Consider the following 135,310-nt stretch of genomic DNA (forward strand, 5'->3'; position numbering starts at 1 on the left):
AGTGGGGGCGCTGCTGCAGTTCCCATAGCACCGATAGGAAACTGAGGTACAGCAGGCAGCCTGAGACCACAGGGGTAAATGAAGGGAGTCCAAGCTATTTTCTGGCCCCTGGGGTCCCACCTATCAATGCCAAGCTTGCTGTAAGTGTGGTCAAAGAGTCTCATGGCCTTGATGAGGTGAGGGAGTGCAAGCCCAGAGCTCCCCACTGTTTCCAGATTAATAAAACCTCAGGAGTCCCCCATAGGGGTGGGAAGGGGGGTGTCAGGAACCATGTCCTTCTAACTCTCATTCAGCTGCAAAAGCAAAGTGTTGGGTCAGATGGCCATTGGCTCTTTGCCAACTTCTACCTAGATTTACTGAATGAAGGAGACAGGAACCTGTGTGGGAATCAAGAGGAAACAGGGTCAGTGAGGAGCCCCAGCCATGGGGAAAGGCAATAAGGACCCCAAGGAGGGGAGGACCCCCATGGAAACAGAGGTAGTGTGAGTTAAATGTGGACCAGAGAGAGATCACAAGTAAAGCCCACCAAAGCCAGCAGAGGGAGAGAGACCACTGGCTTCAGTTGTCTCCATGCATTAGGCCAGGGGCCATTAAGTAAGAAATTGAATATGAACAGCTAGGGCTTCCAAAGCAATAGTACCTGCCACCCTCGGGTGGTCCCACCCTAACCCCTTCCTCTGAGCAGCGAAGATGGGCCCACCCAGGGCAAAAGGAGGCAAGAGGGACACTGTCTCAGGGCTTCACAGCCAGGACTGCTGATGTGTCAATTAGGGCAATGTCACCATCTGCCCCTTGGGCAGGAGTCAGAGGGCAAAGTCTGAAGACAAAGGGCTCCTGCATCCCAGCACTTTGATGGAGCGAGGAGCCAGGGGTGGCCTCATAGTGGACAACTTAATGAGGAAAGTGTTGCTTGGGACAAAGAGTGTAAGTGAGTGAGAAAGAGAGAGAGATCAAGAAGGAGACTGCCAGAGGATGCCTTTCTGAATGTTTCTCTCCCTGTGGGTGCCTTTAGCATCTGCGGCATCCTTTGTTCAGGGGTTGCTCAGCTTGCCCACCTCAAGTGGTTCCTCTGCAGAAGACAACATGCTTGCTCATGGGTGCTTTGTGCTTGAGGCCTACTTGGGGCTCTTCGAACACTGCCAGTGATTGGGGAAAACGGAGTGAGTGTTGGTGTGGAGGTGCTGTGGGTGCTGTGGGTGCTCCCCAGCAGAGCAGGAAGGAGAGGACCAAGGTGCAGAGCTGGTATTTCTATAACTGGGTCAATTATTTTGTGATCAGCACATGTCTGAGGGGAAGGGCACATCTGCTATACCATCCTGGCCCAGATCACCTGCTCCATAAGGAAAAAACCCACTTTCCTCTGGGTGTAGAGGTGGGGCTGGGGTGAGCGGGAGGCGGCATATTCTCAGCGAGATCGAGGTTCCTCCTGGGTCCTTCTCCACCCCACCTTGCTGGCATGCTTTGTCTTCCCACCTGATCACCTGCAAACAGCTCTACAGCCAGGCAACCCTAGGAGGGTCCTGCACATCTTCCAAGAGGCAGGGAGGATGGAAGCAAGGCAAGCTTCTGCTCCCCAGGCTGAGGGTCAGCAGAAACAGTCCTCAGATGAAAGAGGGACAGACAGATGATGGGAATTCATTTGCTGATCTGAGAACGAGGAGATATCAGGGCTGGAGAATACATGGGCTGCATGGCTAAGATTGCTTGATGTAACCCTATTTGTGTGTGTGTGTGTGTGTGTGTGTGTGTGTGTGTGTGTGTGTGTGTGTGTGTTCTATCACCTCTCTAGATTGACCTTTGTCTGGCACATAATAGATGCTTAGTCACCCTTTGTATGATATGTGGACAGCATGGATAGTCTCCCTAAGCTGTGATTCTGTCATCTCTGGGGCCCAGCAGGATGCCACACATAGTAAGTGCTCAGCTAGGATCCCAGATTTGCCTACAGAGAGAAGCCTTTTGAGGTGCAACCTAGTGAGGCCAGGCAGTCACCTGCTCTCTGGTACAAGGGCTCTGTGCATCCTGTCCCAAGACCCCAAAGAATCCTCAACTCCTGGCTCGTGGGTGTGAATATCACTTGGTCCCCACAATGAGGCTTCACAAGCAAGATCTGCAGTGGCTGAGGAGCCCTGGTTCTCTGCTAGTCTCTGGGATGGAGGTGGGCAGGGCATGCCTGGGCTTCATCTTTCTGGAAGGAGTCCAGCAATTTGTCTGCAGGGGCCTCGGGATCTTCCTCCTAGACTGGGCTCCACCAATCTCTTCTCCCTGCAGTGTTGCCTGGAGTTAGGGAAGGTGACATTCTGACCACCACCACCCCATTACAGGGATCCTGATCAGACTTCTCGGGCAGGCAGCTGGGCATATTCCCATCCATCTACAGCCTGTTCTGAGCTGCCCAAGGGCTCCTTTGGTCCATGCTCTTCAGGAGGCACCACACTTCTCCAGGTTCCTTATATGCTCTGCTGGCAACTAGAGACCGCCATGCAAGCTTCCTCCCCAAGTTACCAAGAAGAAAGTACTAGAATAATAAACGCAGACCAAAACCAAGTGTCAGTGAACCCAGGGTTCCAATGGGGCCCTGCCCTCACTAAGGAACCAAGGACTGAGTCATCAACCTCAGTGCTCTCATCTAGACAAGGGGGAGAATGCTGGTCTACCTTACCTAGTGGCAGGATAGAGATGGAGACCATCAGTAAACTATCATGTGTCTGCCTGGGTGAAAAATGGCAGTGTCACTCCATGCTAATCGCTTCTGGAAGCCAAAAGACTTCAAGTATTTGCTTATTAAATCCTTACATCAAGCTTAGGTCTTTGGATGCCTGAGACTAGACTAGATGTGTCCTTGACTCAAGGTCACAAAACTAGAAAACGGCAAGCAAGATTGTGAGCCCAGGGTGCCTAAGTCTAAGTCCTCAAAATCCCAACTGCTTCTGTTGTCAGGGTTCCTTTCGGATCTCAGAGGAACTCCTGAAGTGGACCTACCATCTCATTTTATGATTTTATTCTCAAGTGTGTGAATGTGTGGTGCATATGTGCATGCATGTGTGGGTGTGGGGTGGGTGTGTGGGTGTAGGTGTGTTTATATGAGTATAGGTACCTGCAGAGGGCAGAAGAGGACATTGGCTTCCCCTGGAGCTGGAGCTATAAGTGCTTGTGAGCTGCCTAAAGTAGGTGCTGGGAACCAAACTCAAGTCCTTTGTAAGAGCAATATGCTCTCTTAACTGCTGATCCATCTCTCTGGCTCCATCATCTCATTTTAAAGGCGAGAAAATTGAGGGAGGCCCAGAAAAAGAATGAGAAGTCTGGTTATATATAATGCCACAAGCTTAAGGTTCCTATACAGCAGGTTCTAGGTGTTTAATTGGTTTTAGCTGTCCAGAGAGACAGAGAATATGATTAATGCCACAGTAATTTAGGCAAATCGAGGCAGGAAGGAAGCAGCTTGCTCAGGGTCACACAGCTCATTAGCAGAAAGCTTAGCTCCAGAGCCCTGATCCAGAGCCACTTTTGTAGCATGCCTTCTGTAGAGGAAGGCTGGTCTGGTCCAGCATCTGGGGCCTCAGATGGACTTGCCTGCCAAAGACTACAGTCTACCGGACTCCCAGAACATAGGCAACACCAGGCAAGGCAGGGTACCAGTACTCAGGGAAATGGGCAAGGAGTAGGGCTGGCTGGCAAGCCCAGTCCGCCCAAAGACTATTGGCCCCCAGCCTTTGCAAAGAGAAGTTTATTCAACAAAATGCAGACGAGCTAAGAACACGTCCTGCTCTATGTGAGCCTTGTTGTAGGCTGTGCACATCTTGGGAGATGTGTGGATGAAAGGCGCCATATAAAATGCAATCAATTATGAATCACCATTACTGAATTAATCACATGTATGATTAATACGGTAATAATAATTAATGGGAGTATGATCTAGAGATTATAGCTGAGAAGGGGCAGGGAGGAGCTGAATGCTTCTTGCAGTTGCTGCTGCTGTCTGGAGGCATCACCTTGGGGAATGCCCTGGGAGTGAGTCCTGTTCTCCCTTCTCTTGCATCAACCTGAGCTGTAGAAGCAGGAGACCCTGGGATGTCTCAAAACCCCTAAATGGCCCTGGATGGGGACCAGGCAGCTGCCACCAGTTCACATCTCTATCTCAACTGCTCAAGGTCAAAGGGACAAAGGGTTTCTTGAAGAATCCAGATTTTGGTCTGGCATAAAGAATGCAGTGACTGTGGGTGTGGCCAGAACAGGGAAGGGGCAGCTTCTGAGCTGGGGCTTGACTTCCTTCTGTGGCATGAGTTCCTTTGATCTGTCCCTCCTTCTGTCTGTCTGTGCTGGGACTTGTCTTCTCTCTGAGATCCCCAGAGGGCGGGACCTCATCTATCACCTCTCACTGCAGAGCTGGGAGCTTATTTTCCCATGTGACTTTATAATTTCCGGTTACTCCTTGATTCTCTGTTTACTTCCTGATTGCAAAGGATTTGGAAGACATTGGCAAATATCTGTAACAAAGCATGTCATTTTCCCCATCTCCCCTGTTTATGGACTGATAGATGTCTTCAGAGTCTTTGTATAGCTTCTCTCTTTGTGTGTGACATAAACAGATGCACACACATAAACACTTAGACACAAATCCTTTTTTAAAAATAAAGGCAGGTGCCGTAATATCAGTGCATTATTCTGTGATGCCTCTCGATAACAGATTTTCACATACACAATTCAAATTACAACAGTCCACTGAAGGCAAAGTCCCACCAATGAAGATGATTAGGCCTCTGGAGAGAGGGGAGTCATCGATGATTCTGGTGGGGGTGTTCATTAACACTTTTCTGCCCCTGGTGCTCAGCTGCTTTTCTCTGCCAGTGAAAGGTCATTTGTCAGAAAGCACCTTAATGCAGTTTAGAAATGAACGGGGGCCGGGCCACCTGGTCCCTACATGGCTGGAATCCTATTCATTCCTGGGCACTCTATTATCCTTTGAAAGGAATGCCTTCCCCTGGAGGCTGCTGTGGAAGGTGGCCAGTTCAGGATGGCAGAGCAGGGACTGCATGCCCAGACCAATCCTTTTTTCACACAGATGGGGAAACTGAGGCTAAGAGCAAGGAAGAGTTCTCCCCAAAGGCATGCAGCTGGGAGTTAGGCGGGGAGCCCAGAAAATCCAATATCCCGACAGAGCTCATGTGGATTTCCACTGTGCTGTAATTTTAGTGGCAAGATCTTTGCATGCATGGGTCACAAGGGCCATCCTGGAACCCACTGGCAGGACCAGCCCAGGATCCCTTCACGGTGTTCAGAGGGACTGGGAATTAGAAGCAGCCTCCTGCATGCCTTACTGGCTGATCCTGACAGTGTCCAGTCACTGTCTTCTGTAGCAGCAGGGCCCTGCTGGGGATGGATGGCCCTGCCTGGGGTGACAGCAGGCCAAAGACCTGCTGGGTCATCACTCACCCTGGGCAGAAGCCCCACGGTGTGCCCTTCGCTGCTGCCTGAGGCACAAACGCTTATAACCCAAGAGGCTGTGATCTGCCTCCTCCCTCCAAGGAGTTTCCTCCAGTTGGAGACATTGAGGCCAGGCAGGGAGTAGGTGTGTGCTGGGGAGGGGGGCGCTGTCCGGCATCAGCTTGGTGGGGTGGCTCTTCTCGGAAACCTGAGGACATGTTCAAGTAGGCACTCGGGAAAGGAAAGTCTTGCCATTCACACTTTACAGATGGGGAAACTGAGGCTGTGAAGCTACTTGTGCCATACCACACATTTACCAGCAAGTCAGCCAGTGGCGGAACACCAACTAAGAACCTGAGATCTACCTCTCAAGACAAAATCATGCTTAGTTGTGTGACCTTGGCCAGGTTATTTAAGGTCTCTGAGCTCCAGGTTGACATTTTGCTAACAGGGGTTGGTCACAGGGCTTCAAGAAGAATTAGGGACCAACACACACAGGCTGCTGAGCATGGAGTCTGACACAGAAGGTGTCCAATAAATGTTTGTCATTATCATCGTTATTATTACTAATGATAATCTCCAATTCTGCATCTTCTGCCTGCTTTGTCCCAAGATGTTACAAATGTTAACCAACACAACAACCCTCTGGAGATTTAGGGGGGATGCTGAGAACAGGGAAGGGCTAAAGTAGATGTGAGTGTTGGCATCGGGGTGGGGCACTGAGGTGCAAGCTTATCTTGCTCCTATCTATTCTGACACCCTCTGTGACCTTGGACCAGTCTCTCTCTCTCTCTCTCTCTCTCTCTCTCTCTCTCTCTCTCTCTCTCTCTCTCTCTCCCTCTCCCTCTCCCTCTCCCTCTCCCTCTCCCTCTCCCTCCCCCTCCCCCTCTCCCTCTCCCTCTCCCTCTCCCTCTCCCTCTCTCCTCTCCTCTCCTCTCCTCTCCCTCCCTCCTTCTCTTTCTCTCTTTCTCTGTCTCCCCCACCCACGCCCCATCTCCCCCCCAAGCCCTCCCTTTGTTCTTGATGCATCCAAATGACATCTCTGTGTGAATACTGCAGCAAGAACCCACCCCAAGGAAGCCAGGAGCACCCAAGAAGACCCACAAGCGCCCCTGGGAAGAGCAGGATGCACTCCTACAGGCCTGGAGGCAGCCTGGCAGGAAGCCTCCAGGGGGCTGAAGAGAGCACAGGGCTGCCCCAGCGCTGCCAAACTCAGTGGCCTCTGCCTGGCCTCTGCAGGAGTCCTCCCACGTGGTCCTCCCAGGCCTGCCCCAGGGAAGCTGAGAGCTCCTGAGCAAGGGCCCTCCTGCCCCCCTACTCTGCGCTCCCTGCAGAGCTGGCTTGGCTTCTCCGTCAAAAGCAGGGCCCATCAGGCTGGAGGCGGCGATGTGTCAGCTGGTATTCAGGCTTTGGTTGTGCGCTCAGAGCGCTCCCCCTCCCCAGCTCCCCAAATCCACCCACCCACCCCTTTACCCACTGCTCAGGGCCTTCTGGGTGGCAGCGCTTCACAGAGAGAGAAAGAGACAGAGACCAAGGAGCCAGCAACCTAGAGCCCTGGCTGTGGGGGGTGGGGGCTGACTCACTTGGCCCCCTCCCTGGTGCCGATGGGGCAGCCCCCACACCCCTGGGCGCTGGCACCGAGTCAGGCCCCACAGTTGGGAAGAAGGGAGATGCCGCTCTACTGTGCCTGACCCGAGTCCGCTGAGGATGCACCCCGAGCTCAGGGACCGCTTGGTCCCCCGGCCGCCAGGCGATGTGTAGGCAGCGACCCCCCACAGCAGGCTCACTCCGGCGGCCCCCTGCTAGGGCCATTCTGGCCAAGGGCCCGCCGGGACGCCCCTGCTCGCCGCGCCCCTCCCCGGGCCGAGGCTCTTCCCCGGAGCCTCGCAGTATTTCCTTCCTGCACCTTTAAGAAGACCGTTGCTCCGTGGTGGGATGGTGTGTTAAAGCCACACAGAGGAAGTTACGCAGCCCGGATCAGACCGGGAGATAAAAGCCCCGATGGTGACCGTGAGTGATGGCAAGAGGATTTAGCCTCGGCATTAACTTGGAGCGGAGTGCAGGGGGGCGGTGAGGCGCCCCGCCATCTGGCCGGCGCCGCGCCAGGGGGATGCTCGGGCGCCTGGACCAGCAGCGGCGAAGCCCACCCGGGCCGGGGGCTGAGTGGGGCGCGCGTGCAGGTCCTCCCCTGGCTGCCCAGGGGCCCCCAAAAGTTTGCACTTGTTAGCAGCGACCTCCCGCTCGGCCCGGGCGGGCTATGCGGGCGGCGCAGTTGGCCCCCTCCCCTGGCCGGCGTCTCCCGGACGGCTGCGGGCGGGCCCCCTGGCGGCCCGAGGGCTTCCTAGCCCCGATCTGACGGCGGCCACCGCAGCGGCGGCGCGGGGCAGGAGTGAGCCCACCCAGCACCCACCAGAGGGTGGCGGTCTCCGGCCTCTCGGGGCTCGCTTCGGGAAGCTGCTCCGAGCCGGGGTAAGGCGAACCGGGAGCGCCGGGGCGGCGGGCAGGGACCGAGGCGCCGCAGCTTCGCCCAGGGTGCTTTCATTTTAAAAAGGCTTAGGTGACGATGCTAGTTCTCCCCGGGCCGGGGAGTCACTCCAGGCCAACCAGCCGAGGCTAGGATGCAAAGTTATTCGGTGGTGGCTGCTACTAGCGGAGGACTGGAGCCGCGGAAGAGGGGTGTGTGCGCGCGCCCGGTGCAGCATCTTTAAGAAGTAGAGTAGCTCGTCTTCCCTCTGGGCTCCCCGCCACCCAGCCCATCATTTTCCATCCTGTGCGCCTGTGTGGGGAGGGGATGGACCGTTGCAAGAACGCCTGCTTACTTGTGTTCATGAAAAGTAAATTAACCTTTCTCCGCCGCCTTTCCCCTTCCCTAATTTAAGTCGGCTCCGGGCTCTAAAGGCGCACGGAGAACTCTTGGCCAGGCAGGCTAGAAACTTCCTTTGGTGCTGTGGAAGAGGGTCGGCAGGTGGAGAGGGGAGCTCCACCACGGTGTGAAGTCACACTCTTGGGGGAGCAGAGGCGCGGGAAGGCGGGAGCCGGATCTCGGGTCTGTCAGCTTCGGAGTAAGTTGTGGGTACGGGCTGGGGGGCTAGCGGCGTCAGGGTCCCTACGGAGCAGCTGCGCGCCGGGCAAAAGAATGCAAATAATTCCAAGGCGCTTTGCTCGGTGTCTTTTAATTAAGGGAGGTGATATCAAATGAGGGGGCAGCCTGGATGCTGGCCTGGCCTTTATTAAAGGCGCGATTATTAATTGTGCCGGCGGTTTGCACCGAACTTCGGAAAAGCAAAATGCAGCGGCGGTTTATGCTCCGAGTGCAGTGCACGCCACTGTCTACGCGCCCCAAGCTCAGCGCGGACTCAGCCAGACTCCTCGGTGTCTGCGGGTCGCAGGCTAGCCCCGCCCGTCCTCGGGGACTTACCCGCGGCGGCCTCAGCCACGCGTCCTAGAGCTGGGTGCTCTGCCCTGCCCCCAACAGCCCAACTTTTCGGGGCTCCCCAGCCGCTGAGAGGGCGTCAGGGAGAAACCAGAGGTCTGGAGAACGCTCTCTTCCCAGAGCTGGGGACACCGGGACACCTGAACCCGGACGTCCACTAAGGCAGCGGTGAGCGCGGGGCAGTCCAGGGCGGTGAGGGGGGAGGAGGGAGACACGGCGAAGGGGGAAGGTAATCTCGGGCGGTGGGGCTCCTCTCTCCTTCCCGATTCCTCCTCAAAAGCAAGTTTCACGCACCCCTCCTACCCTTTGTCCAGCCTGGGTGGAAGAATAAACCTCCTGTGGACTGCCCCCCTCCAGGTCCCACCCCACCCCGATCCCCAGGGACCCTGCGCCCGGCAGAGGCAAGTTTCTGACTGGGAGAGCGCGCAGCCCGAGACTCCAGCAGGAGCCTGTTGGCAGCCCGGCCAGCTCCGAAAGGCGCTAATTCAATAAGACAGAGAAATCTGAGTTCAGAAATCCTGATAAAATCTAATTTTCGGGTTTTAATACCCAGGCTATCAGCCCCCCTCGGTTCCTGAGGACTCTTAAAAGAAAATAAAGCGCATTGATTCCATTTGTTTCAGAGAGCTGCAGTTTCTTAATAATATCAGGTGAAGATTTATTTTCCAAGGAGAAAACGATCCGCAAGGATGCAACCTCTTACTCTGAATTTCTCCCCTGCTGACTCCTCGCTCCCTGCCATCTACCTCGTTTTTCCGCGGACTCTTGCCTAGGTCCCCCGCCCCTTGTTTTCTTTTTGGCAAAAATCGACTGTAATTTTCGAGTGCTGAGCTCACAGTGCCCCCTCGATGCCAGCAACGCCCAAATGATTGACGGGTTGTAAACACATTTTCCCCTGGCAGATTTTGTTGTTGTTTTCCCCACCCCCATTTTCTAGGGAATGTGTGATCCTTAAGCCAACAAAACGGCAAAGCAATTAATAGATTTGCGAGTTGCGCCGCTTGCAGCTCGCTGGGGCTCTGGCCTCAGGGCCTCGTTGCCTTCCCACACGGGCCGGAATTCAGCGCTGTCCCAGCCAGGAGCAGCCTCTGGCCCTGCAGATGAAGCCGGCAGCTGGGCCCGCCTTGTGCGCCGCCGCAGCTCGGCTCTCTGGTCGTCCCCAGCCATCAGGAGCGCCCTACCTGTTAGTGAACAGTCGGGAGCCGGCTGCTGGAAGAATTAATTAGGGGCATGCTGTTTTCTGGGCAGCTCAGAGCTTGGCTGGAAACGTCCAAACCATTGCCGGGGCCCGCGCTATTTTATTTTTACTACATTTCTCAGGCTGAAAAAAAAAAATTGACGCTTGGTCACGTTCTTCCAGAGAGTTTTCTAGCAAGAAGCGAGCCCTGGGCGGGGTCTAGAGCAGGAGGAGAGGTGTGAAGTGTGGTCTGGCTGGGTTCTCATTCATCTATATTAGGAGTCCTTCATCCCAAGAGGGGGCAGGGGCGGTCTTAACTTAGATGGATGAGGCCCACTGCAGCCTGAGCAGAGTACTAGCTGAGGGTTTCCCCCTGAGCAAGAAGCTCTCAGCAGTCAAGCTGGACCAAAATGCACCTGCCTTGTCATTTGGGGGCAGGGATGTACTTGTGTCTGGGTGACAGTATTTCGTGCAAAGACAGTTAACTCCTCTGGGACTTTCAGTATGCAGTGGTTGACAAGGGCTTCCGGTGAGAGTCAGGCTACCATATGTGAGGATTAGGAATTTAAACTCAGCGACTGTGAGAACTATAACCAGAATAATTAATAACATAGACTTTGTTTATTTATTTATTTGCTACATCCATTGCAATAACCTTTACCCTATTGGCAAAGCTTATTTTTGGCGGGGAGCTCATGCTGGCGGGCTCAGATTCGTCCATGATGTAGCAAACGCCTGGGAATACACTAGAGTCATATGTTTCTAGACGCAGTACTCCTATTAGCTATATTTATTTTAGCTTTTAAATGATTACTGCAGGCTTAAAATAGACGCTACACTCCTAAAATGATTACAAACTGTTGGCCTTGGTCAGAAAATCTAACACAACAAAGCACTCTGATTCCCGGGGAAGCCTTAGGCCTCCTAGTTTCTCGCCGTTAATTCATTTAATTCATGGTTTCCCATTGTGTGGTGACTGGGGAGCAGACTGCTGGTGGCCCGCACAGAGACCTCCCTACGGGGCTGCAGCAGTAATGGCGGGCCCTCTGTTGGGTGCTCCTGCCTCCTTAACAACTTGGGCTTTGGGACTGGTTCGACTTAGTGTGTGTTAAAGTAGCTATTAAACACTAGCTCTTGGGAATGCTGTAGAAAGTTCCCGGCCCTCCAGAAGGAACACCCTTACCAAACAAACGCCCTTACAAACGATGAGGAGGTTCACCGCCTTCTTAATAGCATGCCCATCTCTAAACCTGCAACTCCGATATTAATTAAAAACAAAATAGCCCGGCTTTTCCTGGAGATCTCGCTAATACAACCTTTCTTTTTTTTTTTTTTTTTTTTTTTTTTTTTTTTGGTGTGTGCATTTTGCTAGAGAGCTTTTGTTCTTCTGTGTCTCTAACCCACCCACCCCCTTCTAATTTGTTGCAGGTGTTGCTGCTAATGAACACAGTCTCTCTTCTCCCTTCACAATGAAAGCCAAGCCAGAGCCCAGGTACCTGGATGGAGTGAGAGCTGAAGTCTCAGGAATTTCCCAATGAGTGGCTAATGGCTACTAGCCAAGGTCAGCCAGCCCCCATTCGAGCCTGTCCCCACCAGAGCAAAGGCAAATGGCCTCTCCGGTTAACACCTCGGTGGCTTTTTTATTGTCTAGTCTAGCCACACAATTGTTGTCAGTTGCAGCCCATACGAAAAGAAATCTCTTTTATTGGTCTGAGATGCCAAGTCCAGTCCCAAAGAGGGGACTCATTTCCAGCTAACATGTACACCTCCTGATTTTATTTTATCTTCGCCATGCAGGCTGGAGGGCTGTTATGCAGTCGTGTTGAGCACATCACACATTAAGGGCTCTTTAAAGGCCTGAATTGATTGGAAGGACAAAAATTAAAAGCAATCTGATCCAGCCCCATGCCGGATCCCTTCGGATTTCCTCCTTATCCCATTTCCATCCACTGTCACAATTTGAGAGCCTGCCCGATTTGATCAGCTTCACCTCCAGGGGAGGTTGTAATGCCAAGGTTAGGAGGACGCCAAGTTACAGGCAACTTTTTGATCTGCTCATCAGCAGCCTGAGAAACGCTGGCTCTGGATTTTCCATATCGGCCATTTGGAGAAGACAAGCTCCCACCATTGGCAAGCCTGCGGTACTCAAGTCCATGGTACATCCCAGCCACCGTTGCCTGGTAGATGTGGCATTTCCATGCTGAAGCCCCGAGTCCCCCCTGACCCCACCACCACCTCTCCGGTGCCCCTTGGGGCCCCACCCACTCTGACTGCGCAGCCATGCTGCACCTGCTGGCCCTCTTCCTGCACTGCCTTCCGACGGCCTCTGGGGACTATGACATCTGCAAATCCTGGGTGACCACAGATGAAGGCCCCACCTGGGAGTTCTATGCTTGCCAGCCCAAAGTGATGCGCCTGAAGGATTATGTCAAGGTGAAAGTGGAGCCCTCAGGCATCACGTGCGGAGACCCCCCTGAAAGGTTCTGCTCCCACGTAAGTCAGCCTACTGCTTCTATATTACTGAATTGAGGGGTTGGGGGGACGGTGCGCTGAGAAAGACCTCGGGGTGGCTGACTGGAACCAGAGGGCACGAATACAAGACCAGCTCCAAATCCCACCATGGAAAGGTGCCAAAACCGAGCTGCCCTGAGGACCCTGGGGGCTGAGTGACATTTTGTGGGTGGAAGCAGTCTTGGCCAGCTGACCCTGGGATGTTTTCTTGCCAGGAATTTCACAGTAGTCATAGTTCCTGTCTCAAAGCCAGCCCCTCCTCCTTTACAGGAAGTCAGCATTCAGGCCAGTGAGCTGGGTACTGTTTGCAAGGTTACACTTCCACCTGCTTGGGTTCACCCCTCTAGTGGTGCACCCCACCCTCCCGGCCTGCCCAGTCCAGTGGGGTGCATAGCATCATGACCCAGCTCGCACCAAGCACCAACCAGGCATTTTGCAGAGGGCGGTTTCTGGGGGGGCTTGGAAGGAATTCATGAGACAGGGGCAGAAGATCAGGCTGGATGAATGCAGCCAGCACCTCAGCCAGCGCTGTCCCCTAGTCAAGGGGCAGGTGCTCAGGCCTTGTCACCCGAGCCTAGTTAGAGAAGAAGGTGCCTTGAAGCTAGCGGGAGCTCCAGTGTTCGGGCAATGTTAAGGGTTCTGGTAATAGCAGAGTTTGACAAGAGCTCCAGGAATTTGGGGTTGAGAGCCCAAGGCCTGCTATTCTGTGGGGTTTTCCCTGGGCTCCACCAGGCTGATTCTACCTTGGACAAAGTCAGAAGGTTTGAATGGCAGTCTCACCAGGGTCAGACCAGGGTCTCTCCGGGTTTCTGCTCTGTCAGCTGAAGAATGGGTGTGTTAATAAAGTACGCCGAGGGTGATTGTAAGAGGTCAAGGCTCAATGGATACATGTTGTTCAAAATCAGACTGGACACGGAGAAGGGGTCCCGAATGTTTGCTCATTCTGGTCCTCGAGATAGAGAAACTGAGAGAGCGGAGTTGAAGGCCCTTGGCCAAGGTCACAGCACAAAGTGGGGAAGCTGCTGAGTTAAGCTGAACCTGCAGCACACAGCAGGCCAGTCCCTGGTGGAGGCTGGGCAGAGCAGTCAGGGGAGCCGGCAAGAGGGGGTTCAGTGTCCCCCTGCAGGTGGCCGGTGCCTCTGAGTGTCCTTGGGGAAAGCTGGGTTTATTGCACAGTCAACCTGGTGTCCCCAGCCCAGGCTCCTGAAAATGTCTATGTCCCTTGGGGCAGCATCAGTCACAGTGCAGAGCAGCAAGCCCAAGAAGGTAGATTCCCACTTGTCAATGGTGATAAGGCTGTCACTGTGGGTGGTGGCTGGGTCTGGGCCAGCTTGGAGAAGGGAAGGGAGGGAGGGAGGAGACAGCTCAGGGCTGAGAGCCAAGACTGGCTTGTGTGTGGACATTGTTGAACACCAAAAGACCATGCTGGTCCAAGACAGGCAAGGGCCTGGGCCCTGAAAGTCAGGGCCGAGGCCATAGTGAATCCCACTCAGAGTCACATCTCAGCTCCTGTGGGAACTGCTCCAACCACACATTTCCCAGGCAGAGTCTCAACATGATTTTGTCTTTTAAAATATTAATCATTGCCAGGATTGGGGGCAATTCGTGGAACAAGCTTCTACTCAAGGGTGTAGGAGCTACAGAGGACCACCAGAGGCAAGTCTGGGGCCCTGTCCTATCTGGTGAACCAGGTCTTGATGTTGGTTGAGGTCTGGGGTCTGGATGGGTGAGAAGGTCCAGGAGGAACCCCAATGTGGCTGAGGCTCCAGCCTCTTAGCACTTGTCTCATGGACATAAATGTCCCATGATAGGAATGTGCAGCTTTGCCTTTGATTACAGATGTGAGCTCAAAGAGAATGGAATGCCACTGGGGCAGGTGGAGGGCAGCCCTCAGAAGGTGCTGACTTCTGCAGGGAGGTGGGCATCACACCCAGTCTGAATGAGAACCCCAATACCGCTTTTTACTGAGGCCTTTCCTGGGCATGTCCAGGGCAGGCCGCAGGCATGTGTCGTTGAACCATGTTGAGGGCACCCCGAGGTAAACCCCAGTCTAATCCCCTTTTAAGGATTAGAAAGATTGCCTAAGTCCTGCCAAGGTCAAGAAGCTCGGCCGGCGAGGCAGAAACTCATCTGCGGCCAGAGCACATGCTCACCCATCAGGGTGCCTGGCTTCCCTCTCTGAGCATGCTGACCTCGCTGAGCCTCGGTTTCTTCCCGTTTCAATAAAAAACGATAATGTAGGTGTGTCGCTGGCAGTGAGACAGCCTGGCCAGGCGCGTGCGAGCATGTGGGAGTGCTTCGGTGTGCAATGGCCATAATTATCTGACGTCAACCATTGTTATTACTCCCTCGGTGGCTTCCTGGGTTTCTCTGCTTCCCTGGAGTATATTGCTTCATTCCAGCCTTGACCACATCACAGTCTGCATTTCTTGTCTACAGGCAGCAGGTGGTAGATGAATGCCCAGGGACTTTAAACGTCCTCAGTCAAAGCAGATGTGGCGAACTAGCCACCAGAGGGCAGCCAGACCACCCAGTGCCCTCTTAGTCTTCTAAGCCAGCTCATCCCGGCTCTCTGGCAACCCTGCTGCTAACAGGTGTGGGCCTACCTGAACCAGCACCCAAACAACCAGGACGTGAACCTGGAGCACCCCGGGAGTACTAGAGGGGACAAAGGACAGTTGCCCTTCTCAGTCCCAGGGTGCAGCCCCTGCTTTCCCAGGTTCCTGTCCTTCAGCAAGGCCACCGGAGAACTGAATTGTAAATTCCAGCCTGGTGAGGAAGGGCAGGGGGATAAAAGACAAGATAAATGAATAAATAAAAACCTACTGGCTCTAAACGCATGAGGAAAATGAATAGGGATGAGCTTTCCGCAGAGGGCAAAATTTCAATGAGAGCTGCAGGTCAGAGGCAGGCCTGGGAGGGGAGAGCGGAGGGAGAGGGAGCCAGCAGAAAAGGGCTTTTCAGCTTTTCACAGGGTGGGCAGCTACGGCTCCTTGGACCCTTCTGCGTGAGGCAAGCACCCTGGAGCCCGGCTGGGCCAGTGTCTAGTGCCTCCTGCCTGCAGCCTTCCCTCCTTTCTCTGTGCTGAGGGGACAGAATCTTAGGACATCACGGGGCGAAGGAGGAGAGACTGAGTCTGCCCAGCCTTCTCGCAGCCTCATTACCAGAGTGTAGTCCCTGGCCCCCAGCCTCAGCCTGCCTGAAATGCAGACTTCCGGGCCCTGCCCCAGACCTGCTCAGCTAGACTGTAGGACATGAAGACACAGGCAGGGTCTATAGTGAGGAAGCTTATTGTGAGTGCTCAGGAGGCCTGCGGTTTCCTTGAGATCTCTACAGCTCTGAGTGTTGATCACCGCCCAGGAAAGAGAAGAGAGCAAGAGGGACCTGCGGGTCCTGAGGGAAAAGTATAGGATCAGGCACTGAGGTTGCTCAGGTTGAACCCTTGAAAAGCAGGGTGGACCTTGCAAGGCTGGAGTCTAGGCTTCGCTCTGTGTGAGTGAGACTCAGTGGCTGCTTCCAGACAGTGGCAGAGACCTGTTTTGGTGAGAATCACATCTTGGCATTACTCCTCTGGGCTTGATGATCTGGAATAAGCCATTCAAATTCTCTACGCTGGGCTGTGGATGTGGCTCACTGCTGGAGTGCATAGCACACACAAAGCCCAAGGCTCAGTCACTAGTGCTGTACAAACCAGGTGTGGTGGTACTCGGTAGATGGAGGCAGGAGGATCAGAAGTTCAAGGTCATTATTAACCGGGTAGAAAGTTCAAGGCCAGCCTGAGCTACATGAGACCCTGTCTCGATAAACGGGGTTGGGGTAGGAATTGAGTGGGGCTGGAGGTATGGCTAAGCATTTAAGAGCACTGGCTGTGTCTGCAAAGCACCTACGTCGTGGCTGACAAGCATCTGTAACCCTAGTTCCGGGAGCTCTGGCACTCTTTTCCGGCCTCCATGGACATTGCACACGTGTGGTACCCAGACACACATGCTGACAAAATACCCATACACATAAAATACAATGATTTTTTGACTTAAAAAAAAAAAAAAAAGCTGGGTTTGGTGGCTCATGCTTTTAATCCCATCACTAAGAAGGCAGAGTAAGTGGACATCTGTGAGTTCAAGGCCAGGCTGGTCTCTACGGTGAATTCCAGATTAGCCAGTATTATAAAGTGAGACCCTGTCTCAAAAAAAAAAAAAAAAAAAAGAAAGAAAGAAAAGAAAAGAAAGAAAAGGAACATTCTCTAAGCCTCAGTTTCTCCATCTAAGAGCTTGGCTTACCCACTTCATCACCTTCCTGAAGAAAGAAGCAAGCTGGAATGAGATTTGACCATTAGCCTGTAGCTAGTCTCCATCATGTATGCCAACATGTATGAACATCGAATGTATCTGATGGGTCTCCAGGGAGATGACAGTTTGTAGTCCTATGCTGTGTGACCTTCAGCAGGGGATGCAACCTTCTGTCCTCAGGTTGGGGCTAGCAGGAGACCACACTCAGGACGCTGTCACCAGTGCAGTGCCCGACAGTGTTCGGTTCACGGGGCTCTGTGGAGAGTACCTCCCTCTTGATGGACAAATGGACGCATGGCTAGAGGGATGCTGTGGTCCAGGAAGGCTTCTCGGAGGAAAAGGGATGAAGGCTGAGTCTTGAGGAAGATCTGGGGCTCTGACCAGGACCCGGGGCAGCTGGAAGCTCCCACTTTTCCATCTCCCCGTGGCTGTGGGATCAGCCTCGAGTGGAAGGCAAGGGTTTGCCCACCTCTCTGCTTACGTCTGTCACGGTGTCTTCGAGTTGCCAGCACTAGCCTTCAGCTGCAGCCACAGGCTCTCTGGGATGAGAATAGACCCCGGGAGGTCATCTTGTTGCACAGAGGTCTCCTGCTGGTGCCGGACAGGAGATGTTGGAGCTATGCTGCCACCAAATGCCAGGCCCATGGGGGTCACTGGTGCTTCTGACGTTTCTGGGAGGAAGCAGTTGGGTTTAGACACCCTGAGGAGACCAACAGCAGCTGAAAAGTAGTGAGTATACAAAAGGACCCAGTAGAGATATCTCCCCAGAGTGCCAAAGACTTGGAAAGCCTGGGCCTACTGCCTCGCTAGGCTCAGCTTCCTTTTTGTCCATGTCCCAATTTTATTTCTATCTCCTTATTTTTTGAGACAGCATCCCATGGAGCCATAGCTGGCCTTGAACTTACTATGTAGCTGAGGATGAACTTGAACTTCTGATCCTCCTGCCTCCACCTCACAAGTGCTGGGATTACAGGCGTGAGCCACCCACATCTAGTTTATGGCATGCTGGGGATCGAACCCCGAGCTTTGTGCCTGCTAAGTGAGCACTCTACTAACTCAACCAAGTCCCCAGCCCCTACCCTAGTTTTTAAGGATTTCCTTTTGGGTATTATGGCTTTCGGTGAGGCAGACAATTGGTGGACAGACAGACAGACAGACAGACAGACAAACAGACCTGCAGATTCTCCTATGCTGGCTTTGACAATGATCCTCTTTTGGGCTGTGGAACTTGGGATAAGTCCTTGTGACCCCAAGCTCTTGCTTTCTCATCTGGAAATGGGGGTGATGCTTTCAAGCCTCCAAGGACATTTCTAGTGATGAGGTGAGGCCTGAGAAGCTGACATCAAAGGAATGCCCAGCGAAAGGGAATGTTTCCCTTCTAGAATCAGCTGGAAGAGCAAACGGAACACACATAAAGAGACAGTGGGCAAAAGATGCCCCCACAGTCAACGTGCATGACAAGGTTATAGGGCAGGAGTCAGAGATAGAAAGTCTAGAAGGTTGCAGAGACCCACAGAGGACGGTGGAGAGGCGCACACTCCCTGCTACTGTGCCTTGGTGCGGCCTGTGAGCAGGGAGCCACACCACGTGCTCACCTCTGCACTCTGGCTAGTCTCTCCTATGTGCCTTTTAGGTGGGATGTTGGTTGACTCTGCGGGAGGCTCAGTGGGAATGCCGTGTTTCTCTCCAGACCCTCACATGCTCACATGTTCCCCTCTGTTCCTCTCCTCCAATCAGCCAGGACTGTTCCCACCCAGGTGCTGGTGTATAGTCCATACTAAGTAAACATATTTGACAAAAATCCCTCCAAACTTAAGAGCAATCAGAAATTGCCCAAGGCCAGGGGGACCCCACTGTCTAGAAGCACACTGCAACGGTGCCAGCCACTCAGGGCAAAGTGACTGGCGGTGGCGGCTGCCATCCCTCGGGCCCTGTTCACAAGACTCACTTCATCCCTAGCTAGGTTCCTGGTGGAGTCCCAGCCCTGGGGGTCCAGGACACTCCCCTCTAGTCCTCCATCTATCCGTCCACACGCTGGATTTTACTCATTTGGTGACACACGATAAGAGACATGGGACACGCCTGGAGGTCACCTGTGACAGCTGCGGGCTGGAGCTGCTCCTGTATGGTCGGCAGGGTTAATGAGCTCACTTCCTGGCTCTCACAAACTGCCACCTCCGTCACCAGAGGTGCCTCTCAGAGCTGGATCTTGAAGACCCCAGGAGACAGAGATCTCACACTAAGCCCTGTAGTATGGTTCTCCTGTAGCAGTACCATGAGGGTATAAGGTCGGGCTGAGGCAGGAGAGGGTGGTGTGGGGTCATAAATGATCACTGAAGTCTGCACCTTTGATGTCCTTGAAGTAGGATTCTGGGAATGCACCCTTCTTTTGCAGTATACTGGCCCATCTCCCAGGCACCATACATACTGTGGCTACTGCCACAAGGCTGTCACACAGATGAGGACAGGGATGGTTAGAGGGGCGAAGACACTTAAGTTACACAGCCCAAACCAGGATCCTCCTCAGAGTCTTGCCACTGTGTCCCCAAGCCTTCTTCTATAGCACAGGTCTGAATGGCTGCTGTGGCGGGGGCAGCTGCAGAGAAACCTGGCTGGGAGGAAGGGTCTGAAGTTGAACTCCCAGGTGGATAACCAGATCTAAACCCTGGCAGGGCTGTGTGTGTGTGTGTGTGTGTGTGTGTGTGTGTGTGTGTGTGTGTCGGCCCCTCCTGTAAAGATGATCCAGTGTAGTTTGTCTTAAGTCTCGGGGGACCCTTCAGACCTCCTCAGTCCCCATTCCATCTCCCTCCTGCTGCCAAGCCATTTGTCCACTTGACTGGAAGCACCGCCCAGGGAAATAAGTGGAAATGAACCAAGACCCTGGACATCCCCTCCACCACGGCTGGCCGGTGTCTGCACAAAGGTGAAGAGGAGGCTGGGAGAGGCAGCTCCTGGGGAAGCTGACGTTTCTTAGAGAGTGCCCGGCCTCTGGGGGATCAAGAGGTGGTTGGTGGCGGGAGGGGGAGTCAGTGGTGCTGGGGGGACAAAGAGCACCCCAGTCCAGAACCTTTACCAACAATCGTGTGGCAGATACTACACTTAGCCGGCTCCTTGGGACAGGTCTGCCCTCTGCAATAGCTGGGCAGCCTTTCCACGGTCCCCAAAAGAGGAAAGAAAAATGAGGGGCTCTGAGTGGGGACCTCCTTGTCCCCTGCACTCCTGACTTCCTCCATTTACTTTCTGGTGGAGAGAAGAGCAGCATCTACTCAGACACTGGGGATGACCTGAAGGGGACCAAAGGCAGAAACCAACTCCTGTCTCAGCACAAGGCCCATGGGCAGAGGCTCCTGACTTACAGGGACCCCCAAACCCTCTGAGAGCCTACAGTGCTTCCCGGAACAGGACCTGGGCAGGCGTGCATTCGTGTGTACACATACAAACACAAGGCTGCAAACCCTGTGGGCGCTTCCTAGACAGCCCCGACTCCAACTGTGGACCCTGGTGGCCAACGGTACAACTCCAGAGGGTCCTGCTTACAGGGGCCTTTAATGTCAGAGAAGTCAGGGTGTGACTTCTTGCCATCTACAGGTCTTGATTCCACAGCCTCTGTCAACGGCCACATTTACTGAATGCCTCGTGTATACTAAGCAGTTAACATAGACTAGTTCTGAATCCACACAGAACACATGGTAGAATTATATTAAAACCCTGCTTTAAATGTGAGGCATCTCAGAGTCAGAGAGGTTTAACCTCTTGTCCAAGCTCACACAGCTTCTAGCATGCTGGGCTGCCCAGTCCTTAGTGTCTACCCAGGCTACAGGGCTGTTGGGAGTCTCTCTGCGTGTCTCAGAAGGAGAGGGAAGCGGAAGGAGCTATCATCTGTGCGTGTTCACGCATGCATGCTGGATGAGGAGGGCCCCTCAGCCCTGGAGGAAGGAGGCTGAGGGGGAGTGATGCTATGTTTTCCCGCCCACTGCTCTTTGAGCTGAGATGGAGCCTGCTAATCCACTTACTTGATAACTCACTTGCTCCACGTCTATTTGGAAGCATGCGATCTCCCACGCACCAGCTCCATCGAAGGCGGGGTGGCTTTGCTTATTCCTCTAAACCTGGAATCTGATCTGTCTTTTCTGAGGATGGAGTGGTGAAACTGTACCCGCCAGTGGACAGTAATGGACCTAAAAATAGAGGGCATAAGGAGCGCCGGGCGAGAAAGGGTGCTCTAGGCCTGCCTGTCTAACACTGGACAATCCTGTCTGCCTGCTCATCTGCTCGCCCAGTACTTGGATCCTCCCGGCCTAGGGAGAGGTATGAGAATGAGGAGGGTGGGGAGACAGACTGTCCCCTTGATGCCACTGCCCACATCCAGGTGGGAAGCCATCCCACCATCCCAGGTCTGGAGGCAGTGACCTTGCCCTTGGCACTCTGGAACTTCCTGAAAAGTCCTACACTGTTCACTGCCCAGGAGGAACCAGAGTGTGAAAAATGAGAGGCTGGGGAGCACTCCCTAAGGCTGGGAGTCAGAATCCAACCCCCAAAGCCAGCATGGACAGGGGTGCCGGCAGCTCAGACAGGATGAAGGCCTTTGAGAACCAAGGGAGATGGGGGCGGGGGTTGCTGCTCTGGTCTCTGAATTGAAGAAATCCAGATGCCCAAGGCTGGAAGGATACAGGGCAGCCTTGGGGAGGACTTCCATCCATCAGTGGTTCTCAAAGTTGCCCGCATACGGCTCACTTGTAGAACTTTTACAAACGTGGACAGGGGGTTCACCCAGTGTTGCATGGCTGGGCATGTGTGAACAGAGGGATTGTGACAAGCTCTCTAGGAGGATGAGGAGACAAACTGTCCCCTCAGACATAGTGCACTGAGGAACCCCAGTGAGCAGAGGGTCTGGAGCCATGAGGAGGGCTGCCTCCTGGCCCTTGCCTGCTCTTGTTCTGGTCACTGCTACCCACATATCATTGGGGCCTTTGAGAAGATCACTCCAAGGGTAAGGAGATGAGGACCAAAGAAGAACACAGATGCTCTCACCCACCCCACAGTGGAGCTGCTTCTGCCTTTAGGACCCGGGGATACCCACATCCACTGCACAGACCTCTGGGGCTTGCCTTCCCTTTGGCCTTATCTCCCATGAGCCCCAGCTAGCTCCAAGACCAGCATACACAGCAACTCATCATCCCCTGCAGCGCTGTGCACACCCATCACAGCTCAGCTCTTTGGCCCTCCACCTCAGGCATCCTCTGTCCCAGCCATATCTCCTGCAGGACTTGGTGCTAGTATCATACATGAGATCAAATCATAGGCAATTTCCCTGGGTGCCTCTACTAGGGATCCACATGCCTGAGTTAGCAAAAGTGTGAAGTTGAGCAAACATCTGGCTTCTGTAAAATAAGGGTGGTAGCCGATGACCTCACGGTCCAGGTCTGACCAACCATGCCAGCCTCTCAACCCCGCAGCACGCCTGAGTCATCAGCGTAAGGCTTTCTTTGATGGGTGTATTAGTTGCTTTTTTTTTTTTCTGTAATAGAAGAAACATATTTGGGATCACAGCTTGAGGGTACAATCCATCATGGTTGGAGAGCCACGGTGGCAGAAGTGTGAGATAGTTTCTCATAGTCAGGAGCAGAGAGATGAATGCCGATGCTCAGGGCATTTGCTCACTCTTCAACTGGGACCAACGCTCATGGGGTGGTGGATGAAGAGCACGGAGCTCCCTTCTTAGTTAAACCTCTCTGGAAACATAGGCATGCTCAGAGGTGTATCTCTTAGTGATTTCAAATCCTTCCAAGGTGATGATGAAGATGAACTCTCACAGCTGGTTAGCTGATTGGTTGGTTGATTAGTTGGCTAATTGATTCATTGGTTAGCTGGTTGATTGATTAATTGATTTTCTGGCTAGCTAAGAAATTTCTGATTAGTTGGTCGGTTAGTTGGTTAATTGGTTTGTTGTTTGGCTCATTGATTAGTTGGCTAGTTGGCTGGTTAGTTAGCTAGTCAGTTGTGCCACTCTTACGACTTTATTCTGGCTGCTGAGAACCCAGAAAGGAAACCCACTGAAGGGGCTCTCACTCCGCACCCCTGAGGACGTTGCATGTGCCTTTCCTGTCTTCCCAGTGCACCCTGAGGTCACACAGACTTGCTGTCAACCACAGATGGCATTCTGTGTGCACAAATAGGCAGCTGGGACAGAGCCAGGGAGGTGTCCTCAGGGAGGGGTGCTTACTCAGACACCTGCCACTGGGTGGAGCCTTCAGATAGAGGAGCCCCAACCTGAGAAAGGAAGGGGGCGTGTCAGCTGGTGAGATGGCTCAGTCAGCAAAGAACTTGCCAAGTATCAGGAGGCCTTGAGTTTGATCCCCAGAACTCCCTCACAAAGCTGTGTACTTGTAATCCAAGAGCCTGTGATCCTCGCTGTGGAGAGGCAGAGGCGGATGGATCCCTGAGGCTCACTGGCCAGATACAGGGCTCACTGGCCAGATACAGGGCTCACTGGCCAGATACAGGGCTCACTGGCCAGATGCAGGGCTCACTGGCCAGATGCAGGGCTCACTGACCAGATACAGGGCTCACTGGCCAGACACAGGGCTCACTGGCCAGATACAGGGCTCACTGGCCAGACACAGGGCTCACTGGCCAGATACAGGGCTCACTGGCCAGCTCTCCTATACTGTTTAGCAAACTCAAGACCAATGAGAGACGGTCCCTAACAAAAAGTGGACAGTGCCTGAAGAACGACATCCAAGGTTGACCTCTAACCTACACACGCACACACACACACACACACACACACACACACACATACACACACACATACACACACACATGCACACACACACACACGCACACATACATACACACACATACACATGTACACACACATACACACACATGCACACATACACATGCACATACACACACACCACACACACACACATGCACACACACATGCACATACACACACATACACACGCGCGCACGCGCGCACACACACATATGCACATACACACACATACACATACACACACACACGAACGCACACATACACACACATACACACACATACACACACACACATACACACACATACACACACACATACACACACACATACACACACACACCACCACCACCACCACCACCACATCTACACACCCATAAACACACACAAGACATACACACCTCCCCCTGTCCCCCCAAAGAAGCCAAGGCTGGCTAGAGAGGCTGGAGAACTGAGAGGGAGTAGCTGTGTTGGGGGAAATGGGCAGGACTAGGGTCCAAGGCTTGGACTTCAGGGACTCCAGGTGCTAAGGCTCAGGAGGCCACAACACCTGCCTCATCACTTTACACAGGTACCTGGAGTCAGGTTGAGGGTGGGCTGGGGAGAGGAGACCGAGGGGCTGATGGTGTCTCCTGTGGGGACAGGACAGGGCCTGGGACAGAGTTACCGGTTAGTGGGGTTAAGGTCTATTACCCCTCTGGGTACCTTGCCCTTTGGCTACATCTGTCTCAGGCCTCAGTCAAGAAGACCCAATTGCCACACTCTTCAGCAAGCCAGCCGGGGCAGCTGCCACCAGTAGGTGGGATGATCCGGGCTCCAGGGATATGTGGAGGGGCCGCCGCGCCATGATGCACTCACTCCACCCTGCGCTGGAATCCTCGCAGCCTGCCTTTTTCCCTCGTGATGAAATATTCATGTCAGCAGAGTAGGACCTCTCTGGGAAGGCTGCCTGTGTCTAGCTTACGCCTTGCACAAGCTTTTAAAGAACAGGACGCTTTTCCTACCCTCTAAGCATTTTCTAAGTCTCCAATCAATAATGCACTTTACCAGTGGCTTCCTCCTCTCCAAGCCCTACCCCCACCCACCCCTTCCTCTCTCTTCCTTTCTTCCTCCCACCCCTCCTTTCCTTTCATTTGCTTGTTAAAGAAATTAAGGAAAAATGTTGAATCATTCAGGTGGTGAGAGCAGCCCCTGATGGAGAGTGAGGTGGGTGGGGAGTGTGAGCTCAGAGATGGGGTGTGCAGACGCCACAGGTGGGGGACGGCGGGACAAAAACACCGGAAAGCTGGAGGGAAGCCTTTGAGCCTGCTGAGCTCCTGATGAAGAAGGAGGCAGGCTTGGACCTGGGCTTGTATCAGCTGGCAGAGAGATTTCCGAAGATGCACAAGACCCCAGGTTCGATGCCCTGCATTGCATGACCTGGGAGTGCTGACACACACCTGTCATTCCAGTCCTCAGAGGTAGAGACCAGAGGATCAGAAACCAAAGGTCGGCCTCAGCTACACAGGGCGTCTGGGGCCAGCTAGGATACGAAAAATCCTACCTAAGAAAACATGTGGACGGGCAGACTTGGTTTCATGGGGCCTCTGTCTCACCTTCATCTAATGGTTTAGAAAATGTTGGTGGCCTAATGAGAGAAAATAGGACCCAGAAAGGAGTCTTGGAGCAGGCATTGTAGAGCACGTGCCAAAACAGACAGCTAAAGACTCTAAAAACAGAGCAATCCAGTTGCCTTTTCGTGGTAGTGAGCACCCTGTGTCTAGATGTATGCAAATGTAGAGGAGTCGCCCTCTTCCAAGGCAGGGGCCCACAAGTGTCTGCTTGGTAGGTGGGTACGCTGAGGGCTTGGAGCGCATTCATTGCGTGTGGGGGCCATAAGGCTGGCTGCCAGGCACGCTTCAGAACTGGGAAAGAGTTCCCCCACCAAACATTCCTGGAAGTCTGGCTGTGGGAAGAATTCACATATGCCCAGGGCAAAGCAGAATGGAGCCTTTTTTTTTTTTTTTTTTTTTAAAGACAATTTCAAGTTCTTGAAGAGATTAACCCTCGTGTAGTCACTGCCTTGGCGAAACCCTCACCCCGACTCCCTGTGGTTGCTCTGTGGATGGAGAAAGCCAGCCATACTGGGGTGTGTCCCTGAAGGCCGTGTGAGTCTGAGCAGGGTCTGACTTTCCACTTTGAGCCAACAGGCCATCTCCCAGGGGTCTCGGCCACATGCACAACCTGCTATCCCGAGGCCCCCTGAAGGGATGCTAAAACCAGCATCCCCAAACAGACCGAAGGTCTTGGGGTTGGCATTTCCTCAGCTGCTGCTTGGGCCCACAGCCCACTGGATACAGCTCTCATGACACAGGTGGTGAGGGTCCCAGCGTGGCCATTCAATGTTGTTGCATGAAGCAACCGCTGGAGAGTGTCATACAAGGTGAGGTGCTGTGGTCCCTGCTCTCCTGGACTTTACGCTCGCATATAGAAGGTTCTAGGAGGAAGGCAATGGTGGACAGGTTTGAAATGAAAGGCCTTCCTTCAGGTGTCTTCCTCCAAAGCTGCTCTGCATGGTGACATAGCGCAGGACCAAGCAATGTTTTGCTGACTCTGGGCTAAAGCCACAACAGGCTTGGGAGGTGGCTTGAGACTCTGGGTCCAAAGTAGACCTCCGTCTAGGACGTGATCAGAGTCTGGGTCTCGGAGAAGAGGACAGTTACTGAGGCTCTGGGTGGTACTCTGCTAAGATGAAGGATGGAGGCTCAGGCCCAGCCTGGGCAGCTCGTCCTCCTCTGCCTGCATAATTCACAGAGCATGGGAATTATGTCCCGAAGAATAAGTCTCCCTGGACGGCTGCCGCTCTGAGTGGGTTTCTGCTGATTCGTGAGAGTGAGGCAGGTGACCTTGCTGCTGGCTGGGGCAGAGGAAGAAGAGGGGAGTAATCAATGAACCCACAGAACAATACAGAGAGCTAGCTGGAGAGAGGAGTGCAGAGAAGGAGGAGGGAGTTAGGGACGCAGGGCAGCCTGAATTAGGACCAGCAGCAAACACAATCTCCGTTTCCGCCTTGTTAATAATTCATCCCACTGCAACTTTCTTACCAAGAAATAGGAAATCATTCGTTAGGGCGAATTCCCCCAGCACTTGGCTTTCTCCCTGCCACTGGGGGTGGGGAGGCTGTGGCTCTCTTCCCTTCATCCCAAGTGGCCATGGAATGGAGGAGTGTAAAGAATTTGAGACTTTAGGGTAGTAATGGCACAGTTGGTCTGTTGACTCCTGCTTTATCATTTCCGGAATAGGGAAACTGAGGTATAGATAGATCCAGGCCCAACCCAAGTTATATGTCATTGGTGTTAGGGGCAATGCACCCAAGAAGTCAATGTGCCTATTGACTTTCGGCCTGTCCAGGCCAGGACCGACTCTCCCCACGCCCAAGGAGAAGGGAAATGCTGCCTTGATTGCCTTCCGGATTCTCCACTTTCACTTCACCCCTAAGTCCCAAGACTTTGTAAGGATGGAAAACTGGTGTTGTGTTCCCCTTCATCTCAGCACCCCGTACCCTGGGCTACTCCTTGGGGGGTCTTCTGCCTCCCAACTGGGACACAGAAACCATCTCCAGCCCCCAGTGATGCTGACAGCTCAGCAGCCAAGTTCAAAAAGAATCTGTCAGCTGCTGAACTGTTCAGGGCCTGCCCACACACCCGGGTGGCAGAGACACGGGCTGTCTGCCTCCTGGGGGGCGGGTGGCACGGGCTGGGGGTGGCTATGTCCTTTCTCTCTTGAGTAAATGGCAGTTTCCTGACTTGCATTAGAGTTGGGTACTGGGCATGGGAGAATCTGACCCCTAGGATGCTGAAGGGAAATTGTGCTGCTGGTTTGGGACAGGTGCATACATGATGCCAATTCATTTCCTTCCTGCATCCAGCATCCCTGAGCTCATCTTGTGGTACCCAGACAGGGTCTCTTTGTGTAGCCCTGGCTGCTCTGGAATTCCCTATATAGACCAGGCTGGCCTCCAACTCACAGAGATCCACCTGCCTCTGCCTCTCGAGTGCTGGAATTAATAGCCTGTGCCCACCAAGCCAGGGATCCTCCCTGGGCTTTCATTCATTGAGCCAAGATTGTCTGAGTCCTAGAGAGTACCACGGGCTGAAGCTTCAGTGAGGACAGAGACAAACAAGGTTGCTGCTCTCAGGGAATTCACCTGTAAAAGAAGCAACATCTTTTCCTCACCCATCCCATTCTCCAGGCTGAGACTCCTATCAAAAAAACAAAGATAGGGAGCTGAAGAGATGGAGAGATGGCTCAGCAGTTAAGACCATGGGCTGCTCTTTCAGAGGTCCTAGGTTCAATTCCCAGCACCATCTGTAACTCCAGTCACAGGGAATCAAAGTCCTCATCTAACCTCCTCTACACATACTACACAGATATACAGGCAGACAAAACACTTATACACATAAAATAAATAATATTTTTTTAAAGAGGCTGAAGAGATAGCCCAGGGTTAAGAGCACTTGGCCAATTTCCCAAAGGACCTAGGTTTGATTCCCAGCACCCACATAGCAGCTCATAATCATCGGTAACCCTAATTCTAGGGAATCTGATGTCTTCTGGCTTCCATGGGCACCAGGCATGTATGTGGTACACAGACATATGTAGACAAAACACCCATACACATTAAATAAATACATAAACAATTTAAAAAGAAAGATTGGGGCCGGGCGGTGGTGCACACACCTTTAATCCCAGCACTCGGAGGCAGAGTCAGACAGATCTCTTTGAGTTCGAGGCCAGCCTGGTCTACAGAGCAAGATCCAGGAAAGGTGCAAAGCTACACAGAGAAACCCTGTCTTGAAGAAAAAGAAAGAAAGGAAGGAAGGAAGGAAGGAAGGAAGAGAAGGAGGGAGGGAGGGAGGGAGGGAGAGAGGGAGAGAGAGAAAGAGAAAGAGAAAGAAAGGGAGGGAGGGAGGGAGGGAGGAAGGAAAGAAGGGGGAGAGAAAGAGAAAGAAAGGAAGGAAGGAAGGAAGGAAGGAAGGAAGGAAGGAAGGAAGGGAGGAAGGGAGGGAGGGAGGGAGGAAGGAAGGAAGGAAAGAAAGAAACATTGGAGGACTGGGAGTGTAGGTCAGTGTTAGAACATTTGCAAGTGTACAGGGTCCCTGAAATTCAACCCCAGTACCAGGAAGAAAAGAAGGGAAGAAAGAAAAGAGAAAGAAAAACATAGATTAAAGAGAAAAGCATACAGATAGGTTTAGTTTAAGTTTTATGTGACACATGAGCCTTCATAAGGACTAGGACCAGGGTGAATCTGTGTATTCTTTTTTTGCGTGGGGGGCAGCAAAGTTCAAGACAGGGTGTCTCTACACAGCCCTGGCTGTCCTGGAACTCACTCTGTAGACCAAGCTGGCCTTGAACTCACAGAGATCTGCCTGCCTCTGCCTCCTGCATGCTAGGATTAAAGGAGTGCACCGCCACTGCCTGGCTTGAATCTGTGTATTAAAATAATTCGAAGTCCTGGATGGCCAGGACTGTTACACAGTGAAACCCTGTCTCTAAAAGCCAATAATAATGATCATAATTTAAAGTTTTGTTTATCTATTTTTATTATTATTATTATTATTGTGCATGCTGGCACATGATGTGGAGACATGTGCTCTGTGCTAAGGTCGGAGGATAACTGTGGGTCAGTTCTCTCCTTCTGCCTTTATGGGGGGTTCTGGGACTTGAACTCAGTGTGCCAGGCTTGTAAGGCAAGTGCCTTTGTCTGCTGAGCTCCTGGTGTTCTGATGCTTGGTGTGAGGGGAACGATGAAAGAAAAAACTGGGTATGGGGCCTGGTGGGGGTTCACCATCTGGGGGAATCTCAGCAAGGACCGGATGCTCAGATTCTTTGCTTGACACCCTGTGTCCTTAGAATTAAGGGGTCCCTTTCCTTCTCCTAACACAGGCCCCTCCTCAGTGAGGACCTGACAACCTGCTGAAAAGAAGGGCCAGGAGTGACCTTACCGCATAGAAGGTTCTCAAATTCTTTCCACTTGAAATAGTTCGAGGGGGCTGGAGAGATGGCTTAGTGGTTAAGAGCATTCATTTTCAGTTCTTACAGAGGACCCAGGTTCAGTTCCTGGCACCCACAGTGGCAATTCACAACCTCCTGTAACTCCAGCTCCAGGACATCTGATAGCCTCTTCTGGCCTCCATGGGCACTTGAACACATATGTAAGCATACAGGCAGGCACACGCGCACGCACACACACACACACACACACCAATACATATAACATAAATAAAAATAAAATCTTTAAAAATACATCGTTTTGTAGTGGTATGTGTTGAACACCAGCAGGTCTGAAGAAACTGAACACTCACCCAGACTCAGGGAGCTTGCAGGTGGCTGAAAAGATTGTCTGCTCCTCAGTCCACCACAGACTTACCTGTCAAGCCCCCTTGCAAAGCACCAAGTTGGCCCATATCATGGGCAGTGGCTGAGAGTTTGTCCCAACACAGATTTGGATTTCAAGCCCAGTTGGTATGAAGCCATCCATTTCTCTAGCCAAGACCATTCCAAGTCTGATGACCTTTGAGAAAGTCACTTGACTTTTCTGAGCCTCTGTTTCCTCATCCTGTGTTCTGTGTGGAACGTAGGTGATATCACCACACGGTAGTGACAGTTTTACTCAGTCCATTCCTGCATGTCAGCTGGAGCGGAGGGAGATGGAGGCGGATGCTGGGAGATGCCGAGAACCCGGGAACTCGATGACATAGACCACCTGAACACAGGCTGCTTAAGACCCAAGAGACCTGTGAGGACTTCTGAGCTAGGGGTTTGGAGACTCGCATGACTGAACTTTCCCAGATGAGGGTTGAGGACAGCAGTTCACTTCCTGTCCCAGAATGCTTTTCACCTGGAGCTTGTCCAGTGCGTTTGCCCCCTGGACTCTGACTCTTGCCCTAAAAATAACAGAAAAGCAAAATCCTCAAAGAGACGAAAGTGCTCAAGCCTGGTGCAAAACGGCTTTACCAGCCTGTCTCATGCTTAGAGACTTTGCAAGAGACCTGTCATGCCACCCTACCCCACCCTGGTGCCCTGTGCTGCTGGGCCAGGGTAGCTACACTGCCTACCTTCCAGGTGACTTGCTTGGGGTGTGTGGAGACAGAACAGCTGCAGAGATGCTGAGCTCTGACTCCCCAAGGTCAGTGCCACTGTATCCGGGGAAGCGACAGTGGGCTGGTGTGTACTTCGTGACCATAACCCCTGCCCCTGCCCCCTCTGTCACTGCGCTCCTCTGGACTAGCTGTCACTAAAGCCGTCTATGTTCAAGGTGGTCTGTGTCCTGGAGTTCGCAGGTTTCCAGTGTCTCCCAGCTCCCCCGCCATCTCCTTCCCTTGTAAGGTGGCTGGGATACCCCCCACTCCAGTGGACATGCAGGAGTGGACTGTGTGAAACTGTCACTACCGTGTGGTGACATCACCTGGCTTTCTCTACACTCTACCTCCCAGAACACAGGATAAGGAAATAGAGACTCAGAAAAGTCAGATGGTTTTCTCAAGGTCACAAAGCCTCCAGAGGGTAGAGCTGAGCTGAGCTTAGGGCCAGTTTCCTTAAGGGCCCCATACACTTAAACAACGGGTTCTAACCCAGACTTAGTTCTCCAGGGCGCTCCAAGAAACTGTATGGGAAATGTATGTGGTGGGTGATTGCGTTGGGGCGCGTGCATTGGGGGGGTGGACGGACGGACGGACGGACTCCAAGACTTTTTGTGTAGTGTGCATGTTTTTGTGCACATATGAGTGAAGGCCAGTGGTCAGCCTTAGGTGTCACTCAATAGGAACTATACACCTTGGTATGAGACAAGGTGACTCATTGGCCTGGAGCTTGCTGATTAGTCAGGCTGGCCGGCCAATGTGCCTGTGGATGTCTGCCTCTCCTCCACAGTCAGAGCTATAACCACACCACCTCGCCTGGCTCTTTCATGGCTTTTGAGGCTCAAACTTAAGTCCCTTCAGGAAGCGCTTTACTGACTGAACCATGCCTGAGTCCCTAAGCCGCCCCCCGGGGGGGGCCTTTAAAAATCAGGGGGGTGTGACTTGTTTTGTTTTGGGGTGCTAATTAGCAAGTGGGCAGAGAAGCAAGTGCCGTGCATCAGCGCTAAGCTTGGGTTCCGTTCCGCAAGGTCAAAGGGTGCCCAAAACGCTCCTAACGTTGGCCGTCCTTGTCAGGCCACTTCATTTGGCTGTTTTCACCAACACTTAATCTGTTCTGTAGTCATGGAAGCTGGAGACCCAGAAGGCTGGCAAAGTCGCTGCTGCCTCCCGCTGTCCTCAGCTGTCCCGCTGGCTCGGGTGGGGGCGGGGCCGGCTGGAACTCCCCTGGAGTTCTCCCTAGTGTGGCATGGAAAGCCAGCCAGGGCTGAGCCAATGCACTTTCAGAAAGGGGTTGGCCTGGTGCAGCCGGCCACAGCCCGTGCCTCCTTGGTGATGCAGGATGCTGAGATCTTGTGGTGGCTGTGAGGTGGGAGGGAGAGGGGAGACATTGAGAGGACTGTGCCGGCCATGGCTTGGGATTATTTGCTGTGCTCGTGGCTGGCAAAGCCCTCTCTGCAGCCGGCATGAGCCTGGTAAATACACAGGCTGATTCATTAGTATCTCACCATCTGCTTCCCAGGGGTTGGGGAGGGGGCTGGCAGGCCCGGCAGGTTGGGCAGCATGTATTCTTAATCAGGCTGGAGTCCCCAGACCCTCGCAAAGCCCCTGCATCCATCTTCTCTATGATAGGAGGCCAGGAACAGCTGATGGCTTTGAGGCCTGTGTCCCCCACCCCCTAGCCCAAGGACTAGTAGCAGGCTAGGGGTAGGTGAGGCAGGAAGCTGGGAAATGATCCAGGGAAAAGGTAAGGGTACGAGATTCACAGCATCTGGGGAGTGTGTGTGTGTGTGTGTGTGTGTGTGTGTGTGTGTGTGTGTGTGTGTGACAGGAATATCGATAGTCAATATGAGATTGGCAGACATTAATAAAATTACCCAGGGACCAGGGACCAGGTGGCCTGGGGAAGGACATGGCCTTTGGAGAAGGGGGAAAAGGCCATGGAAGAGTCCCTGAGAGCACCCTGGAAAACCCGGGGTCAGCAACCCCCACTGAACTGCCGCCCTTCCCACTTGCTTCCTTGGATGAGCTTGCCAGGAGCTGACACCTTCACAAAGACATTTACTGCCCCGCAGTTTCAGGATCAAGGTGCTGGAGGCGTGGCTCCTGCGGCCTCACTCCTTAGGGCACACCTCATCGGTGTCTCACGTCTTTCCTCCAGGTGTGCAGAAGCCTCTGCTGCTTCTGTGTGAGCCCCTCCTCATAAGGGACCTTCTCAGAAGGAGAAAGACCACCGGAGGGGCTCCTTCAACTCACTCTTTCATCTTTTTTTTTTCCAAGACAGGGTTTCTCTGGAATTCGCTCTGTAGTCCAGGCTGGCCTTGAACTCACAGAGTTTTGCCTGCCTCTTTCTCCTGAGTGCTGGGATCAAAGCCAGCCAATTGTCATCTTAAAGACTGTCTCAAAATACAGCTAGCTACCTTTTGGGGTTGCTGAGGGTTAGGCATTAACATATGAATGTGAGGGGACACAGAGTGGTCCCAGGTGAGGCACAGGGCGGCAGGAAAAAGGGAGTGGGAGAGCATCCAGCCTGCATCAAGCTGTCCTTCAGGCCCTCATTCACGTGCAAACGTGTGTGTGTGTGTGTGTGTGTGTGTGTGTGTGTGTGTGTGTGTCCGTCATTCCACTTCCCAGCACACAAGCAGGCGCACACTGCCCTGGGCTCAGGGTGTGCTCCTTTGTGCTACCTGTGGCGGGGAGGTAGGGGTGACCTCATGGTCAGCCAGCCTCCTCCAGCCCAGCAGCCTCTACTTCCTCCTGGTCCCTGGGCTTGGCCTCTGCTTGTCATCGAGCCCATGGAGGTCATTCAGCCCTTCCCATTCGGGCCAACAGCATGAGACACAGTGAAAGTAACACAAAGCTCCTCCTTTTTATTGTGCTTGTAAGATTGCCAGACCTGAAGGGGGGTACCACTGAGGGCAGGAGGAGGAAAGAAGGGGGTGGATCGGGAGGAAAATGGAAAGGAGAGGGGAGGGGGAGAAGGGAAGGACGAGAGAGAGAGAGAGAGAGAGAGAGAGAGAGAGAGAGAGAGAGAGAGACAGAGAGAGACAGAGAGAGACAGAGAGAGACAGAGAGAGACAGAGACAGAGAGAGAGACAGAGAGAGAGAAGAGGAGGGAGAGGGAGGTTGGTAGGGCTTGGTTTTTCCTCAGAAGTACTTCCAATCCCTCTGAGAAGGCCTGGGTTTATCTTGCCTTCCCTGGGCCTCAGTTTCCCTACTCAGTAAGGTGCTCGGCTGGTGGCAAATTCCCTGTACCCCAAGGTTTCTGGTCCCACTCATCAGCAGGGCTAGGCAGGTAGGGTGGACATTGGCACCACAGGGTGCTGGGGACAGAGCTATTTTGGTCGGTCAGGGCTTTGTGGGTCCCACCTTAGTGAACCCCCTGGGCTAGCCGCGCCCACCCAGCCACTCTAGGCGGCCGAGCACCAGCCCCGTACTGTGGAGGATCAAAGCCCGTGGCCAGTGGCTGCCTGCAGTGTTGCTGGCTCGGGTGGCCAGGGATGGTGGCAATGTGTCCACCCCCCTCAGGGGCCTCATGGCTCATTAGAGAGCAAGAGGTTTTTAACTCAGATCCAAGCTACTTTGTCTCTGCACAGACACCTGAAATATTCATCAAAGTGGCTGTGTGGACTGGGGCACTGTGCGGCTGTCAGCGCGGGGTTTGTTGTTTGTTAATTAATAGGTCTACCATCCAGAGCAGTTATGGGCTTAAAGAACACTGAGTAGAAAGTACAGACTATCTACTGTCTAAGAGCCCCAGCTTTCTGTGCACCCCCACCCCGTTATCTTATCGTCAGGCACCTGCTCTCTGCGTGGGACGGGCACTTCCCACTGTCCGCATCGGGGCTTGGCGATGGCCAGCAGACGGCTAGGCACCAGGCGAGCACTCCACGGGCCCTTCCCAGTGACCGGCACCTACTTCCTGTCTCTCTTCCTCTGCAGGAAAACCCCTACCTGTGCAGTAACGAGTGTGATGCCTCCAACCCGGACCTGGCCCACCCACCCAGGCTTATGTTTGACAGGGAAGACGAGGGACTGGCCACCTACTGGCAAAGCGTCACGTGGAGTCGCTACCCCAGTCCCCTGGAGGCCAACATCACCCTCTCATGGAACAAGAGCGTGGAGCTGACGGATGACGTGGTGATGACTTTCGAGTATGGCCGGCCCACGGTCATGGTCCTGGAGAAGTCCCTGGACAATGGCCGCACCTGGCAGCCCTACCAGTTCTACGCGGAGGACTGCATGGAGGCCTTCGGCATGCCCGCCCGCCGGGCCCGAGACATGTCACCGTCTAGCGCCCACCGGGTGCTCTGCACGGAGGAGTATTCACGCTGGGCGGGGTCCAAGAAGGAGAAGCACGTGCGCTTCGAGGTAAGGGACCGCTTCGCCATCTTTGCCGGCCCTGACCTGCGCAACATGGACAACCTGTACACGAGGCTGGAGAGCGCCAAGGGCCTCAAAGAGTTCTTCACCTTCACCGACCTGCGCATGCGGCTGCTCCGCCCTGCGCTGGGCGGCACGTACGTGCAGCGGGAGAACCTCTACAAGTATTTCTACGCCATCTCCAATATAGAAGTCATCGGCAGGTAAGGCCCAGGGCCACCGGTTTGTCACTCAGGATGTCAGCTGTTTCCTGAGATGTTGTCACGTGGTACCTGGATGTCACCTGTTTCTAGGGATACCTGGTTTTCAGGGATATTATATGATGTTTGAAATGTCACCTGGTTCTAGAGATGTCACCTGATTCTAGGAATGTTACCTGGTTCCCGGGGATGTCATCTGATATCTGTGATGTCACCTGGTACCTAGGATGTCACTTGGGTACCTAGAGATCACCTCTTTCTTGGGACGTTAGCCGGTACCTGAATGTGTCCTGACATCTAGATTGGCACTTGATTCCTGGAACGTTTATGCCAACCTGGTACTAGATACAAGCTTGTTCTCAGGATGCCACCTGGTTTCAAGGCAGGAAGTCAGCTGCCTCAGATGTCACCTGGTGCTACAACAAAGGACAGCCTGTGCAGTCAAGATACCCAAGCTTTGCCGTAATTAGGAGAGCTTGTGTGGGTGTTGACTGCCTGGGAGGGCAGGATGTTCTGCACCGTGCAGGAAGTTTGCTCATTCAGTGGATAACTGTGCTGGCTTTATGAGAAGTCCTCATTCCCAAGCCACCTGTGGGACCGGAAACTTCCCTCTGGACCTTGGGGTGCTTAGATGAGTCAGACATGGCAAAGGCCTCACAGCGGTGCCCAGTGTGCAGTACATGCTTTAAAAAAAGTATTAAATCAAATGAATACTGGCCCATGAACAGCACCCAAGGGTGGGAGCCGCTGACAGAGGGCGCTGTGAGGCCTGAAGGTGAGCAGGCGTAACAAGGGCAAAGGCAGCCCCTGGGGACCTGGCTGGGGTATCACATCTTGTCTCTCCATTGTGGGCTCTGTGCTGCCGAGAGCGTAGCCCCTGACATGAGAAAAAGCCATTAGCTGCCCATGTGTTGAGCATTGTTCTGCTTTTGGTGGTTTTTCTTTTGCTGCTGTTTTGCTCATATATATATATATATATATATATATATATATATATATATATATATATATATATATATATATGAATGTGAAATGTTTATACACTAGGCACTAGAGCTGTGTTGGCCACTTGCATCATCTCTAGCCCTATTACCTACCCCTTGTTCTGCTTTTATAAGATACACAGCATGCCCGTGTGTATTTCCTTATTTGATCGGCATTGGGAAGAAGGGTGTGGAGGCGTGGGGTGGGGAAAACCTGGAGCCAGTTCCCTCCCTTGCTGGAGTGGGTGGGCGGGGTGGGGCGGGGCAGGGTGGGGTGCATTGGGGTGAGGGGGACAGGACGGGTGGGGTGCAGCAGGGCGGGCGCACACACTCTTGATTGCAAAGTGTGTCTACATTTCCTTCATGTTGATGCCCTGTGTGGATTCCGTGGGATGGAGACAGAGGTGACCAGTCAGGAAGCAGAGTCAGGTTCGAAGCTGACAGAGACAGAAGCAGCCTGTGCTGTGGATTCCTGTGATTTCTAGTTCTTACCCACTTGGGACAAGCATATCAAACTGAAAGATGGCCACTCTCTTCATTTCTTTTCCTCTTGCTGTGATGGCATGCCCTGGAAAGGGACAGGAGAGATGTCTCCACAGTTAAGAACACTCAGTGCTCCTTCACAGGACCCAGGGTTGGTTCCCAGCATCCACACAGTGACTCGCAACCACAGATAACTCCAGTTCCAGGGGATCTGGTGCCCTCTTCTGACCTACATGAACACATACATATATCCAGGCAAAGCATTTATACACAATAAATAAATAAATCTAAAAAAGATTTTAAAATACTCTCACAAAAGCAGCTTAAGGAAGAAATGGTTTATTTTGGTTCAAAGAACAACAGTCCACTATGGTGGGAAGGTCAAGGCTATAGAGCAGTGGTTCTCAACCTCCCTAATGCTGCAACCCTTTACACAGCTCCTCATGGTGTGGGGACCTGCAACTGTAAAGTTATTCTCATTGCCATTTCATAACTGTAATTTTGCTAATTATGAATCATAGTTCCAATACTCGGGTTCCCGGTGGTCTTAGGCGACCCCTGTGAAAGGGTCAGAACCACTGCTGTGTATCATGTCCCCAGTCAGGACACAGAGAGTGATGAGTGCAGGCTGACTCGTAGCTCCCTTCTCCACTTACACAGTCCAAGATCCCTGGCAAGTTGTCACTCATAGTCTGTGGATCTTCCCAGTTCAGTTGACATGATCAAGATAATCCCCACAGGTGGTCATGGTGACACACACCTTTACTCCCAGCCCTCAGGAGGCGGAGGCAGGGGGATCTCTGTGAGTTTGAGACCAGCCTGGCCCATATCGTGGATTCCAGGACAGACGGTACATAGAGAGACCTTGTCTTAAAAAACCAAAGGGTAATTCACATAGGTATGCCCAGAGGCCTGTAACACAGGCGATTCTAGGTGTTGTCAAGCTGTCAGTTAACACATCAAAGGTACTGTCGTAGGAACCACAGACCCACACATTTCAGCACCTTAAGGTAGCATCGAGGTCCCCAGGCCCTCAGGACCCTAGCCTGTTTTCTGTGTCCACTGCTTCAAGGGACTCTCTTCAGTATATCCAAGACCCTGACTTAGAGGGCTGCGGGCTCCCTCCTGTGGTCGTGGCAGTCAGGACCTGAATGGACCTTAAGCCCCAGCAGGGTAACAACCATCTCTTGGGTAACCTGAGGTTCAAGCCCTGCTCCTCCACACCCCTCTCTAGCCTTCTCTTTTCCATCTAAGACAAGTCTGGGGCCACTGGGAACCACTGTCTCCACAGCAGGGTGGCAGGGTAGTCCCAGCATTCCTTTGGCACCCAGCCTTTGTGGGCACGGGGATTCTCTGTCGTGGTGGCGAAAGTGTGGCAATCAATTCACAGATAGAATAAGCACTCTTCAGGTGGCTGGTTGGCAGGAAAGCAACAGCTTGGTTATTGATTAATTAGGTCTGGTCAGATGGCATGAGGCAAGTGTGAGAGGAAGCCCGTGAAGTTCCCAGGTGATCTCAGGCTCTAGGGCTTCCTCGATCCATGGCACCTGCCTCCTTCTGTGACCTGGGACAAAATAACCCCCAAGATGGTATTGAGGGTGTGAGATCCCACAAGCCCAGGCTGAAGCATTGAGCAGCTAGACTTGATCCCGGTCCACTGAGCTCACCCTGTGGGGTCAGTTCTGCTTTCAGAGGAGGGAACACTCTGAACTAAATGTCAGGCAACCAGGATCCCAGTCCAGACTCATTCAACATCAAGCAGGCCTCACATAGCCTTCTCTAGTGAGGCACTGGCCTCATGGACTCCTGGGCTCTCGTCCTAGCTCTGACTCCATCCCTCAAATGCTGAAGGAGTATGCACCACAAGACAATGTCCCAACCTCCTCTCCCAAGTTCTTTGTTTCGCTGGTGGCTCCGTGCTCAGCAATTACAACTCCAAGAGGGCCCAGATGGCCGGGAGGGTGGGACCAGAGGCACCTGGCAGGATCTCAGGGAATAAGAAGTAAATACAAATGGGTACAAGAGGTGAGCAGGGCTGGGACAGAAGGGTCGCACCGGTGCCTAAGAGTGAATCCAGCCACCAGCACCCTGGGGTTCTGCCTCCCTGCAGCCCCGTTCCCAGGGGCCCATTCCTGGAAGGCTGGAAGGAGATGGGAGCTATTTTCTCATGCATGTGGGGGAGCTCAGGTGCACAGTCTGGGCAGGAGAGGCTGGCTTTAAATTGCAGGGAATCTGGGCCAAAAGCCGCATTGGAGGAGGAATGAGATCATCCAGGCTCCTGTGATGCAGGGATGTACAGCCTGTTCCAGCAGCCCAAGCCTCACCCTAAATTTCCAGGGAAGTTTTATAAGATAAGACCCACCATGAGCCCGTATGGTGGTGGTACATGCATTTAACCCCAGCACTAGGGAGGCAGAGGCAGAGTCAGGTGGATCTCCATGAGTTCAAGGCCAGCCTGGTCTAAAGTGAATTCTAGGACAGTCAGGGCTACACAGAGAAACCTTATCTGGGGCGGGGGTGGGGGGGGTGGAGAAAGAAAGAAAGAAAGAAAGAAAGGAAGGAAGGAAGGAAGGGAGAGAGGGATAGAGAGAGACAGAGAAAGAAAGAGAAAGAAAGGAAAGAGAGAGAGGGAGGGAGGGAGAGAGAGAAAGAGAGAAAGAAAGAAGGAAAGAAAGAAAGAAAGAAAGAAAGAAAGAAAGAAAGAAAGAAAGAAAGAAAGAAAGAAAGAAAGAAAGACCCACCATGAGTTGGCTTCCACTTGGTAGGTGTCGAAGAGGTCCAGAAAGCAGGGTCTTTGCAAAGCCCCTCCAGTGAGCTGGGGAGGGGGTTTTCCAGGAATCAAGCTGCCAAATGGAAACCTGTCTGAGCCTCAGTTTTTTTCACCTGCAAGATGGAGCCAGAGAACTGATCTCCCCAGCGGGTGAGCTGTTGATGAAATGATGTCCCCTTCCTCCACTCAGATGGCAGGAGAGAAGGGAGGCGGAGGCAAGGACCTGACTGCTGGAGAAGATGTCCTGGCCGCACCCAGCCCAGTTCCTGGCACCTAGGAAAGGCATAGGAAGTGTGCTTTTGGGCTAGCAGGATTTGCAAGCCCCAGTGGCCCCGGGGCTGGGAAGCATTGGGGGAGAGGGGCAGTGTGTCGTCAGAAGCACTAGGAAAGAGGGTAGCCTGTGGAGAGATGCAGCCAGCCCGCCCCTTGGAACACAGCAGCATGGTAGGAAAGACACACAGCAGGAACCTGCATGAAATCTCCTGCTTTAAGACACCAACATCGCCTTCCAAACTCGTTGGAAGCCCTGTCTGCGTGAAACAAAATCCCCCTGCAATCCAGCACCGACACCCCAGGGCCCCCTTGCAGCTGTGACAGCAGCCACACAGGACCTGACACATTGAGGGCTGCCCCCCAGATCTGGGGGTCAGAGGGAAGAGGGGCACCCAATTCCCACTCCCAGACCTTACTCTAGAGAGAAATTTTTCTTCCCAAAAAACTCTAACAGGCTCCAAGGAACCTGCCATGCCGGGATTTTATAAGCCAGGGACAGAAAAGGAGAGGCTATGTTCTGTCCTCTCTTGCCCTGGAGGGGTCCAAAACCCTTGAGAAGGAGGGGACCTGCTTGACCCCAGGGTCCTGGCTGAGCCTGGTGGGGAGCTGTGACTGTGGACTCTGGCCACACCCACCCTGGTCTTCTCCTCCCCGGCCCCTGCGCCCTCTCTTGCCTCCCTGTCTTTTTCATAAGCCTCCTGTCCCTATTGATCGCCAGTAACTGGAGATGCAGTCACAGGACAGGAATAGAAATGATACAGAGAAGAAAACCTCTGCCGGGGGCAGGCAGGGGGCAGGCAGGGGGCAGGGGGAAGGTGCCTTTCCACTCACCCCGTGCCTCTACTGCAAACATGAGTGAGAAGAGAACCCTGGACAGCTGGGGAGGATGGAGCGGCCCCTCAGTGATAGTGACCATCACTTGCAGAGAAAGTCTTGCAGGCTAGTGCCCCCCTGACACTTCTCTGTGGTTTCTTCAATGAGCCCTGCCCCAGGAGGATTCTTGTCCCCATTGCAAAGTGGGAAACTGAGGCCTAGAGGTTAAGAAATGGATGCAGCTAGATGTGGTGGTGCGTGCCTTTAGTCCTAGTAGTCAAGAGGCAGAGTAGGGTCTTTGTGAGTTTGAGGCCAGCTTGGTCTACACAGTGAGGCACTATCTCAAATAAAAGAGGTGGAGGGCCAGGTGTGGTGGCGCATGCCTTTAAACCCAGCCCTCGGGAGGCAGAGACAGGTCAATCTCTGTGAGTTCCAGGCTAGTGTGGGTACATAGTGAGTTCCAGGACAGGGATTGCTATGTAGAGAGACCTTGTCTTAAAAAAAAATAAAAGGAGGAGGAAGAAAAGAAAAAGAAATGCAGTGTATACCCATTAGAGGGCTAAGACTTGGAAAACAGAAAATCGTAAGTGTTGGTGAGAACATGGAACTCTCTGCACTGCCGATAGAAATGTGAAATGCCCCAGCTGTGGTTGGGATTGTGCCATGATTCCTAAAAATGTTGAATATGGAGTTAACATGTGACCCAGTGATTCTTCTTCTAATCCACCCAGAAGAATTTAAAGCAAGCATCTGAGAGATACCTATACATCCATATTACGTCAGCACGGTCACCATAGTCAGTTATGCAAATAGCCCAAGTGTCCATTGGAAGACAGATGGGTAAATGCAAGGTGGTCCATACGTGTGATGGAATATTGTTCACCCTTATGAAAGGAAAGAGCAGTGTGTGATGGTGCTGCTCTGTAACCCTAGCGGCGCTAGGAGACAAAGGAAGAAGGATTCTGAATTTAAGGCCAACCTGGGCTCTGTAGTGGGACCTTGACTGAAAAAAGGGGGGGATTGGTGTCACAGCTCAGTGGTGGGGTACAACATGCAAGGACCTGGACTCTATCCTCAGAACCACACAAAAATGAAAATGGATGGATGGTAGATGGGTGGTGGGTGGTGGGTAAATGGGTGGATGGACAGATAGATGGGTGGGTAGATGGGTGGGTGGGTGGATGGTGGATAGCTGGGTAAATGGATGATAGGTGGGTGGATGGATAGATGGGTGGTGGATGGTGGGTAAATGGGTGGATGGACAGATGGGTGGATGGGTAGATGGGTGGGTGGGTGGATGGTGGATAGCTGGGTAAATGGATGATAGGTGGGTGGATGGATAGATGGATGATGGGTAGGTGAGTGGATAGATGGGTGGGTCTATAGAAAGATGGGTGGGTGGCTGGATGGGTAGATGGCTTCCCATATTTACTGTCCAGGTAAAAATCTAGTGTCAGTTATGACCAGTTAGAACAGGAGACCAAGCCAGGCGGTGGTGGTGCACGCCTTTAATCCCAGCACTCAGGAGGCAGAGCCAGGTGGATCCCTCTGAGTTCAAGGCCAGCCTGGTCTACAGAGTGAGTTCCAGGAAAGGTGCAAAGCTACACAGAGAAACCCTGTCTCGAAAAAACAAAACAAAAACAGAGGGTCTGAAGACTCCAAGAAACGTGTTCTAAGTGTTTGCATGTGAGGTCTGCTCAGGAAAGGGCCCACATGGAACTCATTCTCAAAAGGACCCTTAACCCCCTGTGTATTTATTTAGTGCATGTGGTTGGTTGTGTGTATGTGTGTGTGTGTGTAAAAACAACTGAAAAGAGAAAGAGTTTATTTTAGCCCATCACAGTGGGAAGTTGAGGCAGCAGGAACTTGGTCACATGACCTATATTTAGGAAGCAGAGAGATGAGTACATGCTGTTTATGCAGTCCAGAACCCCTGCCCACAGAGGGTCCTGTCTGCAATCAAGATGGGTCTTCTCACATCAGTTAAGAACAATTCCTCACAGGCATCCTCCAAGCTATTGGTAATCTTAATAATTATCCCCAGATGCACAAAGTCCTGTTTTATGGGTGACACCAGATTCTGTCAAGTTGACAACACTCACCACCAAAGGCACAATCATTTATCTTTAACTGCCTCTCACCCACCCTCCTGCCCTGTGCCTTCTTCCAAGGAGGACGTGTATCCTCTTGTCCAGCCATTGAGAGCTGGGTTAGTGGAGCCAGGTTGAGTTGTGTGTACAGGGCCTGTGTGCTCCCGAGGCCCCTCTGTGGTAGGTTCTGTTCATGCACTGGGTGGGGTGGACCCACCCTCTGCAGAGAGGAGCTAGAAACCTGGAGTCTGGCTGGGATACCAGGACATTGGAGAGTCTCACAGTTGCTCCAAGGATGGAGGTTCTTGCTGGCACCACCCCTGCCCAGGCTCTCGGGTCCCTTGTTTCTGGAGATCCCCTCTGACCTTTCTTACCCCTTGTTAATCTACCAGTGGTTTCTCAGGTATTGCATGGCAAAATAGCACATCCCAGGCCTTGACTCCTCAAGAAGAGCTTTTCCATCTTTTCTGACCAGACAGTGAGGTGCCGGGTTCTCTGAGGCCTGGGGCAGCCTTGGCCATCTTTGTCATTGTGTCTTCGCAGCCGCCTTCTCCTCCCAGCTTGCCTCTGCTGAGTCTTGCCTGGCTTTTCCTTCTGTCCTGTCTTTACAAAGATCCTAAGCATAGGATGTCAGGCTCAGGCTCGCCCTATCCAAGCTGGCATCGTCTTAATAAGATGACCGTGCGTCCATGAAGTCACGTATCTGCGGGTGATGGTGGCAGAAATTAACCCGTGCTGTCCTCTACAACCTGCTGGGTGTGAGGTGCTGCAGGTCAAAGCGTTGAGGCATTGACACTCTAAAGGGAAGAGCGCGGGACAAACCAAAGCCGCACATGGAAACTGAACCAATGAAGGCGCCGGTAACACTGGGACAAGCTGAGAGCTGGACCCGCGTCGTCAGGAGGGGGCCCCCAAGGAGAAATTGGAGGGTAAATGGGGGAGGGGCCATTCCCACAAGGAGCAGCAGGTGCAGAGGCCTTGTCTAAGACAAGAGGTTGTAAGGACTCAGAATGACTGGGCGGCAGTGATTGAGATGTGGTGGGTGGGCACAAGAGGGAAGCACCGCAGGCAGAGCTGGGTGGCAGTGGTCCCCGCAGCCAGCCGGAGGCATTGGGTTTAGTGGCAGTCTGGGGAGAGATGAGGCGAGCCCGTGGGCTGTGAGCAAGCACGGCCTGGCCTCTGATCAGTGACACAGGTCACGCCCCACAGCAGCTCTGACTGGATCTGATGGTGGAAGGTGATCACGGAGGGAGCAGGTAAGCAGCCACCTCGGGACGGCTTCTGGCAGTAGAGTTGACAGACTTAGCAAGTGTGGGCTGCAAAGAGGGGTCCCCCGGAGACTCCTGGGGTTCTGACTTGAGGTGCTGTGTGGATGGAGATTTTACCTAGTCAAGTAGCGACAGGGGAAGGAAGAAGTTTCTGGAGGGAATTTTTAAAAACTTCCGTGTATGTGTGAGCACGTGTGTGTGCATGCATGCATGCGTGCGTGCGTGCGTGCATGTGTGTGTGTGTGTGTGGTAGGAACATGGTCCTGTGTTAAAGAAAGGAAACCTTGAGATCTTGGAAGGGAAGGCAGAGCACAGAGGTGTGGAGGCAGTTAGGGGGTCCCAGAGGAAGTGGCCCAAGGTGGTTTCATTACCTGAGAACCCGCAGGTTAGCTCATGTTGGCACAATCTGTGCTCCGTGCTGAGGGAAGGAGTCATTGGTAGCTGTGGGGAATCGGTATTTTGTCATCTGCGCATGGGAGGCTTCGTCTGGTGTGGTAATGGGTAACAGGATTTATCAGTGGGCCTGCAGAGGTGATGTATATCAGGGCACTTAATAGAAAAGGGCTTGCACAGAAGCCCAAATTTGATTTAGCCAATGAACTCAATTGCCGGCCATCAGCTCCAGGAGGAGCAGCAGCCGGCATCTGTCCATATTACCTTGGCATCGTCCAGCCGCTCTGCCGCTCACAGTGGCCCCCTCAGCCTGCAGCTTAACGTCATCTCCTCCTTTCTGGGGGCTCAGGTCTTGATTGGCAGTGTCCTTTGGACCCTTCTAGTCTCAAGTTCTCCAGCCTTGGGACCTCTGTCTGGCCAGTTCGCTGGATATCCAGTTCCTTCCAGATCCCTGTGGCTGTGGTCACGGATGTGTTATGTCCTCTGGCCGCTTGGCTCCTTCAGCTTCTCCGCTGACTTTTCTCTTGTGTTAAGTGCAGATGGCCTGTCCCCACTATCACACAGCCTCCCCACCCACCAAGAGCCCAAGACCACAGGCCACTGTTTTTATTATCCTGGGTTCAAGCTGGGGTAGGGAAATACCACCCCACCTTGAGGCCCACCCCACCCTCCCCTGCTCCCTGTAGACTCCATGAGTCCCTCAAGAAGGAAGTGTCTTGGTGGCCTCCTTCCCTTGCCAGCCAATGTTGAATCGGAGTCTGCCTTGTCATAACCAAAGGCCCAGTGAGATTTTCCCCAAATGGAAGAGCAGTGTTCTCCCGGTAAGAGAAAGGAAGGCGCCAGGCAGTGGCGGCGCACGCCTTTAATCCCAGCACGCGGGAGGCAGAGGCAGGCGGATCTCTGTGAGTTCGAGGCCAGCCTGGGCTACAAAGCAAGTTCCAGGAAAGGCGCAAAGCTACACAGAGAAACCCTGTCTCAAAAAACCAAAAGAGAGAGAGAAAAGAAGGTGCTGCTGACTGCCTCAAAATACTATTATCCAAAGGGTCAGAAGCCGTAACTCTGGCTTTAGCTGGCCTCCTGTGGGACGACGACGACAGGTAGGCAGTGGGGACAGAGCAGGCTTTGGGGACCAGATAGGCAGAGCCCTTCCTGCAGTGGATTGCTTCACAGAGACGAGATGGACTCTCCCTTGCTCCCCACATGGGCACCAAGGATACGTAGCTGTGCATGATCCCCTTGGGCCTCAGGCCTTGAGGGGAGACATCCCTGGGCCCCTCCTGCCCATCTCCAGCACCTCTTATTCCATGCTCACCCAAACTCCCTGCAGCCTCCTCTTTGCCCCGAGGAGCAGGTGACATCACTCGCTGGCTTGGGAGCTGACCTACATTCCGCAGCCCTCCCGTCTGGGAGTCGCTCCAACACCCGCTCCTCTTGCCCAGAGGAGGGAAGGGCCAGCTCACGATTTTTGTGGCACACTGGTGCCAGGCTGGGGCCCAGATGGTGCCCCCTACTGGTAACTCCTGGGCATTGCCTGCCCCTCCCTGCTGGGCAGGGCACGCTCCGGCCTGGCACAGGCCAGAGTTCCTGCCGTCCTCCATGTGGCTGTCAGACACCCAGCTGGGCCTGCCACGTGTCCTGAGAGCTAGGCTTGTCTGGTGTGTGCCTTCCCAGGGAGGTGAGCCTGGCCTTGTCTTGGAACTGTTTTGTTCTCTGGAGGCTGGTCCAGGATTTGCCAACTCCAGGGGGGAAAAAAAAAAAGGTGAGGTAGGCTAGACCCCTGAGACCCTGTGTCTATGGGAGGCATCGGGACTAGAGCCCAGCAGGTGAGTGGGTGTACCCCACAGGAAGCTAAGAGTGGGCACAAACTGGGGCAGAGGTCATGTCTCAGCTACATGAGCAAGGGTGGCAGGTGAAATACTAGGTGTTTCCTCAGGTCCAAGTTTTAGATGAACAGGAAACGACTGTTAGTCTCATGGGACATAATTATGTGAATAAAACCATTCATTATTTACGTGAGATTCAAATACACCTCACATCTTGTATTGCTGTTGTTAACATGGAACACTCCCATGTTGCCCAGGCTGGCCTCAAACCTTTTGACTCTAGCCATCCTCCTGCCTCTGGCGTAGCGAGAACAGGCGTGCCTCCCAGCTCCCAGCCAGCAACCGGTGCCGTTATTTGCTGTCATCCACAGAGGCTCAGGGCTCCATGTGGAAGTGATTTCAAGAGGTTAGAAGCTATGTCCCCCACCCTGTAGGGGACCCTAGAGGCCTCAAGGCAGTCACATCTGCTCTGGCCCTGGTCTGCTGGCCACTGAGACATGGGGGCTGTCCCTTGGGGCCACCATGAAAGGCTGGGAAGTCCAGCTTTCTCACCCCACTGGCCTCTGTGCTTGCTGGCTCTCAATCATAGCAAGTGTTGCCAGCCTGAGCCCAGCCCTCGGCAGAGACCAGCCTGTCTCCTCCCGTAAGAAGAGCCACCTGCCAGGCCCGCAGGCCACTGGCTACCCAGACACTGGCCTTCATGTCTGCACAGCGCTGGGGCTAGGATTTGAATTTTCCCTCCTCTCTCCTCCCACCTCCCTCTCCACTCCTCCCTCCTCCTTCCTCTCTCCTTCCCTTGTTTCTCCTCCCTCCTCACCCCCGCCCCAGCTTCCTCCACTGCTCCCCCACCCCGCTTCCTCCATCTTCCTCTCCCTTCCCTCCTCCATCCCCCCCCCACAGAAGTCAAGAGCTTGCTCCGTAGTCCGCCAGTGTGTTAGGCACTTAGGAAATTTTAATGACAAGATTGAAAATCCGAGGTCTGAGTCAACCGTTCCTTTCATAACTGAGACCCAAAGAAGTGACTCTTCAAGGTCACCCAGGGAATCAACCTCGAGGTCTGAACCAGAAGGTGGCTGCTGAGTCAGCATTGAGAGAGTGAGCCCCCGTCAATCCCCACCATCCTAACCGTCAGGATGGAGTATCCACCTGCCCCGACAGGTCCTGCAGGCTGCACCCCCATCCCCATCCCCCCACCCCCCCACACACTGTCCCTTTCTTCAGGATTTAATAATTTATTCTGATGGCTAAGCTGAGAAGAACTTAACAGCAAGGGAAGGCAGCCTGGCCATGGTTTCCTGGTGAACGGTTCTCAAGGTCAAAGTCAGTTAAGAGACCCTTGGGAGAAGTGGTCCCGGATGAAGGAGCTGCTCCTGAACCCAGGAGGCAGCCAGGGGCCTGGACCACCCACAAGGTCTGGACATGAAGGTCCTACTGTGTGCTTGCTCAGAAAGGCCAGGCTGCATAGCTACTCCACAGCCCTCTGCTGCCCCCCAGAGACCCGAGTGATGGCCTTGACCCCTGGGGTGCCTGCCTTCTCCCCCAGCAAAGGGGAGGGGTGAGGCTTTGTGGGTATTCTCCGGATCCGGTTATTAATGCAGGTGCTGGTGGGTAGCAGGGCTCTGAATTACTCACACGTTTGCTTATTTGTTTTCCTTACGTCATCTCCCAAGGGTCTTCTAGATTAGAAAAGGAAAATCACAGGACAAAGGCCTGAGCTGCAGAGAGATGTCTGTGTCTGGGGTGGGGTGGGACAGTTGCACTTCCGGGAGCTCACGTCTGTCTGAGAGCCAGACAATTAGACCTCAGGCACTGCCCGCTCACTGCCGGAAATGGAATCAGCATTGTTCAACATGTGTTTTTTAATTACTCCCTCCCCCACTTCCTCTTTTGAGACAGGGTCTTGTGTAGCCCAGGCTGGCCTCCAACTCTGTATGTAGCTAAGCATGACTTGAACTTCTGATCCTCCTGCCTCCACCTCCTCAGTATGGGGTGGAATGGGATTACTGTCATGCACCACCTTCTCAGTGCCTTACAGATTAGGAAACTGAGGCAAAGTAAAGGTCTTTCCTCTGGCCACAACAGTAAGTGGCCAGCGGAGCCCAGGAAGCAGGGCCACTTCCTCCCAGGCTCTGGGAAAGGAAGAGGAAGGAACTAGTCTCCATGAGTGAGCACCTACTGTGTGCAGAAGGCTTTGTGCCCATGCTGCCTTGTGTATGTGTGCCTGGGCCACCAGACATGCGCCACCAGGCATGTGCCACTGACATGCGCCACTGGACATGCGCCACCGGACATGCGCCACTAGACATGTGCCACTGGACATGCAACACTGGACATGTGCCACTGGACATGTGCCACTGGACACGCAGTGGCTTCCTGTCCATCATTTCTTCACTCACAAGTGGCCAGTGTTGGTCTCCCTGACAACCTAGACACAGAGGAGATTTTTGCTCCCATCCTACAGATGAGCAAATGAAAACCCAGATTGGCTGGTTGATAACATGTGTACCTGTGCTGAGCAGAAGCCCCGCCCACTGCTGAGTTTCTTCAAGTCTACCTTGGCTCTAGGGCCACTGGGTGGTCGGTCAGCCATGGGTCTGGTTGACTTTTGGACTCCCAGTCTGGTACCACCTTTAGCCCACTGTGGGCCCTCAGAGCTTTCATGGCCTTCCCAGGCCTCAGTTTTCCGGTTTACATATTTGGGGAAGGATTGCAAAAGAGCTCTCAGGGGTTCTCACTCCAAGTGGGAACTTCAGGGCCATTTGTCTTTACCCAGGACCTTTGAAAGCCAGAGAGAACAAGTCTCTGATGGCTGATGGACAGACACTGCTATTGAGCCGATTCCGGGGCTGCCGCCATTCACCTGACTCACCCACATGCTGCTATTCACGCTCCTCAGTTCTGCTAAGACAGAGTTCGCACGCACACCGCATACGGTGCATGCACCCGTTTAAAGTGTGATTCGGTGCCCTCTGAGAGTCATAGAGGGCAAGAGAAGTGGCGCTTGCCACCAAGCCTGGCGACATGAGTCTGGTCATGCTCTTCTGCTCCCCATGGCGCTGCCAAGACCAGGATGCCTTTTGTGCCTGGGTTGCTCATGGTGAGCACTGACGTTCAAAAGGTGTTCTCTGCCTTCACGCTTGCTCTGTGGCACTTGCACACACAAAATAAATAAATGTAATTAAACAATTTTCAACCTCAGCTACATATGGAGTTTGAGGCTAGTCTAGGTTATATGAGACCATCAAAAATAAACACACCCCTCCTTGAGATAGGGTCTCTCTGTGTAGCCCTGGCTGACCTGGAACTCACTATGTAGACCAAGCTGGCCTAGCACTCACAGAGCTCTGGTTGCCTCTGCCTCCAGAGTGCTAGAATAAAGGGTGTGTGCCAGCACACATAGCAATTTTAGGACATCTCACCACCTAGAAGGAGATCCTGCTGCCCACAATCCCCACTCTCCCCATAAGCCCAGCCATCTCCCACTGGTCCACGCTCCTCTGTGCAGGCTGGCCTCTACGGACGGTTAGTGAGAACTGACTTATGCAATGTGTCTGGCACATTGCTTAGCGTCGCGTTTTCAAGGTTCATCCAGGTGCAGTATGAACCAGCACTTTCCCTTCATTTATGACAGAATAATGTTCTGTTTTCTGTATACACTACATTTCATGTATTTGTAAATAGGCATTGGGGTGGTGGTCTCCAGCTTTGGGATGCAGGAATTTGAAAACAGGCTTCATTTCTTTTATGTGTATATCCTAGAGCAAGTAGGGTTACGTTTAACCTTTAACCTCTCATGCATTATCTTCCCGAATTGCCTCAAGCACCCCACTATAGGAAGCAGCTCTGATGTGGTGTTTTGGGGGAATAATGCTGAGGCATAGCAGGACTGATGGGAAATGGGGCTGACAGATGCCTCCTCAGAGAAGTGACATTGTCGTTCAGCTTGCTACCTCTGCCTCCAAGTGTTAGCTTTGGGAAAGGGGAAAGAGCGTTGCAGCAGGGGCCAGGCAGTGGAAACAGCATGTGCAAAGGCCCAGAGGACAGCAAGGTCAGAACTCAGGCTAGACAGAGGTAGGGAGAGAGGGAAAGAGGAGGGCCAGTGAAGCCACCCACACACAGAGGCAGTGTCATCCAGAAGTACTTGTGAAGCCAGGAGAATGAGGAGGCCCGCCATTAGCTGGGATGGTATAGACCAATAGTCTCTGGGCAGCCTCCCTTATGCCAGCCAGGGCAGCTCTTCTGCCCCCCATGGCACTGCCAAGACCAGGATGCAGAAGACCGGGCAGGGTGGGGCCTGAGCAGAGCCAAGGTCAGGGAGGGACCCGCTGCCTGGCCCTGGGCAAGCCACGCCCCTCCTGTGCCCCTCAGGCCGCTGGGCTCTAAGGGCCAGTCTTCCTCTTAGCATGGAGACAATCCGCTTCTCAGACCCAACTGATCTTTTATGCATTTTTAATAAGCCAAGGTCAATGTTATCACCCAAAGTTGATGGCAATCTTTTCTCTACGTAGCTGATGTCTAAAAATATCCCCTCCTCAGGCCCGAGGTGTGGAATCTACCCCGGCTTTCTACAACTGGGTGTTCCTCTCTAGCTGGCTCAGCAGGGTGTTAAATAAGAATTCAGAAGAAAAAGGAAAACTAAACCTTTGGAGGTCAGATACATTTTGCAAACAAATTTCTGTCAAAGTCAAACAGGTTTCTTTCCCAAAGGACTTGTCAGAGACCTTGGTACACTAACGTGCACTGTGGATTGGGCTGTCTGGGGTGTCAGGGCACCACTGCATGTTTGACCAAAGAGGCTCAGGCGTGGCACCTTCTTTTACATGGATTTCTGACACCCTAGGTTCCTGGGGCCCAGTGTTCCCAAGAGAGAGAACCTACAATGCCAGCTAGTGCCTGCCACCCACCTCTGCGCCTTTGGAGGAGTGAGCTGGCTTCTCATGCTCTGCCCTTTAGGTCAGAGCTGCAGCGAGAGCTCACAGGGTGGAGCAGTGGCAGGAGGACAGTGTGTGTAAAACCACACAGGCTACATGCCTGTCTTTGTGTCTTTGCTGCTATGATAAACCACACTGACAAATTGGAGGAAGAAAAGGTTTCTCCTGACCCACAGTTCCTCAAAGTCAAGGCAGCCCCTAAAGCAACTGGGCACGTCACATCCACAGTCAGGAAGCAGAGAGAGATGAAGATTGCTACAGCTCAGCTTCTTCTCTCCAGGGTATCAGCCAGGGAATGGTGCCACCCATGGTGGGCAGGTCTTCTCACCTCAAACAGTGGGCAGGTCTTCCCACCTCAAACAGTGGGCAGGTCTTCCCACCTCAACTAATGCAATCAAGATGAACCCCATCCCACCCCACCCCCGTACACACACAGGCATACCTAGAGGCCCTGGGTGATTCTAGGTCCTCTCAGGTTGACAGTTGACATCACCGTCACAGTGTCTGCCCAAAGCCACCTAGGGAGGAAAAAATTTCTTTGGCTCATACTTCCAGGTTACAGTTCATCATTATGAGAAGTTCAAGCATGTGAAGTGAGGCTTTGTGATTTCACACAAGATTACCTCCCACCACAGGAGTCCAGCAGACTAACATAGCTTAACTAGCATCCTTATATAGTCTAGGCCCACCTGCCCAAGGAATGGTGTTGTCCTACCATAGACTGAGCCCTCCAATTAATATTATATTAATTAATATTCAGTACAAAACAGCTATGATATAGGCCAGTCTAATCCAGACCTTCTGAGGATTTGGACCAATGTGTCCCAATGTGTTCATGTTGCAAGATCATTTGGAGAAGTGTTGCCATATGCACCCTCTGCTCTGCCAAAGAGTGCGTCAGTGTGAACCTAGAGAGTCTAAAAAGCTGGGATGTGGCTCAGTGGATGGAGTGCTCACCTGGCATGCAGGAAGCCCTGGGTTCCATTCCCCTGCACTGTACAAACTGGGTAGTGATGCTGGCCTGTGACTGTAGCACTCTGGAGGTGGAGGAAGGATCAGAAGTTGGGGTCACCTTTAGCTACTTAGGGAGTTAGAGGCCTGGGATACACAAGACTATGTCTGGAGAGGAAAAACTGACAGAGAAGAAAACAGAAATCATTTGTAATCCTGCCCCTCCTTCCACTACTTGTCTTTCTTTTGGGCTTTAGGGTATAGGTTGTGTGTGTGTGTGTGTGTAATTTGGGTGGAGGTGAGACAGGGTATCACAATGTAGTTCAGGCTGACCTGAAACTCACTTCATAGCCCAGGCTGGCTTTAAACTTGTGCAATCCTCCTGCCTCAGTGCTGATTACAGGCATGCGCTCTCCACTGGGCTATATAGAACTGGGGGCTTCACTGTGAGCACTCTGGTGTCTTCCTTTGTCATAATCCATACTCTATCCTTGTGAACCCTGTGACCTCTGGAGTTGGGTTCTGGCTCCATGTCCTCATCTGTAAGAGGAAGGTGACAGTAGAGAGTAGAATGAGAGAGTTTGGGAACTTTTGCCCTCACATTTGGAATGGTCCTTGCAGCTGGAAATGGTCCTCGACATGTGCATTCATGACTGTAATATTCCATCACTTGAATGTATAGCACTTTAATTTCCAATGGAGTTGTGTTCTGATGGAGCCTCATCAACCGAACATCACAACCTAGTGTAGCCTACCTTAAACACATTCACAACATTCCCATTAATTAGCCGTGGTTGGATAGACTCGCCACATACACTAAGCGTATCTTATAACAAACCATCAAATAGCTGAAGTTTATTGAGTTCTGGATGAGAACTCAAATGGCCACCTGGGTATGCCTCTGCCCACTGTCAAGTCAAAAGACCGAGGGAGAAAACACCGTAAGTAGGGGCCTCCTGTTCCCTAAACTCTCTTACATATCAGGATGACGGGAATGCAGGAGGCCATGGGAGGCAAGCAGCCTGGACAGCCCAGCAGATAGTGGATATTTGGTGGGGTTTGCCTCCCACATCCCTGCCCCAGAAGGTGTCCCCCCGATGAGCCCTGTTCCTAGTGAGGGGGGACGCAAGGAAGAGAGAGGCAGAGATGAGAAGACATGATGAAGGGTCTGACCAGGCTGAAATTCCGAGGGGCATTAGCTGTACAGAGTGCGGACATGAGGAGGACGGGGTGATGGGCCTCCTGGGAGAATGTGAGGAGTGGGGTGTTGAAAACACGGAGCATCACTCAGCCCAGGCTGGCATAGGGAACGTGAGGAGAGGAAAAGATTCAGCAGACGTCTTCCCCAAGCCCGTGCTGAGCACAGACCCCAGGGCTGGGCATGCCGCTCCACAGATGCCAGCAATGGGACGATGCTGTCACCAGGTATGACGGGGACCCAAGATGCCTGCTGGTTTCCAGCCTTGGCTCTGGTGCCCAGAGCAGCCACTGTGCTGTAAAATGTCAACCAGCCCATTGTGCCCCAGTAAGGCACCCCCGACCACCACCATATGAGTCTTCTCTCCATCCCAGGAACCTCCTCATGCTCTTGCTCTTTCTAGAAGGCTCCCCCCTTCTAGACTGTCCTTCAGATTTGGGTTCAGAGATGTTCTTCCTGAGCCCTTTTCGGGTCCCCCAGACTAAGTCAGCAGCCCTTTGGGTAGAATTTCACACAACAGTTGGCAAGCATAACTGAAGAGCTGGACCCCGGCCCTTACTTACTCATCTTGCTGTTTATGGAGCAGGTTTGCAGACGGGCAGGAAGGCAGCCCCAGCTCCTAAGTACCCCTGTCCCTACAGTGCATGACAGGCTCACCATCTCACACTTCCGTAGTGTGGCTGTCACCACCGTGGGCACGCTTGTTAACTGAAGTCCAGCTTTTGCCAGGCTCCCTGGAATTCTGGCATGCCTCTGTCGCAGCATCTCAGGCCCAGTTTCTCTGTCCTAAAACACCCTGGGCATTGTTTGTCCTCCCGTCCTGCCCCCTCCCCTGGCACTGCCCACTCATCACTGGCCTTTTTTTTTTTTTTTTATCATTTCCTAGTTAACCCGGAGCCCATCAGAGCAGGGCACCCCATCTTCTTTGCCAACCACTTAACTCCCCAACTCAGAGCCAGCCACAGTACTGCTGCCCTAGAAATAGTTTTCCTTGCATATTTTAATAAAAATATGATTCCATTCAGCATACCAGTCGGCAATTTGCTTTTTCCAAATATTGACAGTTTATCTTGGGAGTCTGCCCATCTCAGGAAAAGTGAGGCTTTGTGCTCACATACACCTGCTTGCCTCCCCAACTCCCCACGAATTTTGTGGGTTTGGCTGGGTTTTCTGAGCAAAGACTCCATAGCCCTGGCTGACCTGAAACTTGAGATCCTCCTGCCTCAGCCTTCTGAACAGCAGGGGTGGCAGGTGTGCACCGTCCTGTGAGCCTCTCTGACTTTGGGCCGTGAAGAACTTCACATTGCCACCTCCCACACACACCCCCACACACAAAGAGAGCCTCCTGCTCCAGCACCCATCCGAGGGCTTCTTTTCTCCAGTGTCTCTCCTGTGAGGCCCTTCTCTCACCCAAAAGTCACTCTCAAGTGCATCCCGTAACTGCACTTGTAAATATTTCTGGATTTCTCTAGAAGACAGAGACTTTAAGAACCGCTGTTCTACAGCATCGTGACAGCGGCTATGTAGTGATATCATAAACACCCTTGGTATCAGTTGCCATGTGCCCTCTAGGTACACTCGGCCTGCATCTGAGTGTGTTTCCACCACAGCCCAGCCAGGTGCGCACTTGGCCCTGGACTGACAAGCCTTTGGGGCTCCCCCAGGGTTTGCTGGGGTCCCCTTCCTTTGTATCTGTCTTCACCCTCTGCCACCCATCATCGAGCAGCCAAGTGCATGCCTGCGCTGTGTGGGCTGCATTCTACTTGGTGGCATTCAGCGTGGAGCTCTGTCCTCAGCGTTTCTGGCCCAGATTTTGGTCTGATTCAAGTTCCACTCCAGTGGTGAATGATCTAGAAAGTTCCCTGTTTGTGTCATCTGTGTTCCGAGCTGTTATGGCTCAGTGCCTGAAACCTTCCATTCTTAGGGGTCCCCAGTTCTTTTTTTTTTTTTTCAGTTTTTTGAGACAGGGTTTCTCTGTGTAGATTTTGGAGCCTGTCCTGGAACTCACTCTGTAGCCCAGGCTGGCCTCAAACTCACAGAGATCCACCTGGCTCTGCCTCCCGAGTGCTGGGATTAAAGGCGTGCACCACCACCGCCCGGCTGGGGGTCCCAAGTTCTATCATGAAATGTTTCTATAAGAAGGAACATACCGGCCGGGCGTTGGTGGCGCACGCCTTTAATCCCAGCACTCGGGAGGCAGAGCCAGGCGGATCTCTGTGAGTTCGAGGCCAGCCTGGGCTACCAAGTGAGCTCCAGGAAAGGCGCAAAGCTACACAGAAAAACCCTGTCTCGAAAAACCAAAAAAAAAAAAAAAAAAAAAAAAAGAAGAAGGAACATACCCTCATTGACGTTAGGTTACCCTGAGGTAGAGCTTATGGAGGCCAGGCAGAATCCATGCTTATTGCTTCCCTTTATTTACCAGTTTGCACAATGATGAGCTGCCTATGAATATTTGAATAAATGGTGAATAATACATGTGTGGGTGACTTGACAGGGCTGAGGAGCTGAGGTTCTTTCTGTCGCCCTCAAGTGCCTGGGTCTTCTGTATCCTTCAGCCAGGACTCTGCATGGACAGGAGTGGCTGGGGCTCACAACCTGTCACCTGTCTACCCACCTCAGTTAAGAGCCAAGGTGGGCATGGAGATGTGGCTTAGCGGGTTGAGGGTTCCCCGTGTGTGCGCAAAGCCTTGGGTTCAGTCTCCAGCACACACACACACACACACACACACACACACACACACACACACACACACGGATTGTGGGGCTGGAATGCAGAGATGGTGCAGCCTGGAAAGGCAGCTGTACCCAAACTTGGTGATGACCCAGTGTCATCCCAGGCTCCACATATTGGAAGGGAGAACCATCTCCAAAAAGTTATTCTCTGTCTTTCATGCCCATGCCGTGACACACACGCTCACACACACTGGATTAATTTAACTTTTAAAAATGGATGTGCTAGCCAATACCTATACTCCTAGCTCTTGGGGGGTGGATATGGGAAGATCAGAAGTTCAAGGTCTACCTTGGCTATATAGCTAATTCAAGGCCAGCCTGGGCTATGTGAGATGCTCTCTCAAAAAAAAATAATAAAAAATAAGCCTGGTGGTAGTGGTGGTGCATGCCTTTAATCCCAGCACTCAGGAGGCAGAGACAGGAGGATCTCTGAGTTCAAGGCCAGCTTGGTCTACAGAGCTAGTTCCAGGACAACCAGGGCTACACAGAGAAACCCTGTCTCAAAAAAAATTAATTAACCAATTAATATAAAAAGGAGTTAAGCTGGTCAGATTGCTGAAACGTCTGGCACAAGGGAGCCTCTCGCCACCCAAAAGCAGAGTCCAGGAATCCGCAGAGGGCAGCCAGAGCCAACCTCAGGGGGTCCAGAGCACCCCTGGCTGGGAAAGGTCTCCAAACCACGGGAGTGGGCGTCTGCCCTCTTTGTCCTGGAGGAGAGTCTGAGTGTGCGATGAACCACTGGCCTCCAGGGTCCCTTCCAGGACAGCCCAGCACAGTCCTGGCCACTCCTGCTCCTGTGCCTTCGCCAGAGGCCAAGTGACCTGCCTGGGAGCTCGCTGACCTCCCCCATCCTCTGGTCTCCTCAGGTGCAAGTGCAACCTGCATGCCAACCTGTGCACGGTGCGCGAGGGCAGCCTGCAGTGCGAGTGTGAACACAACACCACAGGCCCCGACTGTGGCAAGTGCAAGAAGAACTTCCGTACCCGGGCCTGGCGAGCTGGCTCCTACCTGCCGCTGCCCCACGGCTCTCCCAACGCCTGTACGTATGCAGCCAACCCAGTGGTGGTCCTCATCCTGGGCCCCAGGACTGTGGCTCACGTGTGCACTTACATGCACATGCACACACGCGCGCACACACAGAGGAAGGGTAGCTGGCGTGGGTACACACACATGTTGACACCCCCCCCCCCCCCGCCCCGCTGCCTTCCTCCATGTCTTCTAGGCTGTACTGCCAGCACCAGTTACAGTTAGGCCAACCCAACTTGGGCTTCTCAGCATCTTGCCACCCTTCTCCACTCTGAGAGCAGGGCAGGAGACCCCATGGAGGTGCAGGATGGGAGTTACAGGTGAAAGCCCCTAACAATGAGTGCTTATGGGGTGTACGCAGCACGTCACATGGTGCTCCTGGCACTGCACCCCGAGCCCTGCTGCCAGCAAGCGCTAACTTTCACGTTTTGCAGAAGTGCCCTTTGAGACGCTTGTCTGAGCCCCGCTCTCAGCCCAGCCTTGTTCCCGCTTCACTCAGCTATCGAGGGAAGCTGAGAGAGTTTCCCCCACATACGTCTGCACCATGAGCACCCTTTGAGGGGCCCTCGTGCATGGGGGACCCCAGAACAGGCTTCATGAAATCACAGCTCCCGCAGGTCTCTGGGATGCAAACAGAGGTGAGCCTAGGCTGGCTGCTCAGACCCTGGATACATGAAATGCACCAAATGACCTGCTTCAGATTGAGGCTGCACCAGGACCAGTTGCCACACGTGGCTTCCCTGAGCCCTTACAATACCATGGCAGTGCCATGCCTACCCCCCACCCCCCAGATGAGCTCCCAGAGGCCCAGCCAGCCCAGTGCCCTCCTGGTTCCACACCCAGTCCCAGCCAACGTGGGACCCAGGGACAAAGCCAGGGTCCACATAGTTCCCAAACCACATGTCCCATCTGGCACCCTCCCTCGCCCCTAAAAGATTCATGTGGCTTTAGACTGATCAAAGCTGAAGGCTGCAGCAGGCAGACGGTGACAGGCGTGGCGTGCGTGGGCTCAGCCAGCACCGTGACAAGCCTTTGAAGGGGTGACTCTCCAGGCACCGCGAGGCACTCAGGGGTCTTCAAAGGCACAGAGGGGGCTTGGTGGGCTGCTGGCCTGATCCTGATCCGGCTCCCTCCTCCTGGGGGCCTCTCCTCATCTCTTTGTCTCCTGAGCCTCCCTTTAGTCCTTGTTGCGGCTTCTCACTGGTGGGCTGTCCCCTCCATCTGTCCTACCGCCGTCCCCCACCCCCATCACTTCCTCACCTGCCACCTGTCACCTCCACCATCATGGACCAAGACTTCTACCTGCAGATCACCTAAGGGGCCACTGTCCCCATGTCCTACCAAACAGACACACAGACCCCAGGGTGGCTGTTGTATGTCTTATCTCTTCCCTGCTTTGGGAACCGTCCCCTGCCTCACCCCTGCTTCCCCGTCTACCTCCTCGCTGGGACCTCCTCTTTACAATCACAGGGAGCACCCCCTCCGAGGTGTCCACCTACTTCAAAGCCTTGGGAGTGAAACCCTAAGTTGTCAGTGCCCCCAAATACAAGGCCCCTGTGAGATCACCCTACCCTCTCCCTCTTCACTCCCTATCCCCAAAGCTAAAGTCTTCTGCATCCAGTCTCTTGGGACTGGATTGTCCCCCTGTAGGCCTGTGCCTTTCTCACCCTCAGGACCAAAGTCTGAGGTCACCTTGCCTCTGCACCCCACTTCTAGCATCTACGAGTCCTCGCTCAGCCCCCACACTCGCAAGCTCTTGCGGCCCTCATGCACGTGGTACCTGGAGGTGTGTGTAGGTAAAGACTGGAGCAGGGACCAGGAGGACCACATGCCCCATGTGGCCCACTGTCCCCACCGCAGGTCCCTTCTCAGGACCCACTAGGGAAAAGCCGTGGCGGGCTCCTTCCTTTTGTGACCGTAACCGTTCTACTCAGGGATGGTGACGTCACTGCTTCAACCAGCCCCAGGCTTCCTTCCCCACAGAGGCACAGAACAGAGAGGCCTGATCCAGCCTCTCGCACTGCCGTGTCTCCCAGCAGGCCACACCTCCTATTCCCTGTTGCTATCTCTGTCCATGAGGACATGATCCTGCCTTAGGGATCCTGAAAGTTGGGACTAAACAGGAGGAGATGCTGGCCACAGTGTCCTGGGGAAGAAACGGTCCACAGTGTTCCTTCTGGACTAAAAGCGGCCTTCAGACAGTCAGTGCTGAGAGTCCCATAGGTGTGAGGCCAGAGGCTGCCCCTGTGGTCTGGCAGATTCTCAGGCCCTCTAAGTCTCCTTCTCTTTAGTAGGCCTTGTGTCTGACACTGTTACCCTCTTGTGCCCCTACAGGTGCTGCTGCGGGCTCCGCCTTTGGCAGTAAGTATGCCGCACTCCGTACCAGACTGGGGCTGGAGAGTGGCCATGAAGGGGCCCGGCCTCTGTTCCCCACGGCATCTCAACACACCCATCTGCTTCTCCGCCTCTCACCCCGGGTCTCCTAGGAGCTCTCTCATGCTGCTTTGGAAGAAGGACAGGGCCTCTGTGCATTCGTGGTCCCCCGGCCCCTGTTCTTCCACACTCCATTCTGTCCTTTGTACACAGCCGGGAATAGGGGGCCTTCCCTAGCGGCGGTGTCTGTCCTCTGAGCCTGACCACTTGGTACCTCCGCCAGGCAGTCTCCACAGCTGGCCTGCTCTGCCGTAAAGCTGGAGGGAGCAAGCTCTGATCCCAGTGCTTCGGAAGTCTAGGGTGTGTCGGGCTGGGGAGGGCATCTGCAGGAGTCAGGTGTCTTAGAAGTCCCAAGAAGGGTGGCGGCGTCTGATGGGGTGGCTGCCAACTCCCACCCACATGGTCCTCCTAAGTGTTTAGTGGAGCCAGGTGGCTGTGCAAAGCAGGGCACTGTAGCATCTCATTTAAACATTGCAAACTCGGCCCCTGCCCCCAAAGACCTACGTACTCCAAGAGTCAGCAGGAAAAGGCTTGTCCTTGTCAAACTGTGGCAGACCCCGAGCTTCAAGGATGTTCCCAAGGACTTCATCACCCTCCATCATGTTTCTGTGGGGACACATCCTGCCTGACTGTCCTGCCTCAGCCAGACTGACCCCTATCTGGGATGCTAGTGGGCAGAAGGAAACTGACCTCTGCAGGCATCACCGGTATTTGGCCCCAACATCAAAGCAAGTGAAGACTTCCCCAGGATGCCCCTACTCCATCCTTTCTTGCTTTCTCCGTGTCTTGCCAGGTACCAGCAGGTCCAGCAAAGACCCTGCCCACAAAGTCCCTATGGCCCCTGAGGCCACAAGGAGGGGCCCTATCACTTCTAACCCCTCCACATCTACCATCCAAGTCCCTACAGTAGTCCCCAGCACCCCACAGCCCACAGGTAGGTATGAGAATACACCCAGGGATGCCCTCTCCCTGTCTTCTTTCCCGCCTCACCCAGAGAAGAGCAGACACTTGCTTGCCTCTTAGAGTAGAAACTGTTAGCATCCTAGCCCCATTAAAGCACTGACTGAGGGGGTCCCCAGGCCATCTCAGGAAACTGTCCCAGTCAGGGGTCCTAGACAAGGCAACCATTGATGCTCCTAGAACAATCTTTCCTGTTCCTCCAAGCATTGTAAAGAAGGGTCCAGAGGCCAGTGTAGCCAAGGAGACAGGGGACCTTCTGGGAGAGTGCCCAGGGCAGCAAGTCCACCCAAATAGTCAGTCAGAGATGGTACCTTGTCACTCAGACATGTTTTGTCGTCCATCGATGGAGCTAACTCAGGCTCTGTCCCTACCTGGCTATCTCCTAGGTCCTCTGTCCAGGTGCTGGCCAGTGGGGAGAACAGAGCCCAATTAGTGAGGGAGATCAGTGCAGAAGGAACCTTGCGAGGAACCAGACTCCTAAACATTTGTGAGCAGAGACAAGCCCAGGCCACCTTCCTGCCTCACAGCTGGGACCACAGGGGCAGCTACACGTGGACCTGCCCACTAGAGACTTGGGTGACTGTCTGCCCTCCAAAGCAGGATTTGTGCATCCAAGTGGCGTGGGATCCTGGTGTGGCCCTCTGGACTCATGTGGGAAAATCTTGCCAGGTCTAGTCCACTGCAGATGCTGGGAATCTAAAAAGATTCCTCCTCCCAGAGGGTACCAGCAAGATAGTGGCCAAGTAACCTTCTTCTAGATCCAGTAGCATATCCCTCCCCCAACCCCTCAGGGAGACATGGTGGGGGCTTCTTGTTCCTTGGACCTTTCTTCTCTCTCATCCATTGCCCCTGCCTAGACACTCCTTGCCCCTGGCAGGTGACATCTGAGGACAGAGATCCCTCCAGCCGCTGGGAATCAACCCCACACTCTAGGTTGTCCATTGACAGCCTTGAGAAAGTCACCTCACCAGGACCACACCACAGCTCCCTCTGAGCCCCTCTCTGTGGGGACTGGACCAGGAGATGAAGAAGACTTTCAGAGGAAACCTCCTGATGCCAGGAACCTCTCTGAGGTGGAGGGATCCGGGCTTGGAGGCCTAGCTGTCTCCGGAGACCTTTGTACTTTGTTGAGCCTGTGATGGACAGAGGGGAGCAAAAATATCCAGGAAAGGGTGGGTGCTTTGTCTGCCACTGACCAGTGGTCCCCAGGCAGGGGGTGGGGGGAACAGGCACTGGCTGTCAGGTACCTAGGGACCTTGCACCCACTTGGAAGCTGTGTAGGACAGACTGAAGTTGGAAGTTAAATGTGAGAAGACAGGGAGCCCAGCGAGGCCGCTCTAGAAGGATGGGGTCTGGGTTGTAAGAAGGACGGGGTCTGGGTTGTAAGAAGTATGGGGTCTGGGTTGTAAGAAGGATGGGGTCTGGGTTGTAAGAAGGACGGGGTCTGGGTTGTAAGAGTCCTCCTGGAGCACATGGCTGGCTGACTTCAGGATTTTGCTAGTGAGCAGGAGGCATACCCATCCTCCAGACTGCAATAGCAAACTCCCAGTGAGTGTCAGATTTACATTCTGAGCCCTGTGCTGGATGGCTGAGCATTAAGGGGAGGAGGTGGCTTCAAGGTAACAGCCAGCAGCCTGCACCTTCTCATCTAGGACATCCTTAGTTCCTGCGTGGCCACTGAAGCCTGTACCCAGAGTCTCTGGAACACTTGGCACACCTTCGGTCTGCATGCCAATTGCATTCAGGTGTCTGGCTGGCTACACAGTGCTCTCTTGCTAGTCTCACTTGGGGAGGGGATTGAGGCTTGGGAAGAAGGCCCTGCAGCTATGGCCTGCACATTATACCTCAATAAAGCTGGGTTGATTTTTTTTTTTTTAACCAAAAGGAGAAACAGCTTCCCAGGGTCCCAGGAAACACACAAGCCAAGCTGGAGCACCAGGCTGACTCCATTCACTCCCCGTCTCTTCTACCACATGGGACTACTGCCCTGAAGTCTCAGGTGCTTGGAAGTGGTCCATCCGTTAAGACCTCACTAGCAAGGGTTCTTGATCCCAAAGGACCTTTGGCACAGAACACAGGGCACCTGAGCACGTCCCAGAAAAACCCAGGCAGAAACTTTCTCTTCCTGGACCCAGCACCTTCCACCAGGTTCTCAGACCTCTGTGGCTACAGCCCAGCTGGGCCTTGAAACCTGAGCCCCAGATGTCTCTCTCCTGCCAATGTCAAGCTGTCTGGAAGGCAGCTCTGTACTGGAAGCCAGGCTGAAGCGCCTAATCCTTCCCAGCCTCCTCGTGGGGGTGGGGGGAGCCAAGCTCAGAAGCAAGATGCCTTCGGGGTGGATTTACCAGGGCTCTAATTAAGCCCTTGCCAATTTGGGTCCTGCGGCCTTGTCTCTTCACTGAATACCATATTAATGTCAATTTGATGTCCAAAGGCTCCAGGCTCCCAGCTGGGAATCTCCCGCCGTTTTTAACTGTTAGAATTTCTTTTTCTTTCTCCATCAACCACCATGGGTAATCCATTTCCAAAAGGGAAGGCATCAGCTCCCCCTGTCTACCCCCCTCCCCACACCCCCGCAACACACACAACCTTCTCCCAGTTCTGTCCTTGGAATCTGGCAGTGACTGCTGCCTGTACGCCTTGCTTTGTGTCCAGCTCTGGGAACGGAATGTTGGGGGTGGAGGAGTTGGTGACCCATGATGAGGTCCCCTAATCCTCAAGCCAAGGATCAGAAGGTGGAAGGACAGTGACCAGAAAGGCGAGTTAGACATCGGAGGACACTCTGGGGAACCTTCTAGAATCTTTCTCAATGACACTGTCCTCCAGCACTTCATTAGCCTGAGGTTTCACACACAGGACTTGTTCTGATTGGCCCTTAAGTTGTAACAGAAACCACACAGAGAGGGAAGAGTCTTTGAAGGCTGTGCCCCAGTGAAGGAAGGACTATGGAAGCCCACAGAGCCTCAGGCATGGGGGCCTCCTCTCGTCAGGCTTCCAGCGTGTGCACTCCTCTGCAGGCCGCAGTAGCATAGACGCTGCCTCTCTAGTGGATTTGGAGCCAGGTCCTTTGGCCAATGTAGACAGAGCCTGTAGTCTCGCTTCTTACAGGGGCTTCTGGGAGGGTGGGGGCATCATCCCTCACATGACTTGATTTCTTCTCTTCTTCCTCTCAAGGGCCGACCAAGCCACCTGCTGTCACCCCCCTTGGGGACAGCTCCCTCTGGCCCCAAGTGTCCACCAGAGCGGAAGGTATGGGGGCAGGGCCTATGCCAGGCCTGAGACCCTGGAAGCTCCATCTTAGGCCCTTAGACCCCTCCCTCTGTAGTAGGGGTAGCGGGCTTATATGGTGGGCCTCGGGTAGGAGGGGACCCCAAGAACTAAAAGAAGTGGGAGAGAGACCTGCAGAGTCAAAGCAACGAGGTAAGGGCCTGGTAGCTGCCCTCACCCTCACTCCCAACTCTGTCCGCAGTGGAAGCCGGGAGGCAATGTCTCTAAACCTTCTCCAAGGGCTTCAGAGTACGCAGAAGGAACCCCGCCTCTCCGTCCTCACGATGTGGGTCACAGGGTACCTGGGCAGCTGGCAGGGCTCGGAGTGGGATGTCTGTGAATAAATATAGGTGGCAGGAGAAGCCCAAGCAAAGACTTAGCCTGACAGTGGACAGCGCCAGTTCATGAGGGTGTGAGCCATGTACACGTCCGCCAGGGCCAGGTCAGCTGCAGGGGAACACCCGGGAGAGGGCTCATCTGTAGTCATATGCGGACGTTCAGGAGCTAGCTTCTCTTGGAGAAGGAAGGTTGTCCTCAGTTGCCCCCAGATGACCTGTTGTCAGTCCTATTGTTCTTGCCCCATCCCATCAAACACCTCAGGCGCCCCCCCAGCCCCAGGGATGAATGAGCCAGGCTTTGAGCGCCCTCTGCTGGCAATTTACTGCACAACTCGGGAGGGTTGGAGCTTTCGCTTCTAGCAACCTAGAGGTCCTTCAAGCAACAATCCTCTCTAGTGATGAATACACTAGTCATCTCCTGCTCCAGCCCCACTGAAAAGCCAGAAAGTCCTAGAAGGAAGCACAGAGACTGTTTCTCTGAGATAGTAGCATGCTCACCTCTAAGAATGGGGCTAGGTGCCGGGCGGTGGTGGAGCACGCCTTTAATCCCAGCACTCGGGAGGCAGAGGCAGGCGGATCTCTGTGAGTTCGAGGCCAGCCTGGTCTCCAAAGCGAGTTCCAGGAAAGGCGCAAAGCTACACAGAGAAACCCTGTCTCGAAAAAGCAAAAAAAAAAAAAAAAAAAAAAAAAAAATGGGGCTAGGCATTGACGGAATTCCGGGCAAGGGAAGGCTGCCTACAGTCTTGGCTTAATGACACTTAATGACATCCAAGGACAGCAAAGGACCCACCCTAGCTGGAACAGAAAGATGTCCTCAGAAGGGAAGAAGATGGAGTCTTAAAACTGTTTAAGACTATTTATTTTATGTGTATGAGTGTTTTGCTTATACATATGTATGTGCACTATATATGTGCCTGGTGCCCATGGAGGGCAGAAGAGGGTGGTGGAGCCTCCAGAACTCTGTAACTGGAGCTACAGACAGTTAAGAGCTGACACATGGGTGTTGAGAACTGAATTTATGCCCTCTACAAGAGCAACAAGTGCTCTTAACCACTGAGCCATCTCTCCAGCCCCGATAAGTATTTAATGCCAGGTTTAGACTCAGAATTTGATGACCAGGGGAGTTCGGGGGACAGAGGGAGAGAGCAGAAGGGCAGTGACATTTGCTTTCAATCATCCAAATATCTCTCAGTGACAGCAAATGCCTTAGTACAGGGTGGGGGGGGTAGGAGAGGGGGAAGGTATTTGAGGATTGGTCCAGCGGATGGGTAAGTGTCCTGGGGGACCAGAGGCAGCGGGTATGTACTCATCGCCACAAGGCTTCAACCTGCGACTCTGAGAAGAATCTCACTCCACACCTGAGGACCCCGTGGTCTCTCCCTGCCTCAAATGTGAACAGTTGAAAGGGTTGCCTGGTGCCAGCCTGAGGAGGCACTCACAAGTCTTGGTCTCCTTGGGTGCAAATGGCCTGCCCTGGTGGATGGACCATGGCAGGTGTAAGCACTTGTTTCTCGTCTCTCTAAGCTGTGGCTATCTCGGCTGCTGTCCCCTCTCAAGCCAAGGGCTCCACACTTTTCCAGCTCAAGCCCAGATCTCCTCAAGTGATACCCATTGAAGAATTTCAAGGTAAGATGACCTGGACCTGGCCTCCCACCTCCTCCCCAGTTCACTGGAGAAAAACAAGGCAGGACAGAGCTAGTTGGTGCCAACTCAGAGAACCCTCCCAGAATAGCTGGGTCAAGGTTAAGCAGCTCCGGCCCCAAGGGAGCTGAAAGCAGGGATGAGTCAGAAGCCAACTCCAGCACAGTGGGCAGGCACATGGCAGGGGAAGCAGCCGCCACAAATAGCCTGACCTGGCTCCCCTGGGAGGTGTGGCCCAGGGGCTTGTCTTGGTTGGAGTGGAATCTGGGACACTCAGGTCACTGGCAATGCTCTTTGGGGGCATTTGGAGGATGCCTCACCTCCTCTATGTCTCTGGAGGGCCCAGGTGAGGGGACAGGTCAGGCAGACCCATGGGTCAGGAGACCCACCACTCTCCTAGATGTATCTCAAAGGCATTTCTCCAGGGTCTCCTGTGTCTTTAACCATATGGGGACCAGATCAGTACCTGTTCATCACAGAGAGGGAGCTGCCAGGCGGTGGTGCACATACCTTTAATTCTAGCATTCAGGAGGCAGAGGCAGGCAGATCTCTGTGAGTTCAAGGCTAGCCTGGTCTACAGAGCTAGTTCCAGGATAGCCAGTGCTACACAGAGAAACCTTGTCTCAGTAAACAAAAAGAGAAATAGAAGGGGTTAGGACTGAAGTCCTCTAGGGACAGTGGCTCGGATGGTGGCCAGCTTTCATGTTCAATGGCATGGGGGTATTGAGTCCCTTAGAAGGGACCCATAATAATGAGCCATCCTGCAGAAGGGAAAGTGACCCTCCACATTATCACCTCTGCCACCCCAGCTCCTAGGAGCCCTGACCCAGGCAGTCATGGGAGTAGAATTTGGAAAATCAACCTAAGAACTACAAGTGAGCCAGGTGGTGATGGTGCATGCCCTTAATCCTAGCACTGGGGAGGCAGAGGCAGGTGGGTCTCTGTGAGTTTGAGGCCAGCCTGGTCTACACAGTGAGTTCCAGGACAGCCAAGATCATTACACCACAGAGAAGCCCTGTCTCAGGAAAAAAAGAAAAGAAATGCGTGAGGCAGGCTGGAGAGGTGGCTTGGCTGGAAGAGCGCTTGGCTGGGTACACAGGAATAAACCCTGGGCTGGAGTCCCAGCACAGAACTAACTGGATATGGAGTTGTCGACCAGTAACCTCAGGAGGTGGAGGTAGGAAGGTCAGGAGTTCAAGGTCATCCATCATAGCTACATATTGAGTTCAAAGTCAGCCTGAACTACATCAGGCCCTGTCTCAAAACCAAAAATACTTGGAGGCATTGTGAATGGTCCCACAATGGCTCAGAGGTAGCTTCCCTTGGTTTGAACTAAGCAAGGAGATTCAAAAGCTGGGCTGGGACCAGAAGAAGCCAGGGGATAGTGCTCAGAGTCTTGCTGAAACTAGCACTACTGTGCCCATCAAGCTTGTTGGGAGTTCTGGCTAGTAAGAAGGGGTCCCACAGGGACTTCCAGGACAGGGACAGCAGCCAGTTTCCCTCTTCCAAAGCAGCATGGGAGGAAGGTTCTGCCCCATTCCATCATGTCCACATTTGTGGATGACTCTATTCATCCATGGGTCTTTGAGGGGACTATGGAAAACATGGAACTCTGGCACTGCCCTCTGCAAATTCGGGCTGCAGCACGACCCTACCCCCTTGCATGAGTCAACTGCTAATCAGCCCCAGCCCACGGGTATCCTTCAGACAGCACTTTGCTCTGACCAGTCAGGTGTTAGCATGCCCTAGCCTCCCCAACCCCCTGTCCACAGGCCTCCTGGGGACTCAAAGCTGGCAGAGGCAGCTTTATCACATCCTGACCTGGAGCCCCTTCCCGACCCTTCTCCCAAAGATGCCTCCCCCAACCTTCCCTATATATATTCTTGGGTGTGTCCTTCTCTGTGTGCCTCGGTTTCCCCCAAATGCTCACTGACCACTGGTGTGTCTCTCCCTTGGCTGGTCCAGACTGTGAGTGCTACGGCCACTCCAACCGCTGCAGCTACATCGACTTCCTGAACGTGGTGACGTGCGTCAGCTGCAAACACAACACTCGGGGTCAGCACTGCCAGCACTGCCGTCTGGGTTACTACCGCAACGGCTCTGCCGAGCTGGACGACGAGAACGTCTGCATTGGTAAGCGCCGGCTGCAGGGGGCGGGGTCTCGAGACCCCGGGGAGGAGTCACCCGGGCGGGGAAGGACAGACACTCCAGGGGGAGGACCTCTTCCTCTGAGCATCTTTGGGGACAGAAGCCCTTTGATCTGCTGCTGTGACCCCCAACTCTGCATGGGCACTGGAATCAACGAGCACTAGTTAGAGTGAAGGCTTGCTGTGCACATTTGGCCCGTCCTGTCCTCTCGGGGCTCCTCAGAAAGCTGGGGGATGGGCTAGGTGAGTGGTTTCTCTCTTCTGTTGCTGACACTGTCCTTCGCATCTTCAGAGGCAGCCTCCTAGAGCTGTGCCTGCCGTCCTAGGACCCACTCTTCCTTCAGTGCTCTGTTCCAGCACTGGATTTCCTGTAGAGAAGTCCCACGGTGCTCCTTGGGCCTGGACAGGGGACAGACCCTAAAAGCCAAACCCATATCCCCCAACTGACACCCAGTAGCTTAGAAGGGCTGTCAGGACTGCCTGGCTCCTGGCCTGGCTCCAGCGGGGGCCAGGCCTCAGGCCTGCGAGCTGCTGCTCCCAGCCAGCAGCCAGCAGGACCACTGCCCATCCCCCACCGCAGCACCACCTGGCCCGCTCACTTGCAAAGCCTGAGCTGTCGCTCTGCATCACGGCTGAGGCCTTCAGATAATTCCATCAGCTCTAAAGTGATCAAACAGAATTGTGTTGCCAGTGTCACACAGGGCCAGCTGCAGGGACAGGGCAGGGCCTCTGGATCTGATTAGAGGTGCCCCTTTTCCTTGTCTGTCTGTGTCCCCATCTCAGGCCAAGCACTGGGCTTCAAGGACTGGGGGTCAGGGGCACACAGACCCTACACACAGTCACACACACACACACACACACACACACACACACACACACACACTCCCCCTCCCCCCAAACCAGCTAGGGCAGGCTGAGAGTAGAGGTACGCCTCTCGCTGCTCTTCCTCTGGCCTTGGGGGGGGGGGGGTAACACACACAAGACAGCCTCCTGAACAGACACCTGTCACCTGTCACCCTCTTAGTTTGGGATTGTAAAGAATCAGCCCCTTTCAGCTGTCCAGAGAGGGGGATGGGACTGGTCCAGGTCCCACAGTGGGACGAGGAAAAGGGTGTTGGATGCCACGTGGATGCCCCAGCAGTACGTCCCCACTGCAGCCCAGCCACGAGCTCTCTTGTAGGGAGCATGGCCAGGGAGCGCAGAGACCCAGATAAGAGATATACAAACAAGGGGTATAAAGGTTGGGCCTGGGGCAGGACTCATTTGAAGGTGCGCACAGGCCTTTCTGACGCACGTGCCCCATGAACTTGTCCCGTCTCCCCCCCCCCTCCCCGCCCCCCCAGAATGTAACTGTAACCAGATCGGCTCTGTGCACGACCGGTGCAACGAGACAGGCTTCTGTGAATGCCGAGAGGGCGCGGTGGGGCCCAAGTGCGACGATTGCCTTCCCACGCACTACTGGCGCCAGGGATGCTACCGTGAGTAGACAGACCAGCCCCTGAGGGTGGGGCCTTCAGGCTGGGGGAGGGGGTCCAGCGTGGTGGGAGGGGCCTACGTGGGTCTACTGCAGCCTGGGGTGGGCTTCTAGCAAGTGGCTGCAACAGGAAGGGCCTGATGCAACCTGGAGGAGTTCAAAGTGGGTGGGTGGGTGGGGCTCAAGTGGGTATTGTCAGGTCCTCAGTGGGCGGAGTCCGTGGCAAGTGGGAGCCTGCAAGGAGGGGAGCTGGGGGCTTGAAGGGGAGCTGGCTGGAGTTGGCTGAGGGCGCTGCAGTTTGCGCTAAAGAAATGAAGGCTTGGGAGACCCAAGGGACATAGTTTGGGAGAGCGCTCCAGGAACCTCCGGTCGAGTAGGCAAGGCTCTGGAGGCAGACAGCCGATGCTCCTGGTGAGCCGCGCCACTGCCCGGGAGGAACTGGGAAAAGTAGGGCTCACAGAAGGAAGACAGGCAGGGGCTGGGTCCCACCGAGCAGGGGATGTTTCTCACGGTGTGCGTCCTAAGCATCGCGAGCCCCACTCGGGCACGGGGGAGGGGGACCCAGCTGCCCATTGCAGAAGCTCAGTCCCTCCCCACAGCGGCCTCAACTGTCCCCTCCGGCCCGCAGCCAACGTGTGCGACGACGACCAGCTGCTCTGCCTGAACGGCGGCACCTGCCTGCAGAACCAGCGCTGCACCTGCCCGCCCGGCTACACCGGCGTGCGCTGCGAGCAGCCCCGCTGCGACCTCGCTGAGGACGGCGGCCCGGACTGTGACCGCGCGCCCGGCACCGCCCCGCGCCCCGACACCCTGCTCGGATGCCTGCTGCTGCTCGGGCTAGCCGTCCGCCTGGGCTGCTGAGTCCGCTCTAGGGGTCCGGGGGTCCCGGGCCCGGCGGCGACACGGGTGCGGCCGAGCTCCTCCCAGGTGCTACTCGCAGAGTCCTCCCGCCCTCCCTGCTCCGCCCGCGCTCACCAGCCCCGCCCGGCACTGTCCTCGCCGCCCACAGGGGGCGCTGTGGAGCCCTGGCCCGGCGGACTGAGATTTTCAGTTTTTTTTCCTTTTTATGACCCAACGTCCCTATCATTTTTTCCTTTTTCCCTTGTTTCTTTCTTTGCTTTCTTCTTCTTCTTCTTCTTCTTCTTCTTCTTCTTCTTCTTCTTCTTCTTCTTCTTCTTCTTCTTCTTCTTCTTCTTCTTCTTCTTCTTCTTCTTCTCTTCTTCTTTCCTTCCTTCCTCCCCCTCTACCTCGTCCTCCTCTCTCTTCCACTTCTTTCTCCTCCCCCTCCTCCTTCTTTCTTTTGCTGGCGGTGAGACAGGGACCGGGAAGAAACGCTGCTCACCCCAACACCCGCAGGTCCTGCCACCCCACACACAGAACTCTTGCGCACACCCCAGCGCCTGTTCCTGACTGGCACCACCAGCCAGCGGACCTGGAACTCCAGTTGCCTACAATTCTAGTCGCTGACTTGATTCTCTTTTGTATCTTTTTTTTTTTTTTTTTTTTTTTTTTTGCACTCACCAGACCCCAGGCCCCCAAGGAGGCCTGGAGACAGAGGAACTCACTGTCTGAGGGAGGGCTAGGACAAAGGGCAGGGAGGGGCGGAAACCTTGTTTTCTAGAGAACTATTTTGTTTGTATCACTGTCCCGTGTGCGGAGGGACTCAGGTGGGAGCTGGTCACTGAGGGTGGCTGATGGTGTACAAGCCCACAGTAAAGGGAGTTCACAGCTGCCTCCGCCCTCTTGCTTTCTGTGTTGACAGGCACTCCCGAAGGTTTGGATAAAGAGAGGAACCCACACACACAAAAAAAAAACTTTAAAGAAACAATTCCCTACTGGGGCCACTCTTTCCTAATCTGTCCTCTCCTGGTATTTCCCCCACTCCCCACCCCACCCACCCCCACCCACCTACCGCCAATTCACCTTCGGCCAGGCTGCTGGCCACCACCTGGTAGGTACTTTTCCAAACAAAGGTGCCCCTTTTCCTACAGCTCCCCCCAAATTCAGAGCATCTGCTATGGAAGCCCCAGGGAGGTAACTCGGGGCATTCTCAGAGGCTGAACCCCGTGCTGATTGGTGGCTCACTTCTGTTACTCCCAGCAGCTGCCTGCCGGGCCACCCAATGGAGCCCATGGTGGGCGCTACACCTGCTTGCTTGCTTAGGTGCTTGGTGTGTGAGGACCCAACAGGTCACCGCCAGCTGGCCCGTCTGGGGGTTTCCCCTCCTCTGCTTGCCCTGGAAGTCAGGTTCCCCCGGTTCATCTCCAAGCATCCCTTCCGCTCCTTGTCCTGGTTCCTAACTGCCCCACTGCTCCCAGTGTCCCCTCCTTTTATCTGCCAGCTGTCCTCTCTGGGCCGTCCTGTCCCCAGGCCTTTACTCCAGTCTGAAGCAAAGCTAAAATAGTGCTGAACGTAGCTGGCTGTGGGATTTACAAGAGATAAAGACAGAGAATGGAATGTTTGCTGACTGAGGCCAAATGTGGCCCCCTACTGGTCACTCTTTGTTCTGATCTCCTGCACCAGGAGGAGCCAGCTCCAAGCTCTAAGGGGGGGGGGGGGCGCCTTCTGTGAGGTCCCTGACTCCATCTACAGAACCCCAAGATGCCCAGGTAAAACATCTCTGGGGCTCCTTGTAGATGGGAAAGGCCATGTGACACAGCTCAGCCAAATAAGAGATAAGCACAAATGACAGACAGGACTTCCAGAAAGTTCCTGGAAGCCCTCCCCTCCCCCAACCCTGGCCACATTGGGCCCCAGCCTCTCTCCCACCTCTCTCCTGGTGCTCAGTCTGCAGGGTGGAAGCAGGAGCCATCTGGCTGAGCATGAATGTAACACACGCGCACACACACACACACACACACACACACACACACACCGCCTTAGGACGGTGGAGCAAAGCAGAAGTTGCCTCTGTGAAGACCCAAACTTCTGAAAGTGGGGGAAAGAATAAACATCCCACAGACAAGCTGTGGGAATTGAGGTTTCTCTTTCAGGCAGAATTGCCAGTACCTAAGTGCCCGGCCTTCCTGGCTTGACATCTAGACATCTAGAGCCCACTGAGTTCAGAGAGAGAACCAAACACCCAGTTCATCACACAAATCAGGGACATCCCCTCTCCCCACAGCAGGGCCAGCCTCCGCCTTCAGTAGGGGAGCCAAGGTGAGCAGATGCAGTCCCACCTGCCTGCGAGAGAACTGGACTGCTGGAATGTAAGGAGGATCCAGGAGCTGGAAGCCCGATGATCCAGGTCCCTGCCCCCAGAAGCAGAGCGAGACAGACATGTACACAGATTACTAAAGGCTGAGGGTCTCCGGAAAGTTCTGATCTGGAAACGGGGTATTGGGACAGGGGTTGGCTTGGGTGGGGCTGTGGAACAGAAATGCTGTCATGGCGAGCTCTTGTCTTGAGCAAGGGTGTTGCAGCCCAGCAGGCGGTCACTGGGTCTGTTAATGGGCTATGGTTACAGTGGGGCCGAGTCTCCTGCAAAGAGGTTGTGAGCGCAACACCGATAATTACCACACACACACACCCCTTTCTCTTCGTTTGTTTGTTGAGACAGGGTTTCTCTGTGTAGCTTTGGAACCTGTTCGGGAACTTGCTCTGTAGACCAGGCTGACCTCGAACTCACAGAGATCCACTTGCCTCTGTCTCCCCTGTGCTGGGATTAAAGGCATTTGATACTACCACCTAGCAATACATACCCTTTTCTTTATGTCACCTGGGAGTGTCCCAGGACACTGGAGGGGCCTGAGAGGAGAGGGGAGCCCACTCTGTCCTTTATGACCTCTCAGCTCGTCTTGCTGTGTCAGCATCCCCGGGACCAGCCAGTCTTCTCTGGAGCTGGTGCAGTGCACTGTAAATCAGCATGGCAGGCCCAATCCCTGAGGACCGCTCAGGCCCTGACCTCGGCTGGAGGGTAGAGGGAACACTGCCAGGAGCCATTTGGAAAACTCTGCCATCTTCCAGATCGTGGAACGAAGGAGAAAACAAGGTCACCCAGGCGGGAAGCCACAGCCCAGCTTTTGATGTCTGGTTCCCAAGGCATAGGCAGGGGAGGAAGCACCCGTGGCCAGCTGAGCTCATAGCAGCACCCACCTAGGGCACCATGCAGGGTTTAGGATGTTAGCCCTGCCCTTAATCCCTCCCTCATCCCCGGGCTTTCATCTTGGCTCTGACGCCCCTGCAGGCTGTGCAGCTCTTAGTGGCAGAGGTGTGGAGCCCTAAGCATCAGGGCTCCCCCGGTGATGGGGCCAGCAGTGCCCCTACCCCGAGCGGTGACATCTACAGGTATCTCAGTAGTGCCCAAGCGGAAGCAGAGTTGGCCTAGTTTGAGAATCATTGTGTTAGGAGGAACGGATGGCTCATTTTAGAGAGGGGCAGGTAGAGGCCTCCAATCGTGATTGCTCAGGAATGGGTGAGCCTGCCCCTAAACCCTGCCTGCCTCTGCAGGTCTCTAACCCCCATTGGCTCCTCTTTGCCCACCTCCCTCTTCTACCCTGAGTGGGGATCCCCGGGGAGCCTGGCTTCATCCCATTGACTGCTGAGAGCCAGGAGAATGCACCCCTTACACAAAGACTGCCCTGGCCCTGCCCCCTAAATAAACAGAACTGCTGCGTTGGCGATCTTGCCTCCAACCATGCTTCACAGTTATGAGGCATTTATGGGTGCCTGGGGAGCAGCTCACATTTCTCGCAGGTCTGGGAGGAATTGGAGTGAATCTGGCTGGCCTCCCCAGCATGAGGAACCTAGGCCATCCTAGCTCATCTTAGGAGGAAATTGTTAAAGGAATGGGCCCGGATAAGAACAGCTTTAATGGTTTCTTTTTCTTTTAGAAAGCACACATGGCAATTTACAAGCAAGTTAGAAAATATGAAATAACAAAATATATGTATATTTTGAGACAAAGCCATGCTATGCAGCCCCGGCTGGCAGAGGACTCCTGACCCTCCTGCCTCCTTTGTGCCAGGACAATGAGCATGCTAAGTTAAAATTACCCACAAGTCTCCATCCAGAGCTAATAACTATCAATGCTTTTTGATAGTTATTTCTAGTATTTTCTATAACAAGCACCCCCACAGGAATGAGTCTCGTCTTTCCTTCCAATCCCATAGGATGCTGGGATTACAAAGGCACTCTGTCCAGTGTTTGTGTGTGTTCTGGGGATCCAAATCCAGGTCCTTACGATTTGGTGACAGATGCTTTCCTCACTGAGCCTTGGCTGTTGAGATCTCTCCTTGAATCTGGAGCTCACCAATCAGCGAGTCAGGCTGTCACCAAGCTCCAGGAATCCATTCCTCTCTGCTTTCCTAGTGCTGTGTTTACAGGTGGGCACCACTGCACCCAGCTTCTTTCATGGGTGCTGGGGATCCCGGTCCTCATTCTGGCAAGCACAAACTGGGCCAGCTCCCTGGCCCTCTGAAGGCCTAAGAGAAAGGCTAGCACAGCCTTTCATCTTGCTCCTGGCCCCTTCCCTCTTCCCTCTCAGCCTCAGCTGGTGGCAGAGGGACTCCAGCCCCCAACAGCTGTATGTTTTTCTGTGAAGACAGGGTCTGGCCCCAGCTCCCCCGACCCCCATGGCTGTGTTTCTGGTGGCAATGGAGAACTTGCTGTCCTGAAAGGGCAGGCCCAAGGCAGGAGGCTGCAGGCTGCCAGCTGGTTTCCAACCTTAGCTGAACAGGCAGGTGGCCCTTGGGACACAGCCAGGAGCTGAGATGGGCACTTTCCATTAGCTGACCAGTGCCTACGTGGCTGGCCAAGCCAAGGGTGGCTAAAAGGCAGAGATGGCAGCCCAGGCTAAGGGCCTGGAGCTTGCCACCTGGATTGGAAGCTGGCCTTGACAGCTACACTTTGTGTGACTTTGAGTGACTCAGTCACTCTGTCTCTTGTCTTCTCATCTGTGAAAAGGGACAGTGACAATAGTCCTGGTCTCCCAGGGATATCTCCGAGTCACTGAGTTCACACTCGTGGGGTTGAGAACATGCCTGGCATAAAGCCAGCCATCAATCAGTATCTACCGTTGTATGGTTTGCTTACCGGTCACGTCACCTCCACACCTGCCACGTGACATAGCCTCAACCCTGCTCTCTTTTTCTCCCTCTTTTCTCTGATGTACCACTGTGCCAGGCTCCAGGCCCAACACACAAGCATCCTTGGGGGCGGATATGGCCCAGCCCTTCCACTTGCCTTGCTCCTTCCTGTAGGCTGGCACCTGCCCAGCCTTCATGCTCCCCAGGAACAGAGACACTGCAGGCCTCTGTGTCCAAGTGATCCCCCTGCTGCTGGGCTGCCGTTTGGAGCAGCGCAGCCAGACCCCTCAGGGCAGGAACCCCTCTGCTTACTTCTTTGTGGCTGGCCTGGGACTCCTAGCAAGTCTCCTTCCCCAGCCTCGAGTGCAGGGATTACAGAGGTGAGGCTTGCTCCTTCTGGTTGCTCTCCTGCACAAGACTGGAGCTTGGAACTAGGCAGGGGAAATTAGCAGGTCAGAGAAAAGTGTGTGACCAGGAAATGGAGGTCCGACGATAAAAACTCCCAGTGGCCTTTCTGGAAGGCACAGATAGTCATGTGGCTGTCCCTCTGGCTGCTTGCATGGCCTACCAGCCTCTGCTGACCCTCCACTGCTCAGCAGCATTCCCTGCCCCTCGTCCCTTCAAGGTTCTGCTTGACCCAAAAATCCTCCAAGAGGTGTGGAGAGGCTGTAGGGAAGGATATAAAGGCTAGGCAGGGCTGGCTCTTGAAAGGTCCCAGGGCCTGGCTGAGACCTAGAACCCAGTGACAGGGGACAAGGCTGGCCCAGGAGCAGGTGGCAGGGCTTCAAGAGCAGGCCAGGATGACATGCTGAGATGCAGAGGTGGGGGCACCTTTGATTCCTAGAGGCACTGGCAGTGGCTGGGAGACCAGCATCCGGGGTCCCCGTGCATCCAGGGCGGGAATGAGATCACAGATGGAGGCCCACATCCACGTGCCTATTTAAAATCCCCCATCATGACAGACACAGTAGCGCACGCCTTTGATCCCAGCACTTGGAAAGCAGAGGCAGGCAAGTATCTGTTAAGTTCGAGGCCAGCCTGGTCTACAAAGTGAGTTCCAGGACAGGCAGAGCTACAGAGTGAGACCCTGTCTTGAGTAAATTCCCCTATCTTGCTATGAATTCAGAGCAGCCAATCCATGCTGAGCAATAAAGACCAGGTTTGCATTAATGTCTTGGGACTATTTCAGGGGGAGTGGCCCGAGTCCCCCTCACACTGACCTATAATCTAAAGGGAAGCAGGCTCTGTTGGGCATGCTCAACAGCATATTGTGTGGCAATGAGATGAATCCAGAAGATGGGGGAAAACAGTATACCTTGAGGCAAAGAGACTGAAGGGAAGATGGGGGATGGGAGGAAGGAGGAAATTATACTCTTAGGGCCTTTCCCACTGCATCCCCCCACATTTGACACACAATTCTCCTTGCTCCTCCTGAGCTCAGGTCTAGAAAGCTCCAGCAAGGAGAGCAGGTAAGTTTGGAATGCCTGGACCTAGACCTTGGCTTAGAAAAACTTTTCTCTAGGAAGAGGACTCCAGAGGATACAGGTGGATTCCAAAGCTGGACAGACAAAGAGCCCAGAGGCTGGCTGCTGGGGCCTGGCAATAGAATACTGACAGCCATGAACTCTTACCCAACATGTTCTTCTTTTTTTATTTAATAATTTATTTTTATGTTTTGCCTATGTGAGGGTGTTAGAACTGCTGAAACTGGAGGTACAGTCGTGAACTGCCATGTGGGTGCTGGGAATTGAACCCAGGTCCTCTGGAAGAACAGTCAGTGCTTTTAACTGCTGAGCCAGGTTATTTTTCTTTTCTTTTTTTTCTTTTTTTCTTTTTTGGTTTTTCAAGACAGAGTTTCTCCGTGTAGTTTTGGTGCCTGTCCTGGATCTCGCTCTGTATTCCAGGCTGGCCTCAAACTCACAGAGATCCGCCTAGCTCTGCCTTCCAAGTGCTGGGATTAAAAGCATGCACCACTGCCACCCGGCCAGGTTATTTTTCTTAAGACTGTACAGTAATACTTCAAACAAACAAACAAACAAACAAACAAAAAGTATCATTAGGGCATGGGAAGGGGGGATATAGGAGGGTGGACACTGGTACAAGCCTGGGGTAGGGAGCAGGAAGAAGAGTTTTCCATATTACATGGCATAAGCAACCAACATTGACAACCGCCAGCTGAATACTTCAGATAGTTGGTAGAGTGCAGTGAAGGCTTCCAACAGCCACCTTAAGGGATAAAGGTGCCCATCACCCTGATCTGGTCCACACACCATGGACCTGTGCTGAAAGGATGCCATGAATGAGTTCAGTTAGGATGAGTCACTAAGGTTCGGGAGATGGCTCAGTAGGCAAAGGCAATTGCTGCCAAGCCTTGCTACCTCAGTTCAATCTCAGGACCCACAGGGGTGGAGAGAACTGGCTCCTACAAATTGTCCTCTGATCTCCACAAGTAAGGAGTACTACAATTGTCCTCTGATCTCCACAAGTAATGAGTACTACAGTGTGTGAGCATGCACACACACAAAATAAATAAAATGTAACTTAAGGGCTGGAGAGATGGCTCAATAGTTAAGAGCACTTGTTACTCTTGCAGAAAACCCACGTTCAATTCTCAGTACCCACAACCACCCTTAACTCCAGCTCCAGGGGATTCAAGGCCTCTTGGAACACACATGAACATACCCACTGCCCCCCACCCCCATACTCACATAATTAAAAACAAAAGATTATTTAAATTCCCAAATGGAAAAGGTCTTCCTGCTTTTAGATGGATATGGTAAATGACATTACCTGGAAATTCTTTGCCGGGCGGTGGTGGCACACGCCTTTAATGCCAGCACTCAGGAGGCAGAGGCAGGCAGATCTCTGAGTTTGAGGCCAGCCTGGTCTACAGAGCAAGTTCTAGGGCAGCCAGGGCTACAGAGAAACCTTGTTTCCAAAAAACCAAAACCAAATCAAAACAACAACAAAAAAAGCAAATCCTCCTATATAACCAAAGACAGGAGTGAAAAGACACAAAAGCAAGGCAGAACACTGGAAATGGACAGGATCCATGATTCACACTGGAAATATACCACTTCTCCAAGTACACACACACACACACACACACACACACACACACACACGGCAGAGAATGAGCCACCACCTACCACTCACCCCCCCCACACCCAAGAGGAGGTGTATACTCTCAGCAGAAAGCCTAGCCCTGCAGGCCTTGGGGTGGGGTGGGGTGGGGCAGGAAGAGACAGCATCCTCCGCTTCAGTGGCGTTCAGGAAGGACTGCAGCAGCTGGCATTCACAAGGCTCCAGGCAAAGAGAGTCTCTGCTGACAGCGAGACTGTTGGAACTGTATCACCGAGACCAAGGGTGCTGAAACCTTCTCGACTCCCAACTCCTTCCTGGAGAAATTCTTAATGGCTACCGGTATACCGGCATATAAAACAGGCACACAAGCCAAACATCTGGGCTGCTGAGATGGCTAAGTAGGCAAAGGTGCTTGTTGCCAAGCCTGACAACCTGAGTTTGAGTCCTGGAACTGACACAGTGAGAGCAGAGTTGCCCTTTCAGTCACACATGGCACACAATACACACACACACACACACACACACACACACACACACACACACACACACGCATGCACAAATTGTAGTAAAAACTGTAAAGAGGGATTGGCTAGCTAACTGGTATGTGCTCCTTATCTTTATTATAAAGGGCTGGAGACGGCTCAGCAGTTGAGAACACTTACTGCTCTTGCAGAGGACGCTGTACCCACGTCAGTCCGACAGTTCACAAACTGTAACTCCAGCTCCAGGGCCATCTGATGCCTCTAAATTCCACACGTACCTGCACATGCCTGTCTCCCAGATGCACACATATACACATAATCTAAAAATTAAAAAAAAATCTTAAAAGAATAAAAGCCATTGACCTTTACTGTTAAAAAGTAAAAAGGGGTAGTTAGCCAGGAGTCATGGGGACGTCTTTAATCCCAGCACTTAGGAGGCAGAGGCAAGTGGATCTCTGAGTTCTGCATGGTCTACAGAGTGAGTTCTAGGCCATGTAGTGAGACCGTCTCAAATAGGGGGTGGGAGATCTTTGGGGTGTGATCGAGTGCTTGTCTAACATGTGCCAGACCCTGGGTTCAGTCCCCAGCACTAGGGTAACAGGGGAAATGTCCAGATTAATAAAATCACTATCTAGAACAAGGAGCACAAGAGAGCTTAGGAAGTGGTAGAAACCTGTCTCCATGGTTTTCTACATACGTCCAAGCCCAGTGTCCATGGCCAAGAGCAAACCAGGAAAATCAAGGGTTTTGCACGATGACATGGGCTCCTTGCAGGAAGAATCGGTGGGCCATTTCACTTGCCTCCCTTGGCCCTGCGGCATCACTGCTGGGAACCTCTCATCTGAATAAACAGCAAATATCCCATTTACTTTTCTTGGGGGGGGCACACCCAAGGACTCGGAGATGATGTACAGACCTCTAAGGGACCCTTATTCCTGCCGAGCCCATAGAGCTCGACTCCAATGCTGGCTGTGCCATGGAAACACCCGAGAACTGAGACTGCAAGAGCTGTGCCCCAAATCCATCAGCTCAGAAATTCTGGGGTCACTGCTCATTTGCTACTGTCCCCACCCTCCTGACCCCCAGCCTAAAGTGAACTTGCTGTAACTTACAGGATGTCCATGTGGCATCGGGGAGGCTCATAAGGGGACCTGGGAATGAAGACAGTGGGACTGGGCAGGGCAGGCAATTAAACAGGGAGCTGGCGAGTAAAGGATCGCCTGGCAGCACCTTCTGCTTTAACTCAGGAACATATAATACTTCTAACCCATGTCAGTTTTGTTTGCTTTTAATTCTGCCATTTTCTCTTAAATTTAGGTATTAACAAAGATAACAGGTTTACTATTTGTCAAAGTCCAGTTATGAATCCAGAGCATACAAAACACAAAGCTACAGAAAGATTCTCAATGTGCACAAGTAATTTTAGAAAATAGTTTAGTATACTCTTGTTATAAAACTCATTTACAGGAGGTTATTCACATGTTCTTGTTCAAATCTGCTCCTGATTAATTCATGAAAACATAACTGAACAAACTGTGGTAAATCAGAGAGAAGCAAAGTAAGACAGGTGTAATACATTCACCTTGAAAGAACATTTTGAAAGCAGTCAGGGCATGTTCTTTTAACCACAGAAAGGACAAAGTGAACTTTTCATCTTGTCAGGATTAACCACTCATGACGGTGCCTTCAGGAAAGGCCACTTGACAAAGACTTTCTGCAAATACCTTTACCAACTGGAATAAATAAGGTTTCCAAATCTAATGCCACACAACTACATTCTGTTGAGAGAGTGTTCTAAGGCAAGGCTTGGTTGCTGGAAAGGAGGATACAAGGACGAGGCCGTGGCCAGAGTCTAATCTCAGCAGCTCTTACACTCACAAAAGAAACAGGGTGTCAGGACCCTCCTAGATCTCACATCCTCTGGTGTGGTTAGCAGTGAGCCTGCAGATAAACACAGGCTATCCGACAGCGCACTCTGGGTGGCAGCCAACTACATGTTTTGGAGAAACTTCTTTTTAAAAACGTGTTTCTTAAGCTGGTGGTAACGTGAGCCGAGTGGGAACTGCCCTGGCCATGCTGTTCTGTCATGCCCCCTCAGAAGCACACTTTTGGCCTTCTTCCTGGTCACATCCCTGCTAAGCTGAGCCCTTTTCCCCAAAGACACCAGGAAAGAACATTTCAAGTGACAGTGAGGTTTCCTGCCAATGTCACATGCAGGAGGCTTATTTAGCCCTTGGCCAAGCCAGAGTGGATTTACTTCCCACCTAGCTGGGTACAGGCAGGAGGCTGAGGCACTCACTATGGGAAGGCGCCTGCTCCCTAGTTTTACAAGTGTCCAGCAGACAGTAGGGTACAGGTCTAGACACCAGCCCAGAGACAGCTAAGGAAACTCAGTACTGAAACTTGGCAAAATGCACACTGTTATTTTCAAAGCTCTTAACAAATAAAACCTGCTTAAGGAGAATTTCTAACGCAAAACCCTTTTGTTTAAGAACAGATGACAAAGAAAATTCTAAACAGTGAACATTAGTTTTCAGGGATGTCTTTCCGCCTCAAAGCAGCTAATGGGCTGTGCATACAGTAGTCACTAGAAAGCCCACATTCACATGCTCTTCTACATGGAGGTTTGGAAACCTGACTGGTTACACAGCCTGCCCTTGTGCTGACTCCAATGCCTCTCACAGGTACACCAGGTTGGATGGAGGCTGAGGCCCCCAGTGACCCAACACAACACTCCTATCTACTGGATGGTTCTGAAGCCCAGACGGCAGCTCTTCTCTTTCTCATGGAGTATCTCTCCTGCCTGAGATACACTATCTGCGCAGCTCCCACGGAATCCCTCCAAAAGCATCCACTCTCTATTTTCCTGGCAACCCTTAAGCCTTCACAAGAAACCTGAAGGGACTCCTCTGGCCAGGCCAGTACAAATCCTCCATTTGGTAACCATGTCTACAGCTCAGCAGTTACACCAACCTAACAAAACATTGGGAACATCTGACAGTTCAAGAATTATTCTTCTGTCCTGAGAAGGGCAAGGAATTTAGCCAGAAAACTAAGCCATACATTAAATATAGGTAAATGAACTTGTCACAGTACCGTCCTGCACCAAGTTATCTTGTCTCAAAGTGCACAACAGTTCCCAACAGGCTGCCTTCTGAAGGCCCAGGAGACCCCCGCAGTTCTTTAAACAGTTAGAGACACTGGCCGCTGGTACGAACTTGGCTAATTCCCAATACTGAGGCTGTTAAAGAAATCTGTCCACCACACAGTGGCTCAAAGGACCCTTCCTCCTCACTCTCTTTAAATATGAAGTTTTTCTGTTGGAAAATAATGTTTTAAGCAGAAGAAGGAAATGTGATCTATCAGTTTACATTTTAAAAGGATTTTGTATTTGCTATACAGACTCACAGTTTAACCTTTACAGCATTCACCTAACCTGACCTTTTCTACAGAACAAAAGATCCCAACATTTTGAATTTTTGACCTCAAAGACATTACAGGTACACAAACGCCCTCTCCAAGCGTATACAACTGGCAAAAAGTACTGAAGATGACCAACAGCCCAAGGGTTAGAAGGTATTTCCATTCTTTAACAGACTCTTCAAAGGAAACAAAAATAAACCCAGCCCATCTGTATGGTGCCACTCGCCACCTGTGGATGACAGTCCCGTCACCAGGAGCTACTAGAGAAAGCGCCTCTTCTTGGCACTGCTGTCCTCCTGCTCTAGCCCTCTCTTGTCCCAGTTAGTACTCCTCAGCATGTGGTGAGTCACAGAGACCCGCCTCTCCTCTTCACCGAAGGCCCCGGGCTCTCTTCTGTGACTGAACCCAGAGCCTGGGTCACTGTACTTCCTCCTGCTCGTGGAAGGAGCAGCAGGGTGAGCAGGTGGCGGCTCAGCCTGCAGAGGAGACCTGTGGCTGCTCAGAGGAGCGACGATGGCAGTGGATGGTGGCACAACAAAACTCAGGTCCGGAAAAAGCCCAGGAAAGCCAGGCTCTCCCAGGAGATGGACTACCCCAGGGAGCTGAGGGCTCGCAGGCTGTGCATCCTTCAAAAATGTTCCCTTGGCTTCAGTATCCGATCTCCTATGTAGTCGTGGATCTCGAAGTCGATCTTGAAGAGACAACCTTTCAGGTTCCTTTGAAGGGACAGCATCAGAGGGTGTGTGGTACAGAGAAGCAGCAAAAGATGTCCTGGCAAGTCCACTGTCCAGCTTGTTGCTGGGCAAGCCACCCTGAGGTCTGGGTGCCTCCGGGGCAGTGGCTGGAGGATGGGTCAGACTCCTCTGCAGCACAGGCTTCAGTTTCAGAATCTTCATAGCGTCATGTCTATAGTTTGGGTCAGAGGTCTTAATGATGGCCCCACGCTTCTGAGCATCCTGAATCAGTTCATTCCAATGTTGGTTTTCCTGAAACAAAAAGGAGAAACAATCACACCCTACAGAAACATTCATTTTGCTGGGGAAACATGGGGTCCAACTTCTGTTTTTGAACAAACAAGTATAGTCTGATGAACAGATTGCCAAGAATTTACCACTCACTTAGCAGACAAGAGGGACAGAGAAGCTCGAGCGCCAGCGGTGGGGAGGCGTAACTGAAGGCCAGGGCTCGTGCTGGCTGTAAGGAAACTCTCCTCTCCTCTCTGCCGTTCTGGCAACACAGGAAGATGCTTTTCCTCAGATCCACTAGCTGTTCCTAGCTCTGCTGAGCTGTTTAAATGTATGTTAACTAACACTGCACACCCAGCCCACTTCAAGTACATGGTGGCTACATTCCTCCAGTGGCTAGCTCCTGCAGTAAGCACATGACCTCCCCATGGCTGCACAAGGCTCCTCTGCATCCTGAGGATCTAGACGACCACGTGTCCCTGGCCATGGCTGACATTCTAACAGTTAAGACTTGGTTTCAGAAGGCAAATTCCTGACCACATATGACTGTTCTTGAAGAAATTCCACAGCATTGGCTTCCCAAAGACTTCTCAAGCCCCAAAAGACTAAAACATCTTAATCTACTCAGGGAGGATTCCAAAGATATTCTGTCATTGAAATTTTAAAAAATGTATGGTTGTTTGCCTATATGTATGTATATGCAACACATGTGTGCATGGTGTCCATGGAGACCAGAAGAGGGTGTTAGATTCCCTGGAACTGAAGGTTTTTTGTTTTTTAAAGATTTATTATATATTCAGTGTTCTGCCTGCATGTATGCCTACACACCAGAAGAGGGCACCAGATCTCATTACAGATGGCTGTGAGCCACCATGTGGTTGCTGAGAATTGAACTCATGACCTCTATAAGAGAAGCCAGTGCTCTTAACCTCTGAGCCATCTCTCCAGCCCCCCTAGAACTGAAGTTACAGGTTGTAAGCTTACACGTGGATGCTGAGAACCAAACCTGGGTCCTCTACAAGAGGAGCCAGTGCTCTTAACACTTGAGCATCTCTCCAGGCCATGAATCTTTCTATTATTGTACTCTTCTCTTGCTTATGTTGTATGAATGTTGCTAGAGATGGACTTGGAGCCTTACACCTGCTGGGCAAGTGTTACAACACTGAACATTCTCCAGCCCATCAGTAGGGTTTATTACTTATTTTTGTGTTATATGTGTTTGTTTGTATATGGGTATATGTATATGTCAGTGCGGGTGCTACAGAAGCCAAAAGAGGGCATTAATTGCCTGGAGCTAGAGTTACTTATAGGCAGTTAGCCACCCAACACAGGTGCTGAGAACAAAACTCTTCTCCTCTGGAAAGGCGGCAAATGTTTTTAACCACTGAGCCATGTCTTCAGCCCTCGTGACTTTATTTTAAAATGACAATGTTTAAAATATGTTAGAAACAATCTTTTAGCAATATTTCTGATAAAACGTTTTCCTTATTAACTTACAAAGCGCCTACAGCGTCTTTCAAAGGGTACAAACAACACAAGCTAAAGACCAGAGATCCAGATAAGAGATGGGAAGATGTATCTGAATGCTCTTGGCTGCTATTAACAAGGGAGGGAAGGAGGGAAGAAAAACAAGTGGAGTTGGTTGGATCCTCTCTTCAGATGACCGCTTTTTTTGTTTGTTTGTTTTTCAAGCCAAACTCACAGAGATCCGCCTGTCTCTACCTCCTAAGTGTTGGGATTAAAGGTATGCGCCACCATCACCTGGCTCAGATGACCAACTTCTAAAAGCAACAAAAAGTGATTGGACTGGCAAGAGCGCTTTGACATTAACGGATAAGACTCACAACCTGAAGTGCAAAAGCCCCAAGACACCGTAGGCCTTCGATGAGCTGGCTGGGCAGCAAGCACACGGTAGCTGGCTGTCTCCCGCTGCTTCACTCCACTATATTCCCACAATAATTGGAGTCTTGTACTTCGTCCTAAGAAGCCCTCCAGCAGAAAGGCTCTGGGTCAGCCTAACAGAACAAGGAGTTGCCACCCTTGTGGCCCATGTCGCACATGTTCCTGCACTCTCTCTGGAGAAACTGGGAGTCATGTCGCACATGACTGTTTGCTGAGCTCTGTTCTACCACTTGTTATGTGGATTGACAAACCATCTTCAGTCTTGTCACTGATGCACATCAGGGTTTTAGATAGGTCACCTTGAAACCTAGTGTACATACCTGCGCTTGAGCTAAGAAAGAATGGCTTATATGTACACAAAAGCTCACAGCCAAGGTGCTGGAAGACTTAATAATCTTTATTTTGTAACTGAGAAATTATTTCCATTTTGATGGAAAAAAACAGCCGGGCGGTAGTGGCGCACACCTTTAATCCCAGCACTCGGGAGGCAGAGGCAGGCGAATCTTGAGTGAGTTCGAGGCCAGCCTGGTCTGTCTACAAAGCGAGTTCCAGGACAGCCAGAGCTACACAGAGAAACCCTGTCTCGAAAAACAAAAAAACAAAAAACAAACAAACAAACAAACCCACCCATAATAGCTAACATGGATAAACGTGGAACTCCCTGTAGCCCCAGAGAGTATACCTACCATCAGAGTCCTCAAATGTCCAAGGATAAAAAGGCTGTACTTGGCTCGTGTAATGGTGACATTCAATCTCTGCAAACTTGCCAGGAATCTAAGCAACAACAAGAAAGTTACTTCTGTATGCAGAATGGCATCCATCTCTTCAGAGGGTGCAGGCAGTAAGTACTGCAGCAGCTTCTCCAGAGTCCTTCCCACCCCCTTCCTAGTCAGAGGGCTTCCTCACTAGCTGCCCTGACTCAGGTACCTGGCACAGAAGCCAATGGCATTAAAACATCAAGCAACCCAAACCCTTAGTGCTTTACTTCCAAGTTAACATATTTGTTGAAAGTCCCTATTTTGACTTGGCTAAAACACTAGAAATTAACAGTGAAATCTAAAACTTAAAAACATCTAGCCACGCAGTGGTTTAATCTTTAATCCCAGCAGTCAGGAGGCAGAGGCAGGCGGACCTCTGAGTTCGAGGCCAGCCTGGTCTACAGAGTGAGTTCCAGGAAAGGCTCCAAAGCTACACAGAGAAACCCTGTCTCAACTCCCCCACAAAAAAAAAAAAAAAGATTTGAAAAAGGTCTAAAAAGACAGCTTAGCAGTTAAGAGCACTTGCTGCTCTTTCAGAAAATCCAACTTCTATTCTGAGAAACCGGCACATACACAAAACTAAACTAAATACATACTGTTTTGATCCCTTATTTTAAAATTTTAAGTTATATTTAAAGTAATAAACTATTATGCAACTAGTATAGAAATACACAAATATATAATGGGTACATGATAATGGTGAGATTTTAAATTAAATCACTATTTTAAGACTAAACAAATCTTTGTTGCAGGGTTTTTTTGTGTGTGTGTTTTCCCCCCAAGACAGGGTTTTTCTATGTAGCCCTAGCTATCCTAGAACTTGCTTTGTAGACCAGGCTGGCCTCAAACTCACCGACATCTGCCTGCCTCAGCCCCTCACGTGCTAGGATTAAAGGCATGTGCCATCTACACTTGTCTCAAATCTCTAACTGTGTTAAAACATGGAAAAAAAAATCAATGTGGCGACCCAACAGCATCCTTAACATCTTCAGTAAGTAAACTAACAGTACTTAAGGTCAAACCCTTAGAAAAACTGTGTAGCACATACCCCGTGACAATTACAGATCTCTGCAAAACACACTTAAATCAATTATGAACATCAGTTTTACTGAATAGAGACACCCTATGGAAAAGGGTCAACATACAAAACACTAGGAAAAACACATCTCACAGATCATCTACTTCACAATTTAGACATTTTCAAGATGTTACCTAGGTTGTGTGTATGCGCACATGTAGGGACCAGAGGCTGACATCAGGCTCATGCTTGTATATGGTAAGCACTTTACCAAAACGAACCAGTGGCTTTCAACCTTTCTAATTCTGCGATCCTTTAGTATAGTTCCTCATGTTGTTGTAAACCCTGACCATAACATTTTCTTTGCTACTTCATAACTGTAATTTTGCTACTGTTAAGACTCATAATGTAAGTATCTGATAGGATGGATATCTGATAAGTGACCCCTGTGAAAGGGTCATTTGACTTCTACCCACGGGTTGAGAATACTGTTTTAAACAAAAGAAAACTAATAAAGCAAATGATAGGCGCTGGTGGATCTAGATGACAGAGCTGATTCTCAACAAGGGACAAAGCAATGTGAGCTACTTACCCAATTGACCCTTGCACAGCACTCGCCCTGACACAGGTAACAATTATACAGTCTTTCTGCCGGCCCTGGAAGGCATCCACTGTATCCACTTCTGCAGGCCTATTTATGAAAGGCATGTGTTTACCAAAAAATGTAAAATTGTGAAATATACATACATAGCAGTATTTAAAGCTCTTCATTGTGATGTCAGGTGGTGGCAGCTCACACCTTTAATCCCAGCACTCAGGAGGCAGAGGCAGGTGGATCTCTGAGTTCAAGAACAGCCTGATTTCCAGAGGGAGTTCCAGAACAGCTAGGACTACAGAGAAACCCTATCTCAGAGGGAAAAGACTATACTGAGTTATAAGGTTCATTCTATATCCCAATAGGACAGTCCTTTCAGACTTCTGAGTCAGCACATCCTCCTCTCTCCAGTCTTCTCACAGCATCTTTTTTTTTTTTTTTTTTGAGCAAAGACTTTTTAATGAATATATTTTACAAATACACTGGAGAATCATGCAATGCTGCCTGCATTGGATGCAATCCTGGGCCACAAGTCTGCACACTCCTTTGCGACTGGACCTGTGATAACAGAACCTTTCATCTCGCCTTTATTGTTTACTATGTCCCCTGCATTGTCTTCAAAATAAAGAAACACCCCATCTTTTCTTCGATACGACTTTCGTTGTGGAATTACCACTGCTGGATGGACCTTTTTTCTTAGTTCTGGTTTGCCTTTCTTAACTGTGGCCATCACCATGTTGCCCACATCAGCAGCAGGAAGTCTGTTCAGTCGTCCCTTGATTCCCTTCACAGAGATGATACACAAATTTTTGGCTCCTGTATTGTCAGCACAGTTGATTACAACTCCTACTGGAAGACCCAGGGAAATCCGGAATTTCACTCCGGAGGACCCACCACGTCCTCGCTTCAACATCTTGGATGCCTGGAAAGAGTCAGAAAGCTTCTCACAGCATCTTCTGAACCCCAATTCTTAGTGTTATTAAGTCCATAAGAAACCACCTCTTCGTCTGAGGCCATACATATTTATGTACGTTCCCTACAGTTTCATCAGCTTGAGGACTTCTGTCAAGAGGCCGTTGGAATCCTGGAACAGAAAGCACCGTCTTCTTGGGGAACTGCCAACATAAGTGCTGAGTCTTCTTATCCATGACCATCTAGCTTAGCTTTCCGTGTCCTGGGTATTTCAATTTTTTCTTCAAATAGACTTTGTAGTTTTCAGGCGATATATCTTATACTACTTTGGTTTTATTTACTCCTAAGTATTTTATTATTTTTGGCACCATTTTAAGTGGACTGTTTTTACTTCCTTTGCAGACTACTTACTAACAACAGATTTTTATATATTGATCTTATTTTCTACAAGTCTCTTAAACTTGTTTGCTTAACCCCCCCCTAAGAGTTTTCTTTGTGCAGCTTTGTTGATGAATCTATAAATATAACCATGCTGAATTATAGACTTACACAAGAAAAACCCTTGCTCTGGCTAGAACCTCTACTGCCATGGACAACAGGAGAACAAGCATCCTTCATGGTCTACACAAGGACTGCTGAACCGTCAAGGAACAATGTTACCTATGTGTTTTTTTAAAGACACCTTTAATCAAATTGGGAAAATTTCCCTGCAGCTCTTTTCAGTTGTAAAAGATGATAGCTTCTATTAAGTGCCTTTTCTGTTATCTATTGGTATGGCATATGGGTCACCTTCTCAGTCTAATTGACTGTTCTCTGAGACAGTCTCCATTCTGTAACCCAGGTTGGCCTCAAGCTCATCATGATCATCCTGCCTTGGCCTCCCTAGTATGGAGGCTACAGGAGTGAGATGCCGTACCCTGCTTCCTTCTCTTACTCTATCAATGTGCTGAGGCAACACTGCACTCTGGGATAGTCAATTTCCCTTGGCCACGACGCACAGTCCCTTTGATATATACTGAATTCAGTCTGCTGCTGTCTGTCGAGCCTTCTCACATCTGCGATCGTGAGTGCTTATCGGCCCTGTGGCTCTTAGAACACCTTCCCGGGTTTGAGGTCATAAAATGAATTACAAAGTGTTCTTGGAGCTGGCAACATGGCTCATCGCATAAGGCAGCTTGCCACCAAGTCTGATGGTCTCAGTTCTATCCAAGAACCAAACACTGAAGGCTGTCCTCTGACCATGTGCATACCATTGTGGACCAGCCCCCAACAAAAATGGATTTTTGTTGTTGTTGTTGTTGCTTGTTTTGTTTTTAAAAAAGAAAATGTTCTTGTGCCTTTTTAAAGTCCTAAGTATTACTGGGCTTTCTGTTGTTGTTTTCAGACACAGTATTTTCTATGCAGCCCAGGTTGGTCTAAAACTAGATCCTCCTGCCACAGACTCCCGAGTGCAAGGATTATAAGCACACAGCTGTGTTAGTGCTAACTCTGGATTGCCAGCTGATGGAACTCAGTCGACAGGTCTAACCCCAGTTTCTCATCACTGGGAGTTTGGAGTACCAGCTCTACTTGCTATATATATAGTCTCTCTTCAGATTTTTTATTTTCTCTAAAGTCAGTTTTTTTGTGTTGCTAGATTAAAAAGCTTAAAATAGTTTTGGTATTTTAAAAGATTTTTGTATGTGACTTTGAGAGTCATAGTGCATGTGGCCACGTGAGCAAAGGTGTCTTGTATCACTGCCTAGTCTTTGAAAGGGTCTTTCTCTGAACCTGAGCTCATTCGTGCTTTCTCAGATAGGCTGAAAGTCAACAAACCCCCAAAAATCCTCCTGTCTCTGCCTGCTTCTGAGCTTGGGTTACAGAGAAGTATACTGGACACTCAGCTTGCTGCCTAAATGCTGGGGTCTGAACTCTGGTCAGATCCCAGCATTTAACCACTGAGTCATCTCTTCAGATTCTGTTTATTGAGATAGATCTCATGTGGCCCAGGTTATCCTTAACTCACTGTATAGCAGAGTGTGATAATTAGTATTAATAATAGTCAACTTGGTAAAAGCTGTAATAGCCTAAGAAATGGGTTGGGGGCAAGTCTTTGAGGGACTATCTATTGACGATGTTAGTTGAGTTGGGAAGACCCACCCAGTGTGGGTGACACCATTCTCTACGCAGGAGATCCCGGACTGTGTAAAAGTGGAGAAATCGGGCTCATCACTAGCATGCATGCATTCACTGCTCTTCTTCTTCTGACTGGATGCTTCAGGGTCCTGCTGCCTTGACTCCCCCATCATGATGGGCTGTAATAAACTGTGAGGTGAAATAAACCCTTTAATGCTTTTGCCAGAGTATTTTGTCACAGCAATGGGAAAGGAAACTATGGCACCAAGGGTGACCTTGACTGATCGTTCTGCCTCCACCTTCCAAGTGCTGGAATTACATGTTTCTTACCACACACCTGACACTGACTTCCAGATTTTAATCTATAATTTTACTGTAGAGGTAAGGAGACAAAAACATAATCTTAGCAGGGCCTGGAGTCACTGTAATTCCAAGTACACAGGGGACTGAGGCAGGAGGATAGCAAGTTCAATGACAACCTGGGAAACTTACTGACAGTCACAAAATAATAAAAGAGAGGACTGGGTAATATAGCTTAGAGATGCGTAGAGTACTTGCCTAATGTACAGACCCCAATTCAACCCCAGTACTCTTAGGAAAAAACCTAATTCAACCTTTATAAACACCAGAATACATGTAAAAATACGTCACCCTTTCTTATCAAATTCTTTCTCCAAATCCTTCTGGATCATTGTCTTCTGAGCCTTGTAATGGGTTATTATGCCAATATTTCGGAAGGAAATATCTTTTCTTTTGTCTTTAATAAGTTTAATGATTTCCATCACCAACTTTATTTCTTGAACATTTATATAGGAGCTAAACAAGATGGAAAAAGAAGACAGTGTATCAAGTCTCACAGCAGTCTACTTGCTCACTAGTTCTACTTGGCTTGTTTCCATTACCGTAAAGAGTACACAGATAGGTGTTTTCCCTTCTAGTCAGGCAGCAGTGTCAAGACAATGCAACAGTAACTATTCATATATATAAATCTGGGAAGTGACTGTAAAAAAGGAATTCATAGTCAACTGAAGTTTGAACCAATGACCACTCAACTGAAAACATACCAGCCAGACCACTAAATGTGAACAGCATGGTCTGCCAGGATTGAATAGCACAAAAGCCATCCTATCCTGCCATTATCCTCTTTGCTGGCTCCATAACCTGTACTTCCAGCCCAGACCTCAGATATGTGTGTCCTTTCATTACTAAACTGATCCAACCCACAGCAGCATGGGCCCTTGTTCTCCTGAGTCTTAAATCTTAACCACTGACATGCTATCAGCTAGTAAGTCCCAGGGGGACAGCTCCCTCTCCTAGCCCTTGGTTACTCCTCAAGGTTGAGAGTCTATCCAAGTCAAGGTCCTGTAATGTGCTTGGGGCTTAGTTCTTTTATCGTCTGCTCTACTTCTGAAGGTGCCATATAGGTGCCACATAAACCTTCCAGTTGCAATTCTACATGCAAACTCCTCTCTATTTTTCACTTCTTCAAGGAATGTTCCCTCCCATGTCCTATTCTGATCTTAGAATCTGCATTTTTTTCATATTTCCCCCCATAGCAGGGCAGTATTTATGCACATGTTAATGAACACTACCTCCAGACTGTTAATTCCTCTACTCAAAGCTTGGCTCCTCTGATATATTTGCTACCTAGCAACATACCCACCCACCCCACTTTGCTGTCATTTTATAGATACCCAACACATTCACTCACAACTCAAAATCCTTAAAATACGGGCCACTAGGCCACTATCTACTCCCTTAATGCACATTCATTCAGATGCATCTTTTTACTGCACTTAGCCCACCTGGAATAGTGAACTCATCTCAATGACTATCTAGTTAATGCCTATCTTCCCATGATACCACAATCACCTTACAATGGGGTCTTTCTATGATTTTTCAAAGACTTACCAGTCACCTGAGAGTACTGCCCAATTAAACAGAAAAGGGGAAGCAATCAACACAGATAGTGATAATGACTGTACCCTGGTACTAGAGAGACATGTATGGGAAAGGCTTACAACCTACTAATTCTGAGACCATTACTGGAGAATGAAGGAAGAGGGAAAACATACTCATTATCCCGTCGTTCTGAACCATCTCCAACATCAAACACAAGGTAGGGCTGAAATGGCCACTCTGATGAACATCGAACGGCTTCAGTAAATCTACAGAAAAGCAACCATATATACTATATCATTAACTTTTTTTTCTGTGAAAGACAGAACCAGGAAAAAGTTAAAGGATAAGAGCTTATCCCAGATGCACAGCTGGATTTTATTTCCATTCTGATACCAAGGAAAGAGATCTACACAGTTATGACTCAAGAGGAGCTCACAACACAGCACATGAGATAAACAAGCAGGGCTGGGGAAACATGGTGCAGCTCTAGAGCGAGCGGGCAAACACACAAGCATGGCTAAGAGCTGGCTTTCATCTCCAGCAGCACCACCACAAGACAGGCCATGAAGTTACCAGTGATTGGATCTGGGTTATATTAAATATGGGCAACTTTTTTTCAAGACAGAGTGTGTAGCACTGGCTGGCCTCAAACTCAGATATCAACCTACCTCTGCATCCTGACTGCTGGGGTTAAAGGGGTGTGCCACCACCACCCTGCCCCCTCTTTTTTCAATCTCTCTGTATTTGACATAATCAATATAGAATTTGTAATTAGAGAAAAATTATTTCAAATTGAAAATCTAAGCTGATCGCCCCCGCCCCTGCCCAATGGGGTCTTACTCTGTAGCCTAGGCTGGCCTCTTAAATCTCATCAATCTTCCTGCCTCAACTTCCCAAGTAACAGGATTACTCACAACAGCTAATATAGCCGCCCTGATTTATGCTTTTTATGCCAAGACTTCTTCATAAGCAGCTAAACCTTCAAACAGGACAAGCTTATACAAGCAATACAGGACACCCACCTATTTGTTTTCAAGTTTTTGTTATAAACATAATTAGAAGGGAAGAGACATATGTCTGGATGCATCCTGTACTGAATGGTAAGCTGTAAAACAGGCAGCCTGCCAATCATGTTCTGCTCCACATTCTCTTCAAGTAGCTTGCAGAATCGTGCCATCATCGACTGGTCATAGCCATACTCCTGTGCTTTCTGAGAGAAAGAAAAAAGTATTTAAGAGTTTGTACCAAATAAATAAATAGCCCAGTGCAGTGGTGGTGCACATCTTTAATTCCAGCATGTGGGAGGCAGAGTCAGGTGGATCTCTGAATTTGAGGCCAGCCTGGTCTACAGAGTGAGTTCCAGGACAGCTCACAGAGAAACCCTGTCTGAAAAACCAAACAAGCAAGCAAGCAAACAAACAAAAAAACAAATGAAAAACAGAAACCCTCTGTCTCAATACTTCCCACAAAAATAAATATAATAAAGAAAATAGGGGGGCTAGAGAGATGGCTCAGCGGTTGAGAGCACTGGCTTCTCTTCCAGAGGAGCCGGGTTCAATTCCCAGCACCCACATGGCACCTCACAACTGTCTATAATTCCAGTTCCAAGGGATCCAACACCCTCACACACAGATGTACCAATGCAAATAAATAAATCATTTGTAAAAAAAAAAAAAAAGAAAATAGTACTTGGATCATGCTGGCACTCAATGTATAATACGGAAAAAATTAATAAATGTACACACAAATACTAAATTTTCCACAGTAATTATCTCCAGGAAATAAGTGGTTTAAAAAAAAAAATACAAGTAAGCCGGGCGATGGTGGCGCATGCCTTTAATCCCAGTACTCGGGAGGCAGAGGCAGGTGGATCTCTGTGAGTTCAAGGCCAGCCTGGGCTACCAAGTGAGTTCCAGGAAAGGCGCAAAGCTACACAGAGAAACCCTGTCTCGAAAAACCAAAAAAAAAAAAAAAAAAAAAAATACAAGTAAACCAGGAGTGGTGGCACACATCTTTAATCCCAGCACTCGGGAGACAGAGGCAGGCAGATACTTGTGAATTCCAGGACAACCTGGGCCCTGTCTGGAAAAACCAAAAACAAACAAAAAAGGAACAAGTGTACTATTGAGTTGGCTCAGTGGTTACGAGTACTTGTTCTTGCAAAAGGCCCAGATTTGATTCCCAGCACCCACATAGAAATTCATCACACACACATACACACACACACACACACACACACACACACACACAAATAATATTTTGAAAAGACATGTGAAAAATCAACTTTGCAATCATAAGTTTTTCCTCAGTAAGCTTCTTTTATTTGTATAGTAATTTTTAAAAGCACAAATACTTGGATTTTATCATTCTTGCTGTTTTTACCAAGTATCAAGACAGTAATGTTGAGGCCATCAGCAATATTTTCCCTGCATGCTGTGGCCTTTCGGGAGGTTCAGAGCCTGTACACCTGAGAACTGCGCAGCTCCTGCTCCCTCTTCCCCATCCTCACAAACAAAGCTCCCACAGCAGTTCTGCCCCAAGGCGGCTGTGCGCTTGTGCTCATGGTCTATCTATACAACTGTACCACTGCTCTCAACAAATCCAAAGTCAACAACAAATGGCAACAACCAAAACAACACACTCATTGGGGAAGAGAAATGTTTTGAAAATGATCTTTTCTCTGAGATTATGAGGCCACCTTTCTGCATAAAAGATGTTAGTAAACATAAACTTTATTAAATTTCAGAACCACGGTATAAGGCTATTTAGATTGTCCCAAAACAACTACTGAGTCCTAACTCAGGTATTCATTTATTTCCAGGTGACAAGTCTCATGGGGGAAAATACAAAACAAAAAAGGTGGACTGGACCATGTCAGCACTGTCTTCCACAGCTGATTCACAGTGAGTACATTTTCTTTTGTTATCATCTACGTTTTCGGATGTGAGGGGCGCAGACATTTTTTCAACTACTTAAGAAAAAATTGCCCAAACTGGACATCTATTTCCAAATCATGCCTCCTTACGTTTTCCTCAGCTTTGGGAATATGTAGTGTAGAGCATATGGTGGTGGTGGGGTATCTTTACATTCTAAAGCTGTCTTACATGTTTTGTGTTTTTATCAAATCAGATCCAGCCTCTCAAGCAGGGAAAGCCTGTGGTACTGCAAAGTGACCCTTACTTAGGTTTTCCTGTCTATGAAACTCTTGCCCATACACTCAGAAGCACAACTATGAACAAAGAGGACATTTGCAGAGATGCTCACTTTCTTTTGAGACAAGGTCTCACCGTGTACCCTTGGCAGGCCTCACATGAGAACCTGCACAGCCTGCTGAGTGCTAGGACTGCAGGCATGCACAATCATGCCTGGCCACAATTTTTCTTATGAAACTTCAAATAACATTTCTCTTTTCTCTGTCATTTCCTAATTTTCCCTTCAATTCAAAACAGAATCATTCTCTCAAAAACAAAATTAGGCCCTCCAACATCACCAACAGAAACACTCACCATAGAAATGACCGTGGGAGGGAGCTGTTTGGGGTCTCCTACTAGGATAAGTTTGTTGCAGCGGTGGATAAGTGGAGAAAGTGTCTCGACTTCACAAGACTGCCCAGCCTTGGTAAGAAAGTACAGAAGGAGAAATAGCCTTAAGTTCTAATACTCATCAAAGTACAAATTCCTCCCTTACTATAGCTAAACCTTTTTTAAAATTATGCAGGACCTCATATATGTTGGGCAAGTGCTTTACTACTGAGTTATATCCCAGCCCCCTCTCCACCAGGTATCAAAAATAAGCATTAAAAAAAAAAAGTTTGAAGTATATTATACTTATATGAAAATGTCTTTATGAAAGATATTGTACCATGTACAATGAAGATCTAGCAATGAAAATATATACATATAAAAGATTTCATTATAAAACAAATTATCTAAACACAATTTTTAAACGATCTAACCAGTATTTTGAACTTAACCACCACAGACACCTTAACTGTAGAGTCAGCTACCAACAAGAAGGCTGTGTACATCCTAAGTGCCTGCTGCATTCCTCCTGAGCTGAAGCCTGGGAGCTCCAACAGAGCCGTTTTACAACCTCATCTCTGAAATTCAGATATTACTTGAGGCCTAACTGTCTTTTTCCCATCTTTCTAACTCAATAACATTACCTTCAATTATTTCATCATTTCCACTTTTCCTGTTTTTCATTTTCTCACACCTAACTGACATATATCTACAACAGGGTATGGGAACTCCTAGACTGATTCTCTACACCTAATGATCCAGTTCTTCTGTCGTCTGACTTCCATTCTAGCCTGCAACAGTAGGTATACAATCAATGTTCAGTGAATGGACAAGAAGAAATAAAAGATGTCAGCTAAAACTGCAGCAGCCAAAGCTGTCCGAAATGATAACTATTTCAAAAGTTAGCAGGGAAGCTGCATCAGCTCAACAGGATAGTGCTGGGACAACCCTGCATGGGGGACTGCCATCCTCACTTCGTAGCAGGCCGGCAGCATGTTTCACTTAGGAGAACACATGCACAGCAGCTAAGAGCAGAGGAAGTAGAGGTTTCTAACTTGCAAGGCTGGCGGTTCACTCTCCAGAAGCACAGGGAAAGAGTAGTGACTGATTAGTAAAAACCTGCTCTTTATCCACGCTTCAGCCCTCACAATTCACCCACAACTCTTCCTCCCGGTACTGGTCACACTGAAGACGTGAGCGAGCGCCCACTGACCTCATCAACAATGACACAACTAAAGGGGACGCCCCCCTGCCCTCGGAAAGCAGACTCAAGCAGGAAACCGCCACTTGTGCTCAACGTGCAGCAGATGACGTGAGACTCCAAGATGATGGTGTTCTGGGTTTTCTGTGGGCGTCCCTGGACCTAGGACAACAAAAGACAACGTTGTTTAGTTATATACAAATCCTGTGAGTCCCATTTTTACTATTAAATATCTACCTTTTTGTTCACGTGACATAAAAATATTCAATAAAAAAGGGGAGGCTGCGGATCTCGAAAACAGGAGGAATCCCTCTGTATAAATCCATTGTGGACTTTAAGGCAATGCATGTTGAGTTTTAGGAGAGGTGGCAATCTGGATCCAGTACTAAAGCATTGTCAGGTTCTCTTAGCCATCACCATAGTGAGTGTCCCCCCCAAACACGGTTAATCTAATGGCCCACAGAAGGCATGTGATGAGAATATCAGAGTTCACAATAGCCATGAACAAATACTAATTTAGAGATGTAGCGCGAATCTTAAAAGTTCTTATTAATAAAAATAAACCTGGAGCCAGGTATTGGAGTGAATGCTGGAAGATCAGAGAAGCAGAACAAGCCACAGTCACCTCACCTTGCCAATTCCTCAGCTGATCCTGTTTCCTCAGGCTGGAAGCCTCTGAGTTCTCATCCAGAATGAATCTCAGCTGAATGGCTGCTAAAAGCCTAAAAGCTTAACCAGGCTATAGCTCCTTGTCCTCACGCCTTATATACCTTTCTGCTTTCCTCCATCACTTCCTGGGATTAAAGGTGTAAGTCACCATGCCTGACTGTTTCCAATGTGGCCTTGAACTCACCGAGATCCAGGCAGATCTCTGCCTCTGGAATGCTAGGATTTAAGGCGTGTGCTACCACTACCTAGCCTCTATATTTAATATTGTGGCTGTTCTGTTCTCTGACCCCCAAATAAGTTTATTAGGGTGCACAATATTTTGGGGAACACACCACCACCACATTGAGATCATTTATTTACACTGTTAATGAAAATATACATTAAATTCAACTGTGTTTATCTCTGGTCAAAAACACACAAACCATGTCATTATTAAACTGTCCAGTTAAAGCCACTGATTTCTTTAAAGCTTCATTCTGATCATCCAGACGCAAATCTGGCTCAGTCTACCTTCAATCAGTCTAATAAGAATCTGATAGCCAGTAGTAGTGGCACAGGCCTTTAGTCCCAGCACTTGGGAAACAGAGGCAGGTGGGTCTCTGTGAGTTCGAGGTCAGTCTGGTTTACAAAGCAAGTTCCAGGACAACCAGGGCTACACAGAAAAACCCATCTCAAAAAAAAAAAACCAAAACAGAACAAAAAACCACACCTGATATTTTTACACCCAAAGATAACCAGGGAGAAGCTATGCAGCTATTCTTTGTACCTGGATTTAAATCTGTAAGGTTCATCCATCTCAGAAATTGGCTAGAAAAAAAATGTATCTGCATTAAAAATGTACAATCTTTGCCATTATTCCCTAAAATAACAGTGTAAAAATTATGTATATAAAATTTGCATGATGGGCTGGAGAGATGGCTCAGCAGTTAAGAGCACTGACTGCTCTTCCAGAGGACCTGGGTTCAATTCCCAGCACCCGCACGGCAGCTCACAACTGTCTGTTCCAGGGAATTTGACACCCTTACAGACACACATGCAGGCAAAACACCAATGCACATAAAATAAAAGTATTATATAAAAATTTGCATGGCATCAGATATTCTAAGGAGACAATTTAAAGCATAAAGGCCAACATACATAGGTTACATACTAAGACATCCTTAGACTGTAGGTGGGTGTCAGAGAACTAAGGACCAAATGTACATGATACAAGATTCAAATGCAAGCACAAAAAGCTTATTCTCTAAGCCAAGATTAGGAAGGGGAAGGGGATGTGTGTGTGTGTTTTTATGCCAAATCATATCCCACTGACACTCAACTTCTATTTATAACGGAGCACATGCTAGTCCACAGCTGCTACCTTCTTACTTAACTTACAGATGTGGTTCATTCCTATTCTTTCTTTCTCAGTATCTACAAACTTAGTCTCTTGAACTACTCTTGATAGCAATTATCTATTTGCAGTTGGTGAAAAAAGAAACTGACCATACCTAAGAGAAAAACACCAACGTTTCCACTTTTGCAGGTTCCATTTTCATGTTAAATAGTTTTTAAAACAAACCTCATGCCTTTAATCCCAGCATTCGGGAGGCAGAGGCAGGCGGATCTTGAGGCCAGCCTGGTTTACACAGGGAGTTCCAGGACAGCCAGGGCTACACAGAGAAAATCTGCCTCAAAAAACAAAAACAAAAACGAAAAAAACAAAAAACAAATCCAAACAAAGCTCAGTCCTTATGTTCTCTGAACTGTTATCGTAAAGAAAGTAAGACGCTACAGGTAAACTACTTACCTCTTTAATTTTTGAAGCAAGCTCTTGCCTTTCTTTTGAAACTTGGGCAATATATCCATCTAATTCTTGCCTCTGAAAACAAATTTGAACATTACTATGAAAACTGAGCACTTTCGAAAGCTATCAGACACTTCACACCTTAGGAGAGTGGAAAACATCTTATACATGACTTGCTCCAACAGTGTGCTCTCTTCCCTACCAGTCAAGTCATAATCCTGCTCTGTACAGTTAGGGGACAGAGTTCTGTCTCCTGTGCTCCACGTCTGCAGTCTGCCTAGCACCTCAAACCCCGGAGCATCATTCCTCCATTCATGTCAAAGGCGCTTCACACACAATTCAATAATCCTGCCACATGATGAGCACATGATGCAGGCATGGGAAATCATGACACCCTTCCCCTAAATAAAACCAGGGATTAGATCTTCTTGGCCACCAGAGACTAATCAAAGTGTATCATTGGAATAGAGGCATGGTATTTTAAGCTGGGTGGTGGCGCCCAGAAATACTGGCACTTGTCCTCTCATGGAAAAGAAATGGCTGACATACAGAGCAAAGGAGACAATCAAAAGGTGACAAAATGCTAACAGCTAAGGCTCTTGATCCAACCACACTGAGGCTAAATCACTCTTGACTTTGAATATGAGCCAGCAAATTCTTTTTCCTCAACCTAATTAGAAATGTTGGCTATTTTTATTTTTATTATATGTATGGTTGTTTTGCTTGCATGTATGTCTATACCACATGCATGCCAAGAGTCTGAGAAAACCAAAAGAGGGCATCAGATTGTCTAGAACTGGAAATATAGTTGGTTGTGAGCTGCCATGTGGGTGCTAGGAATCAAAATTGGGTCTCCTGGAAGGGCAGCCAGTGCTCTTAAGCATTGAGCCATTATTCTAGCTCCTAAAACGGTTTAACTCACCAACTGAAAAGTGCCTAATAAGTACAATAAGCCATCTACTTTTGTAAATAAATCTTTACTGCAACACACCACATGTTTGTTTACTCTGATCTGATGAGGCTTTAGAGCCACAATCAAGCTGAGAAGCTGTCACATACTGTGTGGTCTAGAAAACATGGTATTTACTTCACAAAAGAGCTTGCTAACCCTGACATTAGGCACACTACTTCAGCATAATTCATGGTCTCACACCATATCTCATACCCATTGACTAGCTCATGTCTAAGCCACTTCTGCAAGGTCCGAGTGAGGAAGTATCCATACCTGCATCTCCCGCCCACCTCGACACAGAGCTCGCTGGCGAGAAAGCTCATCGAGTTGACCATCTAGAAACTCTTTTCTTCTATGCATTTCTTGAATATGAGAAGGCAAGTCTTTTTCTATTATAAATTTTAAAATCACATGTTAATTTTAACAAAATCACATATATGCACAAATACAATGAGAAGGAAAACTCATTCACAAAGCTAGACTAGTTCTGGCCCCTCCTCATTACTTTGTCATATAAAACGTAGCAGAACACCAATGAACAGGCCAGCACTTACTCATTCTGTGGTTGACTTGGCTGTCCAAACTGAATTTTAGGACCTCTGTATTAATAGACTTTTCTGGGCCCAGTCGTACTAAATTTATATCTCCACAATTTCCTGTTGATAAAAAGACACAAAATTTAGCCAGGCAGTGGTGGTGCACACTTTTAATCCCAGTACTTGGAAGGAAGAGGCAAATGGATCTCTGAGTTCAAAGTCAGCCTGTTCTACAGAGAGTTCCAGGACAGCCAGGACTACACAGAAAAGACACAAAAGTAATAAGGACATTACTAGTAAAACCCATCTCCATATTAATCAGAGAAGGGTAGCACAAACTCTAACTGCATGCCAGGAGCTATACTAGAGACTTCTCACACATTCTTTGATAATAACACTGTAAGGCAAGTACTTACCACTTCAGTCAATACAAGCTAGGAAGGTCACGTGGAGAGTGCATGCAGAACTCACACTATTATGCTGACGTTTCTCAATTATTCTCTATACATTGTTCCATGAAGAACATATGAGGAATGCATAATCAATTCAGATGCTAGGACTAAAGGCATGTACCACCACAACTAATACAAAGTTTTCTTAACTATTTATTACTATGTATTTTAATTCAAATAGAATCTTACTTGGTAATCTCCCCTGACCCTCGACTTGCCCCAAACACTCAGAATTAAGATATCTGTTTTGAGACAAGGTCTTGTATGTAGTCCTGGCAGGCCTGGAACTCAATCTGTAGACCAGATTGGTCTGGAACTTCTAGCAATTCTCCCACCTGTTTCTCCCAAGTCTGGGTTATAGTTATGTGTACCACACTTAGTACAAATTTTCAACAACAAATATATGGTGAAGGAATGGCATATTAATACAGTTACCTTTAATACCAGGTTTTTAAAAATCCTAGTTCAGTTCTCTCTATAAATGTGAGGCCACCTTCTCTAGCCAACATCTACTTCAAGGTTTCAAAATAGCCAGAGTCACTGGGTATCCACCAGAAAAATGGAAAAGATTATCTGGAACTCATACTAAATATCCAGAAATGTTCTACACATTAAAATGGACATCATTCACACTCCAGAATGGACTAGTAAAAATATGAGAGGAATTCCTAAAAGCCAAAAGCAGATAAGAATTGAAAACCATCCTAGGAAGCACGGAGCTCCCGTAGGTTCCCTGGGTGCTGAAGCAGGGTGATGGAAGAGGTGTTGCAGATGGCTAGACATTTACTTTGCTCTTTAAATTATCATCATTAAAGTATAATTTACAGTCAGTAAAATGTAGGCTTAAAGAACCTTTATTTCAGCCAAATGAATGGAAACACATGAACTATGAACCAAAGGCTGAGGGGCCCCCAGCTGGATCAGGCCCTCTGAATAGGTGAGACAGTTGACTGGCTTGATCAGTTTGGGAGGCAACTAGGCAGTGTGACCAAGTCCTGTGCTCATTGCATGAGTTGGCTGTTTGAAACCTGGAGCTTATGCAGGGACACTTAGCTCAGGCTGGGAGGAAGGGACTGGACCTGACTGGACTGAGTCTACCAGGTTGATCGCAGTCCTCGGGGGAGGATTTGCCTGGAGGAGGTGGGAGGGGGGAGAATAGGGGAACCCGTGGCTGATATGTAGAACTGAATGGTATTGTAAAATAAAATAAATAAAGTTAAAAAAAAAAAGAGGGAAAAAAAAAGAAAGAAAGATGTTGCAGAAAAAAAAAAAGAAGAACCTTTATTTCGCCGGGCGGTGGTGGTGCACACCTTTTAATCCCAGCATTCATGAGGCAGACACAGTTGGATTTATGTGAGTTTGAGGCCAGCCTGATCTAAAGAGTGAGTTCCAGGACAGCCAGAACTACACAGAGAAATTCTGTCTCAAAAAAGAAAAAAACAAACAAACCTAAAACCCCTTATTTCTAGCTGGGCAGTGGTGGCACATGCCTTTAATTCCAGCACTCAGGAGGCAGAGGCAGTTGGATCTCTTGAGATTAAGGCCAGCCTGTTCTACAGAGTGAGTTCCAGGACAGCCAGGGCTATACAGAGAAACTGTCAAGAAAACAAAACAAAACAAAAAACCCACACACAAAAAATGTAATGAATAATTGTACCTAAGAACCTAAAATTAAAGTAGAATTTTCCTCTTTGGAAAATATGAATTAGCAAAACTTACTCAAAACTACTGAGAAGCTGAGTGAACCTGACTCTTGAAAACATTTAACAATTGATGAAAATTTGTTCATTGTCAAAAAGAACAAAATAAATCAACACAATAATTAATCAAAACAAGTAACAAACTGTATAAAATAATCTTGTCTTATGACAAAAAAAGAATTATTGGCTGTTCTCATTTATGAGCACTAACTTCAAAGTCCTAAAAATAACACATTAGCAATCAAGCACTCTGTCACAGAATAATGACATTCACAAGTTGATACCATTATGACTGACCAAAGACACAGGGAGGAAAAAAAGTCTGTATCATTTCAACAGAGATAAAAGAAAAGCAGAAAATTTACAGTTTGTTATCCACTGACAAAATTGTAGGCTGTTAGTTTATTCCTACCTTTCCCACAGCGGCTCACCTGGACTTGAACATATTTCAGTCCAGGCGTCCACTGTGGGGAGATGAGCTTCCCGTGTGCGGCTACAGTGCTATCCAAACTGTGGCTTAAGAGCCAGTCAGTGGACTGCAGGGTCAGCTTAGGGTTACCAGAATTGGTGGTACTTCAAAGAGTTAGAACAGGATAGAAGGATGGCATCTACCCTCACAACCGCACAACAAATATGTGGGAAAAAAAAAAGTTTGGCTGTAAACTTATAATGTAGTAAGTTTTAGAGGAAACGAACCCTCTGTTAGGTACACCCATGCTAAGAAAGGTAGAATATGTTGGGCTGGAGAGATGGCTCAGCCATTAAAGGCTAGGCTCACAACCAAAAATATAAGAAAGGTAGAATATGTCATCTCTCAGAATACAGACATGCCCCATGTAATTTGCAGTGAAAGGGAAATAAACAGAGATGATAGATACTATAGCATCTAGGAACTCTCCTCAAAAGAGAGCTCAAGTATTCCCTTTGTCTTTCACCTCTCCTCATTCTTGGGGATGGGATACTGTAGACACAGCAGCTGTCCCTCACCAACAGTACACCAAGGAGTGGAAGTCACAGTAAAGCACCAGGACAAAAGAAATCGGTTCTCCAAAGCCTCTGCACAGCAGAGACTAGTGCCCATACTAATCGGCCCCTAAGCCTTTTGAAATAGAAGCAAATGTCTATCATGCTTAAGCTAGTGCTTGGGGAATTTCTGTTACTTCCAACTGACTCTGATCTTAACTGATAAAAGACACTGTCAGATATTCTCAAGGAAAATAAAGATGAAAAGAAAAATAACAAAAACAAGAGCGTATCATACCCAAAGGATTCTTCTTGTCTTTACATTTTTCTTTGAATTCAAGGATAATTTTTTTCATAAGTTCATCAACAGCTGCATTGGAAGGTGCACACACAAGGACTCGGTTTTGCTTGATTTTGGCATTGAAGTTTTCATCTGAACGGCCCTTCCTCTGGTTCTACAATTTGTCACACAGCAGACAAACAACAATGAGCTTTATTCTTGGGATTCAAATCTTTTTCTTCTGCTTTCAAGAATGCTTGCAAGTTCTCCCAATGGTTAAAGTGTCTATTCCTCCCACAATATGAAAGCTACTGTGGCATGTGGTGCAGGGCCACACTGCACAGCACGAGTACACACAAGACACTGGGCTTCAATCCCAGTACCAGAGAACAAAAAAAAAGCAAGCAAGGCAGTGGTTGCACACCCTTTTGTCCCAGAACTCGGCGGCAGAGGCAGGAGGATCTCTAGGAGTTCAAAAGATCCTGGTCTACAGAGTGAGTTCTAAGACAGTCAGGGATGTTACACAGAGAAACTGTCTCAAAAAGCAAACAAACAAAGAGACTTCTCTGGTACAAAGTATCACAGCTGTTTGGATGCTCTAAGCCTCAAAATTACATTCAAGAGGTTACATAGAGGGCTCAGCAGTAAAGAGCACTCACTGGCTGCTCTTCCAGAGGTCTCAGGTTCAGTTCCTGGCATCTACATCATGGCTCACAACTGTCTACAGTTCCAGTTCCAGGGGAATCTGATATCTTCTTTTGGTTCCCTTAAACACTGCATGCATGCTGTATACAGACATACATGTGGGCAAAACACCCATACAGACAAAATTTAAAACAGTAGCAATAATAAATTTTTTTAAAATACACAAGTAAAGGGAAAAGGCACTTTAATACCCACATGTCTCTTATTCAGGTCAAGCCAAGTCCAGGCTAACAGTATCACACCTACCTCTGTCAATAAGCGGTACAAGAGACCAACAATGGTTTTTGATTTTCCTGTTCCAGGTGGACCATGAATCAAACAGATTTTGGCAACGGATGGTGAGTGTTTCACCATGGCATATGCAGTTTCTATGGCTTTCTTCTGGTCTTCATTGAAGTCTTTTAAGTAGGCAATCTACAGAGAAGATGTGTATCATGAGTTCTTTCTGTGATGACACATGGGAGAAGGAAGGAACAGCATTTGTTCAACCTTCTTCCAGCCTATGTCAAACAAAGTAAGTGTCTAAGTGACTGACCTAAGGACCACTTTCACAACTACAGAAAACCTTATCGGTTACTAATTACTAATTAGCATCTACAAGCTTCGGCCCACCCACTTATAATTGTGGTTTTATTTGTGCTTCTTACAAATATGACAATAAATTTTCTTAAATAAGCTTTTCTTTAATTATTCTGATTTTTTTTATTTAGTCAATTCTCTGCTTAGACAGTGAAGGACTCTAAGAATATTTCTTTCCAAATACAATGTCACACAGTGTGAAAGAGTTTTCATAGCCAGACCTAGTCTAAACTTCAGTTTTACTTTCAATTTGGACAGCCATATTCCTAATCTCTCTGACTCATTAAACTAAGACTCCTTCAAGGTACAAAACGATTGGGTAATGAACATGAAAGCCTAAGCATACAATGAGGGTTTAGAAATATTGGTTTCCCTTTACATTTCTTTGCTAGTTTTCTGAACTATATGTACATTTTTTTACAGTGAAAACTACAGGTTCATCCCTTCATTTACAACAATCCCACAGTTCTCCACCAACTATTCAAATGTAAAACACACGCCACAAAACCAGTGAACAACTCCCGACCAGTGAACACTCAGCGAACACTGAAGCAGATGCTGAAGAACAGTTGAATGGTGCTTGTTTGTTTTTCAACACAGGGTTTCTTGTGTAGCCCTGGCTGTCCTAGAACTCAATCTGTAGACCAGGCTGGCCTCAGAGATCCACCTGCCTCTGCCTCTGTCTCCTGAGTGCTGAGGTTAAAGGTGTGCACCGCTGCCACCACCGCTGCCGCCACCACCACCACCAGGCAGAATGGTGCTCTTTCGACACCCTCTCTTTAATGTCTTACACTCACCCTGACATAAGCTAACCCTACTTGTACACCTTGAAAAACTGAAGGGAACTAAACACCACTGTGCACAAGCACACAGGACCATTCAGCAGCTCAAACTATCCTGATAAAAAGTTCTCTTACTTTCCCTGGCTTCATTCAAATCAGCACTCACAATTCTTTCAGATGTTGTAGTTAATAGGTCTTTTGTACAGAAGTCCATGGGGTTTGGATTTAGAACAGCTCTGGCCAACTGGTTCCGACTGTTCAACAGAGACATAGCTTTCAATTTCCTCTGTGTAGTTACCAGAGAACTGATTACAATACATTTCGTAAGTTCATTTAGGCTGGCTGGCAAGTTATCTTGTGTCTGGATGCACAAGGAACACTCAGCTTTTCCACTGCGCACTATAAGCAAAGAGGAGAGAAGCAATGCATCAGTGTAATGCTAACCAACTGAAAAGGTCAGTCACCAGTGTTTACTTGGATTTTACATGATGTACTTAAGTAAGTCACTTATAGTTCTAATTGTAAAATTCTCGTTTTTGTTCACAGTTCAGGAGTTGGTCTTGGGTTTTGTGGAGTGAGTTTTACACTTCAATGGCTGGTAGAGAACTGTGTGTGGGATTGTTGCAAATGAGATGAACCTGTGGTTTTCACTGTTTAAAAAACAAAAACAAAAACAATATGCCTGTCCTCCAGAGAAAAATGCCTAATAACTATGTCAGACAGTAGTGTTTATAGAGAAGCAGAGACGGGATGAGAAAGGAATGGGGGGCGCAGAAGTAGACAAGCTGGTCAGTGTCTTCCTGACAGGATGACACTGAACAGGGATGTGACGTAAGGAAGGACGCTTTGCCCTTTGGAGGAAAAGAACTAGAAGCAAAGGCTCACCAGCACAGAGACCAGGAGGTATAAGTGTGCCCGGAGTAGTTCAGATACACACAGTGAGGCAGAGCACTACAGCTAGAAGGGAAAGTAGGGAGACGTGTCTTACAAGATCCTGAGAACAAAATGGGATGTATTTTTGTAGAGTTCTGAGTAGTACAGCAATGACTCAGAACGTTATTCAGTTAGGTAAAAGCCATATGGTGTCTCTGTATAGGTAACAGGCTCTGCCTTATACATTAAAAAAAAAAAAATCACTTCCCAGATGGGTGAGGTGGCGCACACCCTTAATCCCAGCCCTCGGGAGACAAAGGCAGGAGCAGCTCTGAGTTCAAGGCCAGCCTGGTCTACAAAGAGAGTTCCAGGGCAGCTAGGGCTACACAAAGAAAAGCTTTAGTTAAAAAACTAAAACAAACAAACAAATTCTTCCTACTGCAAAAAAACAAGAAGAAAGTGCTAGACACTGGGTGTGGTAGCACACACCTTTGATCCCAGCACTTGGGAGGCAGGGGCAGGCAGGCTTCTGAGTTCCAGGACAAGCAGGGGCTACACAGAGAAACCCACCTCAAAAACGAAACAAAAAGAATAAAGTGTTATAGGAAAAGTGATAGACATGACAGCTGGATGTAGGATGCAAGGAACATAAACAATCAGTCAAATCTGCAATGAATTTGATTTGGTTGTGAAAGATACAAAGAACCAGAAAGGAATACAAAGGTTTGAATTATAGCTTTTCAAAAATGGGGGTCCAACAGTTTTGAACTAAAAGGATTTCAGTAAAGGAGATAATTGTAAATTTGATGATTATAAATTTGGCAAATGTTAAGCATTTTCAAGAGCCAAAAGCAAAAATTAAGTCACATATCACTGCTGTAAATCTTCCACACATCCTGTACACAAAGACTCTAGCTAAGCCAGGAAATGGTGGCACACACCTATAATTCCAGCACTCAGGAGGCAGAGGCAGGTGGATCTGAGTTCAAGGCCAGTCTGGTCTACAGAGTGAGTTCCAGGAGAGCCAGGGTTACACAGAGAAACCCTATCTAGAAAAAACAAACAAGAATCAAGCTAAACTTGGCACATCGGTTAGAATGCAGCATGGTGGTACAGTCTCAAGAGGATCAACGCTACTTTGAAAGCATGATGCAGTAAGGTTGCAGAATCAGGAAATCATCTTCTCTTCATGTAACAATAGTGTTTTAACTGTCAAAAGGCAGACTCACAAAGAATGTGGACTTCACAGTAAACCAAAACTAGGTTTTGAACCATGCATGGTGATGCAACCTATAGCAGCAGCTTCTTAGGAGGCTGAGGCAGGAGGATTACTTGAATCCAAGACCTCAAAAACAGCTGGAACATACAGAGGCCTACTTTAAAAAAAAAAAAAGAGCTTCAATTCTGGATTGCAATCTTAGCTACATAATACTTTTGAACCATGGCTTCTCTTATTAACAATGAATAATTGTGACCACCTTTGGAGAACACTACAAATGTGGAAAAAATGAAGACACATTGCTTGGCAGAAGTTCTTTTTTTTTTTTTTGGTCGGAGCTGAGGACCGAACCCAGGGTCTTCCACTGAGCTAAATCCCCAACCCTGATAGAAGTTCTTAAAGGGAAGAAATCTCTACAATGCAATGGACGAAGTGATGAACAGTAACTTCCAAGCTCAAGCTGCTTATAATAAATTGTTTGTTCTAATTAGTCACAAAACTAAGGTTGGAATGTGACTTATTAAACAGATAACTTGAAAGTGATATGTAAAAACGACAGATGTAAGAATGCATCAGAAGAGGACATTAAAACAAAGCTTGAGGCTGAAGAGATGGCTCAGAAGTTAGGAACATATACTGCTCTTCAGAGAACTTGAGTTGGGTTTTTCAGCACCCATGCCGGGTAGCTCATGTAACTGCCTGTAACTCCAGCAAAGGTGATCAAGTCTGGCCTCAGCAGTCACCTGCATTCATGTGCACATACTTACATACACATAATTTTAAAAAAAGTTTTTAAATAGTAAGCAGTAAACTCAGAATCTTAAGTAGAAAAAGAGAACAATTCTAAATGACAAGTGATCAACCTGGCATATAACAAAAACAGGACTAAGGAAGCACAATGTACAGAAAATGAGACCATCACCTTGATGACACATTAACTTACTGACTGAAGTACGACGAAACTTATGAACATAACCACAGTAATAGCCATTTCGATCTTGCATGCCATTCCTGTCCATATCCTTCTTCTCTCTATTTAGTCTCGTAGGAACCAAAAACACCAGATCATTTTCCTTTGGATGAAGCTGTTTAGCTAGTTCAGATTCCTCCAGGTAAACTATGAAACAAAAATCAGCATTTATATAACTCTTAACAGATTTCAAGATCAACTTATAAGAAATTAAACCTTTATACTAAGTTCCAAAGTATAAAGTCCTGATGGATTCTGTATATCTACTGAAAGGGTGATGTAAGCCAATCAAAATTTAAAATACTGATTGCAGTATCTTAACAGTAGCAGCTATGAATGCCTAAAGATGACCTGCACAAGAGCAAGGCAATTCAAAGCTCCAGCACTGGAAGCAGAGAGCCTCCAAAGACCCCACCACTAGCTGAGGAGTTACCGGAAGCTGATAGCTGCGAAGGGAGGAAGAATCCCTTTTCTTTAGGAGGATGGACACTGGTAAGATTCCACAGACCCCAGTGGACGATCCCACAGCCAGGCACAAAAAGGTACCACCAACTGGGGTCAGCAGGCTTTAAAAAAAAAAAAAAATCAACTGTGTGGTGGTGGGGCATGCCTTTAACTTCAATCAAAGACAGGCAGCACTGAGTTTAAGGCAGGCTCATCTGTAGAGTTCCATGACAGCCAGGGGCTACAAAGACAAACCCTGTCTAGAAAAAAAAAAAAGAAAGAAAATTAAAAATTATAAAGAGTCAGGTGGTAGTGGCAGTGCATGCCTTTAATCCCAACATTTAGGAGACAGAAGCAGGCAGATCCCTGAGTGTGAGGCCAGCCTGGTCTACAGAGTGAGTTCCAGGACAGTCAGGATTGTTACATAGAAAAACCTTGTCTCAAGAAACAAAAAAAATATATATATCATATAGGGGGTGGGGAGGTAAATCAGTCAGTAAAGTGCTTGTCTCACAACCACTAAGGACCTGAGTTTGATCCTAGACCCCACATAAAAAGGCTGGGCACATAGTGGCTGGAGCAATATCTCAGTTGTTAGGATAGTTGCTCTTCCATAGGACCTGGATTCAACTCCCAACATTCACATGACAGCTAACAACTCTGTAACTACAGTCCCAGGGGTCTAACAACCTCTTCTGGTTTCCAGGGGCATTATATGTAAGTGGGGCACAGACATACATGCAGGCAAAACATCCATCCATCCATCCATCTCCACACACACACACACACACACACACACACACACACACACACACACACACACACACACAAACACGCTGGGAATACTGGTACACACTTGTAATAATACAGTGTGGTAAGCTGGAGACAGAACTACCTCTGGCTCACTGGCCAGCCAGTCTAGCCCAGAATAATGAGAAATCCTATCTCAAAACTTAAAGTGGAAAATCTTACTGAGTTTGACATCCAAGATTGTTCTCTGGCCACCATAGGCATGTGTACACATACACACATACCATACAAGTAAAGGTAAGTAGCAGCTGCCTAGGTCTGCATCTCACCATATTTCCTCCCAAAATAATTTAGGATAGCATTTCTCAATAGTACCAGAAGTGACTTTTTATATCCTCCTATTTCCTACTCCAGTTCTAACAACCAAAAACTTGTCTCTGTTTCACCAAAGGACCTCTGGGAAGCAATCCCATGGTTTGTTAAGAATCACTAACATGGGCTGAACAGCTGGCTCAGTGGTTAAGAGCACTGGCTGCTCTTCCAGAGGACTATGTTTCAAAACACACACACACACACACACACACACACACACACACACACACACACACACACACACGAAAGAACGAACAAGAGGAAAATACTGAAATAAACCTAGCCATATTTGGAGTTGTGAAAACTGTCGTGAACAAGAAAATTCTTCAAATGTGTGTTAGAAGTATAACTCAGTAGTAGAACGCTAAGGCTCTGGGTTCTTTTTTTTTTTTTTTTTTTTCCCTAAAGGGCCTTGGGTTCTAATCCCAGACCGCAAAACAAAGGGAGGAGGAAAAAAAAAAAAAAAAAAAAAAAAAACAGGGAAGAAAGGGCTCCTAGACACATTGTTGATTACAGATGGAAAACAGTGACTTCACATAAGATATGCAGCAACCAAGGAATCAGAATCAATCTCCACCAAGAAAAGCCATTCTTCTGCTCTATTTTTACCAAAAACACAAAACCTCAAGTCTAAGGTAGCATCTGGGAAACAAAGGTGGTGTTCTACAAACTAACGGGGCACTATTTTTTAGGCATCAAAGACACACAGTGAAGACAGGCTAAGGAACTATTCTAGAAAGCTGAGGGTTCAAGACAGCACAACTACAGATGTTTGGACTCTAGATCCCAGGACAGAAAACAGATTTTAGTAGGACAACTGCTATGATATAAACGAGGTCTCATCCTCAGTATTACAGCAATACTAATCCCTAGTTTCATCACTGTCCACGTATGCAACATGTTAACATGTGAAAAGGTTTATTGAAAACTGTATGTGGACCCTACTGTAAGTTTTACATCTCTTTAAACTCCAAAGTTATTTGAAAATAAGTTCTTCCAACTAAAATGCCAAGGTTCATCACCTTACGCCCCTCTACTACCCCTCCTCCCCTGAGAGTCATCTCCTAACAGAATCAATATACTCCTATGTGTGCTCTACTCACAATACACAGGAGTTCAAGAACTGCTAAGCCAGTTCTACCATAAATGTACTAGGATCTCGGTGAATTATATTGTATATTTGGTGCAGAAGTCACTTATTTCTATTGTATTTTACTTTATTATTTTATTGTTCCTCTTTGCTGATTTAATAGTACAAGTCAGGTGTGCTGCCATGTAGTAGCATGTACCTTAAATTTCAGCACTCAGGAGGCTGAGGCAAGCATATCTTTGTGAATGTGAGGACAGCCTGGCTGATATAGTAAGACCCTGTCTCAAAAAAACCGAAACCAAAAATTATGTGTATATGAAATGTTCACTTTTTAGATGTTCATGTATCTGTGTATCATGTACATATGCACTAAAATGCCTGCTTAAGTGAACTTCTGAGCAGTTCTTTTTATCTCAAATGATGTTTCTGCCTTAATGTCTCATCATAACAGAGCTAAATGGGATGAATTTACATGGCTATCTTCATCTGATTACTGGCTGCTGTGCAGCCTCTCTGCTGGGAGCTATAAGTGCTTGTCCCACTGGGCTACCTTACCAGTCCCTGGCATCTCTTCTCAAGTAGAAATTTCCAATGATCACATCATATATTCCAGGTTGTATATGAACTTACTCATAAACTCCCAGTATTTTTTATAGTCGGCTGGAAATTTTCGTAAATGCAAATAATAGAAATTCTCTTTATTTGGAGAGTTGAACCATTCCTGTGCCACCTACACAAAGCAAAAAAGCAAACTAAGAAATAAAGAACACACTGAAAGCCACTACACACAGCAAAGTGTCCCAAACTGAGCTACAGGGAAAGTAGAACAGAACCCCAAGTGAAAGGCCAAAAATCAGTTTGTGTGGTTTAATAGAATTGTTCAAAACTGTGACCTGTTCAATTCAGCCGCCACTAGCCACATTTGGTTGTATTTGTTAACAGACCGTCTAAAGGCTAAGAACACTATTTCTCAGCTTTTCATGTTCAGCAGTCACCTGTGGCCCCGATACTGTTCACTGCAGAAGCATCAGCTGCTGCTAGATCTTGCTGCTAGCATCTACTTCACAATGAGACCAATTTGACCTACATTTTTCTCAATCTCTGGGAATTTGCACAAGCATTCTTCCTGTCAGTTTCTTTTTTTTTTTCTTTCTTTTTTTTTTTCCAAGACAGGGTTTCTCTGTGTAGCTTTGTGCCTTTCCTGGAACTTGCTTTGTAGACCAGGCTGGCCTTGAACTCACAGAGATCCTCCTGCCTCTGCGTCCTGAGCGCTGGGATTAAAGGCGTGCGCCACCACCGCCACCCAGCCTGTCAGTTTCTCTATGTCACATCTACTGGTCTTCCAAAGCCTCAAACTCAGAAGTAAGTATCAGAAATCTTTGGTGATCCTAAGCCCAAATTTACAAAAGAAGCTGCTAGTGTAAAAAGGCTATTTTACACTTTCAAATAAAAAAAAAAAAAAAATGGGATCTTAGGAAGGGTTTTATTTTATAGTAACGTTTTGACTGAAGTAGCTAAATCTGCAACTGGCCTTCAATTCCTCTCATGTAACTGTTCATCAGTGACTCCTGGTGCTGAACTGTTTCTGCACAAAGTTAATTAAGCAGTCCCTCTTCAAAGGAGTGACAGCCCCACCTTCACACTATCTTTTGGCTAGAAACATGCAGCAGGGGCTTTCATGACATGTGCCACTCCAGCCCAGGAATGAGGGGAGGTGGTGTACTCAAGAGGCTCTTCCCTGATCCTGGGAGAGTAAACATTACAACCTAACCAGGTTAAGGCTCAAATGAGAATCATCTTTTCAACTTCCACTAGTAAGTCATATATTCTAAAGTGTACCTAGAGTCTTTTCATCTCCACAATTACTACCAAAACAAAGCTACCATCATTCTCTCCCCAAGTTGCTGTAACCAACCTGTAACTAGTCTACTGGATCTGTTAGCCTTTCTACCATTTATTCTCTACCCAACAAGGATGCTGTGTAAGAAATAAACTAGTGTGTATAATTACCCCTGGTCTAAATACTGACCAACTCAAAGCCGTTCAATACCTTCTCACTGAAATGAGTACATACTCAAACAGAAGCTTACGGAACTATATGCTCATGAGCATTTCTCTGATCTTCATCTACAGAAAGGGGCAAAGAACTAAAGCATACTTACCGTTTCAAAAGCATTCAATATAATCAAAGGGAGAAAAACATTAAAATACTCTGCACAATCTTGAAATCGGACGGGCACAGGTCTTGAGATGGATTGACAGAGACTTGTTGGGGCACCACATTTATCAAAGTTCAAAAACATTTGGTATTTCCATCTTAAGACCTCTTTAATGAAGGTGTCAAAGATGGACTGCGATGGCAAGACAATGTTCACTGGAGAGGAAGCTGACCTAGGCTTGTTCTCACTAAGTGTAAGCTTGTGACTCTGTTTGGTGGAACTGCTAGGAGTCTGAAAATGAAAAATACTGCTTAAACTTTTCACCTCAGCCACTGGCTTCTGAGACTCCAGGGAAGTGGGTGGTGTCACCTTCAAATTGGGCTGTGCCCCACTCGACTTATTTTTTAGTACTGACTGAAGTATGGTACTTTCCAAAGACTTGGAAAGATTGGCAGTTCGTGAAGCACTGCTTGAGCTAAATATCTTGGTAGTAGTAGGTCTCAAGGACGACCTAATAGGTAAGCCAGGTTTACGAAACACGTCGTCATCTGTTGTTTTAGCTTCAGCGTGTCTTGGGCAGTATTCACTCTGGTTTCTTGTGGTTTCAACACAGTCTTTGTACTTGCACTTTGTGACACTCAAAGACTCCAAATGGGGCTGACTTACAGACTCCTCTCTCTGAACTGTATCTTTATGAGCCACTACAATCGGTTTATCATCATCTTCCATCTGTGAACACAGATCCATATCTTGAGGATCATGTTGGGTTAGGAATAAATTGTCATCATCTGTATCACTACTTGATTCTGGCTCAGCAGCTTTAACAGCTGCCACCTCCCCACCTTGTACTGTGGGTGCACCTTCACCCACAGGCTCCTCTGGAGTAGAGAGCATCACATCTGTTGGCACCCCTCCACTTAACACTCTAGACTCACACTGGTTCACAAGATAAGCTATATCAGTCACCTGAGGATCAGAAATGGCTTTTGCCACTTCTGATTTGGAAGGCATGCATTTTGCTAATTGCTTTTCATTACTGTTGGCAGGGAGCTCATTTCCTCTATGATTAGCTGGCCCATCAGAGTCTGGTACAAGTACGTCAGAACCCTGTACTGTGACACGTGACACTGTTCTTGCAGTGTAATCAAGGTCTCGTTTCTGATGTGATCTAGATCTCATGAGCCTTTGAAACTGAAGATCCTGACTTGTCAGAAGCTTCTTATTATTTTTGATGGAAAGAGTCTGAGGAGAAATTAATTTAGTCTTTTTGGGGGCGTCGACTACTCCAACAGTCTTACCATGGTCACGTAATTGGACTATACACTCCAGAGACCTCTGGGACAACTCAAATGCCTTCCGAGGAGCTTTTTTCAGGCCAAGTTTTTCAACCGTTGAAGTTGGCTCTGGACACTGGCGTAATTTCTTCGGCGGCACAATAGCAGGGGATGTTCTACAACTGATGTAACATGAACTCTTATTCTGTACTCTTTTGGTGTCTAAATGAGTTTTCTTAATAACCTTAGAAGCCGGAACTTTCCTAGCAGGTTTTGAGTTAGTACGAGGCTTTGTAGACTTCATCAGTGAAACTGTAGGATCTCTCTCAACACTTGAACTGGGAGCTGATATCCCCATGTCTGTACTTTTTAAATCACTTCCAGCAAGATCTCTGTCATCAGCCAATCGCTCAAATGTTACAGAAGATGAAGGCCTCTGAGGATCTTCAGCTGAAACTCTGTCACATCGTTTTCTTTTATGTTTTTTTCCTTCAGTTTTACAAAATTCCTCAGCAGAAACACTGTGTGGTTCTGCATGTTCTTCAACATCCTCTGCTTCGTTTGTAACAACCTCTCCAGACACAGAGTCTGGACCCCAACCCAAGCTGCTGTTTGTGCTATCAGCGACATGAGTTACACAGCTGTTTCCGTCCTTGTGAAGGGAGTTCTTGCTGTCTACACTATGATCCTGCCAAACTGAAAACACTTCAGATGAACTTTCAAACTCAAAAACCTGAGATTCAGAGTCCTCAAATTCTACCGGGTACTTTGTTTCTTCTTCCTTTATAAGCTGCTTTTCCACACCAGTATTAACTACTGAACCATGCTGCTCTGGACAGTCTTTCTCCATGCATACTTCGCCCTGTTTGATGTGTTTCTCAATACCATGACTTTTTTCATCATCTTCTTCATCAGAATCTGAAATAACAATAATCTGCCCATGGCAAGAGTCAGCACTGTTTCGGTTAGCTGTCAAACATCTTCTATCATCATCTTTTCTTTGTAGCTGGGATGGACTTTTACTTGACCCTGATGGGAACTGAATAACAGTGGTTTGAGCTATTGAAGTGATGTTACAGAGGTCTATTTGAGAACCTGTGACCAAAGGCTTGCTACTGCTGTGAGACACCTGTCCTTGTACCAAGTTAGAAGTCTGCACTATACTCTTTCTCATTTCCTTATCTCTTGATTCAACTACCACCTTTACAGGACTCTCACATGAAGTTTTCTTCACCGATGTATCAGTAACTTCTGTACATAATAACAAATCATCAGTAGCATGCTGTTCCTGGATTTGACACTTGTTTTCATCAGAATTATAGAACTCCTCACTTTTAAACTGTTTCTTTTTTAACAACGAACTGTTTTGAAAATTTTGCTCACCATGTTCATCATCCAGAACAGGGTCTAAAGACACATCATGTGTGACAGCATCTTCCTTTAGAACTCCTCTCTCTCTTCCTGAACAGGAGTTCTCAAGGTCAGGCATAGCTGGATTTTCCTCTAGCTTGATAGTGTTATTGATCAAAGTACTTTTCCTGTGTTGCTTCTTTATGACATGTGATAACTTCGCACAAATTTCATCTTTCTGTGCTTTAGACTTTGGTTTTGAGTTTTTACCAACAGTGTCATCCTTTAATGAGACATCTTCATTTGATGTAGATACCTTGTCCAGAGAATCAGTGCTAGAATCAGTCAATGAACGTGTTAATGCTATGACTCCTCTGTCACATCCCCATTCTGGGCCATTTCTTAAAGTATTATTCTGTGGTGTATGTGAAGAGGTTTCTTTTACAGACTTCTCTGTGCTTATTTTAACTTGCTCTTGATCACTTCCAGAAACAGTGGCCTCACTCTCCTGCTTCAACCACAATTCAGCTGGAAGAGGCTCTTCTTCATTCAAATCAATATAATGCTGCTTGATGCCCTCCTCTTCTCTATTATTTGCTTTAATCAATACTTGATTACGGTCAGCTTTCACTGGTTCTTTAGAAGATGTTGGGCTGTAATTTTCCAGGCAATAAATGTCTTTTTTAGGCTTCCTGTCTATCTGTTCACTTTCTTCTTTAAAAGATGGAGGAGTTTTACATGTAGAAGTTGGATCCCCAAAAGTGCTATATTGGGGCAATTTGAATTTTATGTTTCTAATTATTTGTTTCAAACACATTTGTAACTCATGGGTTTCTTGAGCAGTCAACTGCCAACCCAGAGATAAATTTCCTCGAAGGAATAAGTTAAGTTTATCCCAGAACTGCTTACAAAGTGTTTGCTGACCAAGCTGATAACCTTCTTTGAGAAGACCCCTAATCAATTGGACACAAGCAAGCTGGACAGAGTTAGAGGGCACTGAATGCAATGCCAATGATGATATTATTGGTGCTCCCTTGGGGGTACTTCCAGGTGGCTTGTCAGAACTCCGTGCAAATGCAGTGGTAGGAAGCTTGGCACACTTCACAACAGCTTCTACCCACTGCTGGGAACTCACCCACAGCAGATGCAAACATTTCTTATTTCTATGCAGTTCAATCACAGACACTAAAATCAGAATAAAAAATTCAGTGACTTTGTCACACACAGCATCTGTCTGGTTGAGGACATCTTTGACTTCAGAGTATAGATGATGAATAACTTCTACAATGTAAGCTACACCCAAGTCCTTAAGATCCATGAGTGACTGAACAAAAGGTATGAACCACAGAAAGGTACTGTTATGAACGCGCATATCTTGACCAATATCTGACTGAAGTACATTGGCTAATGTTTCCATTTCTTCATACATGTTAGGACAATAATCTGGACAAATGGCTGATCTCCACCCTGAATCCTAAAATGAAAAAATAATCAACATTCAGATAAACAAGTATCATGGTAAGTATCAACATCCAAACTATAGAAAAGGCACTCTGCAGCTTTACTATTCTGGTCTACTATACATGAACTTGAACTATACATGAACTTGAACTATAAAACTGTTTCAAAAAAATGAAAATACACACCTTCACATATTTCAACCTTCCCATCAGTTGGCTTGATTACTACTACTTCTATCAAAATATTCCTCTGTGGCTAGAGTTCATGTTCCCCATGTGAATAAAATGCATCAGTTCTCCAAGAGGGCCTTCATGGAATAGTGGAGTCACACTAGCTACACATCACAGAGTCAGCACCCAAGTCACTACACAAAACACTTGTCTGTAAGTATCACTTCAATTTTTAAAATGTTATATACCTTTTTGGTCTTTTTAGGATTATAGTTATAGACAATCTGGCTGCATGTCACCATATCATCAAAATGTGGCTCCGGTTCTAACTTGGTCCTTAAATATTAAGAATAAATAGAAATTACTAAAATGAAGGGATTGAAGGAGAAAGGGGGAAGTCTCCTTGGTAAATCAGTTACAATGTGTTATTTTTAAATTCTGACATTTAACCAACCTTATGGAGCTGTTCCTTATATTTTGGATCTCTCTATTGTAGCTCACATTGTTAATGATGGTTTGAAATGCTTCAATAGGGTCAATAAGTTGACCCCACACTTTAGATCCAAGGCGATCCAGAATCACCATGAAACAGTGTAATGCTGGCCAGAAAGGATCCATGCTGTCATCTAAAATAAAATACAACAATTTCTAAATTACAAAAAAAATAAAAAAATAAGAAAAATTCTAAAATATATTGAGAATTAAATATTCTTGGTCAGCCAAAACTGAAAGCAAAATAGCAATTAATTTAAAGTGGTGTCTGGCAATTCTCTCTCTCTCTCTCTCTCTCTCTCTCTCTCTCTCTCTCTCAAATAAAGTCTTTCAAGACAGGGTTTCTCGGGGGCTGGAGAAATAGCTCAGAGGTTAAGAGCAATGACTGCTCTTCCAGAGGTCCTGAGTTCAATTCCCAGCAACCACATGGTGGCTCACAACCATCTGTAATGAGATCTGGCGCCCTCTTCTGGCCTGCAGGCAAACATGCTGTATACATCATAAATAAATAAATCTTAAAAAAAAAAAAAAAAGACAGGGTTTCTCTATGTAGCCCTGGCTGTCCTGGAACTCACTCTGTAGACCAGGCTGTCCTGGAAGTCACAGAGATCCACTTGCCTCTGCCTCCCAAATGCTGGAATTAAAGTCACGTGCCACCGTGCTCAGCTTGCATACTTTCAAAATGTTCTAAAATTACCATCTTTTTGCAAAAATAAATAATAATAATTAATGGGAAACAAACTGATGAGCAAAAGAACAGTCTAAGTAAATGCAACCTCATCACCATTTTGCCTAAAACAATCTAAGCCCTCCCACAAGCTTATACAAATGGTAAGGGGAGGGGGGCTAGTACAATGGATCAGTGGGTAAATGCACTTGCTGCCAAGCATGGGGACCTGTAGCTGGAGTTTCTCTCCAGCTCCCGCAAAGACCCGGCAGTCCCACAGCCCACTTATAAAATAAACACACAGACGCTTATATTGTTTAAACTGTTTGGCCTAATGGCTCAGGTTTCTTGCTATCTAGTTGCTATATCTCAAATTAACCCATATCTATTAGTCTCTAAGTTGCCATGTGGCTCGTGGCTTACCGGTATCTTACATCTCGGTACCTTACATCTGGCTTGTCATGGTAGCTGGCATCGGCTCTCTGACTCCGCCCTCCTGTTCCCCCTTTTCTCTTCTCTGCTAGTCCTGCCTATACTTCCTGCCTGACTACTGGCCAATCATCGTTTTATTTATCACTCAATCATAGCAACATATATTTATAGCATTCAGGACATCCTACAGCAGGGACCTGATTCTGATCCCCAGATTCCACATGTTAAAGAGAAGAGACTTTTGAAATTGATCTGACATTTTCTCTTACTCTAAATATTGTTTAAAAGAGTAAAAGAATGAGAAATATTATTTATGGATCTAATAAAGCCCAGAATCTAAGAAATTCTGCTTCAGCAAGATCCTTAATTTTGCATGCCATATGTAATAATCATGCTAAGGATTAAAACTTCTGGTCACCAGTAAGCACTCTTCACACACATTCTATCTCTTTACTGTCCACTTTTCATTGACATGCAGGAATTCCTCCTATTCATGAAGGGTCCATTTATGACTTTCCCCTCTCTCAGATACACAGTGGGAAGATACTGGTCCTGGTTAAAGACCTTCAGTGATTCTTCAACATCACGCTTCTTAGTCAAAAACTTAAGATTTTGCTGTTCCCAGCTTCATTTTTCATATGCCCATAATCAGTTTGTAGCCAACACAAATCAATGGCTTTTTGCAAATATCAGAATGCCTTCCCCAACAGCACTTCCTATCAAATTCCTAATCATCCTTACTAGATTCAATCCTACGTTAATGTTCCTAGTTAATGTAACTACTAGAGTAATCTGTTGAGGCAGTACTGTAGCTTACTCTATTACTCAGAGTGCTTAGGTGCTTAAAACTATAACAATGACACTACCTCCCACTCACCTCTACCTCCCCCAAACCCCTACCCCTGAAAACAGGATTTCTCTGTGTAGCCCTGGCTATCCTGGAACTTACTCTGTAGACCAAGTTGGCCTCTAACTCAGAGATCTGCCTGCCTCTGCCTCCCGAGTGCTGGAATTAAAAGGTTTGTGCCACCACCACCACCAGGCAGTTATCAACATTTTTTAATAGTATACCATCATAGTATTCAAAAGCATTTAGCAAGTAAAGTATATTACCATCCGACTGCTTCTCCATGGTGTGAAGGATTGATTGCATAAAATCATTTTGTTTGTCTGAGCCCAGCAACAGTGAATCCATGGCTTGCTCCTCAAGAATAGTCAGCAACATGCAAATACCTGTAAGATTATTCCAGTTTACCGAACTGAAGAAATAACACTATGCTAAATGTTTTCTGAGCTGGCGGAAAGAAAGGAAGGCTGGAAGTCAAAGCACAAGAGAATCCAGCTTCCCCTATCTGCTATACTTCATGCACTGCTCCCCAACAACAGAACTTGACACTTTTTCTAGTGTAAAATAGGTCATCGGTGCTAGCCACCATAGAAGGTGATTTCTAAAATGACTACCACACAACTTGTACTTCACAAAACCTAAGATTGACACAAACATTCACACATGCTGTGTACAGTTCCTATACCACTAAAAAGAAAACCCACGACCAACTACGACCTAGAACTTTAAAGAACTGAATTAATGAAATAATGACAGACAATGCTAACCTCTCTCACCACCTGAAAATACACCATAAAAAAGAGGTAACAGCTGGGCAGTGGTGGCACATGCCTTTAATCCCAGCACTCGGGAGGCAGAAGCAGACGGATCTTTGTGAGTTCAAGGCCAGCCTGGTCTACAGAGCGAGATCCAGGAAAGGCGCAAAGCTACACAGAGAAACCCTGTCTCGAAAAACCAAAAAAAAAAAAAAAAAAGAGGTAACAATCACCATCACACTGACACTTCTACTTCAAACAAAAGATTCACTTGCCAGAGTTTGAAAATATACTTGTTTGGAAGGCATCTACAATAAATGATGTTTAATAAGATATAAAACAGTTAAGCTAATTTGGCTGGAAACCATGAAATCTTGTAACAAGGAAACTGCTCAGAGATTGCTCTATGCTCAGAACACAAGGGAAGACCTGTCTGTGTAGGAATGATACTCACCTAGCCAGTAGTTTTTATAGTTCGTAGTATCATACATGTGTGCAGGCAGAAGGATCAGTTTGCCTTTTTCAAGCACAGAAGATGTGTAAATGTCTGGACTTTCCAAAAGTCCTAACTCAATGACTTTAAAAAGGCAAGTTAAAACTTCCTGTAAGTCGTAATAGTCATCTCTGTCCACTTTCCCCAGGTTTCTTGCAGTCAGAATAGCCCATCGCCGAACCTAAATAATTGTATTATAAATAACACTGTGTGTTAATTAATTCATTCAATAAACAATGGTCGACACTGAGCAACATAAGATATAATAGAGATTTCAGAAGACATCAAAAGATTATTACTACAATGTATGGACCTTCTTTGATCTGATTTGAACGAATTAAATCATATGAAATAGTCATTTTCATTGATTTAAACACTAGCAAGAACCTATCCTGTTATTATCTAGTTTATTTAATATATTTATCTTTTAAATATTCGTAATTCTTTTTCCATCCATCCATCAATCTCTTCTGTTCCCTTATGTTTTAGGTATGTCTACTACAAGCAATCTACTTAAGACTTCCATAGTCAATTTTTTTTGGCAGGGAGGGGAGTGATTGTTCAAGACAGGGTTTCTCTGTGTAGCCTTGGCTCTCCTGGAGCTCAATTTGTAGACCAGGCTGACCTCAAACTCAGAGATCTACCCTCCTCTGCCTCCTGAGTGCAGGGATTAAAGGCATGTGCTACCACCACTCGGTGTCAACTTTCCAGAGGTTCTGGTTGTTTTCTTGAGTATATTTCTAATTTCTATTACCATACATAATAAATTGTGGACTACAGGATTCTACCACTTATTACTCAGTGTGTCTCTTCCATTGCTGGCCTACATACAGAAAGACCTAGTCTGACTCCACTTCCTCTTTGGGAACTTTTCCTATCATTTGTTTAGAACAGAGGAAATAAATTCACCATCATTTTGACTGAAAGCCTATTACTACGCTTTTTGTTATTGTTGCTGTTTGGTTTTTCAAGGCAAGGTGTCTCTGTGTAGTCCTGGCTCTCCTGAAACTCATTCTGTAGAACACGCTGGCTTTGAACTCAGAGATCCACCTGCCTCTGCCTCCCAAGTGCTGGAATTAGAGGTATGTGCCACTACGCCCAGCAGTATGCTTTTTTCACTGGAAGTTTAAAAACAAAACCTCTTTGCTTGCCATATTTGGCAGAACAGCCTTTCTAGGCAATTGCCTTAAAAAAGTGACTCCATTCTAACTGCTAGTGTGCACGGAACTGTCTGTGTGTGTAGGCTATGTCTCATTTCCATGCTTAGGGGTAATCTCTGCATCTGTTCTTGTATGTCTTTCTTCATCTCTAGCACCTAGAAACTTTTCTTGTTTCTGCTTATCTCCTACAATTCCTCCCCCTTCAATCTTCCCTATTAGAAAAATTAATATTTTAAATGATATTTCCATATGTTTCAGCAACCAAGTGAGAAAAGCAAGAATTTTTCATTAGTTCAGTTTAATACTATGTTGATTAAGTTTGTCAACTGACACAGACCTAGATATATCTGGAAAGAGGGAATCTTACTTTAAAAAATGCCTCCATAAAGCTGGCCTATGGGTAAATCTTTAGGTACTGCCTTAGCCGGGCGGTGGTGGCGCACGCCTTTAATCCCAGCACTCAGGAGGCAAAGCCAGGCAGATCTCTGTGAGTTCGAGGCCAGCCTGGTCTACAGAGTGAGTTCCAGGACAGGCATCAAAACTACACAGAGAAACCCTGTCTCGAAAAACCAAAAAAATCTTTAGATACTATCTTAATGACTGACATGGGAGGACCCAGCCCACTGTGAGTAGTATCTCTTCTCCCCTGGGCAGATGGTCCTGGGTTGTACAAGAAAATAGCTGAGCAAGCCAGTAAGCAGATTCCTCCATGCTATCCACTTCAATTCCTGCCTCTAGGTTCCTGTCTTGAGTTCCTGCCCTGATTTCCTTTGATGAACTGTGATGTAGCAGTGTATATGAAAAGTTGCTTTTGGTTTATCACAGACCCAGACAGCCTGACTATGACAAAAACAGTGAAAGAAAATCAAGGGCTGGAGAGATGGCTCAGAGGTTAAGAGCACTGACTGTTCTTCCAGAGGTCCTGAGTTCAATTCCCAGCAACCACATGGTGGCTCACAACCATCTGTAATGAGATCTGGCACCCTCTTCTGTATATATAATAAATAAATAAATCTAAAAAAGAAAGAAAATCAAACTACTTCACTACTTCCCTTCTTATCTTTTAAACTCAAATATCACCCATCAGCCAGTGTTCCCCTATCCTCTTAAATTCACAACATTCTCAATCATATAAAATTTTACTTAAATGCAATAATTTAAAAAGAGTGAAGATTTTTAAACGATATTTTAAACAAAATACACACTAAGACTACATGGGGGGCTGGAGAGATGGCTCAGAGGTTAAGAGCAGTGACTATTCTTCCAGAGGTCCTGAGTTCAATTCCCAGCAACCACATGGTGGCTCACAACCACCTGTAATGAGATCTGGTGTCCTCTTCTGACCTGTAGTCATACATGCTGTATACAAAATAAATAAATAAATTTAAAAAAAAAAAAAAAAGACTACATGGTAAAACTACCTAATCCATACAAAGTAACGCCAATTACTAGCATTGCCTACTCATACTCACCATTTCATTGGGATGAACCAGAAACAAATAGATGCCTGGGTATTTGTCAAAAACCTGAAAGGAGCAATTGGCTTGTTCCATTCGACAAAGTGCTTCCACACACAGTTCATCTAAACAAGAAAAAAAAAAAGGCAGTAAAGTATTTAAATTGAACTACTGCTCAAGAGGCCCTAAAACCTGACTCCTCAGTTTCTCATTTCTTGAAACTAAGGCATTAAAAACACTGATGGTGTAATTGTTGGAACAGTAGTTGCCTACTGGTAGACTTTCTTTGGTGAGGTACTAGGAATCAAACTCAGTTCCTGAGGTATGCTAGGTAAACATCCTGAGTTACATTCCAGTTCTGACAGACTGCTGTTCATTATCATCATGCATAGACTAGTCCGCTTATTTAAACTATACTAAAACATGGGGCTTGAAGATGGTTCAGGGATTAAGAGCACTGGCAGTTCTTCCAGAAGACCTAGAGGACCCAAGTTCAATTCCCAGCACTCACATGGCAGCTCACAACTATAAACTCCAGTTGCAGGGGATCCAACACCATCACATAGACATACATACAAACAAAACACCAATGCACATAAAATAAAATGTACTAAAACATATATTTATACTTTGTATAATTATCTCCAAATAATATCTCAGAAGCATGGTTATAGATCCAGTGCCTTGCATTTGATATTTGGTCCACCTGGACTGGAGTAAGAACAAGAGTGCTTCTCCTAATGGCTAGTCGTCTCAATTTCACTTAGTCATCAATTACCTCTATTAGATTTAAAAGTCAATGTTAACTTGTCAAGCTTCAAAAACTAGTATGCTACTAACAGTAGTTAGCTTTGGAGGGGGAATTATGACTAGGTTAAGAGCACTGGCTGCTCTTTCAAAGGACCCAGGTTCAATTCCCAACACCCATATGGCAGCTCATGCCTGTCTGTAACTCCAATTCCAAAGGATCCAACTCCCTCAGATATACATGCAGGCAAAATATGAATGTACATAAAATTTAAAAACTTAAATTATAAAAAATACTTTATGTATATGAGTATTTTACAGGAATGCATGTTTGTATACCATGTGTCTGCCTTGTGCCCTGAGATCAGGAGGAGGTGGGGTTCAGATCCCCTGGATCTGGAGTTACTGATAGTTGTGAGCTGCCACGTGGATACTGGAAACTGAACTTAGGTCCTCTACAAGAGCAGCAAGCGCATTTAACTACTGGGCCATCCTCCAGCCCTGGTATTATGGGTACATTATTATTTAATGTATGTTTAAGGGGCTGGAGTGTTAGCTCAGCTGTTAAGAGCATTGATTGCTCTTCCAGAGGACCTGGGATCTGATTCCAAGCACTCACAACAGTGGCTCACAGCAATCTTGAACTCCAGTTCCAAAGGATCTAACATCCTCTTCTGGCTTCCTTGGGTACCGGCACATATGTGGAAACATAGATAAATATGCAGGCAAAACACCCATATAAAAAATATTAAATGAAAATGTTTAAAAGGCTTTTAGTTTAAAAATCTAGATACATGGAAATTAGTAATTTAATCAAAAGTAGAGTTTGATGGCACAGAGAGCTTGGTGGCACAGGACTATAATCCCAGCACTCCAGAGGCAGGTAAATCTAAGTTCAAGGCCAGAAAGATCTATATAGTAAGTACCAGGACAGCCAGGGCTACAAAGAGAGACCCTGTCTCAAAAAGACAGCTTCATCTAATCAAATATTTGTATTTACTTTACAGAGGATACAGAAAATAAGAGAGAGAAAAAATCATTAAGATAAGTAAAAATGCATGAAGTGTGTTTTATATTTATAGAACTATATGGTCTCAAGTAACATGGCAAAAAAAAAAAAAAAAAAAAAGGTATAGATGGGTCTAGTGGTATAAGCCTATAATCCTACCTACTGGGGAGGCTGAAGTTAAAGAATCGGAAATTCAAAGCCTGCCTAGGCTACAGAGTGAATTCAAGGCCAGCCTAAGCAACTTAATAAGATGCTGTCTCAAAATAGACAATACTAAGCAGGTTAGGGATATAGAGCGTGCATGACTAAGGTATGCATGATCCTGGGTTGAATCCCCATTACAGCACACAAAAAAAACAAAACAAAAAAAAAACAAACCACTGTGTGTGCAAGTGAACTATTTTGTATTAAGAGAATAAATACAACCAAATTCAATGTGCTGTCCCTAGTCACTCTAAAACAAATTGGCCCCAAACCACATCTGTAATTATTGAGAATGTATGAGCTAGATATTAGATATTCTAAGGTTTCTTTATACCTGATAAATATGTTCGCCCACACTTCTCATCCCAACTCAGGAAGCTAAGCTAGGACTTTGATTTCAAGGACATCCTGGACTGAGATTCCTAGTAAGAAACTCAAATATAAGACCCAATCTGGAACCACCACAACATGCCATGCTGACTAATTGATGAAAACTGCTATAGACCAGTTGTGTGGTTTTCTGTTTGCTTTGAGAAGGTCTCATACAACCCAGGCTGGCCTGGAGGTCTCTATGTGACCAAAGGGACATTCTTGCTTCCACCTTGCTAGTATTGGCATTCCAAGTATATATCACAGCTGGTTGGAGCAGTGGTTCCCAACTTGTGGATATTGACCCCTAGGGGCCATATATCAGATATCATGTATATCCGATATTTACATTAGAATTCATAACAGTAGCAAAGTAACCGTTATAAAGTAAAATGGAAATAATTTTATAGTTGGGGGTCACCACAACATGAGGAACTGTATTAAAGGGTCAAAGCATTAGGAAAATTGAGAATCACTGGGTTAGAGGCCACTGATCTTCAGAGCTGTTTTGTCCCTCCCCTCTTAACAAGGAGCATTCAACAATGTCTGGAGATATTTTTGGTTGTGACAATAACAAGGTAAGGGAGAAGACTCATAGCATGTAGTGGACAGAGGCTAGGCCTGCTACTAACAATCCCATAATGAACAGCAGAGTCCTGTGCAGAAATGAGCTGGTCTAAAAAGTCTGTATGGCCACTGGCGGTGGTGGAGCATGCCTTTAATCTCAGCACTCAGGAGGCAGAGACAAGCAGATCTCTTGAGTTCAAGACCAGCCTGCTCTACAGAGTAAGTTCCAGGACAGCCATGGCCACATAGAGAAACAAACCAGGGTTGGGGATTTAGCTCAGTGGTAGAGCGCTTGCCTAGCAAGTGCAAGGCCCTGGGTTCAGTCCTCAGCTCTGAAAAAAAAAAGAGAGAGAGAGAAAAATAAACCCTGTCTCAGAAAAAGAAAAAGATACTTACTAACACGCTCATGCAGAAGCAAGTAAGGGTACTTCAGTATTTCAAAAAGAGGAACTCGGAGTTTATTTTCAAAATCTTGGCCACTACAGTCAAATAGCTGTTCCTCTCCATTGTTGTCTACTATATATAATTCATCATCATCTTCAACTTCTGCTTTCATAGACTTCTCAAAGTGATTTATGAGGCGTAAGGTTTCTAATTCCCATAAAACCTACAAAAAAAGATGAAAACAGTGTTTTTTATCTTAGCAAAATATGCTGTGTATGTGTTTCCCATAGAAAGCCTTTTCCTCTATGTACAAAAATTTAAAAGTGGTGGTGGCATACACCTTTAATTCCAGCACTCAGAAGGCAGAGGCAGGCAGATGAGTTACAGGAGCACCATGGTCTACAGAGCGAGTTCCAGGACAGCCAGGGCTGCACAGAGAAACCCTGTCTTGAAAAACCAAGATAATAACTAGTTTAGAAGTTTAAAGTAGCAGCCCGCACACATCATACATACACAGACATAACTTGGAGCTAGAGGTTCAGTTTCTACCACTACAACACTAAAATTAATTCCAGTCCAAAAATAGTGTGTGTGTGAATACACACCCCTAAATTTAGTTTGAAAAAGCAAAATCAGGTCAAGAGCTGTGATGCAGCTCAGCTGTTAAGGGTGCTTGCCTAGCAGGCATGAGACTTTGTGCTCCATCTCCAGCATTGATAGACTTGAGTGTGATAGCACAGGCCTGAAATCCAAACACAGGAGAGGTTGTGGCAAGAGGTCCAGAAGCTCAAGGTCATCATCAGCTGCATAGGAAGTTTGAGAGCAATGTGAGCTGGACATCCTGTCTCCAATAAAAAAGAGCTTTTCCTTGGCACTCACAACTTAGCTATAGAAGTTGGTAGTAAGGTTTAACTTTTAGCATGTCTTGGCTTTCACCATGCCTTCCTCATTTAGCACAGCTAGCTTCTGCCTGAGAGATGATGTGCTATTTTCCCTTTTACTTGAACACATCAGGCCACTGTAGGTGACCTAATTTCAAAACTGTTATCTCAGGAACTAAAGATGCCTAAGGAGAGGGAAAAGAGACAGGAAATGTCCAGTCAATAAAGCAGGTAGGATGCACACATTTACTGATTAGAGCACTCACTGACTTACATGAGTATGATTCACAGCCCTCCAAAACAGTTACAATAGCAGCATCAGTAATCAGTGATCACAAATCACCAAAACATGACAATGAAAAGTTCAAAATAGGAGAATTACAAAAGGTAACACAAAAAGAGGATTTGAGTCCATACTCCTAGAAAAGTGGCACTGGTAAGATTTGTTCAAAGCACTGGGCAGTGGTGGTGCACGTCTTTAATCCCAGTACTTGGGAGGCAGAGCCAGGCAGATCTCTGTGAGTTTGAGGCCAGCCTGGTCTATAGAGTGAGTTCCAGGAAAGGTGCAAAGCTACACAGAGAAACCCTGTCTCGAAAAACCAAAAAAAAAAAAAAAAAAAAAAAAAAAAAGATTTGTTCAAAGCAAGATTACAAAACTTTCAACTTGTAAAAATGCAGTACTGTGGTGCTACTACGTTTTCCAAAATATTGTGCACCCTAATAAACTTATCTGGGGTCAGAGAACAGAACAGCCACTAGATACAGAGGCCAGAGAATGGTGGCACACACACACCTTTAATCCTAGCATTCCGATGGCAGAGATCCATCCAGATCTCTGTGAGTTCAAAGCCACACTGCAAACAGCCAGGCATGGTGACTCACACCTTTAATCCCAGGAAGTGATGGCAGAAAGCAGAAAGATCTATAAGGCGTGGAAACCAGGAACTAGAGGCTGGTTAAGCTTTTAGGCTTTAGAGCAGCAGTCAGCTGAGATCCATTTGGAAATAAGGACACAGAGGCTTCCAGTTTGAAGAAACAGGATCAGCTGAGGAATTGGCTAGGTGAGGTGGTTGTGGCTTGTTCTGCTTCTCTGATCTTCCAGCATTCACCCCAATACCTTGCTCCAGGTTTATTTTCATTAATAAGACCTTTTAAGATTCGCGCTACACAGTATAGTAAATCTAAGAACCAAACAAGATAGACCTACCTATGTGATTTTATTTTTAAGTCCTTAAACATGGGTCCTTTGCAGCCTGAGTACTGAGAATGAGACTTACACATTACCGAGCTGTCTTGCTATACACATCTAAATATATCAACTAACTATAAGCTATTCCAAACTAAATGAGAAGCAGCTGGTGCTTCTTTGTCAAAGGCATGAAAGCAGGCCTTTGTTTTGTGCATGCCTGAAATAGCAGTACTCAGGTAGAGACAAGCGGCCAGGTCAAGGTCATCCTTAGCTACATAGCGAGTATGATGCCGGTCTTTGTCTCAAGGAGTGTGGGGGGTACTTTTCCTAAAATGTAAGTTTATGCACAAAGACATGGGATAGTTTCAGCATAAAAATTAAGGATGGGGAGATGCTCAGTGAAGTGCTTTCCTTGTCAGCTTGAGGACCTGAATTTTGATCCCTAGCTCTTATCTAAAAAGCTGGTGGTACACCAGCATTTCTGTAATCGAGTGCCAGGATGAGACAGGTGGATCCCTGGAGCTGGCTGGCCAGCCAGCCTACCTACCTAAATCATTCAGTAAACAGACTGTCTCAAAATAGAAGGTGGAGCTCAATCAAGGAAGACATCCAACACCAATCTCCGGCTTACACATGCACACATGTACATCATATATGCCAAACACACTTCCCTATATACAGTACATGTACTATTCTTCATCAGATAAATGTAATAAACCTAACATGCTTGCCTTTAGAGTTTTATAAGCATCTCGATAAAAAAAGAAAACAAGGACTAAAGAGATGGCTCAGCAGTTAAGAGCATTGGCTACTCTTCCACAGGTTCTGAGTTCAATTCCCAGGAACCATATTGGTAATAAAATCTGGTGTCCTCTTCTGGTGTGCAGGCACACATGCAGGTAGAACACTATATACATAGTGTATACATAGTAAATAAATAAATCTTTAAAAAACAAAAAACATAAAATAGGCCAGGTTGGCCTACAACTTACAATTATCCTGACCTACTTCCTGAGTGCTAGAAATGACAATATTTGCCGGGGCGGTAGTGGCACACGCCTTTAATCCCAGCACTCGGCAGGCAGAGATAGGCGGATCTCTGTGAGGAGTTCGAGGCCAGCCTGGTCTACAAAGCGAGTTTCAGGAAAGGCGAAAAGAAACCCTGTCTTGAAAAAAAAAAAAAAAAAAAATATTTTGTAAAACTGTTTTATACCAAAACAACTACAACTGACATAAAACTGTACTTTTAAAGTTTCAATTCAAGTCTTATCAGTATTTATAGCAACTGTTATATATTGGGAAGTTAGATACTAGAGTTGTACTACATTCCAAAGCTTTAGTCATATAACACCATTTCGCGGGCTGGAGAGCTGGCTCAGAGGTTAAGAGCACTGACTGCTCTTCCAGAGGTCCTGAGTTCAATTCCCAGCAACCACATGGTGGCTCACAACCAGCCATAAGGAGATCGGGTGCCCTCTTCTGACCTGCAGGTGTATATGCAGACAGAACACTATACATAATACACAAATAAATCTTTAAAAAAAAAAAAAAAAAAAAACACCATTTCCTTGAATGCTTTTGACAGCTCCTTACTATCTTCCTGGTTGGGGGCTACTGCAAATTACCTCATGCAAGAATGGCACCTCATCTCTGGCTCTGTGGTACTCAGCCACGCACTCTAAGCAGTAGCAGAGGTCTTCATCAGCTGTTTGAAATTCACTTGAGCCAGTGCTAGATGCATAGCACTTTAGGACATCAACGGTGGAAGGACCACCTGGGGTACACCAACAGCATGTGCTCATTCTGTACCTAGAACAGGAAAAGAGGACACTTAAAAGGAGGAAAATTAACACTCAAGACTTATTCTTTATGTAGGACAGGCATACTTTCTGCTTGTGACCCAAGTCCTCTAAAATGCTTTGATGGCCATCTTATCAAAATTGATTAAACCCAAATCTGAAAGCAGGGCAGGGGTGAAGCACAGTGGCAGAGTACTTGTCTTTCATGTAATCCCTGGGTTTGATCAACAGCAGCAAAAAACCTGAACACATTCTGTTAGTCACAACACCATAATAGGTATGCCACTATGTGCCAAATGGGTTGAAACTACTCAGTATTGATGCAAAATCAGAGAAAGACACAAATTAATGTCTTCAAGATACAGATTTTGAAGTCTTCCAATAACTTAAAAAGGTAAAAAAATTTCATATTCCTAAAAAGCAGTTCTAGCAACTTCCAGAAACTAAAAAAAAAAAACCCATATGAATCTATATCAATAGTAAGACACACAAGAAACAGTAAGATTATTTCTGCTATTTGACAAGATATAAACAAACTGCTGCCCTATACTCACTATCTTCAACCAACTATAAACTCCTAATAGCTAATAAACATAGTAACCTTGAATGTCAGCAATCTGGGAGACTTGTTTCTCTTCCAGGGTCTTTGAGAATCTCCTCTATCCTGCACGTTTTTATTCCCTTCTTTCCTGATCAAGGTGGTTTGGTATTCTGTTTGTCTGCCTCTACCTGAGCAATTGGGAGTGTCAGGGTATGGATCTATTCTATATATTTGTTAACTCCAGTACTCCGATAATTATCAAAAAAAACTGAAAAAAAGTGATTGTTTTAAAAAGACAATTACCTTGGCAAATGTCCTACAGAGAAGTGATCCTCTTTGTTGAGAATGCTGGGCTTATTTGTGAATAGATGAGGCTCTGCATTCAGATATACTCACACTTTGGCCCCCAGAAAGAACATTTCTGAAATTAAAAATGAAACAAAAACTGATAAAGTGTCCCTTACATTAAGCATCTCACCTGGGCCGGACATCAACCTTGCACAGTGTCACCTGAGGAGTTACCTCGGTCAGGTTAGACGACACATCCGCACACAGACACACTACGGTGCACGAAGGGGAACGCTGTAACACTGATGCCCTAACTCCTCCAGGGGCTGTCTGTCGCCCATAGGGGGCCAGGTGGGCATTTGGTCGTGTCTGCGGCGGGCGTGCGGGAGGTCGTCAGCACTGCAACGCCTGGGGTCGCGGGGCACGCGTCCCGGTGCCCGTACGGAAGCGACACCTGGATGGAGGGCTACATCCTGCCGGCCCCTTCCCCAGAGACCTCCCTCGTCCCGAGGCTCTGCTAGGCGCCCTGGCAGTGCATCGCAGCCCAGAGCCGGCGACGCTGAAGCCTGAACGGCAGGGATCCCGCGGCGGGCCTGGCCTGCGGGAAGCACCAAGCACTGCCCGCCCGAGGTCGCCGCAGCTCCCGGCGCGCGCTGCTCTTCCGAAAGAAGGGTCGGAGCGGGCGCCCTTTCCCGAGGGCCTTTCCCGAGGGCCGCGACAATATGCCGCGCGCCCCACCACGCTCCCGCGCTGCTCACCCGGCTCGGCCCTGCTGCAGCGCGCTAGCCCACCTCCATGCCTCGGGTCCGGCGACTAGCCGCGGGCGGAAGTGTTGGGCAGAGCCCGGCGCCCAACCCGCTACCGCCGCGCGAGCGGGCCCCGCCCCCAGGCCTCCCTAGCCACGGCCTTCTTGTTTTGGTGCGCCAAGGGGGCGGGCCATGGGGGAGCGGCGGCGGGGAGCTACGGGCCTGGCAAAGGCCCGAGCGCTGCTGTCACTTCCGGGCTGAAGGGGAAGTACGACCCATCAGCTCCCGTCCGAAGGGGCGCGGAATTAGCGGCTGAGCCGTGCCCCGCCCCGCCTTCTGCCCCGCCCCGCCCTCTTCCTCGCCTTTGCCCCGCCCCGCCCTCTGCCCCGCCCCGCCCTCTGCCCCGCCCCGCCCTCTTCCCCGCCCCCGGCCGGGTTAGACACTTCCCTACCAGCCGTTTCCGTTCGGCTCTTCCGCTTCCTAACGTCTGAGGCGCCCTAGACGGCTTTCTTCTCTTTCGGTCAGAGACCCAGACATTAAAATGTTCGCTTGAGGCAAAAATCGGTCCAGCAGGGCGCCACCTGCAGGCACGGTTCAGTCCTTGTGCTCCTGACCGGTTAGCACAGGTCCCGCGAAGGGAAGAACGCGGTCACTCCAGATTCCCGCAGGGACAGCTGGGCCGCCCACAACCACTGCCCTCAAAAAACGGGAGTCTAGAAAAAAATCTCTTTCTAAGCCCAGCATGATGGTAAAATCATTTTACAAGCCCAGCACTTAGAGGCTTGGGGCCGGAGGACCGGGACCTGAAGGCCAGCATCCTACATTACAGTCACCAAAAAATTATTTAAAAATTAAAATAAAAAACATTACAAAAAAAAAAGAGCAGGAGCGAGGAGGTAACTCGGGAGAGCACTTACCTAGCCCAGTGAGGCACTGGGTTCCATTGCCAGCGCCGCAGGAAGGAACAAGGCAATAGGTGGCGGTGGGTCAGGGGCTGTCCTACCCCGGAGAACCTTACCGCGAATGAGAAGCCGGCGTGAAAAGCACGAGGGTAAGACTCGAAGGAACGTTCCAGAAGGGGGCGTGGTTCTACCGTTAGGGGCTTTAGCCAATCAGGAAGCAGGAGTGAAGCCCAGCACGAGGCCGACCGTTATTTTCTTGCCTTATGGGTTGTTTTTTGCCCCCCTTTCATCAAAGGTTTCTATCAAAATCAAAGTTGAAGAGACGGTTTCAAATTAAAAGTATAATGTATATGAATGGTTTTTTAAATAGCGCATATATGTGATACCTTTTTAAAAAACCAAGGCTCTGCATACCTAACTGAAATTTTCAGAAATGAGGGGAAATGAGATGATAGGAACTACCCGAACTTCCATGTCCCTGTTGATACAGAGCCTTTCAGAATTCGTTACACAGATTACAGATCTCAGCTATTGACCATGTTGTTTTACTCATGAAAGAACGTAAATGCTAAGTTACTCATTGAGCGTAAGAAACATTAGTCTGGAGCTGGGGAGATGACTCCGCGCTGGATGTTC

General features: G+C 48.8%; 3 protein-coding genes across 17 annotated transcripts; 1 reads left to right on the top strand and 2 right to left on the bottom strand.

Moving 5' to 3' along the window:
- The first annotated feature begins 6,878 nt into the window (after positions 1 to 6,878).
- Ntng2 (netrin G2) lies at positions 6,879 to 70,423 on the top strand. Of its 10 annotated transcripts, XM_028883314.2 has the most exons (10): positions 6,879 to 7,893; positions 11,463 to 12,527; positions 34,670 to 35,313; positions 56,886 to 57,058; positions 59,380 to 59,406; positions 63,613 to 63,687; positions 65,568 to 65,669; positions 67,650 to 67,817; positions 69,175 to 69,309; positions 69,934 to 70,423. In XM_028883314.2, exons 2-10 carry the CDS (start codon positions 12,315 to 12,317, stop codon positions 70,164 to 70,166), a joined length of 1,770 nt encoding a protein of 589 aa, XP_028739147.1. In that variant the 5' UTR covers positions 6,879 to 7,893; positions 11,463 to 12,314; the 3' UTR covers positions 70,167 to 70,423. The 10 variants fall into 10 exon arrangements, with proteins under 10 accessions (XP_028739147.1, XP_037060514.1, XP_037060513.1 ...); XM_028883308.2 differs by lacking the exons at positions 63,613 to 63,687; positions 65,568 to 65,669 and having other exon boundaries at positions 6,881 to 7,893; positions 11,463 to 11,595; positions 11,832 to 12,527; XM_028883312.2 differs by lacking the exons at positions 63,613 to 63,687; positions 65,568 to 65,669 and having other exon boundaries at positions 6,881 to 7,893; positions 11,463 to 11,526; positions 11,832 to 12,527.
- Positions 70,424 to 80,169: 9,746 nt separating this feature from the next.
- Positions 80,170 to 134,793, bottom strand: Setx (senataxin). 6 transcript variants are annotated; one of them, XM_028883317.2, is made up of 27 exons: positions 134,690 to 134,793; positions 133,042 to 133,159; positions 132,024 to 132,207; positions 128,341 to 128,551; positions 125,064 to 125,173; positions 122,393 to 122,612; positions 121,450 to 121,569; positions 119,200 to 119,371; positions 118,994 to 119,081; positions 114,494 to 118,588; positions 112,962 to 113,061; positions 109,649 to 109,822; positions 106,780 to 107,012; positions 105,499 to 105,666; positions 104,566 to 104,722; positions 101,171 to 101,272; positions 100,890 to 101,005; positions 99,668 to 99,739; positions 97,222 to 97,371; positions 95,994 to 96,101; positions 93,510 to 93,697; positions 92,661 to 92,753; positions 91,237 to 91,401; positions 90,610 to 90,774; positions 87,556 to 87,654; positions 85,874 to 85,961; positions 80,170 to 83,306 (listed from the first exon to the last, which is right to left on the bottom strand). In XM_028883317.2, the coding sequence occupies exons 3-27, from the start codon at positions 132,198 to 132,200 to the stop codon at positions 82,581 to 82,583; spliced, it is 8,097 nt and encodes a 2,698-aa protein (XP_028739150.1). In that variant the 5' UTR covers positions 132,201 to 132,207; positions 133,042 to 133,159; positions 134,690 to 134,793; the 3' UTR covers positions 80,170 to 82,580. The 6 variants fall into 6 exon arrangements, with proteins under 6 accessions (XP_028739150.1, XP_028739148.1, XP_028739149.1 ...); XM_028883315.2 differs by lacking the exon at positions 134,690 to 134,793 and adding an exon at positions 133,785 to 134,021; XM_028883316.2 differs by lacking the exon at positions 134,690 to 134,793 and adding an exon at positions 133,261 to 133,761.
- Positions 87,662 to 90,602, bottom strand: LOC114702769 (60S ribosomal protein L23-like). The gene has a single exon (XM_028883319.2). It carries the CDS (start codon positions 88,469 to 88,471, stop codon positions 88,049 to 88,051), a length of 423 nt encoding a protein of 140 aa, XP_028739152.1. The 5' UTR covers positions 88,472 to 90,602; the 3' UTR covers positions 87,662 to 88,048.
- Positions 134,794 to 135,310: the final 517 nt, after the last annotated feature.

This window comes from Peromyscus leucopus, chromosome 4, assembly GCF_004664715.2.
Source record: "Peromyscus leucopus breed LL Stock chromosome 4, UCI_PerLeu_2.1, whole genome shotgun sequence".
NCBI lineage: Eukaryota > Metazoa > Chordata > Mammalia > Rodentia > Cricetidae > Peromyscus > Peromyscus leucopus.

What these genes read in the sequence shown, in the direction of transcription:
- Ntng2 (XM_028883314.2), top strand. Translation starts at nt 12,315, where the DNA reads ATGCTGCACCTGCTGGCCCTCTTCCTGCACTGCCTTCCGACGGCCTCT. An exon ending in AATATAGAAGTCATCGGCAG is followed by an intron (nt 35,314 to 56,885) that starts GTAAGGCCCAGG and finishes TGGTCTCCTCAG; the next exon opens with GTGCAAGTGCAACCTGCATG. An exon ending in CTGGCGCCAGGGATGCTACC is followed by an intron (nt 69,310 to 69,933) that starts GTGAGTAGACAG and finishes TCCGGCCCGCAG; the next exon opens with CCAACGTGTGCGACGACGAC.
- LOC114702769 (XM_028883319.2), bottom strand. Translation starts at nt 88,471, where the DNA reads ATGTTGAAGCGAGGACGTGGTGGGTCCTCCGGAGTGAAATTCCGGATT.
- Setx (XM_028883317.2), bottom strand. Translation starts at nt 132,200, where the DNA reads ATGAGCACATGCTGTTGGTGTACCCCAGGTGGTCCTTCCACCGTTGAT. An exon ending in CCAAGTCAACCACAGAATGA is followed by an intron (nt 101,006 to 101,170) that starts GTAAGTGCTGGC and finishes AATTTATAATAG; the next exon opens with AAAAAGACTTGCCTTCTCAT. An exon ending in GCTGTGCAAGGGTCAATTGG is followed by an intron (nt 85,962 to 87,555) that starts GTAAGTAGCTCA and finishes GTTGTTGCTTAG; the next exon opens with ATTCCTGGCAAGTTTGCAGA.